At 38.4% G+C, this 128,625-nt stretch overlaps 3 protein-coding genes across 5 annotated transcripts in view; 1 reads left to right on the forward strand and 2 right to left on the reverse strand.

Moving 5' to 3' along the window:
• Positions 1–1,098: 1,098 nt before the first annotated feature.
• Positions 1,099–33,967, forward strand: PLA2G12B (phospholipase A2 group XIIB). Of its 2 annotated transcripts, none has more exons than XM_074296864.1 (4): positions 1,099–1,481; positions 26,347–26,423; positions 28,076–28,241; positions 33,412–33,967. In XM_074296864.1, the coding sequence occupies exons 1-4, from the start codon at positions 1,271–1,273 to the stop codon at positions 33,528–33,530; spliced, it is 573 nt and encodes a 190-aa protein (XP_074152965.1). In that variant the 5' UTR covers positions 1,099–1,270; the 3' UTR covers positions 33,531–33,967. The 2 variants fall into 2 exon arrangements, with proteins under 2 accessions (XP_074152965.1, XP_074152964.1); XM_074296863.1 differs by having other exon boundaries at positions 1,102–1,481; positions 26,347–26,435.
• A 4,487-nt stretch (positions 33,968–38,454) lies between these two features.
• On the reverse strand, positions 38,455–66,717 carry OIT3 (oncoprotein induced transcript 3). The gene is made up of 9 exons (XM_074296865.1): positions 66,437–66,717; positions 61,569–61,943; positions 60,675–60,782; positions 57,133–57,255; positions 52,133–52,255; positions 50,436–50,596; positions 48,180–48,595; positions 40,822–40,921; positions 38,455–39,539 (listed from the first exon to the last, which is right to left on the reverse strand). Exons 1-9 carry the CDS (start codon positions 66,528–66,530, stop codon positions 39,369–39,371), a joined length of 1,671 nt encoding a protein of 556 aa, XP_074152966.1. The 5' UTR covers positions 66,531–66,717; the 3' UTR covers positions 38,455–39,368.
• Positions 66,718–73,324: 6,607 nt separating this feature from the next.
• Positions 73,325–128,625, reverse strand: part of MCU (mitochondrial calcium uniporter) — a 175,317-nt gene continuing 120,016 nt past the window's right edge. For both annotated transcript variants that reach the window (XM_074296881.1, XM_074296882.1), the window contains exons 2-8: positions 108,926–108,995; positions 99,487–99,657; positions 90,739–90,843; positions 85,408–85,568; positions 84,155–84,358; positions 80,059–80,175; positions 73,325–75,283 (exon numbers count right to left, since the gene is read on the reverse strand). In XM_074296881.1, the coding sequence (XP_074152982.1) occupies positions 75,197–75,283; positions 80,059–80,175; positions 84,155–84,358; positions 85,408–85,568; positions 90,739–90,843; positions 99,487–99,657; positions 108,926–108,995 (915 nt within the window). In that variant the 3' untranslated portion in view covers positions 73,325–75,196. The remainder of the gene's footprint in view (positions 75,284–80,058; positions 80,176–84,154; positions 84,359–85,407; positions 85,569–90,738; positions 90,844–99,486; positions 99,658–108,925; positions 108,996–128,625) is intronic.

Below are 128,625 nucleotides of genomic sequence, written 5' to 3' on the forward strand. Positions count from 1 at the left end.
CATGAAGCTCATCAGCCTTCCTGAAGAAGGTCATGAATACTTTGAAAATTTAAAATTCGGTGTGACATAAAGTGGTATCATTATTACTCTGGAATATTGTCTAACAGCAATTCCCTCCTTCTGGGGCTCCAGAGGTCTCTATTTCAGAGCAATTCCGGTTCTCTCCCTCAGACAGAGGGATTCCTTATCCTCAGATAATGAAATGTAATACATTATTTCCGATGGGGCACTCAACCACGATGCATGGTTGAGAGTGGCCAAAAGATTCATTTGATCAATGAAGGTATTGCTTTTATTCCCGGCGGTCTCATGAAGGGAATTTATGTCCTTTTGTGTAACAAAAACCAGAGTGCTAACTTGGAAATGGTATCTGGCTGCTGGGTTTCAAATTGGGATTTACGGGTGTCCCCAAAACCTTCCAGGTAAACCAGTCTCTTAAATTTAACAATCTGCTTAATAAAGGAATCGTTTTCTGAATTCTTTTCTGAATTCACCTGCTGCTTTCATTTGTCCGTTCCTCTCTCTGTTGGCCATGGGGTCTTAGACTGAGAACTGGAAGAGACTTTAGAAGTCATGGAAAGTATAATTGTTATTGAGAGTGGCAAAAGGGGCCCCTTTACAGATAAAGCCAGGTGAAGAGATATTAGGGGATTTATTGAATCATCTGGCTGGGTAATCAGTGATGAAGATAGATAAATGCTCAGGTCCTGACTTACCTCTTCCTCTGAATAAGGTCTTCTAGAGCCATCAGCAATGCTTTCCTGACCATACCGCATGGTAAACAGTCCCCCCCGCCAACATGTTCTCCAGTCCCCCTCAGAACTCCATCCAAAGGGACATCTAGGAGATGTGTGGATAAAATAGGGTCTGGAGCCTATGGATGGGGGAATGAATTCAGGAAGCCAGACAGTCTGGAAAACTCCACCATACAGAGAGCATATCCCAATGGAGGAAGTCTATCTCCAACCCGCCCCTGGCCCCTACATTTCAGAGATTGGTCAATACTCCTATACTTGTTTTGGAATCCAACTTTGAAGGGCCCTCCCATTACCTGACCTTTGTTCTCTTTGTAATTGCCCTGATCTCAGCCCAGCTACCAGAACAAGTGTTTAAAGTCCATCTCACTAGGGAGCACCTAAGCTGAATGCTCCAGATAATCCTCTCCCGCAGCTTCTTCAGAACCACCCAGGCTGGTCATTGGGCACCTGGGCTTCCCAGCAGACCAGCTGGGGTCTAGGGAAAGGATCCATCTTCTCTACTTGGCTACAGGATGACGCTTGTTATCAGGGTGCTCTTCTTGTGGCTGAGCATAAGGAGCTGCGTGGGCCAGAGCGAATCCGATTCTGAAGCTGGGGAATCCTACTCCGACTGGGGTCTTCGGCACATCCGGGGCAGCTTTGAATCAGTCAACAGCTATTTTGACTCCTTTCTCGAGTTGCTAGGAGGGAAGAACGGGGTTTGCCAGTACAGATGCAGATACGGTGAGTCCGGTCTCTTTCTGTGTCAATATAAACTCTGTGGCCACAGGGCTTGGAAACTGCCTTGTCCCACAATTCCCATGTCATGTCCTCCCTACCCCCACCATCCCAATAGTTGCCAAAGGACCTTCTTGCCTTTTCATTGCTTTATCAGTTTGCCTGGGGTGGGGAGGAGCCAGGACACAGGGAAATTGAAGTGAGGGCAGAAGATGTCATTTGAAGACCCAGGATGGGTGTAGAGTTTGAAGGAAGAGCAAGAGATGAAATATGCCTGAACATCTGGAGAAACTATCCTAAATAGCTTCCAGGTGGTGAAACAAGCTCCTTAGGGGCAGGCTACTGTACTAGAGAGGTTTTGAACCTGTCATTCTAAAATTAAATTAGTTCACTCTGTCTTGGCTCCTACTTAATGTGAAGTAGTAGGTAGAGTACTAGACTTGGAATCAGGGTGATTTAGATCTAAATTCCACCTCGGACACTTACTAGATGTGTAATGAAGGGAAAGTCATTTCTCTACTCTTCAGAAAACTCTCTCAGACTATAATGTCACAGCTGGATTACATTTATGTCTATGGAGGTATAAATAGAGGTAAATGTGGGGATGCCCATGGTGACAAAATCACAAGTCCTTGAGATAGTAGTTGTAAAGAGTCATGGAAACATCACAGGTATGGATAATGGGAATCTTCTGATACCTGAGCCTGAGGGGAACAGAAGTAGAAATCTGGTAGAGTTGAAATCCTACTCAGGATATTTAATGCCTGAATGATCATGGACAAATCATTTTACACACACAGAGAGATAGACACACACACGTACATACATATAGATATACATGCATATAAAATTTTATATATTTTATTATGTATTTACATATCTGTTATATATTATATACTTATGTATATATGTTTATGCCTATACACATTCATTGAGTCAAAAGAGATTGGGGGAAGATGCATATCTAAGGCCGTCCCTCAATGGTACCATTCTTACCTCAAGGCACAGTAGTACTGGGAATAATGGGGCCCTCATTGGGGGCCACCCCGGACCTGGCCTCCAAGGTGCAGCTAACAAACTAATGAGAATTTCTTCAAACATACATATTCCTCTGAGACATAATCCCAGCTGACATTTTTATGGCACCTGTTAAAATTCACAAAATATCTTTCATGTATACATGACCTCATTTGAGCCTCATAATATCAAAGATTTGTACTATGGTGATTATCATCATTTAACAGGTGAGGAAACTGAGTCTTAGAGATTAAAGCAGCTTGTCTAGGGCAAGACAAGTAGTAAATGTCCTATGTGGAATCTGAACTCAGATCTTCCTGATCCCATGTCCATCATTCTATTCACTGTCAACATACATCAGTTCTTAATTTCATGGGATTGAAGGATTGAGAATAAATCTGATAGGGAATGAAGTCTTTGAAATACCTATCCCCCCCAAAGCATACACACTCTGTCCAAGGACATCCTAATTTTTTTAACTTCTGAGTCAAGGAAGAAACTTTCTTATTATAATCACCAGAGATAGAAAGATGGCTGACAGTAGGGACAGAACAAAACAATCTAGAGTCAACACTACCTTTTTCCCTGGTTAGGGATGGAATGAAGAGAAAAATTGTCTCTTCAGCCTTAATATATAACTCTCTCTCTCTCTCTCTCTCTCTCTCTCTCTCTCTCTCTCTCTCTCTCTCTCTCTCTCTCTCTCTCTCTCTCTCTCTGTCTCTCTCTCTCTCTGTCTCTCTCTCTCTCTCTCTCTCTGTCTCTCTCTCTCTCTGTCTCTCTCTCTGTCTCTCTCTCTCTCTATATATATATATACATATATATGTATACACACACATATATATATATACACACACATATATAGTTATATATGTATACAAAAATATACACAGATATATATCTGTGTATACATACATGGCTAATGGGATGCTGGATTGGTAATAGGTGAGCCAGCCAGGGAGCGCAGAAGATCATATTCAAATGTTGCTACTGACACAAAGAAACTCCATGCTATTGTGAGTTCCCTATTACTAAAGAACATCCTTTTCTCTTCCTCCCCATGTTGAGCTAATAATTCATACCTGACCATTCAAGTTAGATCCAAATTTAAAAAAAAAGTTTATTTGTATGGTAGAGGGAAACAGGATTCAGAGGAAATCATTAAACTATTAAACTATCAATTTTGGTTTTGGATAGGAGTGAGGCAGAGTTTTATAGTGGATAGAACCCTGCTTGGAGTGGGGAAAGGGACCTGGATTTAAATCCCACCTCAGTGTTTGCTGGGAAAGTTACTTTGCCTGAGTCTATTTCCTCATCTCTAAAATAGGGATGATAGTAATATTTCACTGAAAGAATTAAATGAGGTAAAGTTTGCAGTGCCCTTTGTAAATCCCAAAGTACTAGTTAAGAGTCAGCTATTATTAGGAATGGAGTTTGTTCATTTCTGTCACCTGAATCAATAGAGGTACAGTCTCCTCAGATAATCTAAAAGATAAGGCTTTAGTTCTTTAAAGACCTCCTTGGGAAGGCAATTCCTAGAATATACGAACTGAAGGATTTTCCCAGGAAAACAAAACTGCTTCTCCTTTTCCTTCCCCAGCAAAACAGCAGTAAAAGGTCCCAACTCAGCAATCTGCAGAGTGTCAAAGCTCCCCAGCTGGGTAGGGTTGAGATTAGAGACTGGTGGAAGGGAGGAGAAGAGATAAGAGGGAGTTAGCTTGAAAATAAACAAAGCCCTTACTTCAAATGCAGGAATTTTTCCAAGGGAGACCCTGGGCCAAAGAGGAACTTGGAAAGATGATTTTGAATCTGGTTATCTCTGGAACCAAAAGAATCTAAGGGCCTGGAAGATGAACTCAACTTGTTAGAAGCATTTTCTGAAATTATAATGGGAAATAAAAAAATCTTTCAATATTCAAAAACCTCTCCTTTGCCACCCTTCCTGTGTTCTTAACATCCATCCAGGTCTTCTTTCTCTCTCATTTTACTTTGCTTAGTCATTCATATTATCCCTTGAAAAAGTGACAATGACCAGATAAAGAAATTTAGAATCAATTACTCCCAAAATGAACTTATTGGGATTTTTTAAATATTTAAATATTTTAAAAATAGTTTTGACACCTTTTGCTTTTAAAAAAGTTAATTATATTTATTTTTAATAACAAATATTTTTTGTTTAAAATTAATCTGTCCTTAACATTACCTCCCACTCTCATTAAGCAAATTTAAGACAAAGGAACAAACAAATATGAAAAATGAAGCTCTCAAAAAATCACTACGAATCTAGCAAAACAAATCTCCATATTAGTCATGTCTGAAAATGCCTCATTCTGCATGTTGTTTGTTCTGTACCTGTAAAGATGAGTGGAAAGTTTTATCACTACTCTAATCAGAATTTCAAAGTCTTTTAAGATTACTTTTCCCTGTAACCTTGTTATCACTGTGTACTCCTATTTCTTCTCCTTTTGCATCAATTCATAATAGCCTTTCCACTTTACTCGGAAATTCTTACTGAATTTTTAAAATAAATTTTTTGTGGTTGTCTTTCATTTTTCATTTCATTAGTACTGGCTCTCCCTCTAAGGGGCAGGTGACAACTCCTTCCCACTTTAGAACATGTTCTTCACCAAGTTGCTAAAAGAGTTCATCACTTGGTGACTAACCTTCTAGTGATTCCATTTGATTCAACAAGCATTTATTAAGTATGTCCTATATGCCAGATATTGTGCTAGACTGAGGAGATAAAAACACAGGGGAAAGAGGCCATGACCTCAAGTAGATTATATTCTACTGGGAATAAACTACAGGATTTTCTGAGAAGAGAAAGAGCACAGACAACTTCTGGAATCAGGAAGATCTTTTGCAGGGAATGGTATGTGAATTTAGCCCAGAAGACAGCTAACATGCAAGAGATTTTTCAAGGGACAGCTTGTGTTATGGTGGGAGAGGTGAGGGATGAAGTATTTCATTGGATGAACAGCAAGGAGGTCAACTGGGTTACAGTAAATTCTGGTTATGGAGTGAAGAGCCTCAGCAAATTCAGCTGATGGAATAGGTCATTATTTGAAAGCATGTAGGATCTGGCAGAACTCTTTGGGTTTGTAACCACTGAGGAATCAAGGTCATTTCCACTTATTGATGAGACATCGAGTTTCCATAAAGACTTCCATGTTATACAATCATAGAAACTAGTGGTTCAAACCAAACATTAGTATGAGAGAATGTGATTAAAAACTTATCTCTGATAAAAGGTAAGTCTATAAGCTACTCCTGTTGTTCATATCTTCAGTTTCTTTCTGGGCAAGAATGCAAACTTTGCTCTCAGACTTTCACAATGGAATATCAACTCTGCTTTGCTCATGTCTGATATCAAAAGCATACAGGTTTCCCTTTAATCAGCAGTATAAAAACATCTGTCTCATTTAGAGGATTGATATATAGCACTCATCAACAGTTTGCTTAAGACATTTGATGTTTGGCAATGATCATTCATTGTCTAATTCTCCTGGTTCTTTCCCTGCATAAAGCCTGTGTCAGGCTACTTCATCTCCTCAAAGAAACATTTGCATTGAAGGTCGGGGATGACGTCTCACCAGTGGATACAATATTCTCTTACCACTGAGAACTCTCCATTTGTACAGTGTTCTTGTCGCTTCTGTAGAGTTGTAGTTGGAAATATCAAAACTGTCTGTTGAAGTCTTTTATTAACAAGGAATAGATTTTCTTTTTTAAAAATTTTATTTATATATTTTATTTTAGAAGAGCAATTGCCAATCTGCTGGGTTAAGGGAGGTTTCATCATCAGAAATTCCCTACACCGATGCAATCATGTGTCTAGGACTCTCCACTTCCACCCAATCTCCACAATTTTTCATTCTTGTATTATCTATATTTTACAAGATTCCTTTCCCAAAGAGACTTGACTAGAGAGCTATCCCTTATAGGAAAGATTTAAAAAGAGGGGGAAAGGGTCCAGCAAAACTGACCAACATATCAACCAAGTCTGATGATTAGTTCTCTATTTCTGCAAAAAGGAGAGAAATATGCATTTCTCATCTCTTCTTTGGAGCCTGGGTATTGCAATTTTTTACTTTTTTTCCCTTGTGTCCTTATTTTTCAATTTTAAAAATTCTGAACTTAAATGTCAAAAAAGCACCATTCACATAGTGGGACATACAAAAAATTCTATGTGAAATATGAGTATCTATTCCATACCACTTGCTTTTGTAAATATATATATATATATATATATGTATATATACATATATATACATATATATGTATGTATATATAAGATACCAAGTTACTTTCAAAACTGTCCTGTTTGTGCTTTCTTCTGAAAAATCCTTCTCTTTTGCACATTAAAAAAAGCCAACCCCCAAAACTTCCAATGACCTTTTATTTGTGGTTCCTTTATTTTTGGGAACATCACTTGCTAACCACTTCTCTTTCTAATCCCTCCATGAAAAACCCCAATAATAACCTTGTATCAACTAAACATAACTAAACAAATCCATAGTCCCCAAATCTATTTTTCTGTACCTTGTGTCCTCTATCATTAGGATGAGTAATATGCTTCATTTTAGGTCCTCTGGAGATAGAGCTGGTCATTACATTAATCAGAATTCTTAAGTCTTTCAAAATTGTTTTTTTATACAATATTATTGTCTTTGTCTATTTTGCTCTCCTGGTTCTGCTCATTTCGATCTGCTTCAGTTCATATGCTCAGGATACTCTGAAATCATCCCATTTGTCAAATTTTATGGCATAAGGATATTCCATTACATTCATTTGCCACAATTTATCCAGTCATTCTCCCCTCGAGCATCCTCTTGAGTTCTAGGTTTTTTCCCTTTTCTTTTTCTTTTTTGTTTTAATCACCACCCCTTTGTTTATATCCCAATCAAGAAGTTCATTTTGCTTGTGACTATTCCTTTCCTCTTAACACCTTGTCCCCATCACTGCTTATTTGCATTGTATTTCTAAACTTAACTCTGTGACTATTGGACCTTCCTTTGTCTATTTCAGATAAGCAAGAGATTTGTCTGATGCTCCCTCCAGTCATCCTTTCTTCAATGTTCACACATTCTACTTCTTGTGTACTATAATTATAGTTATACGATACATCCCATTCCACCCCCTTTTCCTTCTTCCCACTTTAGTGAATTCCTCTTTTCCTCCTCTTCCCCTCCCCCCTTACAACCCTCTATAGACCTCCTAAATCTTCTGTTGATATTGTTGTCTCATAAAGTTATTGATTTCTATTTTAGTTTTAGTTTTCAGGGACTCCATTTCTTAGGTAAGATTTCCCACTTTCTCTTGTAAGGAAAGTATTTCCCTTCCAATTTTTTTTCCCCTAAGGCAATTGGGATTAAATGACTTGCCCAGGGTCCCTCAGCTATTCGGTGCTAAATGTCTGAGATCAAATTTGAACTCAGGTCCTCCTGATTTCAGGGCTGCTGCTCTATCTACTGCGCCACATAACTTCCCCAGTCCTTCCAATTTTTTACTCCAAAATTTTTAGTTAATTTTTAAATCTCTTGTTTAATTTCTTCTAGATAGTCATGTATCCTTGTGGGAAATCCACTCTTTTCTTTTGTCCCTGATTTCAGTTGTTATGAACTTACTTTCTCCTTCTAAAGTTAATTTTTGGCCAACTCCATATCTCAAGATTTTTTTCTAGATAGTGACTTTCTCCCCAGTCTTAGTTCCTAAAATGGGTCTTTGCTCCAGAGTCATGTTGTCTGTGCTCACTGCTTGACACCTGTGTAACATTAACTAGAATAATCAGCTCTGCTTGGTCTTACCTGGGGTGACTTGAGTTGTCACAACAATGAGGCTGGCCTCCTAAATTTAGATCCCTTTGAAGCTCAGGGAGTTGGGCCATCAGGACTCTCAATGATGTCTCAGGACAGTGTTAGGAACCTTGGATCCTCTGAACATATTCACTGTTCTGGTCTGCACATTGGCTTGGCACCCTGGTGGCTACTATTCCTTGAGACTTTGAAGCCCTGTCTCCATCCTGAAGTTGATGAAAACACTAGAGCTTTGATTTAAAAAACACAAGAGTCAAGAGAAATCTAGAAAAAAATTTTGAGCAATTGAAAGGGCCCTTCATTCTCTCTGCCTCTGTACAGAGTATCCCAGACTAATCTTGTCTCTGCCTTGTCCTTGGTCACTGGAAGCCTGTGGGCTTGATTGCCTCTACTGGCTCTTGCTTTGTTGATCATTATCCTGTCTCTTGCCTGTGGCTTCTAATTGACTTTTTGTGCTATTCTAGGGTAGAATCAGTCACTTCCTATAATTTCCCATCAGATTTCTTATTATTTTTCATCATGGAATAAATTTCAGGTTTTTGTTGGAGTAAGTTTATGAGAATTGGATAGTCTGTAGCCATCTTAGCCAGAAGACTTTGGTCTTCATATACACACACACACACACACACACACACACACACACACACACACATAAAATAACTCCACAGCTTTCAATTTTAATTGTTTTGTTGCTAGTCTTTCCAATGACATTGTTATAATTGTTGAGTATATTGTTTGCTTAGTTCTGCTTACTTAACTTTGTATCAGATATCTTCCCATTCTTCGCTGTATTTACCACCTTCATTTTTTTTCTTACAATGTAGTGTTGTCCTATTATATTCACATGCCACAATTTACTCTATTCTTGCTTGAGTTCAGCTCCAAGAAAAATTTATTTCTGAAAATTAGTCAGAGGGCCATAAATTCCAATCTTGGCTGCCATTCACTTAACCTATGAGATCTTGATCAAATGTCTTGACCTTTTGGCACTCAGAATAAAAAAAGCTGGCTCTTATGAGCTCTCACGTACTTTCCAGGTCTTTATCTATGATGATACTTTCCAAGCTACTTCTTATCAAAAAGCAAAAACCATGGAGCCCAACCTTCCCTTTCTCTGACAGGATTAGCTGTCAGAGAGCCAAATTGATTACTGAAATGTAATCTGATCAGCCTCGTTACTCGGAAATATATATATTTCTTCTGCTTCCTTCTAATGGCTTCTGGTCTGTTTTAATCCTTTAAGTATCTTATCTTAAAGACATTTAAATATTCAATATAATTTATAATTCCAATTCTTTTTGGAAATAAAATCCAATATATATCTTAAAATTAACTGACCAATTCAAAACAACTTGAGAAAAACACAGACATTCCATGTAAGGAAGCCAGGGTCTCTGGGTTTTTTTTTTTTTTAAATAAATGACCCCACCTAGACTCTGGAAATTAATAACTGTCCCTTATCCTGGTAATAAAACCTAGCAGTCCTTGACAGTAACTGAACTGAGAAGTATGCAGAGAGAAAGACAGGTGATAATAATAATTGCTCCCTTTGTTATCAGACTTAAGGTTTTACAGAGCAATGTCACCCAGAATACTCTGCCCTTGTTAAACCTTTGGAGACATTTCTTGATTCTGACTCAAGGGAAGCTGGACCACTGTCCTTCATCTACAAGGCTCAGGATTTGCCTCCCTGTTTCCTCTGAATCTCTGTTTTTACCCCCAATTTCTCTTTTACCCTGTTTTCTCTGAAACACCTCAAAGACTTTCTTGGATTTTTTTTAAAGGGGTTTTTCCTCCTGCTAATATAGAGGCAGTATTGCCTAGTGGACAGAGGACTGTAGTGAAAGTGATGAAGATTGGGCTCAGTCTGTCCCTCAGAATGGCTGGAACAATGAAAAAAAATTAGCAGTTTGAGTCAGGGTTCAAAATTCAAACCCCTGCTGTCAGATCTCCCAAAGGAATTTGGGGCTTCTCCCAATTCAAGGAGTGCCCCTTCACCAAAGGGGCAAATTGATAGCAAAGAGAAAAGCTGGGAGCTCTGATATGATTATATGATCCATTTGATCAGATGGGTTAATTATATAGGGGCACAGTCTGGGGCAGCTGCCAGATGATTCAATGGATCCAAATCCCTGCAAAGCCCCATGGTAATTACAGAAATCAGACAAAAGAAGGAGGAGCTATAGAGCTTATATACATTAGTGTGATTTGGCCTGTGTTTTAATTTAGGGCTCAGTACTGAGCCAAGTTCCAGAACCGGGTGCAAGGTTGTTGCTGTTGTTTACTAGACCAGACGTGTAAGATTGCACTAATTATGGCCTGGCTTGGATGCAGACACAGACAAACAAGGCTATGTGATGGTTGCTGTATTCTTCTTTGACCACTATTTCCTTTTTATGGCTCTCACCAATATGCTGGATACTAAGTTTTGCTATGGATTTCACCAACTGGGATCCCCTATTCCATAATAGAGACCCATATTCCATCCCTAAAATCTTTGCTATGGCTTTCACTAATTGGGACCTTAGACCAGCCCTCTTACTTGCTACCTACATAGTCTTGGTTAACCCCTTTAGGTCTAAATTTCCTAATCTGTAAAATAAGGGTATTAGATTAGATAATATCTAAAAGCCTTTTCAGATCTCAATCTGTACCTAAAAAATCTAATGACACACAATGATCTACTTTGTTGTAAGGCTATTCACTAAACTTCCTTTTACTAGCCTGATATTTAAATGGGCAGATCTTTCCTGTATTCATGTTTTAGTAACTATAGGGGACTGGTAGAGCAAACAAACATCAGGGAAGAAATCTAAGAAAATCAGAACTCTTAAAAAGTAAATCCAGAGAAAGCATTATTTGTAGTGGGAATAAGCTAGAAGCTTTCCCAATAAGATCAAAAATGAAACAAGGTTGCTCATTATTCAATTATGTACTAGAATTATTCAGTTCTAATACATTATTCAATCATTTATTGGAAATGCTAGTGTCAGCAATAAGAGAAGAATCAGAAAAGGCAAGGAGATAATAAACTACCTCGCTTTGCAGACAATATGATAATATACTTGAAAAATCCTAGAGATTCAATTGAAGAGTTAGTGGGTATAATGAATAATTTTAGCAAAGCAGCGGTTTATACAATAAACCCACACAAACATCAGCATTTCTATATATCATTAACAAATACTGGCAAGCAGAGATAGTAAGAGATTCCCCATTTAAAATAACTGTAGACAATATAAAACACCTGGGATTATACCTATCAAAATAAACCCAGAAATTACATGAACATAATTATGAAATACTTTTTTATATAAAGTCAGATTTAAATAATTGGAAAAATATTAACGTTCATGGGTTGGCAGAGCCAACATAACAGACCATGATAATTTTATCTAATCTATTTATTCAATGCTATCCCAATTAAATTATCAAAATTTATTTTACTAAGCTAGAAAAAATAATAACAAAATTCATTTGGAAGAACAAAAGGTCAAGAATATTAAAGGAATTAATAAAAAATGTAAGGAAGGAGGTTTAGTAGTACCAGATATTAAGCTCTACTATAAGGCAGTAATTAGCAAAACTATCTGGTACTGGGTAAGCAACCGAAAGGTAGATAAGTGGAACAGAATAGACATATGATACACAGTAGCAAATGAATATAATAACTTTGCATTTGACAGATAAAAAGTATATATGTATACTATTAATATTTATTGCTCATATATAATATGTAATGTAGATTATAGGATATATAAATATATTATGTTTATATATAAATATAATATAAAGGGAGATATAAGAAAATTAGAACATGAGATATATTACCTATAAGACTTATGGATAGGTGAAGAATTTATGAATAAATAAGAGAGAGCATTGTGAGATATAAAATAGGTAATTTTGATCACATTAAATTACAAAAATTTTGCACAAATAAAATCCATGTAACCAAAATTAGAAGGAAAAAATAGGAAAAAAAGTTTATGGACAGTTTCTCAGAGAAAGGTTTCATATCTCAAAATATAAAGAACTTTGTCAAATTTATAAAAATAAGAGCCATTCACCATTTGATAAATGGTCAAAAGAAATGAACAGACAGTTTTCCAATGAAGAAATCAAAACTACACATAAGTCATATGAAAATATGTTCTACAGACAATTCTCAGATGATGAAATTGAAATTATATTCACTCATATGAAAGAGTGTTCCAAATCACTATTCATCAGAGAAATGCAAATTAAGACAACTCTAAGATATCACTACATACCTGTCAGATTGGCTAAGATGACAGGAACAAGATAATGATGAATGTTGGAGGGGATGTGGGAAAACTGGGACACTGATACATTGTTGGTGGAGTTGTGAAAGAATCTAGCCACTCTGGAGAGCAATTTGGAACTATGCCCAAAAAGTTATCAAACTGTGCATACCCTTTGATCCAGCATTGCTGCTATTAGGCTTATATCCCAAAGAAATACTAAAGAGGGGAAAGGGACCTGTATGTGCCAAAATGTTTGTGGCAGCTCTTTTCGTAGTGGCTAGAAACTGGAAGATGAATGGATGGCCATCAATTGGAGAATGGTTGGGTAAATTATGGTATATGAATGTTATGGAATATTATTGCTCTGTAAGAAATGACCAGCAGGAGGAATACAGAGAGGCTTGGAGAGACTTATATCAACTGATGCTGAGTGAAATGAGCAGAACCAGAAGATCGCTGTATACTTCAATGTTGTATGAAGATGTATTCTGATGGAAGTGGATATCTTCAACATAAAGAAGATCCAACTCACTTCCAGTTGATCAATGATGGATAGAAACAACTACACCCAGAGAAGGAACACTGGGAAGTGAATGTAAATTGTTAGCACTATTGTCTATCTACCCAGGTTACTTATACCTTTGGAATCTAATACTTAACATGCAACAAGAAAATGGTATTTACACACATATATTGTATCTAGGTTATACTGTAACATATGTAAAATGTATGGGATTGCCTGTCATCTAAGGGAGGGAGTAGAGGGAGGGAGGGGAAAATCTGGAAAAATGAATACAAGGGATAATGTTGTTAAAAATTACTCATGCATATATACTGTCAAAAAATTTTATAATTATAAAATTAAAAAAAATAATTAAAAGAAAATATGTTCTAAATTGATATTGATTAGAGAAATGCAAATTAAAGAAATGGAAAATGAGATATTATCCTATACCTGTCACATTGGCTAAGATGATAGAAAAGGAAAGTAACAAATGTTGGAAGGGATATGGAAAAATTGGTTCACTAATTCACTGTTGGTGGAACTGTGAATCAAACCAACAATTTTGGAGAGCAATCTGGAATTATACCCAAAGAATTATAAAATTGTGTATTACCTCTGCCTTGCATTACTATTAGGTCTGTTTCCCAAGAGGATTAGAGAAAAAGGCAAAGAACTTATATGTTTTAAAATATTTATAGCAACTCTCTTGCTAGTGACAAAGAACTAGAAATTGAGGGGCTGCTCATTAACTAGGGAATGGCTGAATGAATTGTGGTTTGTGATTGTGATGAAATACTATTGTGCTATAAGAAATGATGAGGCAATTGATTTTAGAAAATCATGGAAAGACTTGCATGGAATAAAGAAGAGTGAAATGATTAGAATTAAGAGAATTTTGTACATGCTAACAGCAACATTATTGTAAGAACATCTTTGAGCAACTAAGTCATTTATGTATGTATGTGTGTGTGAAATATATATATATATATATATATACATATATATATATATATATATATATATATATATATATACATATCTTCACATCTAATGGTAGCCTTCTTAAGGTTGGAGTAGGGAAGGAGAAAAAATAAACAGTGCACAAATAGAGAACAAAAGAAAACTTAGAGGAAAGCACAGAAAAACAGAAAATAATGTGAAGTATTTACTACATAATTTTTCCAAAAAAAAGCAAGAAATGTGAAGTGGAAATTCATGGTTTTATGTTGAATTGTCTTTTTATGTTGCATGGTATATATGGAAATATTCTTTTTTTTTGTCTTTTTGTATTTAAGTTCAAAATCAATGTTCCCCCTCAATTTTTACATAGCCTTTCATTATTGAATAGGTATTGCCTCAGACAAAGTTAGATCCCGGAAAGACGTTAGCTTAAAAAAGCCAAAATTTCCCACTTCATCTGGAGTCATTATTAGTCTTCTTATCTCATATCTTGCCTTTGGTCTCAGATGGCTTTGAAGAAGAGAGTGAGACTGGTGGCTTTGCACAACCCTCCCTCACTTAAATCTATTCACTTGCATATCATGGCATCACCCTCCTAATGTCATTGGTCTTCTTCAAGAACAAAGGAGAAACAATCATCAAAATGAATATAATTTTTAAAAAAAGTATTACTGTCCCATGCCATACAAATAGAGTTGATGCAGTCGAAAGAGGTCTGGATTTGGGGTTAGAGATCCTGAATTTACATTCCAAACCTGCTACTTGCTGCCTGTGTGAGACTTTCGGCAAATCATTTGTTGGGTCAGTTTTGTCATTTGTAAAATGTGGAGGCTAGATCTCTAAGGTTCTTTTTAGCTATGCCTCTGTGACATTCCTACTACTTCTTTTTTTAAAATCTGGGTCTCGGGAATCAAATCCTTTCCAAGTTTTTGTTCTTTCTGCTCCGAGGATTTTGGGGCCTTGATTTTCTGATTCTTTTTGGTGAAGAAGGAGAAGGAAATTTCTGTTTTTTTCCCTTAACTATTCTACTTATAACCTCCCTTCTTCCCACAGTGGAATAGTGGGAATTCTCTATGAGATCATTTCCATTTTATCTTGCATATATCTTTTTAACTCATAATTGTTTGCATGTTCTATCACTAGAATATAAGTTAAGTGAAGGCAAGGACTATTAATTTTTTTTTTACATTTTTATTTAAAGTTTTGAGTTCTAGATTCTCTCTTTCCATTCCCTCCTTTGTTCTTCTCCCTCTCCTTGAAACAGTAAAAAATCAAATAGAGGTTATGCACAATTACATAAAATATTTCAGTCATTTAGTAAAAAAAAAGACTAAAATAAAAGAAAAAATAAAGTAAGAAATAGCATGTTTTAGTCTGTATTCAAATAACATCAATTCTTTCTCTAGAGGCAGGTAGTATCATCATTAATTAATCCTTTGGGTTTGTCTTGGATCATTGTATTGCTGAGAATAGTTAAGTCATTCACAATTCCTCACCAAACAATATTGCTGCTATTGTGTACAGTGTTCTTTTGTTTCTGTTCACTTCACTTTGCATCGTTCATGTAAGTCTTTCCAGGTTTTTCTGAAATCACACTACTTGTCATAATACAATAATTTTAGTCATATACCATGGTTTATTTCCCAATTGATGAGCATCTCTTTAATTTCCAATTCTTAGCCACCACAAAAAGAACGTTTGTAAATATTTTTTTACAAATAGATCCATAAAAGACATTTGTGGAATGTCTTTGAGATATAGTCCTAGCAATGGTTTTGCTGGATCAAAAGGTGTGTACAGTTTTATAGCTCTTTGGCATAGTTCTAAATTTTTCTCCAGAATGGTGAATCAATTCATAACTCCATCTACAATGTATTTCTGTCCCAGTTTTCCTATATCTCCTCCAATATTGGTCATTTAGTATGATGCAATTTGTACCTAATCTATTCCATTGATTCATCACTCTATTTATTAATCAGTATCTTGCTATTTTGAGAATTACTGATTTATGTACAGTCTGAGATCTAATACAGTTAGACTACCTTCTTTCGCATTTTTTCCCACTGATTCCCTTGATATCTTAGAGTTTTTGTTTTTCCAGATCAATTTTGTTATTATTTTTTCTAGCTCTATAAAATAGTTTTTTGGTAGTTTGAATGATATGACACTGACTAAGTAGATTAATTTGGGCAATAATTGTCTTTTTTTTTTTTTTTTTTTTTTTTTTTACTATATTAGCTCAGCCTATCCAGGAGCAATTAATATTTTTCCAATTGTTTAGATCTGACTTTGTGTGAAAAGTGTCTTATAGTTGTTTTCATATAGTTCTTTTACTTATCTTGGAAGATAGATTTCCAGGTAATTTTTACTTCCTATAGTTATTTTAAAGGACATTTCTCTATCTCTTGCTGCTGGGCTTTGTTAGTAATATATGTTGATTATTTATGTGGGCTTATTTTGTATCTCTTGCTAAAATTGATAGTAATTTCAAGTAGTATTTTAGTTGATAGGATTTTCTAAGTATAACATAATATCTTCTGGAAAGATTTATAGTTTTGTTTTCTCATTGTCTAATTTATTTCCTTTAATTTCTTTTTCTTCTCTTATATTACTATAGTTAAACTTCCTAGAATAATATTAAATAATCGAGGTGATAATGGTCATTCTTTTTTTCACTCTGGATTTTATTGGGAAGGTTTCTAGCTTGTTTCTATTACAGATAATGTTTACTGGTAGCTTTAGACAAATATTACTTTTTTAAGGTAAGTTCTTATTCCTATGCTCCTTATTATTTCTATGTTCTCTAATGTTTTTATTAGGAATGGATGCTATATTTTGTCAAAGGCTTTTTATGCATTTATTGAGGCCATGTGGTTTTAGTTAGTTTTGTTATTGGTATGGACAATAATAATGTTTTCCTATTGTTGAACCAGTCCTTCATTCCTGATATAAATCCAACCTGGTCATAGTATATGATTTTTGTGATGTAAATTTCTCTCCAGTATTTTATTTTAAATTTTTGTATCAATACTAATTAGGGAAATTGGGCTATAATTTTCTTCTCCATTTTGACTCATCTTGATTTGGGTATCAACATCATATTTGTGTTGTATACAGAATTTGGTAGGATTCTTTCTTTGCCTTTTTTTCAAATAGCTTATTTAGCATTGGAATTGGTTGTTCTTTAAAAGTTAAGTAAAATTTGCTGGTGAATCTTTTTGGTCCTGGGGATTTTTTCTTAGGAAATTCATTGATGTCTTGTTCAATTTCTTTTTCTAAGACTGGATTGTTTAATTTAATTTATTTTTATTTTACTTTATTTTTCTTCTGTTAATCTGGGTCATTTATATTTTTGTAAGTATTTATTTCATTTACACCATTGAATTTATTGACATATAATGGGGCAAAATAACTCTTTACAATTGTCTTAATTTTCTCTTCATTGGTGATAAATGCACCTCTCTCATTTTTTATACTATTATTTTGGTTTTCTTCTTTCTTTTTAAAATTCAAACTTACCTATTTTACTTTTTCTCATAAGACCAGTTTCTAGTTTTATTTATTAGTTCAATGGTTTTCTTATCTTCAATTTTATTAATCTCTCTTTTGATTTTTAGGATTCCTAATTTGATGTTTTGGGAGATTTTTAACTGTTTTTTCCCCCTAATTTTCAAACTTTGCGTACCTGATTAGTTGATCTGCTTTTTCTCTATTTTATTCATATGAACAATTAGAGATATAAAAGCTGCTTTCCATAAATTTTGGAATGTTGTCTCATTGTCATTTTCTTTAACTGAATAATTTTTTAATTATTTATTTTATTTATTTTTTGCTAAGGCAATTGGGGTTAAGTGACTTGCCCAGGGTCACACAGCTAGGAAGTGTTAAGTGTCTGAGACCAGATATAAACTCAGATCCTCTTAACTTCAGGGCTGATGCTCTATTCACTTCACCACCTAGCTGCCCCTTTTTAATTGAATTATTGATTGTTTCAATGATTTGTTCTTTGACCCACATTTTTTTAGGATTAAACTTTAGTTTCCAATTAATTTTTTAATCTTTCTTTCCATTGTCCATTATCTAATGCAATTTTATTGCATTATGATATAAAAAGGATGTGTTTATTATTTCTGCTTTTCTGAATTTGGTTGTGAGAATTTTATGTCCTAACAGTAGGGAAAAACACCAGAAAGGAGAGTGTATCAAAGAAGAAAGGGGTGTCAAAAGCAGCAGATAGAAGCAAAAAAAATGATGAGATCTACTGCTGATTTAGGGAATATAGAAACCCTTTGCCTTTTGTATATCATGGAAGGGATCATTTGATGGAAACAGAAAGGCAGGAAGCAGAGTAAGAGTCAAAGAGGGAAGAAAGGCTAGATACATAAATATTGTCCAAGCCTCACAGCAAGCCTGTTTTTCCTCCTCCACATTCTCAGGTGTCAAAAGTGAAATAAAGAAAATTCTAGTATCTGCCAACAGATATGCTCTATTTAAAGTGAACTGGATAAAAATGTTTATATTTGTTTTAGTCTCTTTGGAATTCAGGTAGTATTTAACATCATCATCATCATCATTTATGTAGCACTTTAAGATTTATGAAGTGTTTACATATATTACATACATATATTAACTCATTTAATCTTCACAACAGCTCTGTCAAGATAGATGTTATTATAATGTCCATTTTACAGGTAAGGAAACTGAGGCAGAAAGAGGTTAAGTCACTTGCCTAAACTAGAAAGTATTTGAGCAGGTCTAAAACTCAGATCTTCCTGATCCTAAATTCCTAGTCACTCTTTTGACTCAACTTAACAGTATATAAAATTAGAAATCAGAATTAGTAAATAAACTAAAGATGGAAGTATTCCAACAAAAGTTGTTTACTTATTAAAGCTTTTATATTCTGATTTCAGGTGGACGAGATCCTTTCCTTCATTAGATTAGATAATCTTTTCCTAAAATCTTTATAGAAATTACAAATGTGAAGAGGGAGGTAACCTCTCCATGGCAATAGAAAAAAATGCTAGGAAAAAGAAGAAAAAGTAAATTTGCCATAGAAAATGTGACCCAGACCCAGAGAGTTTGGGCTGATTTGAATATTGGTATCCTTGGTTTTTCCCAAAACATTAAAATGACAAGAGCAGCTACTTGCCAACATCATCCTTGGAAGTCTTCCATCCAAGGGTTATGGTTAACACTTAAGCTGTGACAGGCAGGGCTACAGATCAATTCTAATGTCAAGATTAGGGACTTTTTGTCCCTGAAAAAAGCTGGAGATGTGATGTGTGAAAGAGCAGCAGCAGTGTTACACAAAGAGATTTTAATTGCTTTTACCATTCTCATCCAAAAACAGAAGGAAAGCCTTGTTTCTACAGTTATTCTGATACCATACAGATTTAGATATTATATAAATAACATTTAAATTATTTATCTTCTTTTGATAAAATGTACCTATATTCACTTAAATCAGGGCTTCTAAAACTTTTTCCACTCGTGACCCTTTTTCATTTGAGAAATTTTATGTGACACTAGGTATATAGGTATATAACAGAGACTTACTGATAATAAATCATAATTTGTGACCCCCACATTGAATTATGAGACCCCATGTGGCATCTCTAACTACAGTTTAAGAAGCTGGGACTAAAACTAAATTAAGTCCACAACTGGAATTCTTCAATTTTGATGGGGAGAGGGAGGAAACAAGTATTTATTAAATGCCTGCTATGTGACAAGCACTAAGTGCTTTACAAATATCATTTCATTTGACCCTCACAACAACCCTAGGAGTCTGGTGCTGTTATGATCCTCACTTTATCACTGAGGAAACTGAGGTAGAAGTTAAGTGACTTGACGAGGGTCACACAGCTAGTAGGTGTCTGAGGCTGGATTTGATCTCAGATATTCCTGACTTCAGATCCAGCATTCTATCCATTGCACCATTTCTCTGTCCACCAGGTATTTTGGTCAAACAATCAAAGTTAAACAGAAAAAGAACTAATTGGTAAATTTAGATCAATGAGAGTGATAAGGCTAGAACTAGATGAGAAATGATTGAGAGGAGGTGGAGGCAGCAAAAGTAGACAATTTTTTCAAGGAATTTGAGGAAGGGAAAAGAGAGAATAATAGGCTAAGTGATGGTAGGGTGTAGTGAATTTTTTTAATGAAAGTGGAGATAAATGCTGGAAGACAGTAGGAAAGGAATAACTAGACAGGAAGGGTTAAAGATTTGGGAGGAGGGATGAATTCTGCTGTAGGAGAGGGACAGGGATGGGTTTGAGTATATGTAGAGAGCTGTTGGCCTTGGCAGGGAGAAGGGCCACCTCTTGGTACATCTCTTTGATTGGAAGGGGGAAAGGGATAGAGCATATCAAAGGGTTTGAAAAGAATAGAAGGGGAGTTTGGAAAAAATACCAACTCTCACAGGTAAAGAAAAACTATCTTGAAATGTTCATAGAGCCATAAAAACAGTGACATAAAACCTGATGTAATGAAATGGCAATATTTCTCTTTTTGGTAGAATCGGTAGAAACCTTAGTGGCTCCTTATTATGTTGCATGAATTATATCAATGGTGGACTAATGCATAGTATGGCGGATAATTAGAGCAGAAAAGACAAGTGCCCTACTTGAATGCCATAAACCAAACCCAGATGATCTCTTAATGGCGAGCTGCCCCCTCTCTTTATGGTTCCTTAGTCATTTCAGTCATAGTTGACTCTCAGGGACCCCACTTGGGAGTTTTCTTGGCAAAGATACTGGAATACAGTTAAAGAACAGAGACAAACAGGTTAAGTCATTTACTCAGGATCCCACACCTAATAAGTATCGGGCTAAATTTGAACTTGAGTTTTCTTGATTCCAGCCCCAAAGCTATAAGCACTATCCAGCCACACTATCCACTTAGGGGCCCACCTCTCTACTCAATTGTTTTCAGGGCTACTTGGTGCATTTCAACAGAACTGAAAAGAATGGTGAGGATAGGACTCAAAATAAATGTGACCAAGAGACTATTTAAACAGTTAACACATTAGGATCATAAGAAGAAACTCTGTGGGATCCTTAATGAACTTTCCCAGCAAAACCAGTAGGAGCTTGGATGGGGGATATTCCCAGAACACCACTGACCACATCTTTTATCTGATTAATAAGCTTTTGTGACACTCTATTGACTCTAGGAAATACAGGACCCTCTGATGTGCATTGAATTGAAGCAGAAATTGTCATTTCCAATTCACTAGCACATGGGCTTACTGTCATGCTCAAATGGTATTTCTGCTGCTGCTGCTGGAGAAACTTGAGCAGTCCTGATCCTGACCTATGAGAAGAGGGCCAGCCCCTTCCTTTAAAGTCCACTGAGCAGGGCACTCCTTCTGGCTCATTGGCCAGTCCTGATGTAAGCCCCTTTGCTGCTATCATGGGATCAAAGGATCAATAAAGGGATTGCTTCTTCATTCCTCAGCATCAGAGTCCTTCAGCCTTGAGACAGTGTCTGAAGTAGCCAAAGCAACTCATCTTATGCTCTGAGATGCACTCCAATGCAAATCCCTATAATGATTAACTACCTAGAGTCACCTAGGGAGCAAATGGCAAAGGTGGGGCTTAAACACAGGGTTATTGGACCCCAAATCCATTCCTTTCTCTCCTGTCCTAGGCTGCTTTTTCCTGAAGCATTGATCCTTTCTGGCATTGCACATCACCCTTGAATACCAATCAAGCTTCCTTTAAGGGAGAAGTTCCTATTTCCTTTACTTCTGAGAAAATTAAGTCTGCGGAAAAAAAGGAAAACCTGAAACCCCTTCTTATGATTCCCACTTTGTGCCCTGATTATCAGTGATTCAACATGCACTCATTAAAAACTTACGATGTGACAGACATTTATTGCTGGGGATGCAAATATGAAAGTGAGACAGTTGGGACAGCTAGGTGGCCCAGTGGAGAGAGCACTAGCCCTGAAGTCAGGAGGACCTGAGTTCAAATTTGAACTCAGGCACACTTCCTAGTGACCCTGGGCAAGTCACTTAACCCCAATTGCCTCAGGAAAAAGAAAGAAAGAAAGAAAGAAAGAAAGAAAGAAAGAAAGAAAGAAAGAAAGAAAGAAAGAAAGAAAGAAAGAAAGAAAGAAAGAAAGAAAGAAAGAAAGAAAGAAAGAAAGAAAGAAAGAAAGAAAGAAAGAAAGAAAGAAAGAAAGAAAATGAGGCAGTTTAGGGACATACAATATGTTCACACATTTAAAAAATGGAATTTATATAAGATAAGAACAAAATGATGGGGTGTAGAAAAGAGAGATACATTTGGGGAAATACAAAAATATTTAGAAACCATTCTCATTAGAAAGTAGAAAATTGCTTGTAGTTTCCATAATAACTCACATTTCTGTGACATATTAACATTTACACAGTACTTTCCTTTCAATTCTTTTGTGAGACAGGAGTCAGATAGACCTATTTTGGGATGGAAACCCAAAGGTTAGGGAAATTAGGTGATTTGCCTGAATCAGGTCCAGTTGGATGGAGGTGACTGCAACCCCAGGCCCTCTTAACTATAGAGCAAATATTCTTTAAAACAACAGTAGCAGCAACAACAACATAATTCTTTCAATTCTCTGTTCTATGAAAATTCTATGTAAGACACAGATGACCTTTCTTCAGGGGATAAAAAAGCCCAAAGAAATCAATAGAGAAATAAATCTTTTTACCCTTATCAGAATTTTTTTTAAAGTTCAAAGCAAAGATTTTGTAATGACTCTGAGAGAACAATGTTGTATTCTTCCAAATTTGCAGGAAAAAATACCAACATAAAAAGCAAATACAAATGAATGGCCTTTCAGTGTCTACTTGATGTCAGATTTTACTTGGGTCTTTTTTTTGGTAGCTTCTATTGATTTCCCAAAATTCATTGTGTTCCTGTAAATCATGGCAGAAAATGCTGATTGACATCAGGAGTGGTTAGGCTTGGTGCCCACATTAAAGCTAGGTAAGCTTGCACATTTATCTTAATAATAAGATCTGAAGTTTATACAGGGCTTTAAAATTTACAGATGTGATCACCTTTGAGTTCACAACAAACATGTGAAGTAGATGTGAAGTCAGATTATACTCCTGGAAGGAATTTTGCTGAAGCTTCATCTAGAGTCATCAAGTGAATTGATTTTTTTTTAGGATTTAGTATCACCTAAATGAATACTATATTTAGAGATACCAATTGTGTGAGTCCCCTTTTTGAGTGATTCTTCATATTTAAATAAGGGACTGGACTAGATGATCTCCAAGGTCCCTTTGACTTCTAAACCTATGCTTTTAAGAAAGGTAGAATTTGAACATAGATTTCTCACTCCAAATTCAACACTTCTGTTATAGCAGGCCTAATCAATACTGCAATGAAAGTCAAGGGAAAAAAACCACCAAAAAGTTATATAAATTCTCAGAAAATTAGAACTGTCTTGCTCAAAGCCTATATACTTACAGCCTTGTTGCAATTCCATTTTATTTTGTCTTGATCTAAATGTGTTTGCTACAATTTTGTTGTGTCCTACTCTCTAGAACCCCCAAGTTTTGGGGTGATTAAAACATTGAGCTCTGCTTTATAGAGCCCCCAAGTTGGGGTAACAAAATGTACCATTGCTTTCTAGAGCCCCCACACTGAGGTGATTAAGATATAACTTCCTAGTGGAGAAGTGATGAGGCGGGACTCCTGAGGATGGTGGAAAAATCGAGTCCTTTTATTTCAAGGGCTTTCCCCTTTTTTATAAGGTAACAAAAACAACAATGTGCATATGGGACCACATAAACAACTTGCTATTGTAGGTAGTTTGCCACCTGGTATCACTCTGCTTCAATCTCAACACAGGTTGTCATTGCCCCCTGACTTCTCAGGAAGGCCGAGAGACCTTAGGGAAGATGGGAGCTGAACCAGACATTGTCAGCAGGTTCCCTCTGGGCTGAAGGGTCTTATACTTCACCCAGAGCTCCCCCACTGACTGTGACCCTCTACATAATTCTGTTGAGGACTAGATCTAGAATACTTGGTCTAGATCCCAATTTCTTAAACTTGGGGTCACAATGCCATATGGGGTTTCGTGAGTGAATGTGGGGGTTACAAAATTATATTTATTATTAGTAAATGTTTGATTTGTATATCTTTTTATATACTTATATTCTTGGAGTCCCAAAAATTTCTGGGGGAAAAGGGATTGCAAATGGAAAAAGTTTAAGAAGCCCCGCTCTAGACTGCCTTTTTTGACAAATCAAAACTCCTCCAGAGGTTTCCCAATAATGTACAACTGTCTTCTAACTTTCAAATCTTGGAGGAAAGGTTCTTGAGCACACGAATAATCCATTTCAAGCCCCAAAGCCAAGTGCCCAATGAAGAACAGCTTCCTTTCTTCTTTAGAGTGGCATTGCCTGATAGTGGAACAAAGAATCAGGGATGCTTGACTCCAGCCTTGGTTTGGCCACTAACTAGCCATGGGTTTATGGATCATCAAATGGTTCACATTTACATAGCTCTTGAAGGCTTACCAAGGGTAATCCTGCCATCGTTTTTGACTTCTTGGGTCGGCCACTTCTCTTTTATGGGATTCATTTACGTCTTTTGTAAAATAAGAGAGCCAATTTAATGAGAGATTAAAAATACCCCTTTTCTTTTTCTTTAGAGAGGTGGGGGATTATGATACAGAATATGGACTACAACTTCAGTTTTTTCTTTATTACAATGGAAGATTTACTTGTTGTGTGGAGGTGGAACTGGGATACCCACAATTGTGATGTAAAAACAAAAAGCATCAACAAAATTTTTAATTTAAAATGAAGTAAGGGAGTTAAGCAAAGTGAACTTGAAGGTCCCTTCCAGTTTTGAATCTCTGACCTAGTCCTTGATTTCAAAGAGTTTTCCATCTACTGCTATTATGATACCTACAAGAAGTTTCAAACTCATGAGAAACTCCTGACCAAAATGGCAGGAAACATTCCAAGAGAGAGGAAGGGACAACTTATAGCTGGGGGGGGGGGGTGCGGAATTCAGAGTAGAGTTAAAGAAAGCTTCATGGAGGAGATTCCCCAGAGTTAGATCTAAAGGAATGGAAGATGGGTCTGAAGACAACTGAAAGACTACTTTAGGTATGTCATGAACATGAATGAAGATGGAAGGGATTAGATTGCTTGCTGTCTTGGGAAAGGAGGAGGTAAGAGAGGGAAAGAAAAGTTTGTAATACAAAGTCCTACAAAAGTGAAAGTTGAAAACTATTTTACATGTATTTGGGGAAATGAAATACAAGTGAGGAAAGAAAAAACTGAAATACTATTGAGAAAAAAAAAAAGAAAAACCTTATTAGTGTAAAGAGAGGCTGGAGGAAGGAAGATAGATTAAAAGCCTTAAAATAACGAGGTTGAGGGATTAAAAAGAAAAAAAAAGATCTAAAGAGGTTTAGAATCCATGAATGTAGAAAGAAGGTGGCTGATGTACTTTGGACACCTGTTCACATTCTGAGATTTTAGCTCTAGGTTTAAGGACTACCTGCCCTTCTTTTTTCTGGTGCAGAGATATCTAAGGGTTGTGGTTCATGTATATCACATTAGAAACTAATAAGGTCACATTTTTAGAGCTAGAAGGGAAGTGAGCAGGAATCTAGTCCAACTCTCTCATTTTACAGATGAGGAAACTGAGGTCCAAATAAGTTAAATGAACTTTCCAAGGTCACACAGTTAATAAATAACAGAACTGTTATTCCAAGTACCCTTACTTTGAATTTGGCATTCTTTCTTGTCTAGTAAGTACTTAATAAGTTCTTTATCTATATATTATACATCTAAATATTATTGAATGCTATTGCTCTATATGAAATGACAAATCAGAAACATTTATAAAAATGTGATAAGCCTTGTATAAACCAACATGGAGTGAGGAAGGCAGATCCAGGAAAATATACACTATGACTACATTAATATAAGTGGAAAAAACACTAAAAGACATCAGAATTTAAATAAAATGGAATGGCCAGCATTAGTTATAGAACACATGCTGAGAACATATTTCTCTCTTCTTAGTAGAGAAGTGGTGGACTATAGGTTCAGAATGTTATGTACAGTGTAAGATATGGTTGTTATAGGTTTTGCTTAAGTGATTTTTTTTTATTTCTATAAGAAAGAATTCAAAGTAGGGATGATTTCAGGAAATGATTACAATGCAAAATCTATGTCATTAACAAAACATTAAATCATGTTGGTTCCTATCATTGTTTGATGAATGCTCTGACCTAATACATTGCTAAAGGTTTTATATCTGATTTTTCTTCTCTCTCCTTTCTGGCAGGAAAGGCACCAATGCCACGGCCTGGCTATAAGCCACAGGAGCCCAACGGCTGCAGCTCTTACTTCCTGGGTCTCAAGGTACCAAACAGTGTATGTACTCCTAACACTTTATTTACTACCTGGCATGATTTTACTAATCAAAAGGATGAATAACATAGCAACCTTTTGGGGGAAGATCATGGAAAAATGCTTACCATTAAAATCAGAATCACTTTTTTTTTGTAGGGAAAAAAGTCATTTCTGAAGTAGGTGACTGACTTTGTCCTTCCTCAGGGAGAGCTTCCCTTTTTGGATAAAGTCCTTGTTCAGTGTCAAAGAATTATCTCCCCCAACTCAGACCTAATGGTTTTCATTCAGAGAATCACTAAGTCCGAAAAGACAGCATCTGTCTAGTCCAATTCGTGCTCCCTACAATGTACTCGTATGGGCACTGATCCTTCCATTGATAGGGCATCCCACGTCGGTCCATTGCACTAATTGTCACTTTATTTGGCATCAGACGTGCTCCCATTTCTGTCCCATCTGCCAAGCAGAATAAATCTAGCCCATTTTCCACAGGATGATCCCTCTGATATGAGGGATTGAAGAAAACTATTTTCCCTTGTCTTGCAGCTCCCCCAATTCTTGTTTTCTTGATGCTAAATATCTCTAGATCCTTCCACTGTACTACATTATAGTTCTTCCTAAAAAGATGTTACTAGAACTGAACATAATACTCTATACCAAGGAATTTCTATCACCTCCCTAGTCCTGGAGACAACGACTACAGACCCAAGAATTCATAAGGTATTTTGGCTGCCTTTGTACACTGCTGACTTACCTTGTAATTTTCTAAAAGGCACATTGTTTTTCTTCCAAAATGCTGTATAGTCACACCTCCTCTCATATCCTTATGAAGGTGATTTTTTTTTCCAAATCAGATTGAAGACTATATGTCCATCACTACTAAATTCCATCTTGCTTAATCTGACTCAGCATCATAACCTGTTGAAATCTTTTTGGATCCTGGTCCTGTCACCTAATGTGTGAACTTCCTCTTTCTCCCAGGAAGCTTTATAGCACATTTTGTGCTATAAAGATTTGTTTCTGTCTAAAGTTTATTTGATAAGTGTGTTCTTTTCCCCCACATGTGATAATATAATCTCCTTGAGAGCAGGAGAATGCTTCCATAGCTCTCCATCCTACAGCACCGGTGCTTTATACAGGAATATTTATAATTCAGTAAATGATTTGGACATATCAACAAAGATGGGAGAAATTCGTTTCTCAGGATCACGTAGTATATCAGTAGCAAAATCCAGGACCTTCAGGATCCCCATCTGCTTAAGCCCATTGTCCCATGAGGCTCTTTATTTAATTGTTTCAATTGTGTCCCACTCTTTGTGACCCCATTTGGGGTTTTTGGCTAATGATCCTGGAGCGGTTTGCCATTTCCTTCTCCAGCTCATTTTTTTAATGGGGTTCAGTGACTTGCCCAGGATCACACAGCTAGTAAGTATCTGAGTCTGGATTTGAGTCCAGACTTTGGTCTCCATATGGTGCTACCTTTGGCACAATAGGTTTCTGCATGGATCTAAAGAATCTATCTAGTTAGTCTTAGAAGTGGCTGACTTTGGGTGAGGATGTCACTCATCATTGTTTGGGGGAACAGCAATGCCTTGACCCTTAGGACTCTTGCGGGAGCCCCAGAGTTCTGAATGTAAGGCCCATTTCCTACTCTTGTCTCTCAGATGGACTTGGGGATCCCAGCAATGACCAAGTGCTGCAACCAGCTGGATTCCTGCTACGACACGTGCGGCGCCAACAAATACCGCTGCGACGCCAAGTTCCGCTGGTGCCTCCACTCCATCTGCTCGGACCTCAAGCGCAGCCTGGGCTTCGTCTCCAAGGTGGCAGGTAATAGAGAGCCCCTCCCTCCTCAGGCAGGGGATCCCGCCTTCACTTGGAGCAGTGCCCCCTTTTACCATGGGGACAGCTGCAGAACACGCGGGAAACTGTGGCCACCGCGGGGAAGGAGGGACCTGACTCCAGAGAGTATCTTAGGAAACTCTTTGTGCCCTACTATTGTCAACCTGTTATTAATATTAATTTATTATTATTAACATTATTAATTAACTTATTGCTATTAATTAAGCTATTAATAATGCTATTAGTCAGCATTTTTTAAGTTTTACAAAACATTTTGCATGTTATTTCATTTAATCCTCACAACCACCCTGTAAGGTAGGAGCTATTATGATACCCATATTACAGATGTGGAAACTGAGGCTGAGGGATGTTAAATAATTTGCCCAGGATCACACATCTAGTAAGTTTCTGAGGTGGGATTAAAACTCAAATATTTCTAACTCCAAAGCCAACATTGTCCACATCGCCATATAAACACCTAATGGGAGGGATCCCATTTAACTCGGTGAAGAGAAATTAAAGATCTCATCTTTTTAAAAAAAGAAAGAATGAATTTTCACACCCCTTACCCACTCTGAGACTTGGCTTTGAAGTCTCTGGGAAGTCTGCTCCTTAGACTGAAGCAGAGGTCCCTTTCCTCATGTATGATACTTTCAGTGGTCTCTTACCTTCAAAAAAGGAATAAATTCAGCAATAGCTTTTATATATATATTTTAATAGTTTTTATTTACCAGATATTTGCATGGTAATTTTACAACATTGACAATTGGCCAAACCTTTTGTTCTAATTCTCCCCCTCTTTCCCCCCCCCCCATGGCAGGTTGACCAATACATGTTAAATATGTTAAAGTATATGTTAAATACAATATATATGCATACATGTCCAAACAGTTGTTTTGCTGTACAAAAAGAATCGGACTTTGAACTAGTGTACAATTAGCCTGTGAAGGAAATCCAAAATGCAGGTGGGGCAAAAATTGGGAATTCTATGTCATGGTCATCTCCCAGAGTTCTTTCAGCAATAGCTTTTTACTGATAGTGAGTCCTTCTGCAAGACTCTTATATTTCCCAAAGGATTTTTGGAGTGATTTTGTGATTTGCCTTATTTCTATGATTCTGTCCCTAACCCAGCTCCACTGAGCAAAATTGGGATGAATCAATTCTACATCCAACTTTGGTCATCGCGGTTGTAACCGGGATTATTGTTACCTGGGTCAAACAAAAGTTGGGAAAGAATTGTGGGGCTATGATGGGGATGCTCAGTATGAAGGATAATCTTCCTTTGGGTGTAACTGTTCTAGGAGAAGGAGAGGCTGGCCTTGTTCCCCTAGGGGGTAGAAGAAAGGGAATCAGAAGAAAGATTAATTGTGCCCCATAGTACAGGTTGTGAGAAATTCTTTGGGGAGAGCTTCAGAGACGGTGGCTGCTGCAAGGAAGACACTTTCCTCCATTTACATGTTATTTATTGTGTTGGAACAAAGTCTGGGTCACCCAATGATACTTTTAAAATAGCATTCTGCTGTTCAAATATATATATTTACATATATATGCATATATATAAATTCTCTCTTAAATATATGTATATATACACATATGTATATAATGTATATGTATAAATGTATGTAATATATGTATTCAAATGTATGTATATGTATAAATTCTCTCTTAGAAATACTTATTCCCTCTTTTATTCTTATTAGAGATTGAGAAATCTGCTCATGGTCTTCTATGTAAGAGCCTTTCATATTCATACTTGGTGAAAAGAAATTAGTTATAGGATGTCTATCAATTGGGGTAATGATGGAATGTAATGGTATGCTATAATATGATAAGAAATAATGAAGAGGAAGATTTGCATGAACTGATGCAGAATGAAGTGAGCAAAAAGTAGGAGACCAACTTATATAGAAATAGCAAATTGTAATGAAAATTCACTTTGAAAGATTTAGGAACTCTGATGAACACAATAGCCAACCATAATTCCAAATGATTCAACATGAAACATGTTGCTCATCTCCTAACAGAAAAATTGAACTCAGAGCACAGATTAAAGTATATTTTCTTCTCTGTCTTTCTTTTTCTATTTTTTTTGACAATGGTTAATGTGGAAATTGTAATTTTTGTAATAGGTCTTGTTTTTCTTGTCTTCTCAATGGATGGAAAAAGGGAGAAAGAAAGGAGAGAGCTTGGAGCTGAAAATAAAAGGAAATCAAACTTTTAAAAAATGTTCCTTTCATTGCTGTTCCATTTCTGGGGAAATTTTTCTCTTTTTTCCAAATCTTTTTTTAATTATAGCTTTTTATTTGCAAGATATGCATGGGTAATTTTTAAGCACTGACAATTGCAAAACCTTTTGTTCTCCCTACCTCCTTCCCCAGATAGCAGGTAGACCAATACATGTTAAATATGTTAAAATAAATGTTAAATACAATATGTGTATATATGTCCATACAGTTATTTTGCTGCATAAGAAGAATCGGACTTTGAAACAGTGTACAATTAACCTGTGAAGGAAATAAAAAATGCAGATGGACAAAAATAGAGGGATTGGGAATTCTGTGTAGTGGTTCACACTCATTTCTCTGGGGAAATTTTTCTTGTGCCTCTTAGAAGTTTTTGTTTTTTATTCCCGGGGCTTCTGAAGCCAAAGATTTACTGTCAGTTGTTAAATATATATATGTATATATATATATATATATATATATATATATATATATATATATATATATATATATATATATATATATATATATATAGAGAGAGAGAGAGAGAGAGAGAGAGAGAGAGAGAGAGAGAGGTCAAGCAATTGGACTCATTTCACAGGGAAAGGGAATATCTGAAATGACTTGGGGCTTGCTTTGATTTCTATGCTTAGAGTATAATCAGCCTTCAAAATAAATGTGTAACAGTCTAAAGGGATGAACTGTTAATCTAGAGAAAAAATAGGCCTTGGGGAAAGGATTATGTATCTGTTTATTTGTGTCTAGTCTAATAATTTCAGCGGCAGATAAGAAAGTACTGGCTGCTAACCCCACATCAGGTCAAGACATTTTCTGCCCCAAGTAATTGGCTTATCTATCTTGCACTCACGACTCAAAAATAAATAGGACAGTTCTGGACCTGCTCTCTCCCCTCTGTCTCTCCACTGGGAAGTACAAACTAGACAGTGAATGAACTATAAATTATTAAGATGCTTCACAGGGGAGATATTTTATAAGGGAATTGTTTGTTGTAGGTGAAATTACTGCTCAAGGGATTATTGTGCCAGGGAAGGTTTGGAGCAGGAGACAAGGGATAAAACATGTATTAAGCACCTTTGTGGGGCTGGAGGCAAGGGATAAAACATTTATTAAGCACCTACCATGTGTGAGGCACTGGGCTAAGCACTTCTATTAATATTACCTCACTTGAGGGGACTGAATATCAGTTCACTTGAAAGATTTGGAGGCTTTAATGTACTGTAAGTTTAAGATGATTCATTAAGGTAACAGAACTAGAAGAAATTAGCAAATTCTCTTTAAAATTGCATTTAAGAGAAGCATAGTATTTGGGGATTGAAGGATCAGTCTAGCATGGTGAATAGGACACTGTACTTAGAGTTAGCACCTGGGTTTAAATTCTGTTTCTGATTTAAAAAGATTGTGTGATCCACATTTATAAAATGAGGGGTTTGGATTTGATGACCCCTAGGGAACGGTTCAGTCCTAAATTTAGGATCCTAGGAAGTGGTGCTCCTGCCATATCCCACTCATGTCAGACCACATCCAATGGAATTTAAGGAATGGCATGATTGCCGCCAGAATTTTGGTGCAATACCAACCCAACTGGTGAAAACTCAACCATCCAGCAGTTATTAAACTCCTACTGGAGTCTCCTGCTCTCAAGGGGCACAGTCTAATGGGGTAGAGGGGAACAACATGCCAACAACTATGTACAAATAGAGACCATGAACATCCTCCATGTGTAAAAATATAGATTCCCAAAGAAGGATACTTATGGACACTGGGGCCATGTCATCCAAAGCCTTGTCAGTGAAGGAAGAGATAACGCTTAAAGGGACCATGATAGCTGCTACCTCCAAGTACCTGACAGGCTGTGGAGTAGAGGAAAGATCAGGTTTGTTCTGTGTGGAAGGGGCAGAAAGGCAGAATTGGCTCCAAGAGAAGATCTTCCAATCAGCTCTATGTCAAAGTACCTCGGGAGGCAGACAGTGAAAGAGGGGGGTTTATGGGGAGGGGGGAACAGCTTGAAGCAGCTCTCAAAAGTGGTTGTTAAATAGCCAGTGTGAGCATGTTAACCTCAGAAATGGATAAACACTACAAGTCCGAGCTTGCTGATTGTCTAGACTAAAGAAAATGAGAGCATAAATATTAATGTTGCAGATTAAATTTAAAAGTGTGCCCTGTGTACATTGCCACCTATACTCCCTACTAAGGAGTAGTATACCTTACTCCCAGCCTAAAAGACTCTTTTTCAGGTAAAATAAAAGGGGAATCTGGCTCAGGTGGGTTGGACTAAATGGTCTCTGGGTTCCTCCTACTTCAGAGAGTCTGTGGTTCTGAGCCCCAATGGCTATATGGTGACTATTTCTTGGGGTGGTAGATGGACTCAGGTTTCTTTGCAAAATTCACATAAGGGATCCCAAATGTGAATGGATGTCTCTGTTTTCTCTCCCTCCTTGTCCTTGCCCCCTGGTATTCCTGGCCTCCTTTGGTCTCAGCTAAAGTCCCAGCTTCTGCAAGGAACCTTTCCCACCCCCCTTAATGCTAGTTTTTTCTCCTTACGGATTATCCACAATTTAGCTCGCCTGTATTTTATTTGTAGAGTTGTTGCCATGTTGCCCTCTCATTAGACTGTGACCTTATTGAGAGAGGAACTCTTTTATCTTTTTGCCCTCTGTTCTTAGCAAGTGGCTGGCATCTAGTGGGTATTTATTGTTCCTTTGTTCTTGAAGAAGACCAGTGACATTAAGAGGGAGATGTTTTGACCTGGGGGCTTAATAAGTGCTGGCCAAGTGACTTTTTCACCATTTGGGTTGGCATTGGACCAAATTTCTGGTGGGCATCATGCCATCCCTTAAATGATGTTATCCCCTAGCAATTACTCTACGCTGTGGACTGACATCTCATCCTATTTTTTCTCTCCTTGTTTTGTGTAGCTTGTGATTCACTCGCCGACACGATATTCAATACCGTATGGACCTTGGGCTGCCGGCCATTCATGAACAGTCAGAGGGCAGCTTGCATCTGCGCTGAAGAGGAGAAGGAAGAGTTATGATTAAGCACTGGCTTCCCCCTGCCCTCCAGAGAGACCCCACCTGCCTGGACCCCCCTCAGAGGAGACAGTAAAATCAGGAGATACTTCCTCAGCTACGTTCCATCCTTCCCTGTACCAGCCTAGCTACCACCGAGTAAGAGCGGGAGAGCAGGAAATTACAGCCTGAAAAGGGAGTCATGACTTTTGGGGAGCCCTGCCTGCCAGGGAGCATGAGGGGAATTCTACTGCAAGTCCTGGGGATTCACCTGCCTGGGAAAAGTTTCACACAGAGAAAATACAACACTAACTCTGGGAGTTCTGGAGTTGATACTCATCTTTATACATGAACTTTGGGCAAATCTTAACTCTCACAAGGGGGGCGATGGCTTTCCATCAGTCGGTGTGTTGGTCATCCCTTGCTAGACACAATAAAGTGAACTTTTAAAAAACTTTAAAAAGAGCTGCTTTGAGTCACCACCATTTAACTGATTCTTGTATCTTACTCAGAAAGGCTGTGAAATCTACTGGGTAAGTCTGATTGCCATTCACTATCATCTCCATAGGAGCTGAGGAAGAGATGGTTCAGTGGGGCTTAGGGTTGGGAAAATCTGAGTTCAAACTTACTAGTTTTAAGGGAAAGTCACTTAAACTCTGCTTGCCTCAGTTTCCTCATCTGGAAAATGAGAATAATAATGGCACTCATTTCCCAGGTTTGTTGTAAAGATCAAATGAGATAATTGCAAATGATGGCACATAGTAAATACAATATAAATGTTATTGTTGTAGCTCTAATCTATAGTTCCATATCCCCTGATAGTCTGTGTTTCTTCCTGGTACCTTTTGCTTCTTTGTAGTTCCTAGAGCTACCTCACTAAAGGTGCCTTTTAAAGGCACTTTCAATGATGGATTTACTGGGAGTCAGTCTCTATGTGAGGTTCTATCTTCTTAATTTCGTCATTTTAAAAGTTTCATTCATTTATCCACAGTGAGTAATTATTGCACATTACCTACTACAAACAAGTTACAGGCCTAACTCTAGGGCAAGGGATTAAACAAGTCATGACAACCATAACTCTCTCAAAGATTGCCCAAACCTGGGCAATATTTAATATTAAAGAGACAAAATTAATGTAACTTTCAATAATATTAATATAATGTCAAAAGGAAATATTTAACAAAATAAATAAAAACAAAATAAAATGTAGATAATATTTCATTTTAAAACTAAGTCAACACATAGCCCACAGAGATGGATAAATTAGTGGCCTGCTATTTTATTTGAGCTTGACACCACTGTTCTGGGGGAAACAACGAAATATAGATATTGTTACTGCCCTCAAGAAACTACAATGCTTGAGCTTAATTCTCTATTTTAGGATTAGAAATCAGTGTATCCTTCTCTATGTTGATTGTGATCCTTTGGTAGCAGGGAATAATAATTTTCTTGACAAATATAGATCTCTAGAAGAGAATACTCATTAGCCTAGAGGAGAATATCCCGTGGGAATGTGGAATATAAGCCCCCTTGAGGTCAGGGACTTTTAAATTTTGTCTTTGTGTTCTCAGTGCTGAGCACAGTGCCTTGCATGCAAGGAAGGGCTTAATAAATGTTTGTTGAACTGGATTGAGTTGGAATGTAATATTTTTCCTTTACTCAGTTTTGCCCTCTAATGCCCCTTTTCCATCCTCCCTTGCATAATGGTAAATCTCTCTTCCCTTTTATTCATTTTGCTGATTTCCCTAAAGACAGTACTTATTGTTGTCCTTTCTTAATAAGAGAGGGAGAAAGTCATGAGTCTGATCTTCAAAACTTAAGGGCTATAATATAATTAAACCAAGTTTAATTCCTTATCTTAAAAGCAGATGGAAATCATTGACGATTTCTAGGATGATTTGTTAATCTGTCTTTTTTTTTTTTTTTTGGCTTTCCAAAAGGGCAGCCTGTTATGTTTTTTAATTATAATTCAGGCCACTGCTCTTCTTTTAAAAGTATATCATTGAGAAAATTTCCGTTTAAAATAACAATATAAAAATCGTGGGATTCTACTGCCAAGACACACACAGGAACTATATGAACACAATTGAAAAAACATTTTTTCACACAAATAAAGGCAGACCCAAACTACCACAGAAATATTGATTGTTCATAGTTAGGCCAATAGGAAGTGACAATTCTACTTAAACTGATTTATTTATTCATTGCCATACCAACCAAATTGCTAAATAATTATTTTATAGAATTAGAAAAAATAGTAACAAATTCATCTGGAAGGAAAAAAGATCAAGAATATCAAGAGCATCAGTGAAAAAATAAAGTGAAAAAAGATAGCCTAGCAGTACTAAATTTCAAACTATACTATAAAACAGTAATTATTAAAACAATTTGATAATAGTAAAGTAATGGAATGGTGGATCAGTGGAATAGATTAGATTGACAATATGCAGAAATAAACAGTAATTTACTATTTGACAAATGCAAAGATCCAAGTTTTGGGGGCAAGAACTTACTATTTAATAAAACTTTTGGGAAAGCTGGCAAGCAATTTGGCAGAAACTAGGCCTATAGTAGCATCTCACACAAAATACCAAGATAAACTCAAAATGGACACATTTTTTATTTATTTTATTTTTAATTTTTATTTTTTATTAAAGTTTTTTTCCTTTTAAAACATATGCATAGATAATTTTCAACATTCATCTTTGCAAAACCTTGTGTTCCATTTTTTTTTTCTTTTCCTTCCTCCCATTCCTTACCCTGGATGGCAAGTAATCCAATGTGTTAAACATGTGCAATTCTTCTATATGTATTTCCACAATCATCATGTTGCACAAAAAAAATCAGCTCAAAAAGGGGGAAAAATGAGAAAACAAAATGCAAGCAAACAATAAAAAAGGTAAAGATACTATGTTGTGATCTACACTCAGTCTCCACAGTCCTCTCTCTGAATACAGATAGCTCTCTTCATCACAAGATCATTGGAATTAGCCAGAATTACCCAACTGTTGAAAATAGATGGACACATTATTTAGACATAAAGGATAATATCATAAACAAATTAGAGGAGCATGGGAAAAATTACCTGTCATAGTTAAAGGAAGAGATTATGATCAATAAAGAGATAAAGAGAATTATGTAAGGCAAAATTATATGAAATTTAAAAGATTTAGCACAAACAAAAGCAATGTAGCCAAAATTAGAAGGAAAGCAGTAAACTAGGGAAAAATTTTTACAGCAAGTTTTTCTGATAAAGTTTTTCTCATCTCTTGACTATATAGGAAACCGAGCTAAGTTAGTAAAAATAAGAGCCATTGTCCCATAGGTAAATGATCATAGGACAATTCATATCCCATGAAAGTTTTCAGAAGAAGAAATCAAAACTATTGATAGTCACATGGACAAAATGCTCCAGATCACTACTAATTAGAGAAATCCAAATTAAAGCATCTCTGAGATATCACTTTACAACTAGCATATGGTTAAAATGAAAGAAAGGAAAACAAAGACTGGAGGAGATATGGAAAAATAGGCACACAAATATTCTGTTGGTGGAGTTGTAAACTAGTCCAAACATTCTGAAGAATAATTTGGAACTATGCCCAAAGGGTTATAACACTGTGTACGCCCTTTGACATACAATGCTACTACCAATTCTATCCTAAAGAAAAAAGGAAAAGAACCTATTTGTACAAAAATATTTATTGCGGTTCTTTTTATAGCACAAATAATTGGAAACTGTGGGAACGTACATCAGTTAGGGCGTGTCTGAACAAATTGTGGTATGCAATAGTGATGAAATACTATTGTGCTATAAGAAATGATGAGCAGAATGGTTTTAGAAAAATTTGTTTACCTGAACTGATGCAAAGTGAAGTGAGCAGAACCTGACAATGGCAATATTGTAATGATCATGATGTAATGATGAATGAAATACTTAGTTACTCTGATTGACATAATGAGCCATGACAATTCCAAAGGATTCATAATAAAAAATATTATTCATGTATTGGTCAACCTGCCATCTTGGGAGGGGGAAGGAGGGGAAAAATTAGAACAAAAGGTTTGGCAATTGTCAATGTTGTAAAATTACCCACGCATAGATCTGGTAAATAAAAACTATTATAAAAAAATAAAATAAAAAATGTTATCCACCTCAGAGAGAGAACTGAAAAGTTATGAGTGTAGATTGAAGAATTTAAAAAGTTTTCCCCCAATATCTTATTTTTCTTCTTCTTTTGTTGCAATGTGATTAATATGGATATATATATACATATATATTTTACATTACTTCATATGCATAATGGGCATCATATGTTTTGCCTTCTCAAAGAGTGGGGGAGGGAAGAAGAGAGGAAGAGAATTTTGGAACTCAAAATTAAAAAAAAATTATTAAAAAAACTATAGACCAAAAAATGTCTCAAGTTTTTTTAAAAAAAAGTACACCATTATTTTAGACCGTCAGATTTAGAGTTAGAGAGAACATTAGTTATTTTTTATTTTATTTTAGCTTCATCTTTTTTAACCTATGATGAAACAAACCCAGACCGGTTACCTGATTTTCCTGAGGTCCCATAAAGAATAAGTAGCAGATTCAGGATTTGAAGCAAGGACATATAAGGGCTCTTTTAATTATATATAGCCTTAGCCATAACTGGATTGAGGGAATGGGGGAACAAATTCAACACCATTCCACAGCACAAAAGACAGTCTGACTATTAATATATTATGTACCAGGAGGGAGTTGTCTATCCCAGAGAGAGCACCTCTTATTCCTATAGAGGTTGGTAGTAGAAGGTGGAGGGCAGGGAACGGAGAAAGTATGACACTGATCCTGGTAATAGCAGCTAGGGGACAGTTATGGGGGGTGAGTCAAGATTAGCAGAGGAAGGAGCTTTTTTACCTTATTTTGTTATGGCTATATTATACTCCAGGCATCACAAGCTTTAATTTATCGATTAACAAGCATTTATTAAACTGATTACTACTATGCCAATGAGATAATCCCCTCAAACTTAAAAGATAAAAACAATAAAAACTAAGAGAACAAAAGAAAAAGAGCAAAATTTAAAAAGGGAGGGGGGAGAAAACACAAAAAATGCCATGTCAGAGAAAACTTAATAATCTCTTTTATTAAACATGTTTGTAAGCACCTCTTTCCCCTGAATATCTATTGGAAATGTTAGGGTACAATGACAATTTTCATATTTAAAGACCTTGAACTCTTGCATTTTAATACATAATTTCATAACATTTTTTCCTGCAGCATTTCTTTGATTTAAAATTGAAATGTGACCCTGACTTCTTATATTCATGTTTCCACTACCACTGGCCCTTGGCTTTTTTAAAAATTGTGAGCCAGCTCTCCACTTCTATGCTTGTCAAATTCGTGTTTTTTCCTTAGGAACAAAAATCTCTTAGGTTATCTAAATGACCCTAAAAGCTAGACTCAAGACCCCTGATAACTAGTTCCTTACTTCTGACTGTATTAATGCTTAGAATTATTTGAGATTTTGAAGAAAAGAAATAAAACCACAAAAAGGGAGTAGTGTATTGTGGGAGAAATAAGGGGGTCTTTTAAATGAATGATCCTCCATTCAACAACAAAAGCACCAGGCCCCCTTTAATAAACCCTGCCATTTGGTGATGTTTTGAATCTTATCAACTAGCTATAACAGGACCCAGAAAAGATAAGATGCCATGAATATCTTCAAAAACTGTAAGATGACAGAAAATAATGTGTCATTGAACGCCAAGCTTTCCTGAACACTGATTCAATTTCTTTAGAAGGCTTTAGAAGGATTGGTGGAGAAGTTATAAATCACGGAGAAGCCCAGAGCCAGAGATAAGGAGCAGATCTGTTGCTAGTCCTCCCTGTCGATAATGATGGGGCCACTGGTCAGTACGTGGTTCTGCAGGTGGGCTCCCTGCTCCTTAATTGCTTCACGTTTCATCCGTCGGTTGCAACCCTGGGCACAGCGGGATTGCTCATCAAGCACCCCGCAGACCAGGACTCGGCAATGTAAAAACACCACCTGCAAGGAAAAAGATCAGAGGGACTGAAATCAGACATTCTCAAATAACCACGCCATTCTGTCATTTCAATCATGTCCCTCTCTTCATGACCCCATTTGGGGTTTTCTTGGCAAAGATCCTGGAGGATTTTGCCATTTTCTTTTCCAGCTCATTTTACAGATGGAGAAACTGAGGGAAACAGGGTTAAGGGTCACACAGCTGGTAAGTATGTAAAAGGCTAGATTTGAACTCAGGATGATGGATCTTCTCGACTTCAGCCCAGCCCACTGTGCCCTGTGGCACCTCTTCTTGGCCCAAACATGTCATATCTCACAACAAAAATACTTTATATTTCATCCCAGACCTTATTTATTATGTTCTTTAAGAATATCCATTATGCAAATGGGGAATCTGGGGAAAGCAGATCTGGGAATTCTATTGTACTGTGTTAGTCAGCATTTCTCTAAATAATAGGTGCTGGCCAATCATCAAGATATAAAAACTAGCTGTGTATTTTTGTTGGTTTAGTATACTTGTTTATGCAACTGTATATATATATATATATATATATATATATATATATATATATATACACACAGTATATATATTTATATAACTATATGTACACACACACATATATATATTCACATACATACACAAATGTGTATATATCGGGGTAGACACACATAAATATTACCCATAGATACATATATGCATATGTGTACATATATATCATATAAAGAACTAGTAAAGGAAGAAATATGCCAGTTTTGGAGTCAGGGGACCAGTGCTAAATCTTAGATAATCCACCTACTGCCAGAATAACTCTGGACCAACATTTCACTCATCTGGGAAATGAGGACCTGGACTAGTTGGGCTCTAAGATCCCTTATATCCCTAACTAGGTTAGAGCTATCATTAAAAATGGACATTTGGATAACAGGCTTCATCATCCATTAAACAGACAATTTAACTAGTGCTCGAGGAGGAAAGGACTACTGTTGACTTGTTCCATATGGTCGCTGGTGTTGCAATTACAAATCAACGTCAAATGGCATCCTATACTAAAAAGGGCATCTATTTATGGGCAGATAATTATAGTTGCTGGGATAGATTCAGGCCACTCAATAGCTGTCTAATTTGTATTATTGGTATATTTCAGAATGGAAAGGTACTCAAGGTACCGATTACTCTGAAAGCAGACCAATTTTCCACCTCTAGAAAATAGAAAATTAAAAGAAAAAACAGTGTTCTCAGGAGGTCTTGGACCTGAGAAGTCATATTATTGAATGCACAACTCACTTGATGGTCTTTGCCCACAAATTTGAAGACGGGAACTTGGAAGTGCTTTGTGAGGTGATCCCGGGACGTATACTGCTTTACTGAGTCATCTGACACGCAGCTAAAATGAGAAAAGGGCACAGTTTAAAGGCCTGATCACTTTCACAGAGGTGGAAAAATGGCCCAGCCCAACCCATTCGATCCCCAAAAAGGAAAGAAACTGGACAGGGAAGACCGAGTTCTTTTCAAACTTTTCAAGAATGAAGGAAAAACTAAATTCAGTCCCTTGATGGAATCTCCAGATGGAAGCCTGGCTCTGATTTTGCCGACCTCATCACTCTTGGGTAGAAATATTTTTTATTGAGCTAATATATTAGAAAGTTTCATCAGCAGCAGGAGATTTAACTAAGACCTTGTGCTGATGAAATGCGTACACTCCCTTTTTCCAGATTATATGATGGGAAATCTGGTCCAAAAGATCTATCGCTTATCTTTGCAAATATTAAAGTGATAAGTATATGGACTGACTTACTTTTGTTGGGAGGGAAGGAAGGACAGGGCCTGGGACTGTGATTGCATGGACAGAGGAAACTTGTAGTGAAGACCCTTAATATCTCGGGGTTCAGACCATGCTCTGAGAATATAAATTATGCAATTATAAGATAAACTATGTTGACCTACCCTGGTAGATGGAGTTTTTATACCAGTTTTGGATAAAAAGAATTCCATCATTGTCTGTGAAACTTCTCCAGATAATATATCTGGTACTCTTGGGATAGGGGCTTACTTAAAAGCTACTAATATCTCTTTCCATTTAATCTATTAAATATCTCTTTGCATTTAATCCAGAATATATTCTATTAGAGTTCTTCAGGAGATGACCCAATAACAAGGAAACAACCCTGAAACTTAAAGAGAACACCTAGAATCAGAGCAGGGAAAAAAGGCTTCCTGGCATTTGCACTGTTTTGGTTTAAATTTTAGGTCATATTTATGAGCTTTTTTCCCATTAAAAGTTGGTGGCTCTGTTCATATCTTCTTTCCCATATCTCTGTTACAGGGAATGTCTTTTTCTGAGTTATGTCCTTTTTTATAGGTAATTCTGTACCTATGTGTTTCCATTTATCAGGTTTGGGGAAGCAGTAGGGAGGAGAGATAAATGCTGTTATAACTGAAGACTTGTCTCCTTTGATTTTGGATTACTCAGTATTTCACCATTTTTGGTGCAATGGAAAAATCCAATAAAATTAACCCAAAAAACCTAACCACTTTGGCTTGTGCTACTAATAGCACCTTATATAAAAAATGGAGAGTAGATAAGAAACCAAGAATTTCTGCATTTCCTATCATTTATTTACTTTTCTTCATTTCCCTAAAGTCATATTCCTTTTGGTTTCTCTTTTGATAAAAAAAAATGATACCCAATATTCTAACAGTCCTTTTCATCTTAGGAGTTCCAAAGCATTTTAAAATACTTTTTTACTTGAAAATATTATTACAGTTTTTTCAGATGGAGAAATTGAGTCAGGCAGATAAATTTCTCAAGGTTATTCTGTCAATCAGGATCACAATACAAAATCAAATTCAGGAATTTTGGCTCATGGAGATTAAGTCTTGCTATTTTGGCTACATATACTTGAATTATTTGATGGATCCTATCTCAATAATGAGAACGTGTCCTCCAATGATTCAGATTATAATATGCCCTTGTCTTTTCATCCTGTATGAATCTCATTCCTTTCAGAAATACCCCTGACAGGATCTACTCAACAATGGAAAATTTTTCTCTAGGTCTTTTAATATTTTATACCAGTCATCTGTTATTCTCTTGCTTTCACTGCAAAATCTTCCAACTTCTTCCATAATGTTTTTACTTAAATCTACACTCTTACTGGTCTTGATGGCCATGTTGTACTTTTCATAGAGATTTAATGTTTACAGTCAAAGTGGTTTTCAGGGCTTTTTTGGCCTCCTTGCATTGGTAACTGTTTATATCAATAGAAGTTCTCTAAGAAAAGTCATAATTGGAGTTGATGTCTTTACTATAATCCATGTCATGTTTTTCAGTCATAATTTGCTTAAGTAGATAAGAACAGTTGCATTCCATAGTCTTCTTATTATTAATCTTTAATTTAGTATTTTGACCTTTGGTCTAATGAATTCACTGACTACACACAATTGATTCTGAAATGACTACTGTCAGTGGCCAGTTGTTTACTGTCTGTTAACATATAGCTAATTTTATTTTATTTTTTGTTTAGTGCACATGTTGAGTACCTTCAACTTTGTTCTTAAAGGCTGCTTTCATGATATAAAAACTTGAAACTTTTGAATAATTTATAAGCTCTTGACTGCTTCAATTTCTTAATGCAGAAACATATTTTCTAACATTTTTTTCATTTTCCTCCTCTGTTCCTATCTTATCACTGAAGATAAATATCAATTCATACTGAAGGATCTGGTCAGGTATGTGGTGCAGTGGATAGAGTGCTAGGCTTGGGGTCGGGATAACTCACCTTCCTGAGTTCAAATATGTCCTCTGACATTCACTAGCTGTGTGACCCTGGACAAGTATCTTAATCCTGTGTGCCTCAGTTTCCTTATTTGTAAAATGAGTTGGAGAAGAAAATGGCAAAGCAACACCAGTGTCTTTGCCAAGAAGACCTCAAACGGGACCAGAGTCAAACATGAATGAAACAATTGGATACACAAACAAAAAAAAAATCAAGCTCTTCAAGTAATTTCTCTGCTTCTTTATCCTGTGAAACAGATGTCGAGAAATGAGGTGTGATTTTCTTTTGCTTATGTTTGATGATGAACCCTAAAAGAAGAGGTAAATGACTATCTCATGAAATGATATTTCTTTTTTGCCTTTGGGTACAAGATGAAACTAAGTCCTTAAGCCATCTTTTATGGGAACCTTCCATTTAGATGCAACTTCTATATGGCAGTGTTAACATTTATGTGGTTTAGTCTCTCTAGTAGTTTATGAGCTACTCTTTTTGTTGGATAATAATAATAACAAGCATTTATGTAATGCTTTAATGTTTTCAAAATGCTTTACAGATATCTCATTTTATCTTCTCAGCAACCTGGAAGTTAATGTATTCATCATCCAAGGCCATGAAGCCTTTTATTTTTAAGAACTTCTATTCCAGTAGCACAGCCTTTGAGAATGCAGGGTCACCTTCATGCTATGACACAGTAGAATACAGTTAGAACTAGAAGTGACCTCAGAGGTCATCTGGTCTAACCTCATTTTACAGAAAGGGGAACTGAGAGCACCGAAATGAAGTAAATTCAACCTTCTCATTTTACAGATAAGGAAATAGAAGCCATTTGGTCAATCCAACTGGTGTTTAAATCTAGGTCATCTGACTTCCAATTCAGTTTTCTCCACTGCACCAGCTGCTAGTTCAAAACCAATCAAATCAGACCTTTTAGAAAGGTCTACTTATAGAGTCAATTTAAATTATTGGTTCCAAGGAAAAAAACTGCTACTAGGCTCCTTCCAAAACAACAACACGCTCAATCTTTGCTATGTCGGCACTTTGTGGATTCATTATCATGGACAACAATAATTTGTACTTAGTCTCACCATATGGACTATTTCATAGACTAATTCCTTTATATTCCAGACACAAAGGCAGAAGAATAAAGCAATAGGTTGTGGACCTGAAATCTAACCCACATCTAGGAGGAGGAATATAATGGTCTCATACACACACATGTATGTATATATATATATACATATATGTGTGTGTATATATGTATACATATGTGTATATATATATACACACACACATACATATATACTTACGGAAGGAATGTAAGAGATTGTAGCATGTGTGCACATCTAGGGATACAAAGGTCTCAAGACTGACACACATGAACATGAGCTCACACTTCTCACAGGTGGAAGACTACACAGATTCACAAATCCCATTTATTCTCCTTTACTGCCCCTATATCCAGTTCTAGATTTGCACTCACAGACAGACAAAGGAATACAGATCTTAGCATGAACACACAGAGGAACAGAAAGGGCTCAGGGTTGACACACATACACGCGCGCTGTTACCTCCCACAGGTGGAGGGATATAGCAGATTTCCAGATCTAAACACACACAGACCCTAGCAAACACACAGATGGAGGAATATGCAGGTGCTAGCGTCCACTACCTGCTCCCTCCCCGTTCCCCACATGTACACACTCAGAGTTGGAAGAATACACGGGCACGCGGGCGTGCACCTCTAGGAATATAAATGCCCCAGTTTCCACACGACAAGTAGAGAAATGTAGTAAGTCCCAATGGACGTACTCATTTAGGCACACAGGCGGAAGAATATATCAGGTTGTAGTTGTCACTTCTAAAAAGGTGGAGGAATACTCAAGGTGCCAGGTGCGGAGGATGGAGGATGGAGGATGGAGGACAGGTGATGAACCTCCAGCGCATCCTGAGCGTGCGTCCTCGCATCAGCCGGAGAAGCGCACAGCCAAGTGCTTCAGTCAGAAAGAGCTGACAGGCTTTTGGAGGGTCTGGGCCAGAGTAGATGAACTCCCTCACCTTTGGGAGCTCCCTTTGTGGGTCAGACCCTCCACCGAGAAACAGAAGTGGGATCAGGGTCCTTTCATCCCCACAGTAATCCGCATTACACTCAAAGCCTTCCTAGAGGAAAGCTTCTGTTCCCATGGCCGCCCATCCTGTTTGGACCATACTCCCTTTTAGAAAGAACAGGCTTTCCCCAAAGTCTTAGTGTATTTTAAAGCTTTCGCCTAAATTCGCTTCTTTACAATTTCTACTTCCTGGGTCAGTCCTTCCAGACCAAAGAGCCCAAATCTAACTTCTTCAATAAAACAGCTATTGTGAGCCTTCCTGAGCCTTCTCTTCTCAGGCTAAACATCCCCCACCCCTTCCCATCCTCCAGGCTCTCATATAACATATATAAAGACCTTGCATTATTCCAATAACTCTTCACTGCTCATGTATCAGATTATCAATATCCTATCTGAATTGAGGGGCTCCACAATGGAACACGATCCTGCTTCCTTTGTCTTGCCTTCACAACGCCCACCCAACACCTTGTTCTCCTTGGGGTAAGTTCTCCTTGGTTTGGAGGGGATATTTTGGTCAACAAAGGTGGGGTTAAAATTGAGAAGATGTGCATGAATGCTTCATAATTGCTCTCATTAAATGAAAAGAGTCACTACAGTTTGAGACTATTTGCTTCCACCAAAAAAAATTAATTTTAAAAAAGGGGGGGCTCAGACTATGCTTTCTGAATTGTGCCTGATTGAGGGTTTTTCCTTACCTCTTCTCTGGATGCTGAGTTGATACCTACCTATGGAAGTTTCTCACTACTGTCTTATTTACAGTTTGTTATTTTCCATGGGCTAAGAAATAATATAACTAAACTCTTTCACAGTGTCATAAGAATAAATGGTATTCAAGTAGAAGCCTGGGGTTTTACTATAAATTTCATGAACTTTGTGCTGGTTGCTTTGTTTGTCCACAGGCCTTCCTTGCTCTCTTGGTTCTGTTCCAGATAAATATCTCTACTGAACATTTCTGGACAAGTGATATATTTTTATTGTACATTTATTTTTGTTAAAAGTAAATAGGGCCATTAAACTCCTCAGCACAAAGCTCATGTGTTTGTTTTTCTTTTTATTTAATTAAAAAGAAAAAAACCAGCAGGTCAAAGGAAAACCCAAGGCTTTTGCTTTCCTTTTCGCTATGTTAAGGTCACAAAGATAAGAGAATTTCCTGTGAGATCCTATCTTTGCTTATCATTACAATGCAGAATGACAAGCTTTCCATTTCAACTAATGGAAATAGGAGATAGAAGATGACCACTGAGAGAGATACTTGATTTTATTCTCAACCCCAGTCCTTACACTTACATAAGGATGAAGTGGTACAGCTGGAAGTACATTGAACTTATCTGGCCTCTCGAGAGACACCCTATTAGCAAGGCCAAATAAATCCTTTTGACCGAGGGTTGAACTTGGCCCCTTGGACACTTAGGTTGGTTTATTGAAGCTTTGACCCCCTCTAGAGGACAAAAGCAGAAAGTAGTGGAGGCTGATTTATAGCTGAGTATCCTCACCTATGGAAGGAGGATAACAATTTTTGTAAAGATCAAAGGAGATCGGGGAAATCAAGACAAAGCCACAAAATGCTAAGTGAGGAAGTTGGGACTATCTCATCCCCAAAGGCTGGGTTAATGAATTTCTCTGAAGCTTCCAAAGATCACATTCAGTTAGAGAGGGGCTGTGATCTGCAAACAGCAGAGGCAATAACCTCATTGACAAAATTATGGTTCTTTGAAATAATAAAATGATAGAGGCTTTGATTGTCTTGTTCATAGGTGGTGGGTACCACCAAAGACTCATGGTATTCCTAAATATGCTAAGGATTCTCAGGCAAGCTCCGAGGGCTAACAGAAAAAAAAAGGGCTTCCTTTTAATTGGATTATAGGTAATTATTTCCTATTTATTCTCTATCTAGCCTGTTTTTTTGTATATTTGTTTGTTTGATGTTTCCTCCAGAAGATGGAGCTCCTTGGATGGTAGGAACTATCATTTGCCTTTTTTAAATTAAATTTTTAAAAATTAAAATTAATTTTTTTGGGTACACTACCTGGTCGTAGTAGACATTTAATAAGCATTAAGTGCTTGGTACCTAATTATAATGAAATATTATCCTGCTATGAAACATGAGGAATATGTGTAATTAAGAGAAATATGAGAAGGTTTTTGTTAAATAATGCAAAGTGAAAAGTGGAACCAAGAAAATTATTTAACATAAAGATTACCACAATGCAAACGACAAAACTAACTTTAAAAAACCCCAAACTCAACTCTCTGTAAATATAATGGTCAAGATATCCCAAAAGGAGAGATGAGAAAATGAATTTTCCTCCCTTCTTTGCAAAGAACATGGAATTTGGCATATACCGTCAGACTTAGTTGATGTGGGGATTAGTTTTGTTGAACTGATTTTTCCCCTTAATTTTTGTCATAGGACAATAGCTTACAAAGGAGGGTAAGTGGGACGTATTTAGACAGGAAGATGATACATAGCAAAAGATAGCAATAAAATTCATTTTTAAAAAGTGAAGTCTTCTAAGAATTTTATATTATCTCAAGAAGTAACCTTGTCTGTGATTGCTGCCAAGGATACTAGACAAAAGGGCTCCTTAAACTTCTTCCACTTGGGAACCCTTTTGGGTTATATGTGCCCCCGGGTATGTAGGTATATAAAATAGATATACAAATCAAACATTTATTAATAATAAATCACTATTTCATGACCCTCACATGTAGTTACCTCATTATGGGGTCATAAGCTGGGGACACATCTGGAGGTACATACCCATCTCGGATGAGGTAGTGCTTGAGGATCTCATCGATCTTGTCTGTTGGGGTTGCAAAGCAGCTCTCCACCAGGGTCTCCAGCCCATTCACATGCACCAGGGGCTCGATCCCAAAGTAGAGCAAGTCCCGCAGCTTGAGGATGGGCAGCGTCTCCCTATAGGGCTCCTCAAATTCGTTATCTTTGAAGATCTCCAGAGTGAAGGGGAAGATCCCCTGGCTGCGCCCCATGATTTCCAGGGGAGAATTGCGCAGGTTGGGCACGTAGCCTTCAGAAATGGTGTAGAGGCGGGGGAACTCGCAGATGACCGGGATCAGCAACTTACTGGTGCGGATGATGATGTCGCCATTGCTGCCGGGCATCTGCTTGGGGAGCCCTGTCACCAGGTTGCTGGCGATGATCTTATCATTGACCACCTGAAGGCGGGAGGAAGAAAGCAGCTGTTATGGGGTTGTCCACCCCCTACCCAGAAGGCATTTCTGTTGGGGTCTTAGTCCTCTGGGGACCCAGGTGTCAGCATTTGAGCGATTCTCTTTCTTTTACTTTTAGGATGACATTCCAGGTCCTGTCCCTCAAGAGATTTAACTACTCTTCATCAAGTTGTAACTAGGGCGTTATGGCTGGGATTTTGTCCAGGGTAGTGTAATTCAGGAGGCACAAGCACTCCTTCTCCATCATAGAAACAACAACTGCCCTCAGCAATAGTTTTTGTTTTTTGTTTTTTCAGTCTGTACCTATGACTTAATTAGTACAGGGAATGGATTTCTTTCTTTCTTTCTTTCTTTCTTTCTTTCTTTCTTTCTTTCTTTCTTTCTTTCTTTCTTTCTTTCTTTCTTTCATCTCCTACAACTTTCAAATTAACTGTTTCAAAAATCTATTCACTGACTTTAGTTCATGGCTTGTTCATTCTCATCTCTGAACTTTTGATCCCATTATCTCCCTTGCCAAACCATCTCTGCTTTACATGACCAAATCAGATACATCCTTTGAGGCTCAGTTCCAAGTTCTTCATAAAGGTTTCTTTGACCACTACACACACACACACACACACACACACACACACACACACACACACACACACACACAAATATAAATGCGTATCAGAATGAATGTCAGCAAAGTCCCTGACTTAAAGAGTTTTAGAAGCATAAAATATGGACTAAAATAAGTATAATACAAATTAAATTCATAGGAGAGGTTAAATCTGAGAGATTGGGGGGATAACAATTTCTATTTGGGTGGGATCAAAGAAGAGTTCATGGAGAAAATAGCATCTAAGATGAGCCTTTAAGGAGCAGAAAGGTTTTCATAAGCAGAGATAAATTAGAGGGCAGAGGATTAGTGGGAATTCATTCTGTACTGGGAGGCAAAAGAACGCAAAGTTTCAAATCTGAAAGACTTGGAGAACAGTGGTGCCATTCACCAAAATTAGGTAAATAAAAAGAGGGGTTTTGAGCGAAGATAATTAGTTCAATCTTGAATGTGTCGAGTTTGAAGTTTGGATACATTTTATGTGAATACACCAAGGAGATACTTGGAAATTTGAAATTCTAAGAGAGAACTTTGAGCTACTTCTCTAGATTTGGGTGTCATCTGCAAAGAGGTGATAATTGGAGCCATGACAATGGACAATATTGCCAAAGGAAAAAAAATGTACAGAGACCCAGACCAAGGATAGAGCTTTTGGGGATGCTCCCATTTAGACAACAGAGAGAAAAGAACCAGCAAAAAAGCATGAGGAATGATAAGAGATGAGGAAGCTAAAAGAGTAGAATCAGGGAAGCAAAGGGAAGAGAGAATACTAAAAAGGAAATAATAATCAACCATGTAAAATGTTGTCAAAGAAGATGGTGACTGAAAAAGAATCACTATGTTGGCCCAACTATATGTTGTTATTTAATATCTTTCTGATCTATATTGTCAAGAGTGGAGATTACAATTTTGGGCAGAAGTAACCAAAAGTCTGGTTCAGTTGAGCTTGATACTCTCATGAAAATATCTTCATGGGTGCAGTGACTGAGGTTCAGTCCAGTGAAATGTAAGCTCTCTATAGAATTTGAAGCGAGCTCCCTATCCATCCCTTATATATGTGTCTGGCACATAGTTGGTGCTGAGTGAATACTCATTACATTGAATTAAATTCTCTATTCAGGGTCTATTTTTATCTGTAACTTAAAACATTCTATCTATAACCCATTTCCCAAGCATCAGATCCTTGGATCATCCCCACATGTCCTCCCTCCCTGAGGAACCTACATCCACCACAGTGCCACAGGTCTTGAGGGAGAAGTAGATATTGATGTGGGTGCCATTGGAGACCCCTCGGCAAGATGTGTTGGTCAGGAAGACCTCCAGCCCTCCGACCAGGTCCTTGGGGATATTCACTTCAATAGCATTTGACTGGCATCTCATAGGGACTGAAAGAAAAGTGGAAATTGTCAGGCATAAGCAGAAAATCTAAGCAATAATGAGGGGGAAGGAAAATACTGAGGGAAAAGAGTTTTATTTTGGGTGTCTTCGAGTTTTTTTTAAGATTGTATTTACATGTCTTTCCCAACTTCTTTCTAAGATCTCAAAGGAAGTCATTGAATATTAGCCCAGAATCTTTCCTTCTGGGATTAGACCTGGATGCATTTCTTAAATATTCTGTTGTTGCTTTAAGTGGAAACATTTCCAGAATTTGGAAATATTCTATACTTGGGTGTCTTCCAAAGATCTGGCCAGCACAAAACCATGACCTGAACCCTTAACAGATTGATATTTATCCCATAGTGAATTTATTGGCAATGCAGGGAAAGTGTTCTTCTATATAGGTTTAAACATCCTCAGCAAACCGCCATGGCCTTCTTGTTAATTATTGCCTCATAAAATAGGTACTGTCAGTATGGTTTGGGAAAAGTTTCAGATTGTCATTGCTTGTAAACCACAAACTATTGATAAATTTAATTTTCATTCAATACAAAAGATTGCTTTACCTTTAAGATACAGTGATTTTTTCCCTCTTCTTCCAATTTAGTCCCCAAAGTGCCTTTCACCAATGAGGGTGAGGATAAAGTCCAACATATAATTTTAAAAATTATAAAAATAAATATGGAGAAATCTTCTGGGCACTGAGAAATTCACACTCTGAGGGGGTAATCCCTGGAGGATTAAACAGTGGATGCTGCTATACCTATTCTTCTTCTCATTTCTTTATTAGGAAAATAAATGTTGATTACGTTTTTATGGAATTGTCTGTTTATGGTTGGGTAATAACATGGTCTAGTGAGATGGAAGTAATCACAACAGATTCTGATGGGAAAGTATTAAGTGGAAATCAGAAGATTTAGGTTTCTTTGCTAGGGAATCATAGGGTCATACATTTTGTACTAAAGGGATCCTGGATATCTTTTAACCCAATCTCATCAATGAGGAAGCTGATGGCCAGAGAATTAAATTAGCCAAAAGCATTCATGATTTGAAAGTAGTAGCAATATGATTTTAACCCAGACCTCCTAATACCAAGTTTAGTAAACTTTCCATTGTCCCTTACTGCATGTAGAGCCAGCCCTCATGGATCACTTTTTATGAAGTAGAAACTGGGGTAAACAAATATTCTACAACTGGGGTCCTAAGAAGAAGTTCCTTGTCCAGGATCAGACTGTCAGAATATGGTTGAAGCAAGACTTGATTCTGGCCCAGGTTCTCTCTCCTTTCATCATTATTACTTAACATAATAATAGAAGCTGTAGAAATAATATAAATGTAAATTCAAAGAATTGAGTTAAGGAGTTAAAAATCCTCTGTAATGTTTCTGCAAAATTTCATAGCTTCCTAAAAATTTTTCGATCCAGGAATATGCTACACTCAGGAAAGGAGGCAGGGATGAGAAGACCTGGAAGGCAGTGAGTTCAGGAGAGAAGAAGGATATAAGGTAACTTTCAGCAGAGTTTTGGTTATAGCCCAAGTCCTACCTTGACAAGTGTGATTGTCTTCAGATAGCACCAACCCGCGAGGGCATTCACATTGATAAGTGTTTCCATATCCACGGCAGGAATGGCTGCAGCCACCATTTTTATTTTGACAACCCTCAATATCTGCAATATAAATAGAAAAGCCAAATGGGCTTCCTGGCTTGGAAGATTCTGGAAGGGATACTGGAATAAAATTCTTGCAAGATCTGGACTCTGGACTTGTGATTTCTTCAGTTTAGGGAACTTTTAATGTGTAAATTTCCTTCATTATTGCAAAACAATTATCATAACATCTTAGATTTAGAGCTGGAAAGAACCTGAGAGTTCTCCTAGTAATGATAATGCTAGCTACATAGTACTTTAAAGTTTGAAAAATGCTTTGCATGTATTATTTGTTCCTTACAACAACCCAAGGAGATAGATGCTGTTATTTTCCCTATTTTGAAAATAGGAAAATTGAGACTAAGGATTTAAGTGACTTGACTATGGTAGTACTACTAGCATGTGTCAGAAGGGGGATTAGAACTTAAAAACTTCAGTGTCAGCTCACTTCTTATTTAGTTCTTCCTTTTTAGGCTACTCTTCACAAATATCATGTCTAATTAGAGATGAGGCAAGAAATCCAAATGGAGTTGCTTGTTGGAATTTGATCAGAGAAGTGCACATTTCTGATACGTACTTTCCTGGGTCTTAATTTTTTCCCCCAACAAAATGGAATTTTCCTGACTGGCTGCTATTTTACTGAACAAATGGGGAAGCCAAGCCAAGCCTTGTGGAAAACAGAAGAAGCCAATTTCAAGTGATGAAATATTCTCCTCATCCTATTTGAAGGCTTGCAGAACATCATTGAATATGAAAAATCTGTTATTCTTACTGTCGGGCTATGAATTCAGCTAGACAAGATCTTGGATACTCTTATGAATTGGATTCATTGTCCATTGGTCCATTACCTGCTACTGTTGGGATCTCGGAACCCAAATGTATTCAGGTTTCTGTGATAACAAGTCTAATATGAAAGTGAAACCAGAATGAAATAAAAACATAAGAAACTGCTCAAAAGAGCTTTTACTTACATTTTCTTTATGGGGAAGAAATAATACCATTACATTTTTCAAGTTCCCAAGTAAAAATGTTCTTCCCAAGAAAAATGTTATAGCTAACGTAATTTCAGTTTGTCATCTTCAGCATGCAAACATGGCTGTTATTAAACTTCCAGAGGAATGGTAAACATTCTTAGAAGCAAGAAAGAGGGAGCTGAAAAGACTGGAAAAGGCAGATTTAAAGAATGTGCTAATTCATCCAGTTTGGGAAAGCATCATCAAAGCTGTTGCTTTAGAGTTACTCTCTCCTGACTCTGGGATATTATAGAGCGGTAACATGTGTCTGCTGAGAATGAAAGAAGAACTAATAATGTGAAATATTAGAGTGCCATTATAGAAACAGACCCGTTAGTAGATTAGTTGGACATGAGTAAGGAACTGTTGAGAGAGGGATCATTGTATAGTAGGTGAAATTAAAGAAGGAAGCTCTAAGGAGACAAGTGTGACAGATAGATGTAGGACCTTGGAAAGGTCCTTCTTGAGGAAGTTGTGCTGGATAGGATGGATCGGCAATGAAGTACCAGGCAGGGCCCTTTCCCCCTTTCCTCCTCCCACGAGGAAATATTGGCCCCCAGATGTTGATGCACAGGAACAAAACCTTGATCATTCCTATGTGAAATCCATTTTGACAATGTAAGATATCCAGATGAACACTGCTAGTAAGTATCTAAGAAAGGCTGATCTTGGGTCTTTGTGAATCCAAGCCCAGAACCACTTGGCTGCTTCAAAAATCAACCTCATTGGGAATACTTTCCTATCTCAGCATCTAGAAAAGGCCTTTTCTTAATGAGGATGATATCTTAAGTGCTCAAGGAGAGAGAAAAATTGACTATAGGTTATGATTTCAATTATTTCTTATACAATGATTGCATAAAATGCTTGAACATTAATAAATTAACTTTTTAATTATTTTAATTTGATTAATTTAAACTAATCTTTGTGAAACTTAGAGGGAATAAATTCAAGGCAGTTCTATTTTTGAAACTATAAATTTAACAGAGAAAGGCAATTCTTTGACCTTTGAAACCAAATCTAGCTTCCAACAAATACTGGATATATAAACCACAGGCAATTCATTTAAATCCAACCCTTCTTAATCAAAGCATATTACCTAAGACTAAGAGTTCTCAAATTGTCTTTGTGGAAGATGCTTCCCCATTGGAAGTTCCCCATACAAATGAAATCATAGATCTTGTCTAGCTGAATTCACATCTAGGAATGATGATTAATTGGGCATCTTCAAATAGGAAAAAATATGAAAAGTCAACATAAAGCAGATTTCTTTTCCTTACTCCTTTTATTAAGAATGATTTCTTTGCCGGATCCTCTTCTAGATCATACCCTCTATATGTGGCTTTTCAAAAAGGCATCAGATGTATTCTGTTTAGCCTTACAGACCAGGCTAGGGGAAAGTTGTAAAGGGGAAATTTAAGGCTGGATATCAGGAAAAATCTCCCTATCACTAGAGCTCTTCCCGAGTAGAGAGAGCTGTCTCAGGAGTTAATGGGTTTGCCTTCCTTGGAAGCTTTCAGGCACTGACAGAATAAAAACTTGTTGGCATATTTTAATGAGAATTCTTTGGGGGATACAGGTTAAATTAACTGACAGTTGAGGTCCATTTTAGTTCTAAAATTTGTGATTCAATGGGTTTCCTTTCCTCGTGTGAAATGAGAAGGTTAGACTGGATCAATTCTAAAGTTTCTTTTCTTTAGAAAAATGCTAAGAGCAAGTTTTAATATTCAACCAGTTCTAATTCCAAGTACTCTCATCTTTGGGAACATTAAACTGAGCTGGCCTAAGGGATTCATGGATTCTACTGATTAAGGATGTCATAGAAGGATCTTGCTTCAGGGTAGAGCCCTATGGTCTCAATCAAGCTCCCAATTCTACAGTTGTAGGTCTCCAATAACTTAGACAAAGAAAAAGTTTTCAATAACCTAGTTGTAATGGCACCACCAGGAGCCAGGTCACTGAAGGGAAACAAAGGAAATAAATCCTGATGTGGAACCTGCCCAAAGTTTTCCCTTTAAATTCATGGATTTGTGGATGACAAGCCTGAGAGCAGTCTGATGAATGGACTGCATGTTCAGCCAATAAACTGATGACGAGTAATTAAGAATGCTCCTCAGGAGCCTCCTTCGGAATTAATTATCTCCTGCAGTGCTCAAATATGCAAAGATTATTGCAGAAAATAAAGAAGATTAAGGAAGAATCCAGGCCATTACACCTATTTCAATAAAATTTCAAATAAATTTAGCCTTGTTCTTAGAGGCACTGGCTGCATATGCAGCACAGAATGGCTACTGCAATATTTAACACGTTCTTTATCTAAGACTTTCAAATATTCACATTGGTGCAAGTCATGCTTGGTCTTTCTGTGCTGTCATAACTTTGAGTTTAACTTGAACTGAGCTTGTGGAAAAACACAAGTCCCATTTCTAAAGCTCTTTGAAGTTTGTAAGATACTTTTCTCATGGCGACTGTATACAATTGTTACTCTCATTCCTAAATTATAAATGAGGAAACTGAGACCCAGAAAGGTAAAGATGGAGCTAGATGGTGCCATAGTGTATAGGGCGCTGGATCTGGAGCCAAGAAAACTCATCTTCCTGAGTTTAAATCCAGCTTCAGACACTTACTAGTCACTTCACCCTGTTTGCTCAGTTTCCTCATTTGTAGGAGAAAGAAATGGCAAACCTTCCAATCTTTGCCAAGAAAAATCCACAAAGGATCACAAAGAGTTGGGTCCAACTGAACAAAAAGTAAAGACTTGCAGTTAATAAATGTAAACAATAGAATCCAAACCTGGCTCTCCTAGGACTCCAATGCTGGTGTTCCACCATCTCGAGCAGTATGAGCACCTGCTATCTTCATCTCTCTGAACAGGGAAGCTACAAGAGCTGTCAGACTATGGGTCCCACCCAGCCCTCTGCCTAAAGTAGGGCTCTCAAGTTCATCCGTCTCACTCAGACCTAGAGGGTCTGTGACATTGTCCAATACCTTCAGTATTTAGAGTGAAATAATAAACGTATTGTAGAAGATGCAGGTGTTAACAAATGTAACTCCCTGGAGATGGACAGCCAGGTGGTGCTGCAGTGGATAGAAGGCTGAACCTGGAGTCTGGAAAACCAAGTTCAAATACAGCTTCTGATACTTATAACTGTGTGACTCTGGTCAAGTCATTTAACCCTGTTTGCCTCAGTTTCTTCATCTGTAAAATAAGGTGAAGAAGGAAATGGCAAACCATTTCAAAAATTGGATTGAAAACGACTAAACAACCACACTAAGCTACTTATAACAGAAAAAACACCCTGAAGGAGAGGGGTCATTAGAATATTATGTATGAATGCCATTTTCATTTCACCCATTCCATAACTACTACAAAGCATTATTTTGATTTGTGGCTTCATTATTACTTGGTTATATAAAATGTTTACACCATTTCCAATCTTAAAAAAAAAAAAAGAGTTTATTATTTGTCTTCCTTAAGGCAATTTTACAGGGTATAAAATTAACTACCTCATTAATAATAATAACTGACTTTGCATAGAATTTAAATTTTTTTTTAAAAAATGTGTTAAATATATTTTCATTTGACCTTCATAACAACTCTCTGAGGTAGGTGCTACAGGCATTATTATCCCCTTTTAAACAGATGAGGCAAAGTGATTTGCTGATGGTTACACAGCTCCTAAGTGTCAGAAGTAGGGTTGAAACTCAGATCTTCCTAATTCTAGGTCCAATATTCCTTCCAACCCATTATAACATTAAATCAGTATTTATTCTCTAAGAGAATCATCCTTCTCCAAAGGCACGGAGAAGTCAATGTCACTATTTTATGTTGTCTGTTTCCACTCTGATCCTCCCCATTAGTTCAAATCCCTTCTCTCCAATTCCCACCTTCACAGGTTTTGCCATCACTTCCCAGAACACGTCCAACTCCACATTCACAGCGGTACGAGTTCTTCAGGTTTACACAGATCTCACTGCAGCCGCCGTTGTTTTTTTCACACTCATTTTCATCTGTAGGATAGAAATTATACAAACAATCCATAACTGAGTGGCCAATGTTAAGGGGGGAAGGAGGTTTCTTGTAACAGGGAGGATCACCTCCATTATAGGGAAACTCAAACCCCTTGGAAGAACACCTACATTCTCCCAGAAAAAAAAAACAACTGATTTTATTATTCTGTATATTACCCAGTGGTTCAAGGTACCTTTCACACACATACACACACATACACACAAAATCTGGTTAGTAGTACAGCTTGTCTCTGCCAAAATATAGAAGGCTAATTCTATTACTGGTCAGTTCTCTATGTATATTACCCAGTGGTTCAAGGTACCTTCCACCCACCTGCACTCACACACACACAATCCAGTTACCTGTACAATTTCTCTCTGCTAAAATTCAGAAGACTAATTATATTATTGGTCAATTCTCTCCAATCAGATACAGTGCAGAACTGTGGGACATACAGGTATGTTTGTAAGTCATGCTAACAAGTTCCTAGTAAAGGTGTACCTCATTTATTCCTTCCTGAAAAACTTTAGTCTCTTATCTTAAAGAAGTCCAAGCTTCTCTTCATTCTCATCCCTCCAGGCTATCTCTCCTGCCTTTCGGTGCTGCACTTTTAGAAAGAGGTTGCATTTCTCTCCTCTTCTTCCCTTCCCTCATCACTCTCTCTGATCTCAGTTCCTTGCAATATGGCTTTTGAGCCCACCTCTACTGAAATTGCCCCATCTAATTTCCAAAGCTCATGGCTTGTTCTGTCTTCATTTTCCCTGATCTTTCTGCACTATTTGATGCTGTCTACCACCCCATTCCTTAGTTTCTGTGACTGCTCTCCTGGTACTTTTCCTATTGCTCAAACTGCTCCTTCTTGGTCTACTTGGCTGGTTTATTATCCATCTTCTATGATCCAAGCAAGGTTCTGTTCTTGTGCCTCTTCTTTCTCTGAACTCTCCCCTTCATCTTATCTCCTCCAATGACTTTAGTCATCACCTCCATGCAGATAACTTCCAAAGCTAAAACCTAGCCCCTGATCCCTTTCCTTTATATCCAGCTCCCTCCTGTATCCCTTTACCTGATTGCCCTTGCATCTTCAGACTCAACATATACAAAACCAAATGCTTTGCCTTCCTAAATCTGCTCTTCTTTTTTCATGTTTGAACCTATTTTTATATATTCAATGAACTATTCATGCACATCAGTGATACAGATCTCAGCATCTTTTAATATAAACACATTTGAGAAACATAATTTAAAATTGTGGTGTTCCATTATAACTAGTGATACATGCTCCCATGCTTCATGATGGCCTGAAAGTAATGCTAAATGTAAATGGAGTGAAAGCCCTGAAAGATTCTTCTTTTTTGCCCTTAAGGAACCTCGGGTTCACAGGCAGAAGACAGATTCACATTTGGAAAACAAGAAGAAATAATGATAGCATGATAGAAATAACCATTCTCATTTCTCTGGCATGTTAAGGTGTATAAACTGCTTCCCTCATAATTGTGAGACAGAAAGGCAGGTACTCCTTCTCACTTATCTAAATCTGCCCTTTGTTCTAACCTCCTAGTTTCTATTTGATGAACCACCATCATTCCTCCAGGCACCCAAGCTCAAAATGTTGGCGTCCTATCTGACAATGTCCACCTTCTCATTCTCTCTCTATACAGTGAGTTGCCAGATGCTGTTGATTCCACCTCCATTACATCTCCCACATTCATCCTTTTCCCTCCTTGTATGCTGGCTGCCATCACCTCACTCTGGACTATTACAATACTTCCTAACTGGGCTTTCTGCCTCCATTCTCCTTGACCTCAACTTTATCCAAGCTGCCAAAATTATTTTTCTAGTGCTTAGAATAAATCCCTGGCTTGCCCCAGAATCTGATGCCTTTCTCTCTTGCCTATTGGAAAAAATTAAAACAAAACCCTAGCTTGGGATTTAACTTCATAACCAGATGCTGAGTACGTGACTTTAGCCTTCTATCACTTTATTATCCTTCTCTTTGGCCTCTATGTTGGCTTTGACCCCGGCCTTTCTATAGTCCCCAAGCATTTATGCAGGTGTCTCCTAACACTCTTTCTCCTTCTTCTTTCTTTCTCCTCTCTAACCATTGCAATCCATCCCCTCATTTAAGGATTAGCTCAGATGTCACATCCTCCAGGAAACTGCTTTTCACTCATGTTTTTCTGGAGCACTTCATCTGAATCTTTCCCAGATGAAGTCACAGACTCCTAGTGTCAACAGCTTGAAGAATAAACCCACAACAATTTATCATAACCAAGAGCCACTATGGATATGCCCTTATGAAGGCATGTGTGATGTTTTTCCCAGAAGCAAGGGCTGAGAATGAGGACAGAAGCGTTTTCTTTCCCGTTTTATTTTGCTTTTCTCACATTCACAGATAAAACTGAAATTGGCCTTTTTGTTTCCCATATGTGACATTCCTTCTCCTGTTTTTAATGCCTTTGCACAGATGGGCCCTGCCTGCAATGCCCTTATTTCTCACTTCTGCCTCTGAGATTCCCTACATTATTTCAAAGATTCGCCCAGCTCCCCTCTCACCATGCTCCTGTTCTATCTTTCTTCTGAAATTACTTGGTATCTACTTTAGATTTACTTCTCCCTATACATGTTATAACTTCAACAGAATATAATCTCTTTGTGGCAGGGACCTTCTCTTTCATCTTTTTATCTCCAGGTATAGCATAGTGTCTTGCCTGTAGCAAGCACTCCATAAATATATTTTGAATTGAGTTGAATGCCTAAATTAAATAGACATTAATTTAATTTCAATTTAATTAAATTTAAATATCTTCCCCTTTGTACTCTCTGGCCCCTAATTATCTCTCCCATCTTTGGTGAGGGTTTTTCTGACACTGCCACTGGACAGGGTGGTCTTTATTAGTTCTACTTTATTTCCCTTTCATTAAAAAAAGTCAGGGGGAAGGAAAAGGCTCTCCCTTGTGCTAGATCTGATGATTTCTCTCAGACACAGAGAGTGGAAGAAGGAATTTAAGCAGCCCTGGATTCTTTTCAAATTGCCCATTAGCCCTCTCTTCCTAATGCCCAGGAAAGATAAAAATACCCTGGTGCCACTTTAGGAGAGAATTGCTTTGAGGAGTGCTAGGCTGTCCTTATCCATCTAATCACAGTAGAAACCCAGGATAAAGGCCCAATTCTACACCTGATCCTGCAAAGCGATACCACTGCTCCCTGCTCTGCTTCAGAGGCACCCCTTTTCCCCGTTTCTTTTCACCCTTTCAGTCTTACTGGCCCTATCTGCTATTATTCTACCTGTGACTTCAGTTACCACCTCCACAAGCAATTCCAAAGCTGTCTCTGTAGCGTTGCCCTTTCCCCCGGCGTCTGTCCTCCTGGACCCTTTTACCCGGCTGGCCAATTCTCTTGCCCACTGGCACTTTCTTACCCAGGCAGGTCTGTTGGTCTGGGCCCAGGATGGTTCCTTCAGAACATGTGCATTCAGAGTCTGAGCAAGTACCGTGGCAGTCCACCACATCACAGATGTCATAGAAATCTGTAATGAGACCAAAGGCATCCGAGGATTAGGGAAAAGGGGTTAGAGTTTCAGGCTGGGCTATGAACTCCTCAGCACCCCAGTTCATCCAAAGAGCTGCTGTAAGGTTTTCAGGGCCTCCCGAAGCCAGCAGAACTAGGTCAATAATCATGGTTTTCTCAACCTCTCTTTGAGGGTACCTATGCAAAAGCACTGACGTTTCTGTCTTGTAGGTACAATGTTACAGAATAGAATACTTTTTTCCCTGGCATCTCGTCAGACTTAAGGTGACAGGAAAAAATGGTTATGAGAATGACTTGAAGGCGTGATTCCAATTATTCCCTCTTTATCCTTCAGAAATGTCTCATAAACTCTGGGCCCAGCAGGCTTAATTTTCTTGTTAGAAATACCAAATAAAAATGATCTGTGTTACATGATCTCCGGCAAACCCTTAACAAAAAATTCTTGCTCCCAGCATAAATTCAGTTGTGTGGGAATAATCCATTCCTGTTGGGTGCTGTCAGATTGGGGAAAAGGGGAGGACCGTTTTCATGGAGAATGGGGGGCATGTTCTCTACCCTAGGATGGATGTCCCAGAGGATCATAGAGGAAAGGAGTAAACATGCCCTTTGATATTGACCATCTTCTGTATTGTGGGTCAGCATCCTAGTCACCCCACCCTAGTTGTGGCTCTGTCCCCAGGAAGCCTTAGATGCTAAATATTTCATAGCTCCTTTCTCTTTTATTCTTCTCTGATAGTGATTTTTCTGCCCTGATGGGAGAGGAAAAAAACAAATGGCTACTTACGGCCACAGTAGGCATGGAAACAGACACTGGTCTTAGTCAAACGGTAGACATAATAGCCTCCAGGACAGGCTTTGACCTCTACAGTGTTGTTCCAGAGGCAGCAATTTCCATTGAAACTGGCACAGGCCTGGCGCTGCACAATGCCATCCGCTTCTTGTGGGTGGTTGCCGTTCAGCCAGATGGGCGCGTGGGTGCCGCAGTGGTTCTCCGGGATGCAGAACGTGGGCATGGCGTCCCCCGCCATACCTGTGAAGCGGTACCACTCCCCATCCATGTGGCTGTCACAGGTAGGCTGGCCATCCTCCTCCTTCAGCTGGTGATCGGTGTTCCTCCACGGCTCGTTCAAGCTAATGTAGGCAGAGCAGGGATCCAGGGCTAGAATTGGAGAGAGCTGCTCAGAGTGCCTGGGGTGGAAGAGCTGAGTCTACTTTTTAAGGTAATACAAGGACTGAGTTTTAGTGGTAAGACTAGTTTTTGCCAAAGGAGGAAAATCCTTTATGCCAAAGAAGCAACAGGGTGATACCAGTTGTCAGAGCCTGAGGACAGTCAGGAGACTAAATACCTGCTCAGAAAGAGATTTCAGAGGACCCTCGGAATGGCAGTATGTATAGGATCAGGTGGTAATTTCTTTGACCATCACCTAGCTCTGGGTCATAGCTCCAGAATGGAGAGGAGAAGTTATGGTCTATCTGTCATCACAAGGGAGCACAGGTCCTATTTTGGGTAAGTCCAACAACACATACTCAATGAACTCACACAAACACACTGACAAGGAAGCTCAAGGCACAAACTCAGAAAAAGACAACATGAAATCATCCATGAGCAAAGACTCAAAGAAAAAGGCAAATTATACACAAATCCAATGGGAATTCGTAGAAGAATGTTAAGGAGAATTTTTTTTAAAAGAACAAAGAATGATTTTAAAAATCAAATGAGAACAGTAGAGGAAAATGGAGATACTAAATGAGAGCAATGCAAGAAAACCACAAAAAGAGGATTAATATCTTGGATTAAAAAAAAAAAAGGTGTAAAACTTAACTTTCTAAACAATTACAATAGAGGAGGAAATGGTGAATCAGGCAACACATAACCTCACTCTCATCTGAATTGTTTCAAAGGTGAATATACACACAATTAGAGTCATGAAAATAGGGCATGAAAATATTCATATATACACAAACACATACAATTGGATATAGAAATTCATCTTACTCAAGTGGGAAATAAGAGGGGAAGGATATAAAGGGAAAGTGAATGGCAATAAGAGGAAGGGCAGATGCAGAAGACAGTGATTAAAAAAAAAGAAGAAAACCAAATTACCAGTATCAAAAATAAAAAGGGTGAATGCACAAGCAATTTAGATTAAATTAAAGCAACCATTAGGAGTTATTTTGCTCAATTCTATGCCAATAAAACTGACAATCTAAGTGAAATAGATGAAGATTTGTGAAAAATATAAATTGCTCAGATTAACAGAAGAGAAAATAGAATATTTAAATGATCCTATTTTAGAAAAATAAATTGAACAAGCCATATATGAATTTCTTAAGGGGAAAAAACCCAGGATCCAATGGATACAAGTGAATCCTGCCAAATACTTAAGACCAATTAATTCCAGTATTATATATACTTTTTGGGAAAATAAATAAAAAAGGCATCCCATCATATTTCTTTTATAATACAAATATGTTTTTGGTATTTAAATCAGGGATAGAGAAAAAAAGGCTATATAGGAATTTCCCTAGTGAATATTGCTGCAAAAATTTTAAATAAAATACTAAAAAGGAAATGATATCACCAAAGCATAAAGATCATATAACATGACTAGGTTGAATTTATATGGCTAGGTAGGACCAGAAATGCAGGGTTAGTTCAATATCTAGTTTAAACTAGAAACACAACTGACTATATCAATAACAAACACAACAAAAGCAAAATTATTTTTCTGTTTTTGATAAAATACAATACTCGTTCCTATTAAAAATTAGTAATCATTGGAATAAATGGAGCTTTTCTTAAAATGATAAGTATGCTCTAAAACCAAGCACCAGCATTATTTGTAATAGGGATAAACTAGAAGCCTTTCCAATGAGATTAGGCGTGAAGTAAGGATGTCCATTATCACCATTACTATACAGTATCATCCTAGAAATGCCAGCTATAGAAATAAGAAAAAAAGAGAAAGAAATAAACATAGGCAATGAGGAAATAAAAATCTCACTTTTTGTAGATGATATGATGGTATATTTAGAGAATCCTAGAATGTCAACTAAAAAAAAAGCCATCAAAACAAATTAACTTTAATGAAGTTATAGCATATAAAATAAATCCATGAAAATCCGTATTTCTATATAATGCCAACAAAACCTAGCAAGAAGAGATAGAAAGAGAAATTCCATTTGAAATAATTGCAGACAATATAAAATACTTGGAAATCTACTTGTCTAGACACACACAGGAACCATCAACAATTATAGAATACTTTTCACACAAATGTTTTCTAAACACTTAAAGTAATATTAATTACTCATGAGTAAGCTGAACAATATACTAAAAATGAGAATTTTAATTAATATAAATAAATAACTAAATAACTAACAATAAATTAATTTTCTTATTCGATGCCACACCAAACAACCAAAAATTATTTCATAGACTTAGGAAAATAATAACAAAATTCATCAGCTAAAGGGACAAAAGTTCAAGAATATCAAGGAAATTTATGGCAGAGCAATACCAGATCTCAAACTGTGGTAATTGTCACAATAATTTAGAATTATGAGAAATATAATGATTAACCAATGGAATGGATTAGGTACATAATAAACAGGACTAAATGACCACCATTACCTTGCATTGATAAACCCAAAGATCTAAGCTTTTAGGGCAATCAACTCACCATTCGACAAAAATTGCTGGGAAAACTGGAAAGCAATTTGACAGAAACTTAGGTATAGACTCACATCTCACACTGTATACCCAAATAAGCTCAAAAGGAGCACATGCTTTAGATCTAAAGGGTGACATCATAAGGAAATTGGGGGAATATAGAAAAAATTACTTATCAGATCTATGGATAATGGAAGAGTTCATAATCAAACAAGAGATAGAGAGCATGTAGGAGGTAAAATGAATAATTTTGATTACATGAAATTAAAAATGAAATTAAAATTAGTAGGAAACTGGAGGAAAAGTTTTACAAGAAGTTTCTCTGTTAAAGGTCTCATTTTTCAAACATAGGGAATTGAGCCAATTTTTTTTAAAAGAGCCCTTCTTCAATTGACAAATGGTCAAAGGATATGAACAGGCAGTTTTCAGAAGAAGGAATCAAAGTTATCTATACTTGTACGAAAAAATTCTCTAAATCACTATTGATTAGAGAAATGAAAACTGAAAAAACTCTGAGGTATTATCTCATACTCATCAAGTTGGCTAATATGACAGAGAGGAAAATGGTAAGTATACTAAGGCATTGCTGGAATTACAAATTGGTCCAACTATTCTGGAGGACAATTTGGAACTACATCCAAAAGATTATAAAACTATATACCTTTTTGATTCAGCAATACTGGTGTAAGGTATCCCAAATGTATCCCAAAGAGATCAAAGGAAACAAGGAGGAAAGTTTGCATTTATATAAAAGGACAAATATATTTACAGCAGCTCTTTTTATTGTGGTAAAAAATTGGAAACTAAAGAGATGCCCATCAATTGGGGAATGGTAGAACATATGATTGTGATGGAATACTATTGTAAGAAACTAAGAAAAGAATGATTTCAGAAAAATTTTTGTGAAGACTTAAATGAATTAATGCAAAGTAGAATGAGCAGTATTGCTCACAATATTACAGCGATATTGTAATATTAAATCAATTGTGAAAGACTTAGCTACTCTGATCAACACAATGATATATGCCAATTCCAAAAGACCCATGATGAAAAATACGATTCCCCCCTCCTGTGAGAGAACTGATTAAAACATTTTTTTCCACTTTATGGTTTTCTTTTTTCTTTCTCAATGTGGCTAATGTAGAAATATATTGTGCATGACTTCACATGTATAATAGGTATCATATTTCTTGCCTTTTTAATGGATTGAGGAGAAGCTGGAAGGAGGGAGATAATTTGGCATTAAAAATAAATTGTTTTAAAAGACACAAAAATTCTGAAATCTACTTCAATAGACATTTTTTTCAGATTAAAAAAGCTCTTAATTTTTGTCTCATGCTGTAACTTAAACCTACTTTTCCTGGCCTTACTGGCAATTAATATATCTAAGAGCTAAGCTGAGAATATTATATATGAAAACTTCTAATGCAGATCATCAAAGCATTCCTGAAGCTTTCTCTTCTCCAAAGCCATTGTGGGAATTTGTTTTGCTGGACTATTATGCAGCAATGAGTTGTAGTTTTTTTTTTTTTAATTTTCTCAGTGTGTGTGGGAGAGGGAAAGATAGTGGAAAGGATGGATTAATTAAAGAAAAAAAAAAGAAACTCCCTGAACTGAATTCCTATCTTATTTTGCCTAAAAAGAGCCTTGAAATGTTAACACCGCTATTGTAGCATTTTTCTTGCAAGTCATTAGGGTAATGAGTAGACCTAGGAGATGTTAGTCTAGTAATGAACTCATCAAGAAATAAGTGGAGCAGCCAGGCTTGTGAAAACCCAGGAGGCTGAATCAACAGGACAGACAAGAAGCCCACTTTATGTTGTACCAGCAAGTTCTGACGGGCGGTCATGAATTCTGAAACCTCAAGGCCATTCTCCAGCTAGCTCTGATGGGTTCTGAATCGATCTTTTGGACTCCAGCTTCCAGCAGCAAATGGCCACAAGCCCTGAGCCCTGAGCAAAATACCCACAGACACTCACCCACAGGCAGTACCGGTGTGAATCTGGTGAAAAGGCAGAAGGCCCAAGGGAGCACCTGGAACATGTTCTTGACCAAGCCGAAGGATCCAAACATCCTCTAAATGCCTTTTCTTCTTTCTTCTGTGCTCTGGCACTCTCTTTTGATTTAAAATTTGGAGACCTTTAGGCTTTTAAGAGCAGAGACTTTATCAGCAGTCATGGCAACTTTATCAGAGGAAGAGGATGAAGGAATAAGCTGGGCATTGCTCGAGCCTTGACCCCTCGTAGAAACACAGACTTGCAACGTCAACAATTTTTTTTACTGATATTTTTCCCTTAAAAAGCTCATCCTCCTATTGTTTTCTCTCCAATTTCTCTGCAGTGACACATTCAATATATCTTACTCAGAAGGGAACTGAGGAGGGGAAACCATCCCCCCCTCGCAGCACATGGCCAGAAGTCTCATTTCTTCCATAATTTGTTCCATCATTATGCTTTATACCTTTCCATCAAGGACCAAAGGACAATGGAGTTATTTAAGCTCAGAAGAAGAGAAAATAATTCAGAATGTCAAAGGAGTGGAAGCATTACTATAATAATAGTAGAGCTAGGAATAGAAGAGACCCTCAATAGAATGCTCTAAGTCTCCTTTTTGGAGATTTAGGCCAGCAAAGTGGATAAAATGCTGAGAAGTTAGACATGGACCCAGGAGGACCAAGACCCAGATTACTCCTCTGAGTCTTACTTTACCTATATGACCAGAGAGCCTCAGCTTTATTATCTCTAAAATGAGGATATTAGTTTCTGTATTATCTCCCTTAAAGAAAAATGAGAAAGTATTTGTCCTCATGGGGCTCAGCCAGGGACTTATATTCAACATGGGGGGATCACATGCAAAAAATTGTACATACATGCAAGATACATGGGGAGCTCCAAAAGTCTTAGTTTTAGGTTATTAAAGCTTAAGCTTAAATTATTAAAGTTTCAAACTGGTCTAGGACTTTTGAGGCAGCCAGTACGCAACATAAATAGAAGGTTATCTCAGAGGAAAAGTACCAGTAAATGGGGGGGGGAGGCAGCATAATAACAAAGATCTCCAGCAGAATGTGGGATGTGAACTGAAACTTGGAGGAAGTTGTGGAAAGTAGGAGATGAGAAGGAGTCTGTGCATGGGGCACAGCCATTGACAAGGCACCGAATCAGCAGATGGAGGGTGATGTGGCCAGGAAAAGCCAAATGACCCGGAGAATGGTGGTGACCATGATAGTTGGTCTAGGAGAGGGAGGCTTTGGGAAGGAAGGATAATGTTCTGTTGAGTTTGAGATGTCCCTGGGACATCCTTTGTCTAATGTCCAAGAAGTAGTTAGTAATAATGGAAACAATGACTGTCCATATTTCTCTCTTGAATGTTCTCTCCCAAGATAAATGGTCAAGGATTTCAAAGGAAGTAATGAAAAGCACTGGAAAGAAAGGAATTTATCAGAACCAGAAATCAAACTTGACCACAAAGCAGCAACCATCTAAATAATTTAGGACTGGTATTCTCTTTGATTTATCCATTCATATTTGCTGTTTGCTCTACCCAGAGCAGCCAGAATTTGGCCACTCTGCTCTGGACAATATTCTCCAAGACTCTAAATTATAGAAGAAAGTAATAGTATTTTATTTTTTCCAAATACATGCAATGATAGTTTTCAACATTTACCTTTGCAAAACCTTGTGTTCTAAATTTTTCTCCCTCTTTTTCTCCCCCAAGACAGCAAGCAATTTGATACATGTAATTCTTCTAAACATATCGAGGAATTTTCCTCTTCTGAGAGTTCTGTATCATTGAAAACACATATCAGGTCCTTTCCCCCTATTTTCTAGTTTCACTAGCCAAAGCGAAGCTGAGAACACATCTTCAGTCTCTTCTGCTTTGAGTCCAAATGACTGAGCAGTGATGACCAGGAAGGGACTGTTTGAGTCCAGTGGCTACTTCTGGTTTTGGGATTCTGGATATCCTCAGAGCAAGCTGAGCATCCTCTCCCCAGTTGTTATTTCCTCGAAGGGATGACCATTGCGGACACAGGGCTAACCAGATGATAGGATCTTGGGTAATCAGCTTACTGCAGATCTGAAGCAAAAGTGAAATCCCTCTTCAGCAGCCCCACAAAGTATTTCATGTTCTAGTATTTTTAATTATCATCTTCTGGGAAGAACATAATAGAAATGATCATTTTTTACAGATCTGTGTCTGATTCTAAAGTATTTGTTAATGTACAATTATAAGTCGTTAGTGTTACAAACATTTCTTTGAGGTAGAGGAAATAAAGAGCTCTCTTATACCAGTTCTATTTCACACATAGAATACCTTTTTCAAAAGGACTCTATTAATTCCAAAGACAGAATCAAATCTAAACTTTTAAGGGCTTGGAGTCACAAAGACCTGAGTTCAAATCCAGCTTTAGCCACTTATTAGCTGTAAGACCTTAGGTAAGTCATTTAATCCTGTTTGCCTCAGGTTTCTCATTTGTAAAATGAGCTGGGGAAGAAATGGCAAACCACTCCAGTACTTTTGTTTAGGAAATTCCTGGATGTGGCTCTTTCCAACAATGAGATGATTGAGACCAGTTCCAATGGTCTTTTGATGAAGAGAGCCATCTACACCCAGAGAGAGGATAGTGGGAACTGAGTGTGGATCACAACATACATAGCATTTTCACTCTTTTTGTTGTTTGCTTGCATTGTTTTCTTTCTCATTTTTTCCCTTTTGCTCTGACTTTTCTTGTTCAGTAAGAGAATTGTATACACATGTATGCATATATTGGATTTAACATATTTTAACGTGTGTAACATATATTGGTTTGCTTGCTTTCTAGGGGAGGGGAGAAGGGGAAAAGGAGAAAAATTTGGAACACAAAGTTTTGCAAGGGTCATTGTTGAAAAATTAACCATGCACATATTTTGAAAATAAAAAGATTTAATAAAAATAAGAAAATTCCAAATGTGGTCACAAAGACTGGAACATGATTGAATGAGATTAAACAACAACACATTTTTAAGAGATTTTTTTTCTTGGGGCTCTGAGATGGAGATGTAATGACCCAGAACCCAGTTCTTCTTCTTTTGATACCGGGTCCTCCCAGGACTGATCTGTGTAAATGCCGAACAAGGTGGCTTCACGGTGCCATTTTCTTCCCTTCTCTCTCAACACATGCTCACTGTTTTAGCTAAATTGGCTTTCTTGCTATTTCTTGAGGCTGGAGATGAAACTCTGCCCCTACCTGGAGTGCCTCCCTGCCTAATTTTCACACCTTAGAACTTAGCTCATTTGTAGACTTAGCTGGACTCCAGTGGGACCTCCCAATAGTCTCACCTTGAATTATCTCATATTTTGTTTACTTGTCATTGTTTATCTATTGCAATGTCTGGGAAGTTGGTTTTGTCTCTGGTTTCTCAGTGCTCAGGAGCTCTGCAGGGCTGGAGGGCTAAAGGCAATCAGGTATTCTCACAAATCTGGAACCAATATGGTGGATTTTCCCAGAGTGGGGACCACCTGGCCACTTTAGGGGGAAAGAGAGGATGTCAAAGTTTCTGTGCTGATCATTTGTGAGATGAGGTCAGCCTAACAAAAATAGGGAGACCCACCTGGAGGAAGCAAGGGAGGGAGAAATGGAGGAAAGGAAGTCAAGGAAGAGAGGAAGAAAGCGAAGGAGGGGAAAGACCAGAGAGGGGAATAGGAAAGGAGGAAGAAAGGAAGGACAGAGAGAAGAAGAAAAGTCCTGGTGATTTTAGAATCTGCATGCAATCTGGGGGCAAATCCTGCATCTGTTTGTATGATGTTGGGCTTAATATTTCTAGGCCCCTCTTTTCTTATCTGAAAAACAAGAGAATTATTTTCAATCAACTTTAAGTTCCCAAACTATGATCCTAAATAGAAATCACATTCTTTCCCCTGAGATTATGAAGCAGCGCTTGAAGTGAAAAAACTTGTCTTAAATGACCTGATCCTATTACTCCTTCCTACATCCTATCTAGGTTTCCTTCCCAGCGAGGGAAGTCTGTATTTGGGATTAGAATATCTTATGTTTGCATGAGAGTTAAAAACTTACAAAAAAAGATTCCTTCAAAATAGACTTATTAGGAATGGAAGTCTTATTACTTCCTTTCACAAAGGAATTATTAGAGAGGAAGGGTGATTGGAACCTGATCATCCAAGATTCTGGCACTCAAACTTAGGTGTCAAGATACCTTGACATGTAAGAATTTACCATTTACTTAAGTGGATGTTTAGGTATTCCATAATTAGGAAAACCAACAGGACCCAGAAAAGTGAGCTTTAACTCAGCCCTTGTTAAACATCTTGGAGATCTGTGAGCAGTGGTAAAGGTTTTGGAGGGCCCACAATAACTATTTCAGTAGTTGAAGAGCAATCATATGAAATAAGGACATAGAAGATAGGATGCTAGAACTTGAGGCAGAAATATCTGGGTTTTTCCTTATTAGAAGTCTTTCCTGCAAAGATAATATGATCATTTTTCAAATAAAATGCTTTGCAAGCATGAATGCACTGTATAAACAGTATCTATTTTTGTCATGATGCCCGATGGATTCTTACACAGGTTGGATCGAAGGGCCCTTATTTCCTTCTGTGATTTTATGGTTCTGGGGCAGCCTGAATTGGTGATTTCTGAATAAAAGAAACCATTGAAATGCTTCACGTATGCTTGTTGGGAGGCAGAGGATGTGTGCTCAAGATAAACACAGATTTGGTGGGGAGACTGGTTGCTGAGAGTCAAGGACTTTCAACCCAGATAACTCGTTTCTGTAAACAAATAATCCCAGGATGTTCGGACCTAAGACTCTGTGTGCTGCACACATTGAAGGGGAAGATATGGAAGGGTCAGAAACTCAGATATGGGGTTTAAAATACTTCACGAGGAGATTCTCCTGGGGGCAGCTTTTTATACCACTTCTAGCCTTTCCAGTTATAAAGAAATTTAATTTTTTGAGTTTCTATAATTTCCTCCTTCTGTTTTCTTTGCACAAGTAGTCCCATGTCTCCTTCCACAGCTCTACTTTATGGAATCCTAGCTTTTATCACAGAATGGTTTAAGTTTCCAAGGCCTTTCCTGAGTTCCCTGTTTTTTGTTTTGTTTTTAATATTGTTCTTCTTAAAAGTACTTTGCATTACTTTGTATTTACTCACATTTATACCTGGATCACAGCCTTCCTCCCCTGCCCAGTTCCCTTTTACTAGATTACACTAAGACATGTAGACGTACCCCCTCACTCTCTAACCTCCCAATTCCTCAGCCTCCTTAAATTCCGAGACCGATTTCTCCTTCACTCCACATTGGGCTACACACACTAGATTTCACCAATACCCAAATGTTTCCTAACTGGAATTTCTCACACTCTCCCATCTGACCATAACTCCTGTTATTCCACCTCTCTCTATTCCTTACTCCCCAAACCTGTTCTCTTCTTCCATGGGGACCTTCAATTGCCCCGCCAGTGAGGACTTTCTTGGACCATTATCTTAGTCTAATTTGACTTTCCTCCCTCTTCAACCTCAACCCATTACTTTAGCCATTTCAGTTTCCTCTGTCCTAAAATCCCCCATCTTCTTGTCCCATCTCTGTTCTTCTCTTGCCAAACCTCTGCCCGTTCTTGGCTGCTTTCTGCCAAAGGAAGAAGGAAGTCTGCATACATTACAAATTCATGAGAACCTCAACTGGATTCTCATCTGTGTTCCTAACTTTTATCTCTGATTTACTCCTATCTCCTTCCACAGAAGGTATTCCAAACCTCCTCTTGCCTCTTCTCTCACTCTTCTTAATTGGTTGGAAAAAAATTGGGGCCCTTTGTTTGAATTTACTCTTCTCTCATTCTCATCTCACAACCCTCTGACATCATCTCCCTTCCTCTCCTCCTTTCCCCTCCCTTTGCTAATACTGTTTCCAGTTTCCTTTGCTTGCCCTCATTGGTAGGACTACCCTTCATTGTAGGTTTTCTTCAAGGTTCTGCCCGTATTGCTCTTTTCTTCCCTTTGTCAATATTCTCGGTGACTTCATCCACTTGTCTTAGGTTTAATTATCATCTCTGTGCAGATGACTCTTCTGCATTATCAGGTCTCATGGGTTTAACTATCATGGTTCTGTACATGATTCCATTATCTATCCATCGATCTACATTTTAAAACACACACACACATATATGTGCGTACAAATTCAGTCCCACATCACCAACTGTCTGTTGAACATTTTTAAATGGATGCCTAAGACTATCTTCCAATCAATTTAAAACTAAATTCTACCCCGCCCCCTAATTTTCTCCCTGTTCTAAAGGGAAAACCATCTTCTAGGTCCCAAGTGTGAATGCTCGGCCTTATGGGCGCCTCCCTCTTGCTCCCCTTGCCTCACCTATCCGATCATACCCATTCTCTCCACTCACACAACTGCCCCTTATTTCAAGCCCTCATCCCTTCTTGCCTGGATGATTTCAGCAGCCTCCTAATGATCTCATCACCTGCTTTGGGGAGGGCCCAGATATTCCCTGAAGCCTTAAGAGTAGTGATTTTATGACTGTGCACACTTGTCTAAATTTCTGGAACCCATGGGATGACTGGGTGATAAAAAGTCTCTTAGCACAAGAAGTCCTAGGTGTGGATCATTCTTTATGGGTGATATGAACAATCAATCAACCTCTCTGTGTTTCTGGAAAACAGATGAAGTTGGCTACCTTAGGTTTGGGAGGGACCTACGTGATACTGCTCTTTAAGGTTTTCTAGGGACAAAATTTAATTTTAGAATATCTACATAAAAACCAATTGAAAAGGATGAAGCACCCCATCAAGTATAAGAAGATCAGACTCTATATTCCCATAAGGAAATAAGTTTCTTTGAAAAGGACGAGACACTTCAATTCAAAAACTGAATAGATATTTATTGTTCCAGAAGGTACATTGCTCTTTTATACATATTTCATAAATGATACAGGATTTTACACATGTTCAATATTTTGCCATCTGTTTAAAGGCCTTTTCTCCTTCTCCTTTTCCCTTTTCCTTCTTCCTCCCCCCACCCCCAAAAGGATTTGCCTACTGCACTGTGCTGCCAGCACACAAACAAGACACAACTTTTTTTTTTTTAAAGTAATTCACACAATTTAAAAAACCCCAACAAAAACAAAACTTGAGGAAGGCAGGAACAGAGTAGGAAAAGAAAAGGACAGAGGGACTGGAGGGGCAAACATGCATCCGTTCATTCCCACACGGTTTGTGGCAGCAGCGGCGGCGGCAATCCCAGCCCCGCGTCCCCATCTGCAAGGCACCTGGAGTCTCGGTCACTTTGTCACCTTCACACGCCTCTCGCTCACACACAAGGCTCCCAGAGGAGAGAGGAACCACAAGGAGCCCCTTGCCAAAATGAGAAATGAATCCCACGAGGGAAGAAAGCCAATCAGCTGCAGGCTAAGCTCACACCCTCCTTTCCATCCTGTCCCAGGCTTGTGAGAAACAGGATGTAGGGACATCGATTCCTGTCCTGTGACACTTATGGGAACAGGGTAGAAAAACTCGCACTGGAGGAGGGCAGGGGACCTGCCTAAGTCGTCTCTCGATTAAAAAATAGCGTGGAGAAAAATTGTGTAGAGAAAATAGTCATATGTAAAGAATAGGCAAAGGGGAGGGGAGTCATGGAAATGTGCTCTCCACTTAGGATAAAAATCCAGCCCTCGGGCTCCCTCCAACTCAGGAAAGATGGGGGCTAATCGAAGTGGAAGTCTGTGTCCTTAAGTAGTGGAGGCTCAGCCTGCGACAGAGCCCTCGGCGGAGTGCCAACAGACAGCTTGCCCGCTGTCCCACAAGCAGATGAACACTAATGTCATAATTCTGGAATTGCTACCCATCATGATTCTGAGCCAGCTTTGTAAACCTTGGATTGGATAATCCAGGTGACCCCAGATGTGGAGCAGGGAGGGAGAAGGGGAAATGGGGGGGAGAAGAGTTGGGGAGATGGGGGAGGGGGGAAAGTCGGGGAAATGGGGGGAGGGGGAGAAGAGAGAAGGAAATCTTCCTCCCGTTCAAGACTGATTATAGAAAAACTCATGCAATGTTGCCATTGATTTCTTGTGTTGATCCAGAGCACTGGGATATGTCAATTTATGAAGGTACAAGGGAATAATTCAAAGTGTCAATTATCAAACAGTCAAATGCTTTCATCGCTTATTTGGATAAAACTGTTTAAATCTAACAAACAGGTATAGAGGAGTCAGCGAAAAGGGGTGCACAAGGGAGACAAACTCCTGGTTCTCAATGGAAAAATCACTTTGCTGAAGCAAAAACCATGATGATGACTCTGACTCTCAAGCCACCTGTCTTAGGGGTTTGCTTTTCTGGTGCAGTTAGTTACTATTTTGTTTAAAAAAAATAAAGAGAAGTTAAATTAAAAAAAATCAGAGCTGGATGGGGTGCTGGTGCATTGTAGTTCTGCTGCCCCTGCAAAGATGCAGGAAGCACCCCCGAAATCACATAATCTTTGACTTTCCCAATCATATAATTACATCATTTTCATCCAGAAACTGGGTTGTTTGATTAAGACAATATTCATCAAGCCCTTTGAGACTTATATTCCACAATGCCTGATCTTCAGATTTTAACATTCTTTTTATCCAAGATCCTTTTTGTTTATTAATTAAAGGTAAAAACCCTCCACCCCCACAAACCTCCCGGCTTTCACCTGCAATTCTTTAATTAAAAAGGCAAGAGTTATAAACAGGTATTCTTCCTGCCAGGGCTCAGAGTTCCTTTACTTTATCACCGATTTGTCGCACGGGCAGATGTATTTGCAGCGGGTCTCTCAGCCTCTTGAGATCCAATTCTGCCTATAGGAGGGGAAAAAAGAGTGGTTAAAGTCATCTGCCAGGGCCCAGGAAAAAGGAAAATCACGATCGAATCCCAGAGTCTCTCAAGTAACGGGGATCCCTTTGGTATAAGTAATTCTAGCCATTAGCCACAGAGTAAGACTGGCAATCCAACGATGGGCTACAACATAGAGCTTTTCTGTTGTGGACCCAAGAATGTAATTGCTTATTCAAGAGCTGCATAAATAATTCACAGGCCAAAGCCAAGGCACAATTCACTTAGTGTGAGGTGATGCATCCTCACCAAAGGGAACTGGAGAAGAGCTGCTTTGTGAGGACAGAAAAAAATACGAAGTGATAGGTTTAAAATCCAATAAAACCATGGAAAGGAACGAAAGGACTTGCTCACCAAATCCCAGAGCAGAACTCCCTGAAAGGGAGGAAAAAAAAATCCTGTTGTATGTAAATGTAGGGAACTTAATTCACCCAGATGTGGATGGCAAAAAATATACTTAAGTTCAAGAAGGTTTTTGGAGAAGGTACGGATAATCGAGACAGGATGGCTTCTTTCGCCTCGCAGTGCCGACAGCATGCGGCCTATTCCTGGAGGCCACTTTTGGAGCCATCCTGCTGGCTTGGAGAACCGTGGGTCTGGGCACTTTCACAGGTTGGTATCGAGAATGCCTCTTTCCAGTTCAATAATCTATTAACTGTCTGGCCTGGCAGTGATTTCTAGGAGTTACTGTCTCGTTGCTTGACCTTTGCTTCTTGTCCCCTTGAGAGCGCCCATCTGAGGAGGAGGATGTGGGTCATTTCTTACAGAGAGAAACTAACAGAGGAATATAAATCTGAAATTATGATTTTAATTAAGCAGTAGATGGAATCATTAACTACCTTCTGAAGGGCTTTCTCCTTCCGTGTGCCGCACAAAGAAGGTATTTGTAATTTGTTGTTGATTTAAACGCTGTGACTCGTGACAAAAATAATTTCCCCAAATCTTAATGTTGTCATGCCATTAACAGAGAGGATGCTCCCACTGTCCCTTGGTCTGCCTGCATTAGATTTCGGCCTCCAGGTCCTGCGTGACCCCTCTCCAGCCGCCTCAGAGGAGAAGCCCAAGCAGCAGGCCTGACCTTGACCATCAGTAACAGCTACTTCTCTTGTGCTCTCCCACCCATGTTTCCTCATCTCTGTATTATCAATCACTGCCCAGGTAAGAAAAAACCAGCCCCAACCCCCCCTGTGACCTCTGGGAGTCTTGCTCCCTGTGACTCGGGCATCCAGCTCTCACTGAGATCCAGCTTCTTCCTAACAACACGATGTCCCCAACACCCAAATCGGATCTGGAAAGGGAGCCAGCGTAGCCCCAGTGACGGCCTCTCCCCTCACTATCGTCCCTCTGCGACTTCTCCTCTGATGCTCAGGGGACTGATATTTTCTGCTCAATCTGGAAAATGGTAGCTCTTCTACACCGTTTACTCAGGTATTTTTTTCCTGTTCTCTGGGAGTTCACACCTCCCCCACCTTCTTCTCCTTAACACCTCTCTTTGCACTAGGAGATTTCAACCTCCTCTCTGATGCACCCTCAAGCCCCACAACTATCCCCATTGCCTTAAATTCCACGACCTCACTCCATGTACTGTCACAGTGGATCTCAACATTACCCAGGGAGCTTTCAAGTCTGTAAAACTCTGGCATTCTTCTATCTTACCATTGTTTTCTATCATTCCATCTCTCCCTCCTAAAACCTTTCTTTACCCCCCAGACCTCTGTTCCCCTACTATTTGATACTTTTTTTCTCATTTTACTTCCGCCCTCCAGTTCCCCTATTTTTTGGTGCTTTTTCCCTTTTCTCATTTTACTTCCCATCCTTCACTTCCTTTACTTTTTGGTGCTTTTCCCCTTTTCTCATTTTACTTCCCACCCTTCACTTACTTTACTTTTTGGTGCTTTTTCCCTTTTCTCATTTTACTTCCCACCCTTCAGTTCCTTTACTTTTTGGTGCTTTTTCCCTTTTCTCATTTTACTTCCCATCCTTCAGTTCCTTTACTTTTTGGTGCTTTTCCCCTTTTCTCATTTTACTTCCCATCCTTCACTTCCTTTACTTTTTGGTGCTTTTTCCCTTTTCTCATTTTACTTCCCACCCTTCAGTTCCTTTACTTTTTGGTGCTTTTCCCCTTTTCTCATTTTACTTCCCACCCTTCACTTACTTTACTTTTTGGTGCTTTTTCCCTTTTCTCATTTTACTTCCCACCCTTCAGTTCCTTTACTTTTTGGTGCTTTTTCCCTTTTCTCATTTTACTTCCCATCCTTCAGTTCCTTTACTTTTTGGTGCTTTTCCCCTTTTCTCATTTTACTTCCCATCCTTCACTTCCTTTACTTTTTGGTGCTTTTTCCCTTTTCTCATTTTACTTCCCATCCTTCACTTACTTTACTTTTTGGTGCTTTTTCCCTTTTCTCATTTTACTTCCCATCCTTCACTTACTTTACTTTTTGGTGCTTTTCCCCTTTTCTCATTTTACTTCCCATCCTTCACTTACTTTACTTTTTGGTGCTTTTCCCCTTTTCTCATTTTACTTCCCATCCTTCAGTTCCTTTACTTTTTGGTGCTTTTTCCCTTTTCTCATTTTACTTCCCATCCTTCACTTCCTTTACTTTTTGGTGCTTTTTCCCTTTTCTCATTTTACTTCCCATCCTTCACTTACTTTACTTTTTGGTGCTTTTTCCCTTTTCTCATTTTACTTCCCATCCTTCACTTACTTTACTTTTTGGTGCTTTTCCCCTTTTCTCATTTTACTTCCCATCCTTCACTTACTTTACTTTTTGGTGCTTTTCCCCTTTTCTCATTTTACTTCCCATCCTTCAGTTCCTTTACTTTTTGGTGCTTTTCCCCTTTTCTCATTTTACTTCCCATCCTTCACTTACTTTACTTTTTGGTGCTTTTTCCCTTTTCTCATTTTACTTCCCATCCTTCACTTACTTTACTTTTTGGTGCTTTTTCCCTTTTCTCATTTTACTTCCCATCCTTCACTTACTTTACTTTTTGGTGCTTTTCCCCTTTTCTCATTTTACTTCCCATCCTTCACTTACTTTACTTTTTGGTGCTTTTCCCCTTTTCTCATTTTACTTCCCATCCTTCAGTTCCTTTACTTTTTGGTGCTTTTCCCCTTTTCTCATTTTACCTTCCACCTTGGGCTCTCATTGCAGCAAGGCAATCCTTTTATTTCCCCCCCCCCTTTCTTGAACCTCCCCACCTTCCCACTCTCTCTCACCAAGAGAACAGCCATTCAATGTTGAAAGCCCTCTTCTCACTAGTGTTTCTCCTGCTTTACTTCCTTCCCCCAGTTTCTGGCAATGAAGCCCTTCTCTGTGCCAGGGAAAAAGGTTGATTCTAACTAACCCTTGTGTCTTCTCCAACACAACATTCTCGATCACTTCTCTCTCATTAATTGGTCCCTTCTTGCTTTCAACTATGATCCAACCTGCTCCACACTTCCCTAGACCCTGATGTCCCCGGACACTAGTATCTGACATTTCTCCTCCTTTTCTCAGCCAAACTCCTTGAAAATGCTGTTGACACTTGCTGCCTACCTTTCCCCTTCTCTCACTTCAGCCCTTTGTGATCTGGCTTCTGACCTTATTGCTCAACTGAAACCACGTTCTCCAAAGCTTACCAGGGATCTAAACTGCCAAATACAGTGGGTTTTTTTTCCCCACTACATCTTCCTCAAACTAGATGCTTCCTTCCTTTGGCAATGCTGACCACCCTTCTCTTTGGGATTTTTTTTTAACCCTTACTCTTTTGTCTCCCTTGTGGTTAATCATCACTGATGTCTCCTCTGCTGGTTCAGCATCTAAATTACGTTGACTAACGACGGGTTTTCCCCAAGGCTGTCATCGGCCCTCCGTTCCTTTCTCTCTGCCCACTCCTACCTTAGCTCTCGTGGGTTTAATTATTTTCTCCATGTAGCTAACTCACAGGTTGGTACATCCAGCCCCTGAGCCTCAGGCCCCTTATTATCCATTGCCTAGTGGATATTTTAAACTGAATTATCCGTAGCCATCTTAAACTCATTTTGGATCTTCCGCAGAGCCTAACCTCTTTATTTCTGTCAAAGACACCATTCTGGTTTATCAATGTCAACCGTATCCTGGACTCCTCACTTGCCCCTGCCCTACTTATCCAATGGCTACCAAATGTTCTTGTTTCTACCTTGCCATCATGTCCCACATCTGCGCCCTTCTCTACCCATCTTAGTTAAGATCATCTATCACAGTGGTCCCGGAACTGGTGACGTGGCTTAATTAAGTCTCTCTGCACTTAGTGACTTTCCTTAATCTATCACTTTCTTAATTAACTCCACTGCCCTCCTCTGGCCTCAAGAATCAAATGTAAATGCTTCTTTTAGGTTTTAAAGCTTTTCACAAACGTATCCGCTCCCCAGGCCTGTAATTCACTGCAATCCCAACTCAGATAATCGCTTTTACTTCAAAATGGAGGCAATGCCTGGTCCCTCACAAACAACCCCATAGTCACTTTATGTTTATTCTCTACATACTCACATATGCCCTTATTATGTCTTGTTGTGATGGATATTCCTGGAGAGCGAGGGCCATGTCATTTATAGTATTTAAATCCCAGGACAGAGAAATGTGTTCTACATATGATAGACATCAAATACATGTTTGTTGATGGATTCTTGTAGAATTTCCCTGTTTTATGGAGAACACTGGGTACTGAGTAAAGGTTAGGGTTGGTGTGTTTTCAGTTTTATTTCTGCAGAATTTTCTATTACCTGAGCAATTGCATCCTTAAGTCGATTGTATTTCTCTAGGTCAAAACGCGTCTTTTTGGCTCCTTTATGGAAAAATAATAGGTATTGTCTGTCTCTGGCCTCTGGGTAAACATATTCCTATAAAAAAGAGAAGGAATTGCATAATTAATATCTAGTTAAGTTTCAAAGCAGGCACTTCACAATTTACTATACCTAACATATATGTAATTTGAATAAACACTTAAGCACACACTTTGTAGGTTCTAAATATTTACTGATGATGAGGGAATATTGGGTTGCTGGAAAAGATATGGTAAAAACATTACTAGGAAAGCAATATTTCCCTGCAATTCTATCACCCTCCTGCTCTAGATCCGAGTCCTCAGCAAAAAATGGCAATGGTGACGGACCCCGACGATGCGAGTCCACACGATACTGACTCTTTTGCTTTTAGGTGAATTCTAGCTTTCATTATTCAGCTTCTTTTCCATATTATAGGGGTCACCTCCTGTTCACGGCTTCCTGAAGATCTACTCTCACAACCTTTGATGGTCTCTTTAATTTTATGGTTTCAAGAAGTTGTCATGAAGCCCCTTTGGAACGCACGGATGTGGGGCCTGCTGAAAGGTCATTAGCTGCACCAATCACATTCCAGCATCCGTTCAGAAGTGAACTGAGATTGCTTGGGGCACAAAAAAGGTTCTCTCACTTCATGGCTGTCAGTCAACACAAGCTGGGTAAGAACGTTCTATAGAGTGATTAGAAATATCCTTTAATAGTTAATATTTTCTTTGGCAAGGCAGAAATAAGGACTATTCACAGCTGTTTTTCACAGATGATGGCAAGTCCCTGTTTTATGGGGACTGTTCTGTGATTTGCCACATGAGGGCAGTAAAGCTATGATTCCAGGACTATGCATGGAGAAAAAGCTTTTAGAATGACTCACTGTACAGGGATTTTGGAGCTAGAAAAGTCCTTAGTTCAATATCTATAAAAATGGGAAAAAAAAAAAAAAAAAAAGCTAAGGCCTGGAGAAATGAACCTATCCAAAGTCCCCAACAGGACACTGGAAATCCTAAAATCTGATAAGGAGCCTATTTGATGAACGGGAAGGCCTTGTGCTCAATTCAATGGATTCATTTGCTGGACAAATATTTAGAAAGTAAGAGTTCCATTTAAGCAGCAATTATTTCTTTCACATGTCTTTATATTTTATTCAATAGATGACTTCAGAATTTGATAAGAAAAGTGAGGTTGGAAGACATATTAACTATGTATACCATAAATATTTCATGGGCTAGAAGGCAAATAAAAGGAAATTTCATTTCTAGGTGATTCTTTCTCGTCTTCCTTAGATTTCCCTTCTTTTGTGCGATGATTCCAGAAAAGCTGTGAGGGAAGGGTCCGGACGTTTTAGAACAGGATTTGCTGACTATGAAGCCGGAAGCAGCTGTAGTATGTAAGATGTGTAGCAAGAGGAATAATTGGTCATTAGAAATTGGCTGCAGCATTTGCTGTGCAGTCGCTTTTCGGTCACGTCTGAGTCTCTGTAACCCCATCTGGGGTTTTCTTGGCAAGGACCCTGGAGAGGTTGGCCATTTCTTTCTCCAGCTCATTTTACAGATGGGGAAACTGAGGCAAACAGGGTGAAGTGACTTGTCCAGGGTCCCACGGCTAGGAAGTGGCTGAAGCCCGATTTAAACTCCTGGAGATGAGTTTTCCTGACTCTAGGCCCCGCTTGGTGCCCCTTCGCTGCTCAGGCATTAGGAGTTAGCTGAGGTTCGTTCACTTATGCAGTAAACATCTGAGTGACTCCATGTCCAAGCGCCCCAGTAACAGCACGGGTCGTATTTGGAGAAGAGTAAATAATCACAAGGCTGATGTGGAGGATGCTCGTCAAGGAAGCGAAAGCTGGGAAGAGGCTCTGCGCCAGCTTGTGCCGCGGGCAGGAATCTGGATGTGGAGGAGAGCGACGAATGTCGGAGCCCCATTAGGACTGGAGGAAGAGGAAGGATCGTTCTGGGATGACTCAGGGGACTCAGGGGCAATCTCCTCATTACAGAGGAAGGGGACGGCCGTGTTCAAGGTCACAGGTTTGTTTCCAGAGACGGACAGGGATGTCGGCTGAAGATGAAACAGCATTCAGGACAGAATTCTTCCTCGGCTCTGTGGCCGGTTCTTGTCCACCCAACCTGGGAATTTATCCTAAGAGGAGGCTGATGGCTCTGGGTCCCCCTGAGCTTGCCGTGAAAGGATCAGAAATAGCCCTTGTGTTTGTGCCCCTAACATGACTGCCTCAGTCTGAATGCTTCTGGAGTTCAGGAAACGTGGCAACCAGCTTCTGGCATTGGCAGCAGGCATTTAATGAATATTTCTTGAATGAACAAGTAAATGCGGGTATCTGTTGTATCACCCCCTACCTAGACTGTAGGCTCCTGCTCACAGCATGCAATAGATCTTTGGGGATGGATGAGCTGTTCCAAGTTCATGCCAGCAAAAAGTGATCCTCTTAATTATTAAAATATGTAAAATCAACTGTGGGGAGATTTATTAAAAGGTGCTGAAGTTTTAAGATCACAAAAAGATGCTAAGAAACATAGTGCTATATTATGGGGCAGCCACTGTAATCGAATCAGAATTTTAAAGAGGAATAAGAATCAGCCATTATTTAGAGGCCATGATACACAGTGCCCTTACACAGTAGTAAGAAAAATTCCCCTTACTTTAACGATAAGAAGACTCAGTGTCAAGAGCTAAGTGACCCCTATTATCCCAAGTAAACGAGCTCTTACTTTCTACTCATCCCAGTAGCAACTATATAAAAATGTAAGGTTGGTTTCCTGCTTCCATCTGTCTTTAACAGAAATGTCTATAGGAAATAAAGTTATATTATTTGATCTTATATTTAAAATATTGCTCCAAAGCTTTCTAGCTTTCCTCAAGCTTTTCATGGCACCTTTTGTCACTTTCTCAGCTGAGAACACATCAACTTATTTGTTTAGCTGTTTTCAGCATGTCTGACTCTTTGGGGCTCCTTTTTTTTCCCCAAAGATACTGGAGTGGATTTCCCACTTCCTTCTCCAGTTCATTTGACATATGAGGAAATGGAGGCAAAAAGGGATGTGTCCAAGGCAAAATTTGAACTCCACTTGGCAAGTGAACTCTTCACTTCCGTCTCCGTAAGTCCCGCGGCTTGCCATTATTATCTCTGAGATCAAACTTGGGTCTTCCATTTGGCATTTAAGGCTCTCCCCGTCTTGGTCTCTGCCTGTTCCCCCAATATTCTCACACTTTGCTCCCTCCACTCCCAAACCCAACACTCTAAGAATCAATAATTCCAGCCTCCGCGATGTGCCTCACGGACGATACTTCATCTCTCCTTTTCCTGGCTGTCCCCCTTGTCCACAAAGCTGCCCCTTTGCCTCTTCCATGTCCTAGAGTTAGTTCAAACACCACTCTGCTGGAAGCTTTTCCCAGCCCCCTTAGTCTGTTTTAGGTAATCATTCCTCCCTCTGTACCTGTCTTCTAGGTACCTGTTTATTTACCAGCTGTCTCTGCTGCTGGCACAGCCTTGCTTGGAAGCAAGGACTGTTTTTGCCTTTCTTTGTACCCCTAAGACTTTGTGCAGTGGATTACACAGGACAAGCACTTAATGAAAGCTTGTTGACAATTGGGAGAATTAGATAATAGTGAATTCTTCCTCTTCTTGCAGTAGAATTGTCATTTATAAGCCGTTCACAAGCAGAAGGTTAAAATGATGTTGCTGTCTTTTACAGATAAGCCTTAGAAAAATCAGCTCTTTCTGTTTCAGAAGGAGAAGGTCCCAAACTTAATATCTTTCTTGAACCACTAATCCCACAGCCAAATAATGAGAGGTCAGCAATACCCCCTTACTCTAAGGAGCAGAAAGCTTTTTATAGTCATCATCGGCACTCCTTGCCACTTCTGTTTGCTAGATCAGAGTCCAGACTTAGAAAATCTAGCTGGCTCCCAAAGTGGCAGTGCAGTGCTTTCTAATCTGGCTGGCCATTTATAGCATTGGGAAATTGTGATGGAGCTAGACAAGGGCGCTTCGTAACACCTGGGACCTGCCACAAGCAGTGCTCAAGAGTCTCACCTGGCGTGTCATCACAAAGTACGCATACGTTGCCATGGCACTTCCATATGTAATGAAGTAGGTGACTGGCTCCATGATGTCCCACGAGTACTCCCACCAGGTGAGCCGGGCCAGAATGCCAAACTGTGTGGCCATGTAGGCCAGCCCACCCCATAGCACCAAGGTGGTCCTCTTCTCTGCTTTCCTGCTGATCTCAATCCGAACCTGCAGCAAACAAACAGTTAAATAGCATTTTGATATAGAACCAAGTTATTCTCCTGAGTGAAAATTGCTCTGTGATTATCTTGGTGTCTGAGACACTTGATCAGGGCACAAGTCAGTATTGCTTCTAGTAACTATAATCTATATTTCAATACTGTATCTATAGTTCTTACTGGGTGCCATCACCCCTTAAATGGAACAACTAGCACCATTTTGTTAGCGCTGCTTTATGTTTCACTCCTCAAAAAGCTTCAGAGCAGAGCTGATGGATTCCCTTCTCAACCCTCTATTCCATGTCCTAGCGACATATTATTTTTGCTAGATAGGAAAGGAATCAAGCTGGAATTAATCTGCCTAGTGATTTCTTCCGGCTTCCTTTAAAAAGGGAGAAGACCTTTTTAAAGGTCAGGAGACCCCAACTCTCTCCATAAAAGGGAACTTTCCTCAAAGCTTGTTTCTGAGTTGCAAACTACATTCTGATGCCAGGAAATTCAGTATTATTCCATTTAAATGTCATACCTCTTGACATTTTGATGGCTTCCAAAAATTCTCGGTGTAGAAGTGCTTGGGAAAATGTCTATTACAAACATAGATAACTTGGTTAAAGTCCGAGGATGGGAGACTGGAAGCTGGAAAGGTACTTAGATATCATCCAATCCAACTCCCTCATTTTTAGAGATGAAGAAACACGGGCTTAAGGCAAGTCAGTGCTAAGGATCCCAGAGCTAATTAATAAGTGTCTGACACTCTAAGCCCACTGCCTATCCACTATGCAACGCTGCCTCTCCAAAAACAACCACCAAAACCCCATAAACCTTTGCAGAGAAGTCCTTACCTAGCTCGTTACCAGCTCCAAATTAAGGGTAGTATGGCTGGACTAAAAAGCTCAAAGGTCTATCAACGAGCTATTCCTCTGCAGGCCTTTCCTGGGCACTTTGCCACAGCTCAAGTACCCGCCCCAGAGGAGTCTGCAGTGGGCAGGAGCCGACAACAACGTGCTGCTGTGGGAAGGCTCATGGCTCATGAAGGATGGGAAGCCTTATGTCAGTCACCTTTTCCAGGGGAGCGAGTTGCTCTCTGAGATCTTCTAATCTTTCCACAAGCTCCTTTTCTTTACTCAGCTGGTGCTGCTCAATGCACAGTGTGGTGTAGAGCTGCTGGACCAACGTCTTCACATCATTCAGCGTGGCTGCATTTTCATGGCCGAGGAGGTCTGAAAGCAAGGGGCAGAACATTTCTGAGTAAATCTTCATCTAAAGCAATTATTTCTGCATCCGCTGGGTAGGGCTAGAAACAAGTAGCAGGACTATGCAAGCTTTTTACCTTAAAATGGTCTTTGTGACAAATGAAGAAGTGGACAGCCCTTACTGGCTGCACATTTTCTGTAAGATTCTAGCAGATAAATTCACATTTGAGCATTTCAAAGTTTTTGACAGTAATATCAATTTTGAATATTTTCAGTAGTCAAATGAGTCACAGTTAAACTGTTTATTAAAATAATGTAAATAATGATAAGCTGCCTCAGAATAATAAATGTATTTTGTATTATTCAATGCAATTGGAATGGAGAATAATTTTTTAAAACTACCTTGCTTCTTATTAACATATGTATTGCAGTTTACTTGTGGCTCTGATATTTTATTAGTCATTTTCCCTTGTGGTGACCTTCTAAGAGGCAATTATTCGAGATGTTTAAATTTCAAATCACAGATGGATGCTTGAGGTTACATTGGGTACCCATGAAATATTAAATCACAGTGCATGCTTCTACAGAGGATCTAGAGAAAGACATCAACAAGAATCTGACAGCACGCATGAATGGGCTGCAAGTCCCAGACCAACAAGTTGATGAACCCTATTAAGGAAGTTAAAATTCCATAGGATGCGAGCTTGAGCCGGGCTCAATTTCAGGCTGGCCACAGAGTAGCACACTTTTTAGTTATGTCCAAGTTATCGGTAAAGAGACTGCAATCAGCATCGATTGAGGGAGTAACCTTCTGATGCAATTGCAAATCCATTTACGTGCTGAAGTGAGTGTCATTAACAAAATAAAGCAACTAGCAGCAGAAATCTATCTCCATATACTTTCTGCGAGCGGTCCCACTGCCCACTGTTCTGTCATCCTTCTTACTGAGAAACGGGGATGACAGGCTTTAATGCTGTTCACACACCAGCCCTTTGGAGGCCCATCTTTCTATGGATCGTGTGTGTGAGACACCCCCAGCACCTGGCACTTCCTCAAGCTGGGCAGCTCGTTTCCTAAACACTTTTCTGTCATTCTATATGTCATTCTCTCCCTATAAATCCTCTGCAAAGCATCCCCCAGAGAGCTGGGCAGGGGAAAGGGACGGCCCCGAGTTCTCTTGGCAGTCAGTGGATACTGAGGTCGCACGAGGGCTGTGTCTGGGATCCCTGATCTTTATGCAAGGCCAGCCTCTCTCATCCTGCAGTCAGACATCCTCCTTGCATCCCTCCCTCCAGCCTCCTGCTCCCTTTTTTTGTGGGCAATGCCCCTGCCAACCAGGTGCCTCTCCACTGCCCACTGGGTGATCTACAACTTTAATCCTTCTGTAACCGTATGACAGCCACAGATCATCCACCGCCCGAAGACGGCTGATGTTAAACATGGAGGCTTTTGTTGCAAGGACAACCTTGAGTTTACTGGAAGCACAACACAATTTTCCTGTAGCAAAACAGCTCATCTTTTTCCTGCTCATTTGTGGGCCCACTTTATCATCCGACCAAAATCTATGACATGAGAAAGCAGCTCCTGAGGTTGTAATCTGAACAGGAATTTCTCTCCATTTTTTTTTTCTATGTGGATAATTAAGCAGAATGTTTCCCAGGGTTTGGGGATTTCACTTAGAGGCATTGTAGTGTCCCAGGGCTTAATAACATCAGCACAATGTCATCTGCAAACAGGAGCATCTGCAGGCTCTTACTACTTATGGAAATTGTCTTTTCCATTGGGGTTCTTTCTGGGATACCCCAATAAAAGAAATAAACACCTCTAGTGAGCACATGTCTCCCAATGTAATGCTTTTCTGGATGTTAATCATCAGGTCCAAATAAAATTATTTTGTTGTTTCTTTCAAAGAATCTTGTATAACATAGGCATGGAAGATACCTTGCTAGACTAGAAGCCTTTAAGATTCTACAGAAAAAAAATCCTTGTTTTAAATAATTAACAACCAAGAAGCATAAAATGATCTTGTCATCTCTATACTTTTCATTCAATTTTGTAACTAAAAAATGTGGCACATTAAGATCACTTGTGAAAACCTGCTTTCTCATCCTTTCATCAAGCATGCTATCAATGCTTATGTAAATAATTTACTAAAGTCTTCTTGTATGTTTTTTCCCCTTAAATATTTTTTCAATGAACAACAATCTATTTTCTTTCCAACAACTGAGGTGGGAAGGTAGTGGTGGTAGTGGGGAGGAAAACAAAAACCTTGTAACCAATATACGTAGACAAGCAAACAAATGCCCATATTGGTCATGTCCAAAAAATCCCAAAGCCCCAAACCAAGCATGTCTTATTTTGTATACTATTTCATCACCTCTCTGTAAGGAGGTGAATAGAACGCTTCATTACTGATTCTCTGGGATTGATGGTCATTATGACAGATGATCACTGTATCGAATAGAGTTAATTAGTAAATTTTTAAAATAATGTTACTGTACAAATTTTTCTCTTAATTCACTGCTTTTTGCAATTAGTTCATACAAATCTTTCCAACTTTCTCTGAAATCATCCTTTTCATCATTTCTTATAGAAGAATAAATAATCCGGTACATGCATATACCATAATTTCTTCAGCCATTTTCCAACTGATGAGCACTCTTTTTTAGTTTTCAGTTCTTTGTCACTACAAAAAAGAGCTGTTGTATTTATATATATACATATATATATATATATATATATATATATATATGTCCTTTCTCTCTTCCTGACTGTAGATTATGTTCATAAATATTATTGAGACATAGAAAGCTGTTACATAGGGACTTCTGGCCAAGACAGTTTCTTGAAAAGAGGCAGCATCCCCACTCCCACAGTTCTATTCTAGTAAAAATCTAAAGATAGTCCTAGAATAAATAATAATCAAGGAATCCAGTGAGAGATTTCAGTGTCTTCCTCTCTGTTTGTCTCTCTGTCTCTGTCTCTGACTCACTCTCACATATACACACTTAGAAGCTCATGAGTAGGAAAGTGGCCCAAATATCAGGGCCAGTGAAGGATAATTAGATGGTAGCCTCCAAGGATAACTGAGATGACCAGAGGCACAGCACAGCATTCCCCTGAGAAGGCCCCAAGGTAGCTGACAACCTATAGCACAGCTCTTGGAAGTAACTGGGAATAGCTACGACCAAGTCTGATCATGGCAGTCCTCAGACCAAGACGTAACCCAGTTCTAGAGATTACTAAGGATTCTGAGCTAAGAGGTCACAGAGGTACCCAAAGAGTCAGCACTCTGAATTTTAAAGCTCTAAGAAGCTCTAACCCAAGTGACATAGGCTGAGATCAAACATGGCTGACCACCTCACCCAGAAGCACCACTGAGGGCAGAGCCCTTGGAACAATATTCTAATTTAGGACTTAAGGATTAAATAGATGAGTAAAAATATAAATATGATAAAGGATTCCAATTGATCCAGAGATAGACAAAAATCCAATTTGGAAGGGAAAAAAATAACCTCACAGATACCAGTACACACCTGTCAGGTTGACTAGAATGACAGGGAAAGATAATACAGAATGTTGGAGGGGCTGTGGGAATACAGGGACACTGATGCATTGTTGGTGGAGTTGTGAAAGAATCCAGCCATTCTGGAGAGTAATCTGGAACTATGTCCAAAAAGTTATCAAACTGTGCATACCCTTTGATCCAGCATTGCTGCTATTGGGCTTATATCCCAAAGAATTACTAAAGAGCTGAAAGGGACCTGTATGTGCCAAAATGTTTGTGGCAGCTCTTTTCATAGTGGCTAGAAACTGGAAGATGAATGGATGTCCATCAATTGCAGAATGGTTGGGTAAAGTATGGTATATGAAGGTTATGGAATATTATTGTTCTGTAAGAAATGACCAGCAGGAGGAATACAGAGAGGCTTAGAGAGACTTACATCAACTGATGCTGAGTGAAATGAGCAGAACCAGGAGATCACTATATACTTCAACAATGATACTATGAGATGATCAACTCTGATGGGTGTGGCCCTCTTCAACAATGAGATGAATCAAATCAGTTCCAATAGAGCAGTAATGAACTGAACCAGCTACACCCAGCGAAAGAACTCCCAATCCCTCTATTTTTGTCCACCAGCACTTTAGATTTCCTTCACAGGCTACACTATTTCAAAGTCTAATTCTTTTTGTACAGCAAAACAACTGTTTGGACATGCATACACATATTGTACTTAATTTATACTTTAACATATGTAACATGTATTGGTCAACCTGCCATCTGGAGGAGGGGGGGGGATAGAGGGAAGGAAGGGAAAAACTGGAACAAAAGGCTTGGCAATTGTCAGTGCTGTAAAATTACCCATGCATATATCTGGTAAATAAAAAGCTATAATAAAAAAAATAAAATTAAAAAAATAACCTCACAGCAAATGCTAGCAGAGACTCTTGTAACTGAATATAGGGGTCAGAAAATTATGATTTATTATCAGTAAATGTTTGATTTGTATACTTATTTTATATACCTATACCCAGAGTCATATAAAAAATTTTTGGGCAAAGAGGGGATCATAAGTGGAAAAAAGTTTAAGAAGCCCTGCTCTAGAATAATGTCAGTTTTTATACAATGTCAGGTGACATAAACAGCTGTGAAATATGCATATTCCTTTCTATTTTCATTCAATAATTGCTAAGCATGTATCATATCTAACTTTCTATTGTTATAATCAGGTCCTTTCTTGTTTATATTTTTGTAAGATTTGTCTAGGTTTAAGTCAGGGGTACACCCAGTGTAAGGAAACCAGAAGGTAAGGAGGTGTATAATGCCTTTTAGAAAGATTTTCATCCAAGATGGTTAAGAAGTTCTGGAATTTAAAGAGTCTCAACTTATCTGGAATATTCATTTGTATAAAATAGTTCATCCAGAATAATGCAACATGAATGAAATGTGTCATTGTATTTAGGTGTTGGCTAAATAAGTGTGAATTGATATACTCTTCAGAACTAATACTGTACTAGGAACATGGGTGACACACATTATCAAACTGAATTATACTCTAAAATTAGCTAGAAATTACTCAATTTTTAAACAGTCTGTTCCTCAAGATTACCCATGAAACTTCCTTACATGAAACATAGTGTTTTCAAAAATACCTCTCCCATATGTTCCCCAACCCATAAAAGAGATATTTACTTCTCTTTGGTGGTCGAACATGATATGATGAATCATTAATGACCAATTTGAAGTCATCAAGGAGCAAGAGGTCTATCCCTGTTGAGGAGGCGACACGAACACCATCTGTAAGAAATTAAAATAAAACTTTTCATGTGGTTTCTAATTATTTTTACAGAAAGGTCAGTGATGACAGATCTTCCAAATCAAGTTAGACACAAGGCCCAATTATTTTAATTTTTAAAAATGGTTTTACTCCTTTTGAATTTCATTTAACAGTTCTTCATAAATACTAACTCCTAAAGAGAGCACATACTATCTGTTGCCACTGGCAGTATATTTTATCCAATTATCTTAAATTATGTGTTCACAGTTCCTTACTATCATAACAAGTGCAAAGATGAGGACAATGGAAAACTGAAGAGATGTGTTAAGTGCCTTGCCCACAATATGCACTTAAATTTTTTTTATCTGAATTAAATATCAAAAAGAGAAGTAGAGTAATAAAAGAAAAAAAAAAAGAACAGGGTGCTCTGCTGAATTCACTTGGCTTTATTTGATTTGGAAGAATATCATAATTAGTGTATGGCCAAAGAGTAATAAGAACACTGGCCACTGTAAGTCTTCTTAGCTAAAAATCTATAGGAATAGAAATCCACACAGATTTTCCATCATCTTAAATGGTCATAATGGTAGTTATCTGTACAGAGAACCTTTGTATTTTCATTACAACAGCTTATATACTTGTGAATACAATAAATATTAATTATTCTGTAAAGGTTCAGGCTGGATGTAATGGAGGATCCCAAATGGGCTCATCATTCTTAATAAGTTGAAGTGAAGGTAGTTCTCACAGTTCTATTGGTTCTTTTCTTCAGGACTGTTTAAAGCTATTTTAAAATTAATGACTTAAAAAAAACTCTATGTCGTTGCTTCAGCACAGAAATTTTATGTCTTCTATATACTGATTTCTTTCAAATTTAAAAAATTCCAACTTTAATGAACTCCAATAAGAATAAACATTTCTATATATGAAATAGGGCAGAAAGACACAATCAACGAGTAAATATTTAGTAAGCCTACTATGTACCAGGCACCATGCTTAGTACTGGTGATAAAGAAAGTGGCAAAAGACAGTTCTTGCCCTCAAGAAGCTTACATTCTGTGTCTGTTTCCTTCTTGATTTTCTTCGGTTTTCTTCTCTGCATTTTAAAAAAGGCTTCCATGGGTCTTTTCTCTTCTTCTTGGAAATACTATCACTTGCTTCTCCCCACCTCCCACATTAAAAAGAAAAACCCAGTCACAAACTACCAAGGTCAAGAAAAACAAATCCATCCCTTGGCCAAGAATGACTCATCCTTCAGCCCAGTGGTGGGAGGTAAGCTTTGACATCTGTCCTTTATCCTCAATGCTAGATCATTATACAGATCGTCCATCTGAAGTTTATGAAAAACGTCTCTACAGTGTCATTGTTACTGAATAAATTTTCTCCTGGCTCTTCCCATTGCACTTTGCATATTTCTGAGTTTCACTGAAAACCATTCTTTTTCCGTTGTCATTTCTGACAGCGTAATAACATTCTATTTAGATATCTTATTTTTTCAGCCATTTCCCAGCTGATGAGTAAACTTCCCTTCTTTTTGTCTCCCATTCTTTGCAACAACAAAAATGTTGGGATATAAGTCTAAAAGTGGATTTGTTTTTTGTCAAAGGGTATGCAAAGTTTGTTGACTTTGGGGACAGAGTTCTAAATTGATTTCCAGAATCAGTTGGACCAATTCACAGTGTATCTCTTTTCCTATCCAACAATTACAAATATTTTTGGTGACATTTTTGAAAATCTGACAGGTGTGAGGTTGAATAACAGAGTTTTTAATTTGCATTTTGTTGTTAGTTATTTAGAACATTTTTTATGTTGATAGCTTGGATGTATTCCTTAGATAATTGTTTATATCCTTTGATCATTTATTTATTGGATAGCTGACATTCATTAAATACATTCTTATGTATTTAAATTAATCCCTAGAAAGCTTGGAATGGAAACCATTTTCAGAGGAATTTGCTACAAATTCATTTCCATTTTGTTATTTTGCTTCTGATATCAATTGAATTCATTGGTACAAAAAATACTGATTGCAATGTGACTAACCAGAATGGTACATTTCATCTTCTAAGATCCTTTCTATCTTTTGTTTGGTTAAGGGCTACTCCCCCCCATCCATAACTAAGAAAGTTATTTTTTGCCTTGCTCCTTGATTATATATGACCTTTTATATCTAAGTTATGTATTAAGATATATGGTGAAAAATTATCTAAATCTAATTTCTGCCAGACTGTTTTCTATATGTGTATGTATGTGTGCATAATGCATATGTTTGTATAGAAATAGATATCTCCCTACTTGCAGAGATCTGTCTATATATACATATGTAGATGTCATACACATATAGATATCTATAAATCTCTCTCTCTCTCTCTCTCTCTTTATATATATATATATATATATATATATATATATATATATGTATAGTAAGTCCTGACTTGAGAAGTTGCAATCTTCATAAGTGTTCATTTCAATTACTATACTCATTTGATTTTGCATGTTATATATTTGCTGGTCAACTTCTCTATTTTTTAGCCAGTACTAAATCATTCTGGTAAGTACTACTTTGAAGTACTGTTTGAGATAAAATGTTGCTAAGTTCCCTTTTGCCCTGAGGTTTTGTTTTGAATTTTTAAAAAATCATTTTCTTTGGGAATATCAACCTTTTGTTGTTTCAGATTAATTTTATTACTATTTTGTTCCCTTCTCTAAATGCTAATTTGATTGGTATGCCCCAAACTATTGAGATAGTACTGTCATTTGTATTATGGTGGACCATCCCAACCATGAGCAATTAATCTTTCTCCACATATTTAATTCTGCCTTTATTTCTAAAGGTATTTTATATTTATATTCAGAAATTTTCCTGCATGGATTTTTATATGTCAGCTTTCAAATATAATATATATCCTGTAGTTATTCTGAATAGAATTTGTCTTTCCATTTCTTCCTACTGTGCTTTGTTGATAACATTTAGAAAGGTTGATGATTTGTGTACATTTATTTGATATCCTGTTTCTTTGCTAAAGTTTCCACTTCAATGAATCTTTAAATAGTCATTCTTGGGTACTCTACATAGATCATAGCATATGTAAAATCAGAAATTTTCGTTCCTCTTTGAGTATTCCTATAGCCCTTATTTTTAGCACTATGTCAACTATCAACAGTAATAAATGTACATTTGTACTTTACTTAGGATCTTAACAAGAATCTACTTTATCACTATTAAATGTAATAGTAGCTACTAGTTTTAGTTTTTCAGCTGAGAAGACCAAAGCAATTCTACTTTGTCTGTAATTCTTCTCTCTTGTCCATCATGCTTTAGATTGCAACATGACCCCTCCACCCACTTCCTTTGGAATCCTCCTTACTGATAGGACAGCAAGGACAGTCCTATTGATTAGGGCAGGGTTATAAGAAACAGCTGACCTGAAAAAGAGCCTTTCCTGTTACTAGTCCAGCAACAGGCCTGTCCAATTATAGGGTACCACCTCTCCTATTCCTACCCTATAAGGCCCCAGAAACATCCTTGTCCAATCCTGACGTACCCCATACCCAATTCATCTCCTGTTTAAATTGAAACCTACATAAGATTTATTCTTTAGTTCCTCAGGGAGTCTCTGCCCTTGTGGTGGTGCTCCCTTGCTGGAGAACTCAATAAACCGGTTCCTAAATTTATGGTACTGGGTTATGGTTTTGGTTCTGTTTCTGTTTCTTTTTTGTTTTTTGTTTTTGCCACACTGTAATTTTACACATAACACTATTTGTCAAATTATGTAATAATCCATTTACTCTTAGTTTTTACTGTTTCTTTTTAACAAAAATGGGTCCTTAAATTTGCATTTATTGATACAATTATATAGATTTATATATATTTTTAAATTACTATTATCTATTGAATCAACCCTGCCTTCCTGGTATAAATCCAACCTTGTTATAGTGCATAAGCTTTTTGACATGTCTTTGTAGCTAATATTTAAATTAATATTTTATTTAAAATTTTTGCATTAATATCAATTTGTGCTATTGCTCTATGCTGCTCTTTTTCTCTTTTGCCTCTTGCTGATTTAGGTATTAAGACCATGTTTGTATTATAGAAGGAATTTAGTTAAGATCCTTTCTTTTCCTTGTTTTGCAAACATCAATGCAATATTGGAATCATTCTTTGAGTGTCTGATAGAATTAATTTGCAAATCCATCTGGTACTGGGGATTTTTTTCTTTGAGAGTTAATTATTCCATTTCTTTTTCTGGGTTATGATTATTTAAATATTCTAAGTACAGATCTGTTAATATAGATATTTTATATTTTTATAGATATTCATCCAGTTAAATTGTCAGTTCTGTTGGCATACAACTATTCAAAATAGCTATGTGAAGCTCTTTTTTTTTTGGAAGAGGGGATTTTTAATAATTTAATTTTAAAAAATTGATTTATTTTTCCTCTCTCTTACTTCTTCCCTCTCCAAATGAGGAAAAGAGAAAAACAACCTTATAACAAATCTGCAGATCCAAGCAAAACAAATTTCTGCATTGCTTATATCCAAAATATATGTATTATTCTGCATCCTGAATGCATCATCTTCATGTTTAAAAGATTTTTTTTAATATGGTGGCTGGTCATTACATTGATCAGAGTTCTTAGATTTTTCAAAATTTTTCTTTGCTATTTTTTTTTCAAAGAATAAATTGTTCTCCTAATTCTTCTTACTTCATTCTACAACCCTTCCCAGAATCCTGTGAAATCATCCCTTTCATTTCTTGTATCACATTATTATTCCATTATATTCATATAACATCATTTATTCAGCCATTTCCCAATTGATGGGCATTCTCTCAATTTCCAATTCTTTGCCAGTACAAAAATATTTTTGTGCCATGTGCACCCTTTTCCTCTTTCTTTTGTTGTTATTTCTTATTCTCCTCTTGTCTTTCTGACAGCTTCTCCGTCTCCTTTACCAGTTCTTTATCCAGGTCTACCCATTAATTGTTGAGTGTCCATCTTTTGGGACTTTCTTTTCTTTCTCAGTTGGTGATTTTATCATCTCCCATGGGTTAAAGCATCATCTCTATGACATGATTCTCACATTTATTTATTTAGCCATAACCTCTCTTTTCACTTTCGGTCTCATATCACCAACCACTTATTCAATATTCTGAACTGGATGTTTCATAAACATCTCAAATTTAGCATACTTAAAGGACAAATCATTACTTTTCTCCCCAAATCCCTCTGAACTTCCTTCACTCAAGTTCAGTAGCGAGGTGTTCCTCCTTATTTTCTCACCACACATATCTAAATCTATTGCAAAATCTTGTAAATTCTAGCTTTATAAAATAGCTCTCATATCTCCCTTCACTCACATACCTTGCTAGTGCAGACTTTTATCTCAGTGGTGAATTATAAATAAGTGTATGATGTATGCCTTTCCTTCCTTATCAAGTAATCAGTAGAGCTATATCTCATTTTCCTTAGATAATATTTAGATCTTAAATTTTAATTAGATTTATCTAGATCTGAGGGGGTTACACTGGCTATTTTAATTTTATTATTTCTTTCTGTTAATCACTTACCTTTTCCTTTAAGTATTTAGATATGATGCTATTCAGTACATCTATTTTAAGTATAGACATGAATTCATATCTATATCTATAGAATCTATAGAACAAAAGTAATGAAATTTCCTGTTTATCTCTTTTAGTTAAGTCCATTTTTACTGTTGCCTTCTCTGAAATCATGATTGTTAGTTACCTTTGCTTTTTTGTGTTTACCTATAGCACGGATTTTTAACCTTTTGTGGTTACAGATCCTAGTCATGGATCTTTTTTAGAAGTTTGGCAAAGTGTATAGATCCCTTCTCAGAATAATAATTCTCAATAATTGAAGGAAATACAAGTTTCAGTTAAAGGTTAGTGAACATAAAAAATGGTTTCCTCCATCCAAGTGGATTCCAGGTTAAAAACTCTTGAATTAATAGTTATTATTCTAATTCTTTTTTTAAAAAATGGTTTCACTCTTTCTGTTGTAAGTATATTTTCACATAAATAATGTATTGTTGGATTCTGCTATCATGCTGGATTATTTGATCCTGTCCATGTTCACAGTTATGACTTAATTGTGAGTTTTCTCCTATCCTAGAGAATATGCTTTCCCTTTTCTTTTCCTTTGTTCCTCTCTTTACAAAGAAATTGGGGTGAATCAGGGCCATGTTCAGTACTAGCCATCTATATTTGATATACTGTGCTTCCATTTTATGGCTTCTCTTTTCTTCTCCTTGCCTAGTCATTAATCACAGTCTCTTACTCATTCTTTCTTTGCTTTTATTTCCTTCTTCATGATCTTTGTGATCAGAGATTCCCTCTGAAGTTAAATTTTTTGCTTATTACTAATATCTCTTTGAATCCACGTTCCTTCTTCATCCCAGCCTCCCTTTCCTTGTTCTTATATTTCCCTATTGGAGTTAATGTAGTTATGTGCCCGTATCTGTGTATATGTGTATTCCATTCTCCTTTGAACAGTTCAGATGAAAAGGAGGTTCATTTTTACCCTGTTCCTTCCACTCCTTTCTCCCTTTCTTTCTTTTTGTATTTCTTTTCTCTTCCCTTAATTTTTTTCTCTTAGAATTATCCAAATAGAACAAAACTGCTCTCAGGCCTTCTGTCATATTTACTCCCTCTACAATCATTGAATGCATTAGGATTCTGAGAGGATGCTTGTTTCTTCTCCCCATTAGTTTTAAGTTTTAACATAAATTCCTTCCACTTGCTCAAATTTATTTGTTTTTATTTATTTCTCTTGACTCTAAAGTTTATATTTAAAACCATCTTCTTAAATTAAAAAATTAAAAACATCTCTCTTTATCAGGAATATTTGGAAGTCCTTTTTATTTCATTAAAATTTTGTGGGTTTTTTTTAACCATAAGATTATATACTCAGCTTTGCTAAGTAAATTATTCTTAGTTATAAGCATTTGAAATCTTCTTGGGGGGGCATTTTGGAATACTGTTTTTTTCTTCTTTATTATGGTAGATTCCAGGTATTATATAATATTGACTACTTGTTAGGATTACTAAGTGAGAACTCAGGTTGTCTGGACAGTGACAAGGTGAGAATTCACTTAGTAATCCTAACAACTACTGATATCTGAACTCTTTCTTTCAGGCTGCTTGCATTATTTTAAATTGATGCAGAAACTCTTGGTTTTGGCTCTGACTTTTCTGGGAGTAATTATTTAGTGTTTCTTTCAGGAGGTGACCAGTGATTTCTTTCTATTTTCACTGTGCCTTCCGGCTTTAATAGGTCTTGGTAGTTTCCATTTATTTGTTCTTGAAATCTGTTATTTAAGCCTTTTCTTAATAGTCAAAGTTTTAGCTAATCTGAAGATTCTTAGATCATTTCTTATCAACCCTTTTCCAGGTCAGGATTTTTAAGGTAGACATTTTGCATTTTCTGATATTATTTCAATCTTTCCATTTTGTTCTAGTATTTCTTTAGACTCATAAAATCATTGATCTGTTTGGTCCAATCTGATTTTCAAGGAGTTTGTTATCTGAGTACAGTTCTGTACATTCTGTACTAAGCTATTTGTGCTCCTTCCAATTCTTTACCTTTTATAAAGCTCTCATTTAATTTACACGGTCATTTCTTCATTTACTGCAGAAATTCCAGTACAGCTCATGGCAAATCTGTCATTTTCTTTGACACTTTGGTTATAGATGGTGCGGTACTATTCTCTCCTTGTGGATCTGTGTCTTGTCTGTTGCTCTTATTGTTAGTGTTTTCTAATGTTTACTCATTTTGCAGCCTGGCTTCCTAAACTGGTACTTTCCATTCACTTCAGGAAGGAATGTAGGGCCTCCCTGGTCCGGACCTGTATTATCTGCTAGCAAGCACTGTATTTTTCAAGGACTTTGGAAACCGTTCCAGCCAACACACAGGACACATTGATCCAGGGAATGTTCATTACTGCCTGATCTAGCCCTAGTATGGGGCCAGAATGACAGAACTTCAGGCTACAAAAGGCCTCTTGCTTTTTTTTTTTAAAATCCCACGTTCTCTCTGCGCAGATGCAGGCCGTTTGTTGGAATTTGCTTCTCCATGAATTTCTTGCTGATGTCTTGGTCTGTTCCCTTCCTCCCCCCATCCTTACTGGAGTAGCTATGAAAGAGCTGGGATGATTCTGCTCCTACTTACTCCAACATCTTCAAGAGAGTCTTTAACACATATGCTTTCCAAGCTAGCATGTTTTTACCCTGATGCTAAATCTTTACTGCAAAAACCCTAGAATTAAAAATAAATAAATAAATAAAGCCAAAACATCTAAGATTTCATCCTTCCAAAGTGGAAGGTTCAATAATTATTACAACTAAACCTTACTCTGCCCCTAAATCTTGCATTAAAAGGTCTCAGAATTTAGAATGTGACTGCCCAAGGATCCTGGGAGGTCTTTTATTTGCCATCTGTAAGCACAAGTGAAACACAGTGATAAAAATGACCAATCACAGTCTGAGAAGTCCCTGTGCATTCAGAAAGCACCAGAGATGACTTTCCAGGAGTGCTGCTGGGATTTAATGAGCACAGTTTAGTCAGTAAAAATTGCAACTTCCATCGGCTTACTTAAGGTTTGTTTACAAGCAAAAGCTCGTACTTATGGAAGGTGACCATACCTGGTGAATAGATTGCTACTCGGTCAATCCCCCTGTCTTCCTCTTGGAGCTGTCGTAGAAACACACCGACAGAATCTGAAATAGGTTTGAGTGTGAACTGACAGCGCTCACGCCGGGATGGAAGTCTCACAGATATCACAGGTAACCCGTTTTGGTAAACCACCGTCACGTCTGATGGGGAAAAATATGTATGTAAGCAAACAACAAAAAGGGATGTCAAGGCCCCTCTACATCATCACGCAATTAAAGCTACCCTTACCGCTACCCTCCTATGACAGAGTATCTCTTATCTCACATAAGCACGTGTATTATTTAATGAATACCTCTATTTATCTTAAAATGCAGATTATTCTAACAAAGCAATGTAAGATCAGAAAGGAACAAGTGATTTTGAAGGAAATAAGGAAACACAGACAAGGATAAGGGTATCCCTGTGGAAATCCCTTGCATCTACAGATGGATATTCTTGTTCTCCTTCAGACCCCTGGAGTTAATTAAACAGGGTATTAGAGGCTGCTGGAGTAGAATCCTGTATTTACTTTCAAGTAAATGTAAGGGAAGCATTTGTGATTATACTTTTGCTATTGAGAATCCCTCAGGATGCCACCTCCCAAGGCATAGTGCCAACTGAGAATTTAGCCACTCAAGAACTCAAAAGGCTGCATGTCCTTAGGCACATAGACTCCCTCCCTCCCTCCTTTAGGAACTCCTGTCCCATATCACCCTCTTCTCCTTGAGCATTTCCAACTACATATCCTGAACACTTCTTAAACTTAACACATCCAAATGGAACTTAGTGTCTTTCCCCTAAAAGTCATCCTTCTTCTTTACCCTTTGCAGAGAGTACAGTCATTCTAGTTCAGGGTCTCAGCACTAATTTTGTACCTCACCCCCCCATCCTGCCAAACCTTGTCAATTCTCCCTCCACAACCCCTCTCACCTCCTCTCTCCTCACATAACGACATCCCACGTCAGACTCCCCTCGTCTCTCACCTGAATGATTTCTGAGTATCCTCACTGGACTCACTGTCTAGAGACTAATCCCACTTTAATCTATATTGCACGGAGCTTCCAGTGTGATATTCCTGAAGTGAAGATCTTGCTTATGAAGATTCAATGACTCTCTATTACCTTTAGAATCCAATACAAATATCCCTGCTTGGCACTTCAAACCTTCCCTAAATTTCTTTTCCAGACTAATTACACATAATGCGCACATTCTTGTAGTCTATGATCTGGCAAACTTCTCCATATGACTTCAATTTCATGTCTTTTAAAGAATGTACTGCCACTAAGCCAAATTTATATGTTTCCTTATTTTCTTCAAATTTGATTCTAATGTAATCTCTTTCCTAATTTGCAACCAGTCACACAAAAATTCCTTGGGTTTATGAATTGCTGAAATACTTCCTAGTTGAAGCTAAGTCAAAATATGAATATAAAAACACATAGGGTGACAAGAGCCAGATGTCAATGTACACCCCCCCAAAAAATTTTTTTAAGTGAAAAGTACATCAACTAGTTCTTTGGTTGGGTTCATTTTCCTTTACAATTTGGTTTTAACACTTCAAACTGAGATTTCATCAATGAAAATACTCTCTCTACAAATGTGGATTGCATCACATATAAGACAGTAAACTTACTCCATGAAAAAAAACAGATCAGTTTGTAGTCAACTTAGTAATGAGCCTATTCTAAACTACCTAGGCATGTCATTGGACAAAAGACATGCAATTTTTAAAAAAAAACAAGATCTGTTACCTATAGGGGTATTCTTCATAGTGAAATAGGGAAACTTAACACACTCAGGAACACAAAATAATCCCAGGTTTTGGAATGAATGGCAACAAACAATTCTAATTTTCAGCAAACTCATTGTCCAAAACTTAGCTCATAATCTTCTACATAAGTATTTTTTCCTACTTTTTATTTTTGTTAATGACCCCATCATTCTTTATTTACCATCCTCAAAACCTATCGTTCTATCGACATAATTTTTCAGACATAATCCTCTCTTTTCTATTTCTAATAGCAATATCCTAACTCAGCATGTCTCATCTGGAAAACCCTAATATGTTTTGTTGATATTTCAAGTTCCTCCCCACATAACTCCAACAAATGTGGCTAAATTCATCTTCGTAAAGCATGACAGATACATTCTACCTAAAAACCTTCAATACTTCTGCATTGTGCTAGCTTTAATCCAAATCCAGTTTTCTCTGCTGTCCTTCCTTTCCCTAGAATATGGAACTTCTATCTCTGCCTTGTAAGACCTTGGTTTTAAATTTGAAAGAAATTTTATTTCCTCTAAGTTTACAAATACAAAAACTGCAATCTAAGAACATTGGTCACAAATGCAGCAAGAAACAAAAACAAAACTCGGGCCCTCTAACTTTTGATTATTTCAAACCATTGCGGCATCAGTATTTTCTTATTTTCTCTCATTCCCATAACCTACCAATATTCCTTTTTTTGTATAACTGGTTATTTCAGATTCAGAATGTCATTAAAACATTTTGTTTTATATTTCTATGAAGAAAAGATAATTTTTTTCTAAGCCGATTACATACAACAGCCTTTTTATATCTTAAATGCATGGGTAAATACCCAATATGGAATATAAACCGTTTATTAAACCATTATATGGGCAATCAAATATCTGCACAAAGAAGCAGTCTTTTCTTCTTTGAATTTATAAAGTCTCATGATAAAGAGATGAATGAAATATTTACCTCCTTTTTGGCAAAAATGTAAGTGATTACAAGAGTGAAACATTCCTATGGGGTTAGATGTTGTTTTAGTCTCTTATGCTTAATTATCTTTCTTTGGTTAAAAATGGGGGAAGGGCAGTAAATTTAAGAGGAACTAATTGGTGTAAAATGCAAAAAGCACCAATAAAGTTTTACAAAGGGTCCAAAAGCTCTGCATCAGGCCACATCCAGGCCACCTTTTCTGGCCTGACAACACCATCCCCTGCCAAGGGATCACAAAACTGAACAGTTTAAGCACTTGCCTCCCTCGCTGGGCCTCTCTCCTTGCCAGGACTCATTCCTCAAAGGTAGCATGCTTTCCCTCCCACATGCCCTCCCCATTTTGGTGATTTTCAAGCCATGGCTGCTCAAGTACAAACTGAGTTCTCCATCCCCGACTGTCCACCCACTCCCTCACTTTTATTCCCTGTAACTGCTCTGCAAATGTCCCAGTCCAGTGCTACCCATCCCTTCACTGAGCTTACTGGAAGGCCTGCTCAGGAATGAACAACCTGTTTTCTTTGTAATCCTTTCCCTTTCTCCTTATATCTCCTGGCCTTCCCGCCCCCCCCCCCCCCATGACACTGCATCAGTGGCCCTCCTTTCTAGCACCTTTCACTCAGAACTACTCGTCCACTGCAGGAACTGGGACGCTTCTTGTAACTCCTTTGCCACCTGCAGACTCTCCACCTCCTCCCGTCAGCAACCTTTCTGCTCAGATCTTTCCACCCCCCCCCATGCTGGTGGACACTCTCCCCTGACCCCAGACATTCTCCTCCATTCTCCTCGCTCCTCGGAATGAGTGGGCTTCTCTGGGCCCCCTTTCCTAGCAGACTTTAACTACATACTGATACTTCCTTAAGTACCCTAACTTCCAGTTCCACAGCTGACAACATCCGTGCCCTAACCTTCCACCTCACCTCAGCGACCGTACCTCTGATCTTCCATGTTCATCAGCTCTGAAGTTCCCTCACGTGAGCATTAGTTGCCATTTTCCCTCTTCTCTCTGTTTGACCAGTACAGATGTTGTTCTTCCTCCTCACTGGGACTTCTGATCCCCTATCTGGTCAGTTCTTCCCCAGATCGTGTCCTCTGTCCCCATCTCATCACTGATATTGCCTCGGCCTTAAGGACTCTCCCCAACTTTGCAATCACCTTCTTGTCCCCGACACTCCTTTCTCCCTCAGTTTCCATGATAATTCTCTCTCCCGGCTCCCTTGCCTGACTGGACCTCCATCTAGGTCCCTCCTGCTAAATATGCCTATACCAGGCTTTGTCTCAGGCCTTCTCTTCTCCCTTCCTGTTACTGCATTCACCTGGGGATCCCACGGCTCCTCTCAGCCCCTGCCTCGCTCCTGGCCTCCATTCTTGCCTCCTCCACTGCCTAGTTATTAAAAAAAAATTTTTTTTCCCTGCTTCCCTCTGCTCCCCCCTAATCCAATACATGTTAAAATATATGTCAAGTCCAATATACATATACATATTTCTACAATTATCATGCTGCACAAGAGAAATAAAATCAAAAAGGAAGGAAAAAATGAGAAAGGAAATAAAATGCAAGCAAACAACAGAAAGAGTGAGCATGCTGTGTTGTGATCCACACTCAGTTCTCACAGTCCCCTCTACACATCTTGAAAAGGATGTCCCGGAGAAGTTTTCGGTACGACACATCCGATACTGACCCCCTTCTCTCCCCTCTTCTGATCTTGCCTATTCCTGCCAGGGACACCAGCATCTTCTCAGTCCCTCGAGCCTGCCCCTGTCACACGTCATCCCCGACTCCTTTCCCTCACTCCCAATCCAACCAAGTGTCACCTCCTGTCCCATCTGCCTTCCCCACATGTCTCCTTTCCTACTACCACCACGCTGCTGCAGGCCCTCATTGCTTCATTACCTGGATTATTTCAACGATCCACTTATGAATCTGGCAGCCTCAATCCATCCCCTGCTCAGCTGTCAAACTGATCTCCCTGAAGCACTGATCTGACCGTATTAAACAAACCCCCGTAACTCCCCATTCCTCCAAGAGTCCACACAAAATTCTGCCTGGTGTTTAAAGCCCTTCCTAGTTTGGCCCCTTCTGCCTTTCCAGTTCTTTACATTACCCACATACTCTGCAATCCAGGGCCGGGCTGGCCGCTGCCCTTCCTTATACAGGACAGCCCACCTCCCCATTCCAGCATTTTCCCCCGGCTCTCCCCCGCCAGCAAGTCTCTCCTTCTGCATCTCTATCTCCTGGCTTCTTTCAAGTCTCGGTCAAAGGCCCACCTTCTAAAAGAAGCCTTCCTCCTCTCACTTTCTCCAGTGCCTCCTCCATATCCTTGTCTGTCCATCATTTTTGCAGACGGTCTCCATTAAACAGTGAGCTCACAGGGCAGAGGGAGCCCGTTTTTGCCCCTCTGTACCCATGGCCCTCAGCAGAGTGACCGCGGTCCACAAATGCCAAACCTTAAGCATCAAGCTGGCTATAATTTTACCTTTTGTAAAGATGTGAATGTCCCTAAATTTGGGTAACCAAGAGGACTCTGCTGGAGGATGACAAAATCAAACACACTAACTTTTCTAGCGTCCACGGATCCCATGTAGTAATAACAACAGAAGCGACAAGAGCAGCAACCAAAGTGAACACTTAGAAGGTGATTTTAAGGTCCAGGAGGCCCTTTCTCATCGATCCTCACAACAACTCTGTGGAGAAAGTGCTATAACTGGGTACTTTTCTCTTTTGCACAATTTGGTTCTAAGTTCCTCATGGGAAGGGACTGAGGCATGATCATCCTTGAATAATCACCCCCACAATAGCGCACTTACTAACTGATCTATATGTCTCCTGGGTGAGGGAGCAGATGGCATGTGTCTGGTGCACAAATATTTACAAAGTCCAGGACACATCATCTCATCGGATTTTCAAGAGCCCTGTAAGGTGGGTCTCACTGTTCCTGGGAAACCGAAGCCCAGGAGAGGTCAGAGGACTTGTCATATTCATACAACTTCAGTGTCTGAAGTCTAAAACCTCCCTGGCCCCCGGCACTCCTCGTCTTCTCTTTTGCTGGGACACAATAAGTTTAAAAAAGTAGCAGATCTCCCAGTATTGGTCCTCCTGCTTTCACCTTGTCTTTATTATCCTGAAGTTCCATATCTTTTTGAGCTGTGTGTGGCTTGTCCGTGTTCCCCCATAGATCCTTCAGCAGGTGACAGTGCAGATCATTGATCATCCTCCTTTCCCCCCAAACCCCAAGGTCTTTCCAAAAAGTCCCCTTCTCCTTTATTAACCTCAAAGTAAATCTACCTTCGGCTCACTACAACGTAGTGACATTCTCAATGGCAGTTATGTCCACAGAGGGAGAAAAGAGAGACCAGCTGGATGCATCGCTCTGCCCTTGGGTCCCATTTACCTTTTGCCTTTCTCACTTTTTCTGGGTATACCAGAGCCCTATGAATGAATACCAATGGGTTCTCTACGGAAGACCTTGACTTTCAGACTTGGCTGAAGTTCCTTTTTAATTAAAGCTTTTTATTTTCAAAACATCTGCATGGATAATTTTTCAACATTAACTGTTGCAAAATCTTGTGTTCCAATTTTCTCCCCTTCCCCCCACTCCATCCCCTAGATGGCAAATAATCCAATATATTTTAAACGTGGTAAAAATATATGTTAAATCCAATATCTGCATACACATTTATATAATTATCTTGCTGCACAAGAAAAATCAAATCAAAAAGGAGGAAAAAATGAGAAAGGAAGGGAGGGAAGGAAGGAAGGAAGGAAGGAAGGAAGGAAGGAAGGAAGGAAGGAAGGAAGGAAGGAAGGAAGGTAGGAAGGGAGGGAGGGAAAGAAGGGAAGGAAGGAAGGAAGGAAGGAAGGAAGGAAGGAAGGAAGGAAGGAAGGAAGGAAGGAAGGAAGGAAGGAAGGAAGGGAGGGAGGGAGGGAGGGAGGGAGGGAGGGAAGGGAGGGAGGGAGGGAGGGAGGGAAGGGAAGGGAAGGGAAGGGAAGGGAAGGAAGGAAGGAAGGAAGGAAGGAAGGAAGGAAGGGAGGGAGGGAGGGAGGGAAGGAAGGAAGTAAGTAAGGAAGGAAGGGAGGGAAAGAAGGGAAGGAAGGAAGGAAGGAAGGAAGGAAGGAAGGAAGGAAGGAAGGAAGGAAGGAAGGAAGGAGGGAGGGAAGGAAGGAAGGAAGAAAGGAGGGAAGGAAGAAAGGAGGGAAGGAAGGAAGGAAGGAAGGGAGGGAAGGAAGGAAAGGAAGAAAGGAAGGAAGGAAGGAAGCAAGGAAGGAAGGAAGGAAGGAAGGGAAGGAAGGAAAGGAAGAAAGGAGGGAAGGAAGGAAGGAAGGAAGGAAGGAAGGAAGGAAGGAAGGAAGGAAGGAAGGAAGGAAGGAAGGGAGGGAAGGAAGGAAAGGAAGAAAGGAAGAGAAGGAAGGAAAGGAAAGGAAGGAAGGAAGGAAGGAAGGAAGAAAGGAAGGAAGGAAGGGATCGAGGGAGGAAGGAAGGAAGGAAGGAAGGAAGGAAGGAAGGAAGGAAGGGAGGGAAGGAAGGAAAGGAAGAAAGGAAGGAAGGAAGGAAGGAAGGAAAGGAAGAAAGGAAGGAAGGAAGGAAGGAAGGAAGGAAGGAAGGAAGGAAGGAAGGAAGGAAGGAAGGAAGGAAGGAAGGAAGGAAGGAAGGGAAGGAAGGAAAGGAAGAAAGGAAGGAAGGAAGGAAGGAAGGAAGGAAGGAAGGAAGGAAGGAAGGAAGGAAGGGAAGGAAGGAAAGGAAGAAAGGAAGGAAGGAAGGAAGGAAGGAAGGAAGGAAGGAAGGAAGGAAAGGAAGAAAGGAAGGAAGGAAGGAAGGAAGGAAGGAAGGAAGGAAGGAAGGAAGGAAGGAAGGAAGGAAGGAAGGAAGGAAAGGAAGAAAGGAAGAGAAGGAAGGAAAGGAAAGGAAGGAAGGAAGGAAGGAAGAAAGGAGGAAGGAAGGAAGGAAGCAAGGAAGGAAGGAAGGAAGGAAGGAAGGAAGGGAGGGAAGGAAGGAAAGGAAGAAAGGAAGGAAGGAAGGAAGGAAGGAAGGAAGGAAGGAAGGGAGGAAGGAAGGAAGGAAGGAGGAAAGGAAGGAAGAAAGGAGGAAGGAAGGAAGGAAGGAAGGAAGGAAGGAAGGAAGGAAGGAAGGAAGGAAGGAAGGAAGGAAGGAAGGAAGGAAGGAAGGAAGGAAGGAAAGGAAGAAAGGAAGAGAAGGAAGGAAAGGAAAGGAAGGAAGGAAGGAAGGAAGGAAGGAAGGAAGGAAGGAAGGAAGGAAGGAAGGAAGCAAAGGAAGGAGGGAGAGAGGAAGGAAGGGAGAGAGGAAGGAAGGAAGGAAGGAAGGAAGGAAGGAAGGAAGGAAGGAAGGAAGGAAGGAAGGAAGGAAGGAAGGAAGGAAGGAAGGAAGGAAGGAAAATACAAGTGAACAACCACAAAAAGATGAGAATGCAAAGTTGTGATTCACACTCAGTTCCCACAGTCCTTCTCGCGGTGTAGATGGCTCTCCTGAAGTTCCTTTTGATGTCCTCCTCTGCCCCTCCTCTGAATCTCAAGGAGCTTCTTGTATACTTACAACAGCTACAAGATTACAGCTGCAGGCTCATGTCTGCTGTCTCTATCAGAGTGCATACAGTGTGCTCATCCTTGTGAACGTGTGCTGCGGACACGGAGGTGCCCGGCCCTGCAGGGACACATCTCTGCTCCTGGAAACGTAACTCGGCCTTCGCTTCTTAAGGAGACCTACTTCGGCCTTCTGAGGGTCTATGTCCCACTCTCTCTACTGCTCCCAAAAGCATGTTTTGGCCTTCTGCCCCTCTGAGCCCCCCAAGATTTCTTTCTTAAGGACCAGGCCTTAAACCAAAACCAATCTGATTCTGCCTGGCCACCAGCAGTCCTGGGCCACGCCCCATTTGGTCACTGTTTGGGTCCTCCTAGACTCAGTCGCGTGTGCTTTGGCCAGGAAACCGGGGGGCCTTCCCCTCCCAGAATCCTTCGTTCACTGATTTGTTTGGGTTTCCTGGATAAGCCGAAGAGCCCATCATCGCTGCCTCTCCTCAATCACTGAAGGAGGGCGGCCTCACTTGGAGGCCTAAGCTTAAGCCGGCCCAGGCCTCCTCTAGCTGCTTCCAGTCCCCACTGGACTTAGAAGGTTCTGGAGGGAAAACCTGCCTCCCTCAGACCCCATCCACTTGCCTGATGTCCTGGTGCACCTTAAGTGCAAACAGCAACTACCTCTACAGACATGGAAGGTACAGGTTATGACAGGACTGATTAGTGCCCAACATTTCCTCACTCTCCCTGTCCCCCCCACGCCAACAAGAGCCGAGCACACGGCGGTTCTGGGAGCTGCCCCCCCCCCCCCAAGAAAACTCGAACAGAACAGGCCGAGGCCGCTCCTGCCCATCCACGGAGATTTCTTTTTTCATTTCCACTTCCTGCCTTATTTTTATTCAAGCTTTTTATTTTCAAAACACAGGCAAGGATAATTTTCCCATACGGACCTTTGTAGAACTTTGTGTTCGAGCTGCTCCCCCCCTGCCCCAGCCCTCCCTGGAGGGCATCTAGTCTGTCCTTGCACAGGCTCCATTTCTGGCTGTGAGCGGGTGGGCCTGTCCCCTCTTTCCCCCCACCCTGCTGAGACCCCTGGGGGGGAGGGGGGAAAGGTTACAGGGCAGAAGCAGGGACTGGCCCCGGGCACTATGCCCAGACTCACCATCAGAGGGCACCACCGTACTGCAGTAGACAACTCTCAGATGCTGCCAGGAAGAGAGCCTCTGGTGCACCTGGAAAATCCAAGGAGACTCTTGTTAGGACCCCTGAGCTGGGCCGGGGATCCCCTCCCCCACCAGCTTTTAGGCCCGAGAGCGAGCCCCGGCACCAGGGAACCCACTAGTTGTGAGACCTGTTACACAAATGGGGGCAATAATAGCAGTTCCCAGGGGTGGGGGGAGATCCAATGAGAGAGAAGTGCCTGGGGCCTGGTGGGTGCTCCATAACCACCACCATCCTCATCATCACCATCCTCCTCCTCATCACCCTCATCATTACTGTCATCTTCACCATCATCATCTTCATCACCATCCTCCTCCTCCTCATCATCACCATCCTCCTCCTCCTCACCCTCATCATCACCATTATCCTCATCACCATCCTCCTCCTCCTCCTCATCACCCTCATCATTACTGTCATCTTCACCATCATCATCTTCATCATCACCATCCTCCTCCTCCTCCTCATCCCCATCTTCCTCCTCAGCTCCCTTCCCATCCCGTGACTGGGTTCAGCACCCAGAGGAGTTCAGAATCTCCCGTTTTCTCTTTTTTGGCTTTAGGCAGCCACATCCCATCCTCGGGTTCCCTCCCACCCACCACCTTCTGTGCCTCCAAAGGACATTTTGCACAGCAAAGGAAGCGTGCTCACTGAGGAGGAAGCACTGGGTTCTGAGCAATAACATGGGGGACTTTGGGGTTCAGGGGGTCACAATGAGAGATCAGTCCTCCCTGGACATCACCCACACCACAGTGCTGGGGGCAGGTGCGCCATGTTTCTCCCCATTTAGCGACGAGGCTGAGTGTTCCAATCCCTCCCTCGTCAGCTCCTCTCCCGACACTCGTGGCAAGTCCAGCACTTTGCCCGTTATCTCCTATTGCTGTTGGACAACATAACTTGTGCCCTCTGGTTTTTTTTTCCCCCAACTCCAATAAATTATTATTTCTCCTGTAAAAATGCCCCATTCTCCAGCTTCTTCATTTTCTCCTACAATTTTCACTGCCTCAATATTACCGATGAACGCAAGGACACTGTTTTGCATTCCAATTTTCCCCAAGGAATAAGTATTTTGATTGGCTCCTTTTCTTCTGAAATATTCTGATAATCAAGGAGCCGATTATCATTTCCAACAGCAGCTGAGAAGAGTGCTGAGCAAAAATCTTCTCTGTATACATCTAATGCCTACTTTATATTTTTGCCCTTGTGGTGCTATCAAATGACCTTCCTTTTTATCTTCCATGGAGCTGGTAATGGATCTGACTGAACTTTTTTTCTTCATAACAAAAGAACCTATTGTTACTACTCTGCAAGTTTTCATCTTCACTAGAAAATTCTGCACCGTAATGTAGTTTAATACTATCTCACACCCATATTATTTGGAAAATTTTGGAAAAATTATTTTGGAAATAGAAAAGGACTCAGACCTCTAATCCCATCTATATAGAGAACTCTTTGCGTAATGCAGATTTACTCAGGTCAAACAGTTAGAATGTGTCAGAGGGTCCTCCTAAGCCCACCATCTGTCTAGAGTTTATGGACTCACTATGTACACTTCTCTGATTCAACAGCATAATGTCTAATTCAGATCAATAGGATGAAAATAGTATTTTGAGTGGGATTTGACCGTTTTAAAAGAGGGTTCCATTGAGAGAGATTCAAAGACTGAAGCCTTTATTGATCAGCTACTTTGTCATACCTACATTTCAATTTTGGCATGATTTTTTCCCCTCTTAATTTCAACTTTTTCATAATGTACTTTTTGGACTAGCAAGACTGAAGAGAATTATTATTTTAAGTCAATGTTTTCTCGAAAATGTTCCAGATCCACTCACATAATGAAACTGAAAGAACAGGCAAATATGTTCACACTTAATTGGTTTTTAATAAAATCGTGTGTGTGTGTGTGTGTGTGTGTGTGTGTGTGTGTGTGTGTGTGTGTGTGTGTGTGTGTAGATTATAGAGGAGGTTATAAGGAGAAATGGAGAGAAAAGGTCTTTGGCTGTATTTTATTGAGAGCACTGGGGGATATCTAAAGTCTCCCAAAAAGTGTGATGTGCTTCCACCAGGGGATTATCCTTTTGCAAGTCTGGGCTCAATAACGCTGTGGAGAGGATTTATAATTTTGACAGGCACAGAACTCTCAATTTTCTCAATTCTCCAATTGGATTGGATTTCAGTCTGCCACCTTAGGCTTAAAAAGACCAGAGAGCATGTGGTTTCCCTGTATTAAAAAAAAAAATAGACAAATCACAGCATAAGAGCCCAAGGGGATTCATCAAATGTATGGTAGCTAAAGAAAACTGGTCTCCTTAATTTGTAAATGTTAGCTCTTGTTCTAGTTAGATCCTGTTTTCCATCTTTATTCAGGTCTGCAAGTGAACTTCCGCCCCTGTTTCCACACTTGGTTTCTGGTAGACATATAGTGGTGAATAATTTGGGCAGTGGGTGGTTTCTATTAATATTTTTCTCAGTGTTTCCTTTGTTCCTGGTTGCCAATAAAACATAGGTAATAAGAAAAAAGAAACCTTCGAAATAAGAGAGAACAAATTCTGTATCTCAAAAGAAGTCACAAATCAGTTTGCTGACATCCTAAATACCCTAATGATTCCATTTTCCCCCTAGCACTGAAATACAGAGAATATATACCAAATTTTCTACAAACTTTAAAATTTAAAGTGATGGAGGAAAGAAGAAAAATTAGATAGGAAGATGCATATAAATGGCAACATATAAGTAAATGCTAGCTACTATTATCATATTATTGTTGTAATAATTATTCCACCCACATTCTATTGTTTTTCTGTGACAAGTTTTTACTACATCAAGTCTAAGTAGGCTTCCCTTCACCTCCAGTCAAAAGGTAAAAATGATGTGTCTTTTAGGGGGCCAGAATGTGTTAGTCAACAAGAACTACTAATAATATCATAGGGAAGTCTTATTTCTTGCTTTTATTGACAGAGGTGGATGACTTTGGATTGGGGTGGAAGGTACAAACAAGATTTGGGGCTTCATTTCTTTTTTTTTCATTTTGTTTTTTTATTAATTTTTATAATTATAACTTTTTTTTGACAGTACATATGCATAGGTAAAAATTTTTTTTACAACATTATCCCCTATACTCCCTTCTGTTCCGAGTTTTTCCCCTCCTTCCCTCCACCCCCTCCCCTAGATGGCAGGCATTTTGGGGCTTCATTTCAATGAAGCATCAACTATGTTCAGCTAGCCCTGGATTCTCACTAGGATCAAAAGAAGTCCTTTTAACCTAATTTTGGTGACTTTCTTCCTTTCTGTAAAATGAAGGAGCGATGATCTTATTTTTACTTTCATTTTTATTTTATTTATTTATTTTTAATTTTAGGGTGATGATCTTTAAGGAATCTTTCCGTAGTGAATTTCATGACCCCTTCCATGATAATTCAGGAAAAACAAAAAACAGAAGAGAGTAACTATACTGCCCTAATCCTTACAGTTTTAATTGTCTCACCCTCTTGCTCATCCTGTTGGGCCATGGCAAGAAGGCTAATAATGCTCACAGTTTTCCAGACCCCAGGATCTTCTTCAACAGTGTCCTTTTCCGGTGCTTTATGCTGTTTAGCCTTGTCAGCCATGAGCCTCCCTGGACTGAGATTCTATATCAAGTTATAAAGACTTCAGATATGGGCCATATGAGAATGAAGAGGTCAATGGGGGACCAATGTGGGTAAATTAGGAAAAGAATTCTTGTTTTTTGGTCACAGTGAATCATCAAGACCATGTAAGGCACAGGGGAAATCCTGATCTGGGATTACCCAGATAGATGGGATAATGGATCCATAATGTTTTGGACTACTTTCTGGGGAACTATCTTGAACTGTGTGCACCAATAGTATATATTTGTAGCATCTACTGGTTTTTCTTAGGAAAGAAAAGAAGATTAAGGCTGAATCTTCTCTGGGGGAAAAGGCCCCATCAAAATCCAACTTTTTTTTCTCATGTACTCTGTTAATGCTACCTGGTTCTCATAAAAAAGCTGATGTTCTTAACAGGAAATTACATTTCCACATATTAGAAACAGGTTATTGTACCTATTTAAAAATAAATTTTGTACTTGTTAAAAAAACAAACAAACAAACACGTTCTACATTTCTAAGAAGCTTCTTCCTCTGCTATGAAAACAAATAATAGCGTCTAGAGCAATGTCAAGTGTCAATTGACTGTTAATGATAGGTAAAAACAGGCAAGGGCAATAAAATGTGAATGACATACTGGAGTTAACAGTAAAAATACTTTGTACTTATATAAACTTTTCATAGTGCCTCACACATCTTATTAACTTGGTCTACTTCCTTTCTCCTTAGGCATTTTCATTTAATTATTTATTTCCCCAAACTGGGTCCATCCCAAAATTACTCTAGGGCACAAGGATAGAAAATTGGTACATTGTTATGACAGGTGCAACAGAACAAAAATTAATGGTTTATGACAATGCTCATGTTCCTTTCATAGGGAAATATAACAGATTTATATATAGTTGATAATATAAATTATAATTATGTATGTATGTTATATAACCAAACCAGATAATTTTCCTACCAGGAAAAACAATTAATTTTGCACACTGTTTTATACTTTTCTGATAGCCCTGTGTGTGGTAGGCAGAAATTCAACCAATTACTTTGCAGATGTAATTAAGTGAATTACAAGCAAGGTTACAAGCAGGATCTGAACTCCCATCTTTTGCCTTCAAGTCCAGTGCTTTCCCCACCAGACCCCATCACCCTGAAAGCAGTCCCAGGTGGGTTGAGTTGAATTCACTAACAGCTGACATTCCTTTCCGTCTGAGAGTAGGAAAACATGCTGGGACTCACATTTGGTACAGATGGAGGTAACTGACAGCTTCTTTTCCTAACAAGAAAGAGTTGTACTACCATGGCCTCCCGCTTCATCTGCCATCACATAAAGTTTGGCCTTTCGTTTCCACATGGTACAAAGTCTACTCAAGAAAAGTCATCTCCCCTTCCACCGTTTTGCAAAGAAGCCAATCATTTTAATAAACCAGATAATCCATATAAACACACTTAAGGACAGATGAATTTCGTCTAAGCAAATTATATTAATGACATTAAATCTTTTAAACCGAAACAAGATTTTTCTATCTTACTGTTGTCAATAAAAATTTTGTTCCCTGTATCATATAGCACAAACAGAGTAATCTCTGATCTACCAAACAACAGGAATAGAATCAGAGACTTTCACAGAGTAAGGGGACAGAGCCTCTATCCCACATATTTAGAAATAGAAACTCAAAGTTATTTACGTGACAAACTGTGCCTACTGTTAGACAATGAGACAGTTATAGAGCTGGGAGTAAAACTCAGACTTTTTGATGTTCAGCTAGTATACTTTCTATAAGATTATCAGTAAGGTTTGGAAAAATTGATACCATGATTTCATTATAATCAAACAAATTTTCCAGAAGGAATATTCTCAGTTTAATAGTTTCTCAGTTGAAATCTTTCACTAAATTCTATAAAGAAGATGAGATCATATAGGAAGTACTTAGTCCTAAATTTCAAGCAGACTCTGGAAACAATGGGTTTCTTCTTTCCCATGGTACATTGCCCTGTGATTTTCAACAAAACTGCTTATTATTCTTTTCAGAATATCTGCTGTGATCTTAGCATCTGGTTTTGCCTCGACAGAGCAATGATTGCAAAGAAGGTGAAAAGGTACAAAAACTAAGCAGATTTTTACAAGAGAAAATCATTTGTAAATAATAGAAGGGTTAAAACTGAGATCCAGGGACTGAGGCCTAAAGTCCCAGCTTCAACACCAACTGCTTGTTTACGTATGTGCCAGCTGAGGGGGTGCTACTGCTTATGGCAGTTTAAGTCCCTACACCTCAATAGGGGGGAACCAATAATTAAGCAGATTATGCAGAATAACTATTTACTAAAAAGCACTGTGAGGGTACAAAAAAAAAAGAAAAAGAAAAAAAGGATGATGCTATATCTCCAAAGACAGCTAAATAAGATGCGTCAACTAGAAAGCAAAAGCGGAATTCTACTTGACCTTCTGCCAGTAAAAGTCTTACTGACTCCTTGGCTTTTGTCTGTCCTGGCAAAGTCTGAGGGATATAATAACCCAATAATAACCCCCTCAACATTTGCCCTCTAGCTTCTGCAATACAAACAAACAGCAATGACTAAAGACAGGTTTGTTTCCAGCAGCTGATCTGAGTTGTGTCTAAGTGCTGGGTCCTAATGTGGAATGGTGTCCCTCAGAACACTCAGAAAACTGGAGGGGAGCTAGGAGGGATTTCTGAGCTCATGTACCAACTTTTACAACTTTGGAAACTGAGGCTCTGGGGGCAGCCCAGCAGTTGGGAACCGAAACCAAGCCCCATGAAACCTCATGAAGGGATCAATTTTGCCATACCCGCTTCCCTGGTGCTTTTGAAGGATCCCACCATAGTTCCTACAGAATTAAGCCAAGAAGCACATCCATCCCTTTAAGGATGCTTTGAGCATTCTAGAAGCCAGTTTAACTCTCAAAGAGGCAATTTGCTACAAAGAAATAGCAAAAGCTAGAAATGATTTTTCTATCAGATGGTTGGCAGATAGAAACTTCTTATATTATCTAAAAACTTAAAATATCCTCTGGCTGCCATCGATGCCAAAGTGAGTTAAGTGAATAATTTTCACTTACGTGAAACCAAACCTTGAGTCGTTACCAAACAGTGCAAAAAGAAAAGATAAATTATGCTTAACACCAACAGAAATTACTTTCCTTCCTGTAAAAGGAAGGAAAAGTGGGACCATGATTATCTCCAATGAAATATGAACAGGGAACAAATTGTTCTTCTGTTGGTAAAGGCTCTAGTGAACTTATTACTTTTGATTTTTAAAAAAGGAATAAAAGGAAAAAAATATTCACCCACTCAGTGATGTGAAGGCTCTCTATAAATGCCAGCAACCCACTGGGAGTGAGGAATAGCGTTCTCATTAGCAGCACACAGGGTGCACGGGGCAGATCAGTGCCAAAAATGGGTTTGTTTTTTTATCCATATGTTTCTAAATAGCTGGAAAAGGCCATTAGGAATCATTTGATAGTCAATAAATATTAAGCTCCTTCTATGCAACAGACACTGTATCCTGGAGATACAGGTAAGAAAGAGCTCCTGTCCTCCAGGAGCTTTTACTTTAAATGGGGAAGATTATTAAGGAAGGCACCCTTCACAGCAGCAGAGTGGAGTGTAGACAGTAGGAAGAGTGGTTAGACTGAGAGCCCTTTTTAAATGGAGGTTCTACCTCCAATCAGAAAGGCACAGGGTAACGAGGAGATGCTGCAATCTGGCTGAATGCTGATGTTTCCCTCTGAGGAGGTTTCCTGGGAGCAAGATCCCGTAGAGTCCAAGGAGTGATGGATGAGAAAACTGAGTCCAGAGTATTTTGGCGATTTGCAGGTGACTACTGGGTCCTCAGCTACATAAGTGTGGATGCCAGCATTCTTTCCACCATAAAGCAATCCTTCAAAGGGTAAGACTAGAATCCATCTTACAGCCAAAGCTGGGCTCCTCCACATCTTGTGGCTACAAGCTGCTGAAGGATACCTACTTCAAGGAGGTTAGTTCTCCTTACCTGTGGGCAGTTTAGGCCATGGAGCTGTCAAATACAGAGGGAGCACAAGTCACCTTGGGTCTTTGACTCAAATATAAGAAACAAATATTTACTTTTAAGCCACTTTCCTTGGATTGATGATGGCTCTACTGGGATTTTTCAAATCTTATTACTGATAATTAGGAGAGAGACTATATCACATTCTTAAGTATAACAGATACATTGTTCTAGATGTACAATACAACAAACTTTTATCAAATACTTATTGTATGCAGGGCAGTGGATGTATATAATATACACATATATGTATGTATAAATATGTGTATATTTATATATACACACACACACATATATATGTATTTATATATGTATTTATGTATATACATATACTAAGTACTAGGGGAGACAGAAAGTTTAGATAATTCTGACTTTGTCTTCAAAAAAGTTATAGCCTAGTAGGGAAATGAGACACCAATTAAAAATAACTAAATATACTAAGTATAAATGCATAGAGTTTATAAATTTCTATGTGAAACGTAAAGGAAAGGATCGTTTCATGGAGGGAGATGAGATGCCGGCGGAGACAGGATGGATGTAGGGATTGCTTCCCACAGCAGGGAGCACCAGAAATGAGCTCACTTTGTTGAGTGATAGACAGTGGCTACTGAAGGCCAGCTCTATAATCAGGAAAACCTGGATTCAAGTGTGACCTTGGGCAAGTTCTGGCTGTGTGGCCCTCAGCATGCCCCATAAGGATACCTCCTAGTCACAAAGCCCGGATGCCAGGATAGCTGATATTTGTGTAGCTCTCTTCCGAGAACTTTGCTTACTTTCTCTCCATTTCGCCACCAACGCCGTATGAAATGATTAACATCAGTCTGGCTATCCCTGGTTTTATATGAAAGTACTGAGGCTCGGAGATCTGAAATGCGAATAATCTAAATTCTGGGTCTCTTAATACTTTATGGTTATCAGAGCAATGGCTCTCCAACAGCCCATTACTCTCACTATAGGAATAGCCAACAACCTTTTCCAGGCACCTGTGACCTTGATGATGGCTTAATTACCATTTTTATTTTTAAACAGCTCACATTTAAAGAGTTCTTTAAGCACTCTGGAAACCACTTTATATACATTCTCATTTAATCCTCTTAAGAACTTGGTGATATAGGTGCCATTAAGTTAAGAAGCATTTAATTAAGTACCTAATATATGGAGGACACTGTGCTAATCAAAAGCAATACATAGAAAATAAGAAAAAATAATAATCCTTGTTCTCAAGGTGCTCCCAGTCCAAATAGAGGGGGAAAAAGACAATATACAAACAATGATGTACAAATACAAATTGGAGATAACCCAGAAGCAAGGCACTAGGAAAAGGGAAAGGCTTTTTGCAGAAGGTGAGATTTTAGCTGAAATTGGAAGAAAGCCAGGAAAGCCGGGAGGAGAAGAAAGAGAGTTACAGAATGGGGAGATGGAAGAATGTTGTTTCAGGGACATAAGAAAGCTAACAATGTCTGGATGGATCACAGAGTACGAGGGGAAGAGAAACAGAGAATGTTATAAGCCCACAAAAATAGGAAGAGGTCAGATTATGAAAGTCTTTAAATGTTCAGTGAGAATTTAACAGTTGATCCTCTTAGGGAACCCCTGGATTTTACTGGATCCGGAGGAAGTACCATAGTCTCACACTTGGCACCTGGGTAGGAGACTAAGTAGGGAGGAGAGACTATGAAGCCCCGCCTACCAGCAGGCTACTGCTATGGCCCAAGGTCTAAGAGAATAAGAGCAGAACCCATCCATCAAGATCCCATTTACTAAGCATTGGTATCTGGCTTCTGCTTCTCTCTCCCTCACACTTGGCAAGTTCTTCAGCTTCAATTACCATCCCTACACAGGTGACTCTTAGATCTATTTATCCAGCCCTAACCTTTCCCATTAAGTGCCTATTATGTGTCAGGCACAGGATTAAGTGCCAGGGATACAAATAGAAGCAAAAAGATGGTCCCTGCCCTCAAAGACTTCATAATCTGATAACAGATATATGCAAACAAGCTCTCTCTCTCTCTCTCTCTCTCTCTCTCTCTCTCTCTCTCTCTCTCTCTCTCTCTCTCTCTCTCTCTCTCTCTCTCTCTCTCTCTCTCTCTCTCTCTCTCTTTCTCTCTCTCTGTATACACACACACACACACACACACACACACACACACACACACAGAGAATAAATAGGAAATAATTTGAGAGGGAAGGCACTAGAATTAAATGTTGTGAAAAGCTTCTTGGAGAAAGTGGGATTTTGGTTGGGACTTATAGGAAAAGTAGCAGGTAGAAATGAGGAAAAGATTCCAGGCCAGAGAAAATTCCCAGAACAGGAAATTTAGTGTTTTGTTTGTGCAACAGCAGAGAGGCATGTCAATGGATCGCAGAGCACATGGTCCAGATAACTCCTAGTCACAAAGCTGGGATGCCAGGACTCTTTGAAAATGCTACGTTATTTCTCAAATGTGGCCCAATATCCTCTCTTGTTCCTCTTCAATTCTGGGCCTAATTTATTCATCCACACTTAGTGCTTATCAAGGTACATACATACACTGATTCATGAAATCTAGGCTATGTGCATTCTTCGCCCACTTGTTTTTTCCTGAATTTATTACTAAATCTCTTTTTAGGGACCATGGATCTTAGTAAGAAATAGTTAGATTTTAAGGGATGTTCTGAGGTTAGATACAATCTGTACAGTCATTCATAAACAGGAACCATCTGCAGAACCTCATTATTAAAAGTAAATCCCTTTTCTACTGGAGCTTGGCATAGTATATCTGATAAGAGTGTGATGAACACTTTGGATGAGCATCTGTCCCTCTATTTTAAGTCCTTCTTGATAATTATAATCAGATGATCAATGAATAAAGCTACATCTATCAAACAATCTTATTTACCTAAACATATGAATGGGAGACCCTTTGCTGGAGACAGCTTTTTAAAGTTGCAGAACAAAACAAACGAATGAAAAAAAAATGAGGAGTCTTGTAGTATGATGAAGAAAATTCTCTGCAAAAAGTTTCCTTCTCATATTTTAATCTAAGATATTAATAAGCTCAAAGGTCATTTTCATAAAAATCAGAGGGAAAAAGAGGAATTTCCTTTCTTTTAAGTCACCAACAAAAGTTCTAACTATGTGGATTATTACATTTATTATTTATTTAAAAAATAAAAAGAGAAGAAGAATTTTACAATTTCCAGTTCTTTCTCACATATTTGTAGTGCAATTGGTTTCCTTTTACATGAAGAGATTACAGAGATTACCTCACAAATCTGGTTCAGGTAGAGGGAGACGGACAAAAACCAGCGTGAACAACTCGAAAAGAAATTCTCTTATGAAGCTTGTGCCAGAAGCTCCATTTGTTTCAAGGTCTGTTCGGGCATCAGGCCGAGGACTGAAAGCCACTGCACTGGGATGAAGAGCAAGGACAGGAGGATGCCCTGAGAAGACTTCTGGAAGTACCTCTATAATTTACAAGTTACAATGGAAATGGCAAAGACCATTTGGCTTCCCTCTGTGCATTTCTAAGATTTTCTGATTCAATGGAAAGGAGCACAGGCTTTCAAAGTAGATTTTCATTTAACCATCTTGTTTTATAGAAGATCTGTAGAGAGGCCACAGTTCAAGAAAAAGCTTGGAGGGAGAGAGCTGGAGTTCAAATCCTGACCCCTGCTACTTCCTACTGGAGTGCAGCCTTTCTGAACTTCAGTTCCCTCAGCTACAAAATGATGTATTTGGACCAGCTCTAAATATATGAACAGAATAAAATCAAAAAACCTCTGTCCAAAAGGTGCATCCCATCTATTCTCTCTGACAAGGGGTCTGAGCATCCTCGAGAGGAAGCTCTCCAGTGATGGGGAATCCATTGTCTCCATAGAGATACCAAAACATTTCCAGCAGGCTCTAATTGTCAGGAGTTTTTCCACCTACTGAACTGAAACCTCTTTCTACTAATTGGTTGTCATTCTGCCTTCTGGGGCAACTGAAGTATGTTTCTGCATTCCTCTGCTCAAATCTGGCTCATCTTCATGACCTATATGCCTGGAACAACCATTCACTTTCCAGCTTCAAAATCTCCTTCTGACACCCTTTCCCCTATAATCCTTTTCAAGTGTTCCATTCAAGTCCTAGCAAATGCCAAAATCATCATCAGGCACAATGGTTGGATGAGAAGTACTCCCTCATAAGCACCGTTCCACATCAATTGCATTTTTTAAGGAATTTAAAAAACATGAGCTAAAACAAAGCATAAATTCTAAAATGTAATTATAAATAAAATATTGATTTTATTTTAATAGATATGAAGCTGGTCCAGACACATATTATTACATACATTAATACACATATTATTGACTTAGCATATCAGTTTCTGGAGAGTAGGCTCTATGGCTGCGTGATAACAATTATTTAATTAGATCCTTTGACAGAGCCAACTGTTGATTATGTGACACAAGTTAATTTCCCATTTCTGATAAGTCTCCATGACATCCGCAACCTTAACCAGACTTGACAAGAAAAAAACTGGTGTTGGTTTAATAACCTATGGTATCTAGGGAAGTTGCTGTTTTACTATTGGTTTGTTTTAAAAGGTCTTTTAAGAAGAACAAACTAATTTACTAGTATTAATTTACTCGGTGCACAAAGCTCGATTAATTTTGGTGTTTTTGTTGAACCTTAGTAAAAGGGCATGTTTTCTTCAGAAGCAAAATATGAAAGGTTTTTAGGTAGTGACCCCTGCTCACCAAAGTGGTAGTGCTAGTTAATTCTAGTTAATTAGTTATTGTTAAAGGAACCTGCTTTGACAATTTTTTCTCAGCAACTCTGATAAAGTAGAATCCATTTAGGTTGGAGTTTAAGTAAAATAATCTCTGAAAAATACAAAGAGGACAGATATCAGTGGTGGACCTCAGACTTCGGTTGTCTTACAGAATTTTATTTGGATTGGGTGTTTTCAAAGAGAAATATGAAAAGCAGCTGGGGTAATGGAGAAGGTGGCAGACTGGAAATCTAGCTGTCTCCAACTAACAGAGCATTTTATGTACATGTGACAGATACCAACAAGGTACTTCTCAGTTCGGTTTACTGGTTCATCATCCCCATCACTCCTATGGCCATCACTAAGTGTGGGTACTCTCCAAGGTTCTAGCCTGTGTCCTCTTCTCCTACACTCTTTTTTCTTATTAATCTCATTAACTCTCATGGGTTAAAGTAGGATTTCTTTGACAATGACTAACCCAATTAATGTACAGAACCCCTATTCTCTCCATTGGGCTTCAATCCTTTGATGGAATGTCCCAGGGACATCTTACACTCACCATGTTTGAACTCAGATTTTCTCCAGGAACTTCCTGGCTCCCAAACTCCCCCACTTCTATCAAAGGGAGCATCCTCCTTCTAGGCTCCTCAGCCTTCTCCTGAAATCTCTTCTCTCTCTCTCTCTCAGCTGTCCACTGGCAGAAACCATCCTGTTGTTATCTTTACAACATCTCTCCCATCTGGCCTCTTCTTTCAAACCCTTAGCAGCCCTTTTAGTTCAGGCTCACATCGCCTTTCATGTAGATGATTCCAACAGTCTCCTAACTGGCCTCTTTGCCTCTGGTTTCTCATCCTTCAATCTGTCCTACCCAAAATTGCCAAAATAATATTACCTAAATACAGACTTGCCACGTGACTCCCCTACTCATTACACTTCAGTGGATTCCCTATTGGCTCTAGGACAAAATACTGCTCCTCTGGTTTTTAAGGATCCAAACAATCTGGCTAAAACTTGTTTGCAGACTCACTGGACTCTCTCTTCTGTACCCATCCCTCATCCCCATGCCCCTATCTCCCATCTCCATGCCCTACTGGCCAGAATGCACTCTTCCCCTCCCCTGACTTCAAAGAGCCCTTTTTCCTTTTAAGAAACAATTCAAGAACCATTAAAGTCTTTTCTAACCTCCCTCCTGAAAGATCTGAAATTTAATGACTTTCTATATCTTTGTGTTTATTGTCTTTATGGCTTGTCCCCCCATCAGAATGTCGGCTTAATTCTTTGTACTCGTATCATCAGTGCTGGACCATAGAAGGGGATTCACAAATACTCGATTGATTCTAATTACAAATTTCAAGCTCTGTCTACTAACCTATGGATTTCAAGCTCCTTCTTGCTCTCCCCAAATCTACAATTCTTTCTGTACAATGTTAATGGAAAGATAGGCTTATTGCTGTGGCTGCTGGTTGCAGAAGCTCTTTGCAGTTCAGATTTTGTACCACCCTCTCCCTCAATCCACCCAAATCACAGAGAACCATCTTGTTTTTCATTGCATTTTGTCAAGTTGATTAATCTGTTCCTGCTTAGCATCAGTCTCAACTAAAGTGCATCATCTAAAGATGTGTTCTAGTGTGTCCCTAACCTGTTCCAAGACTTCTAACTGAAGTTTGCCAAATGGCACCTCGTTGGTCACTGGAAGTGGGTCGGAACGCTAGGCTGGGATTCTGGCTCTGATCCAGGATGATATTGGTGGTGGGTGTGTTTGATATTGAATCCGTGACTAACATTGATGAGGCTACTCCGAGAGTCAAAAATGTTCACAGACACACAGAAGGGGCAGAAAATAACAGAAATTTAAGACTAGCCCATATTCCCAAAAGAATCCACTCTACAATGAACCTGAAGAGTGGTCATCTAGCCTTCACTGGTACTTCCCCAATGTAGGGGAGATCCATCTCCTGAGACAAAGCATTTTATTTCTGGATAACTTTCATCCAAAGTTTCTCCTTATACCATGATAAATATGACTCACACAATGTGTGAGCTCCATACCCTGCATGGGGAACCAAACATGCCCGCTCTAATCTCTCTTTCACAGGTTGTTGCTAAATCGTGTCTGACTCTTTGTGACCCCAATTTGGGGCTTTCTTGACAAAGATATAGGAATAATTTCCTTCTGTAGCTCATTTTATAGATGAGGAAATTGAGACAAATGGAGTTAAGTGGCTTGCCCAGGATCACACTCCTAGTAAGTGTCTCGGATGGGATTTGGACTGAAGAAGGTGAGTCCTGCAGACCCAGCACCACAATTCTCCAAATATTCCAAGGCAGCTCTTCCTCTCTCTCTCTCTCTTTAGTCTTCCCTTCTTGTACTTATCTTCCAGAAGGTCAGAAATCAAGGATGGGACCAAACAGAGCTTGACCAAACCACTGAAAAGGGGGTGAGGGCAGGGTCAGACCATGGCACAAACTCCCAAACTAAGAATTGAGACTAAAGACATAATTAAATAAAGGAAGATACTGAACAGTCTGAGGAAATACTACAGGTCAGAAGATATAGAAAAGATTAAGCCCAGAAGGAGAGAGTAAATCTACAATAACTAGGAGCAATGCTAAAGGGGAAAAAATGGTCTGGCCATAAGGACTACAAGAGTCCTTGGATAAAAGGAATGGAAAGAAAAGGTGAAATAAGAGGTCTACAGGGAAAAAAAAGCAGAAATAGCTTAGAACTGAAAGTGAACATATTTTATAAAGTACTAGAATCCTTGAAAATAGAATGGATGTAACAAGATTCAATGACTAAATGAAACAACAAGGAATATTAGAGGGAAATTGCAAGATACTTGACTTAGTGATCAAGAAAAACAAAATTTCATCAAAGAAAATTACAATAGTAGTAAGCATACCAAAAGTACTTGGATATGGTTAAAACAGTTTTTAGGAAAAATTTTTCTCTACTTTTATCAACAAAAGAGAGTATATCAACATATTGGGCATGTAACAAACTAGGAAAGCAAAAAATAAATAAATAACAACAACAACAGCAACAACCAAAACTGAAAACTAAACACCAAAAAAAAAAAAAAAAAAAATTCTTCAAATTAAAGATTAGGAAAACTACAAGCAAAAAACCCCAAGTCCAACAATGGAATTAATAGATAAAACTAGAAACATTAAGAAAAACAAAATTTCATCAAAGAAAATTACAATAGTAGTAAGCATACCAAAAGTACTTGGATATGGTTAAAACAGTTTTTAGGAAAAATTTTTCTCTACTTTTATCAACAAAAGAGAGTATATCAACATATTGGGCATGTAACAAACTAGGAAAGCAAAAAATAAATAAATAACAACAACAACAGCAACAACCAAAACTGAAAACTAAACACCAAAAAAAAAAAAAAAAAAAAATTCTTCAAATTAAAGATTAGGAAAACTACAAGCAAAAAACCCCAAGTCCAACAATGGAATTAATAGATAAAACTAGAAACATTTTTGTTATATTTTGAAATATATAAATCATTAGCTAATCTGATTTTTAAAAGATTAAAAAGCAAACTACTGACATAAACACAAAAAGGAAGACTTACAACAAATAAAGAAGAAACAAAGGAAATTATTAGAAATCAATTTATCCAATTACATGTCAACAAAATGTTAAGTGAAATGGATCAGTATTTAAAAGAAGAGAAATAACAGAAATCTCAGAACAGGCCATTGAAGACATTAAGGAACTCCCAAAGGCAGGGAAATCTCCTGGACTTATAAGTGAATTCTATCTGACATTCAAAGAACAATTCCCATGACACATAAATTACTTACAAAAACAGGAAAAGAAAGGAAGTTACTGAATTCCTTCCAAGAGAGAAATATAATATTGATGCCTAATCTGGGCAGAGATGAAGCAAAACACACACACACACACACACACACACACACACACACACACACACACACACAACCATGGACCAAAATCCCTAATGAATATCTACATAAAATATTGAATAGAAGGTTTGCAAAGAAGGCAGAGCAACATATCAAAGTGATCATTCATTAGGACTAGAGTGGATTTATATCAGGAATACATGTTATGTTATGTTAGGTTAATGTTAAATGTTATGAAAATCACCAACATAAATAGAACATATTAGTAACTGACATAATAAGGCATATGAAGATATCCATAGATGCAGAAAAGGCTTTTTGAGAAAAATACCCACTTCTGTCAAAAACATTAAAATTCATAAGAATAAACACTGCTCCTTAACACAATAAAATGTATCTGCCTAAAACCAAGGGCTAGCAGCATTATTTGTAAAGGAAGAATATTGGAGGCCTTTTGATAGGATTAAGAATAATAAAATGCACAGTCCTCACAAGTCTTTGATCCAATTCTAGAAATACTAGCTACAGCAATGAGATATGAAAAAGGGAGTAAGCATAGGCAAAGAACAAACAAAACTATCCCTTTTTGCAGATTATATCATTACCTACTCAGAGAACACTAGAGATTCAACTATAAATTAACTGACGCGACTAATCCTCCCAGCAAAGAAAGAAGATAAAAAATAAATCCACACAAATTATCAAACTTTCTGTATATTACCAAAAATACACAGCAGGTAGAGAGAGACAAATTCCATTCAAACTAACCACAGAATAATCAAAATTGGGAGTCTATCTATCATGATACAATAATTATACAATTACAAAACATTCTTTTTAGAAATACAGATCTAAGAAACTGGAGAGATATAAATTTCTCAGGGTTAAGTAATGCCAATATAATAAAAATGATTAAACTATCTAACTTAATTTCCTTAGTGCTATAACAAACTACCAGAAAATTACTTTGGAAAGCTAATTTGAAAAAAAAATTTCAACTGGAAGAACAAATAATCAAAAATCTCAAGGGAAATAATTAAAAATGTGTAAAGAAATGGAACCTAGTAGAACTACTACAAAGCAACAAATTATCAAATAGAACAAATAGATAAACAGAAAAGCTGATCCATCAATAATGATGTACCTACCAGTGCTGTGCTAAGTCTTGAAGATAAAAAGAGGTAAAAGATAGCCCCTGCCAAGGAGCTTGCAATCTAATGGGGGAGACAACATATAAATAAATAAATACAAAGCATTATGTTGTCTTTTTGCAAATTGTTCTTCTCCCTTGGATGCAATCTAATATTTGTTTTCAAATCAGAATAAATGCAGTACCATTCCAAAATGTGAGCAACACAATCCTGTATTTAAGAATCAGGGCTTGAATTTTGCCTTTACCATTTACTACCCTTAATTCATAACTTCTCAGACTCAGTTTTCTCAACTATAAAAAAGGGGAAATCTGTAATTGTTTTCCCATCCAAGTTCATGGATCTCTGAAATCTTTTCACAGACCCCAGGTTAAAATTCCCATATTAATAAATAATAATTAATTACACATTAAAGAGGAGTTTAGACCCCATGCGTAAATCTCAAATACTTAAAAGAGATAAAGAGGACATGACAAAGTACTGGAAATTAAAGGGATGTCATCAATTGGGGAATGGCTGAATCAGCAGTAGTATGTGATTGTGATAGAATACTATTGTGCTGTGAGAACTGACAAGCAGGATACTCTCAGAAAAACTTGAGAAGACTTACATGAACTGATACAAAGTGAGATGAGCAGAATCAGAAGGACACTGTACACTGTAATAGCAACATTGTGAATAACTTAGCTATTGTGATCCTAGACAAACTGAAGAATTCATGATGAAAAATATTATCTACCTCCAGAGAGAGAATTTGTGAACTCTGAGGACAGATTGAAACATGCTTTTTTTGCTTGATGTTTCTTGCTTTTTGTTGTTGTTTTAGGACATGGCTAATATACAAATATATTTACAGGACTTCACATATATAACTGATATATTGCTTTTTCTTTTTAATAAGTGGAGGAGGGGAAGGAGAGAGAAAGATAAGTGAAACTCAAAATAGAAGAATGTTAAAGATGAATGAATTAATATATTGTAAAAAAAGATGTTGTTTTTGTAGTCAATTAGTCATGTCCAATTTTTCACGATCCCATTTGAGATTATCTTGACAAAAAGTGGTTTGCCATTTCCTTCTCCATCAAGGCAAATTGGGTTATACCCAGTTATTAAGTGTTGGAGGCTAAATTTGAACTCAGATCCTTCTGACTTCAGAATTGACAACTCAATACACTTTGTGACCTCACTGCCCACCATTAATTGGCCAATTGTCATTCACTGACCAGTAGACCAGGCTAAGGAAGCAGTCAAGGTCTAGTTCCAGTATGCATAAGTCAGAGGGCAGCATAGGTGGGGAACATGGAAGAAAGGCTACTAAGAGCTACCATCATTTTTGTTCTATAAGTATGGTTTCACGTCTGTGGGAAGTCCCACTAAGAAATCTCCCTTTGCTAATGCAACCTGGTAGTTCATCTTGAATGTGGTTTTAGACCCGTGCCTGGGGCACTCAGAAGGCACAGGGTAAGTTTTTGTGCCAATTCCCTCTCTGAAGAAGGGGCTATCTGTTTTACTCATCCATCTCCTCCCTTTATACAACATAGATACTGGATAAATATTTGTTGAACTGAATTCCCTGATACCTTCCTTCCAAAACCATGTTCTTATAAATGTGAACAGGCCCCTGGCACAGGCTACTAATTGGTCTCCTCCATCTAACATCCACTTCAAGGGCAGTGAATACTCCAACAATATGGTAGGTGACAGTGCTCTGAAGGGACTGATCCTTCCCCAAGTGAACCTGTCTCACAAGTGAGACTTCCCAATTATATTAATCTAATTTCTATGCACATATTTGCTTCCTGAATCTTCCCTTACTAGGTATTGATGCAGAATTCCTTGCCAGTCAATTGGCAGGAGAAACTAGCAGGATAATGTAGATAACAGGTGAAAGAAAATCTAGGCTAAGTGCTGCAGAGATCGACAAAGGTTCCCGTCATAATCCCATCCATCAGCATCATAGTTAGGGCCTCATATAACAAAGTTATTCTTGAAACCTATTTCATTCCTTTCTTAAAAGTATTTTATTTTATTCCTAAGTAGATCATTCTTTCTTAAAAAGAAATAAATACATTTTTAGAGAGGGAATCATATTTTTACAACATATTATACATTAAGCCATAATCCTTCCTTAGACTCTGGGAACAAATGGATCTTTAAGAGTCTATTTTCAGGGGGAAAAAAAAAGGATAAGAAAACATTATTCTGCCAAATCACTGC

The sequence above is a fragment of the Sminthopsis crassicaudata genome, chromosome 2 (assembly GCF_048593235.1).
Source record: "Sminthopsis crassicaudata isolate SCR6 chromosome 2, ASM4859323v1, whole genome shotgun sequence".
Taxonomy (NCBI): domain Eukaryota; kingdom Metazoa; phylum Chordata; class Mammalia; order Dasyuromorphia; family Dasyuridae; genus Sminthopsis; species Sminthopsis crassicaudata.

Bases quoted from the DNA above. Each gene is read 5' to 3' on its own strand.
- PLA2G12B (XM_074296863.1), top strand. From the start codon at position 1,271: ATGACGCTTGTTATCAGGGTGCTCTTCTTGTGGCTGAGCATAAGGAGC. The intron at 1,482-26,346 runs GTGAGTCCGGTC...CCTTTCTGGCAG, and splicing joins CCAGTACAGATGCAGATACG to GAAAGGCACCAATGCCACGG. The intron at 26,436-28,075 runs GTATGTACTCCT...CTTGTCTCTCAG, and splicing joins GTCTCAAGGTACCAAACAGT to ATGGACTTGGGGATCCCAGC.
- OIT3 (XM_074296865.1), bottom strand. From the start codon at position 66,530: ATGTTTGGATCCTTCGGCTTGGTCAAGAACATGTTCCAGGTGCTCCCT. The intron at 40,922-48,179 runs GTATGTACCTCC...TTCTCATTTTAG, and splicing joins CACTACCTCATCCGAGATGG to CTGCGTGTCAGATGACTCAG. The intron at 39,540-40,821 runs GTGAGTTGTGCA...TTTTCCTTGCAG, and splicing joins TTGTGGGCAAAGACCATCAA to GTGGTGTTTTTACATTGCCG.